Source organism: Oryzias latipes, chromosome 4 (genome assembly GCF_053564925.1).
Source record: "Oryzias latipes strain Hd-rR chromosome 4, Olatipes_Hd-rR_3.1".
Taxonomy (NCBI): domain Eukaryota; kingdom Metazoa; phylum Chordata; class Actinopteri; order Beloniformes; family Adrianichthyidae; genus Oryzias; species Oryzias latipes.
The window spans coordinates 25,653,638-25,787,431 of record NC_136240.1 but is presented as its reverse complement, the minus strand read 5'-3'; the positions used below and the strand labels follow the sequence as shown (position 1 = coordinate 25,787,431).

General features: G+C 40.2%; 4 protein-coding genes across 5 annotated transcripts; 2 read left to right on the top strand and 2 right to left on the bottom strand.

Annotated features, from left to right (window-relative positions):
- Nucleotides 1-12,161: 12,161 nt before the first annotated feature.
- LOC105353976 (uncharacterized) lies at nt 12,162-25,793 on the top strand. The gene is made up of 3 exons (XM_011474277.4): nt 12,162-13,009; nt 17,420-17,473; nt 25,415-25,793. The coding sequence occupies exons 1-3, from the start codon at nt 12,604-12,606 to the stop codon at nt 25,645-25,647; spliced, it is 693 nt and encodes a 230-aa protein (XP_011472579.1). The 5' UTR covers nt 12,162-12,603; the 3' UTR covers nt 25,648-25,793.
- Nucleotides 25,794-31,736: 5,943 nt separating this feature from the next.
- Nucleotides 31,737-55,548, top strand: rhpn1 (rhophilin, Rho GTPase binding protein 1). The gene is made up of 16 exons (XM_011474276.4): nt 31,737-31,932; nt 32,094-32,184; nt 36,843-36,958; nt 40,185-40,313; nt 42,443-42,518; nt 43,167-43,244; nt 43,356-43,480; nt 47,181-47,347; nt 47,459-47,646; nt 47,726-47,882; nt 48,173-48,298; nt 49,224-49,418; nt 49,512-49,588; nt 50,458-50,604; nt 51,475-51,627; nt 52,484-55,548. Exons 1-16 carry the CDS (start codon nt 31,913-31,915, stop codon nt 52,691-52,693), a joined length of 2,055 nt encoding a protein of 684 aa, XP_011472578.1. The 5' UTR covers nt 31,737-31,912; the 3' UTR covers nt 52,694-55,548.
- A 3,174-nt stretch (nt 55,549-58,722) lies between these two features.
- On the bottom strand, nt 58,723-61,861 carry LOC144991926 (uncharacterized). 2 transcript variants are annotated; one of them, XM_078946157.1, is made up of 5 exons: nt 61,728-61,861; nt 59,893-60,139; nt 59,722-59,742; nt 59,241-59,373; nt 58,723-58,887 (listed from the first exon to the last, which is right to left on the bottom strand). In XM_078946157.1, the coding sequence occupies exons 2-5, from the start codon at nt 60,137-60,139 to the stop codon at nt 58,803-58,805; spliced, it is 486 nt and encodes a 161-aa protein (XP_078802283.1). In that variant the 5' UTR covers nt 61,728-61,861; the 3' UTR covers nt 58,723-58,802. The 2 variants fall into 2 exon arrangements, with proteins under 2 accessions (XP_078802283.1, XP_078802284.1); XM_078946158.1 differs by having other exon boundaries at nt 59,241-59,355.
- Nucleotides 61,862-64,369: 2,508 nt separating this feature from the next.
- atpaf1 (ATP synthase mitochondrial F1 complex assembly factor 1) lies at nt 64,370-69,191 on the bottom strand. The gene is made up of 9 exons (XM_004068132.5): nt 68,956-69,191; nt 67,877-67,985; nt 67,747-67,809; nt 67,608-67,670; nt 67,470-67,520; nt 65,616-65,663; nt 65,418-65,513; nt 65,209-65,316; nt 64,370-65,129 (listed from the first exon to the last, which is right to left on the bottom strand). Exons 1-9 carry the CDS (start codon nt 69,168-69,170, stop codon nt 64,950-64,952), a joined length of 933 nt encoding a protein of 310 aa, XP_004068180.1. The 5' UTR covers nt 69,171-69,191; the 3' UTR covers nt 64,370-64,949.
- Nucleotides 69,192-133,794: the final 64,603 nt, after the last annotated feature.

The following is a 133,794-nucleotide window of genomic DNA, read 5'->3' as shown; positions in this document are numbered from 1 at the left end:
ATTTAGAAAACAAAATACTGCTGTCTTTAGGAGGTTTGTTGTCATTTGTCACAGAACTTCCACAGGGCCTTCTCCTGATGGGACTTTACTTTTAAAACATGTTTGCAACATTTGCTTAAATTAATTGAAACATTTATTCATGAAAACAGTTGCGTTGCATCACTGCACTTCAGCATGTAAAACATCTCAATTATTGCACCACAAAAACCTAAAAATTATTAGATAGTAATTTGCTGTAAATATTTGAATCCCTTTTTATTATCACTAAATTTTGAAAAATGAAGTCTACAGGAGAGCTCACTTTTCTTCAAGTGTTACGAGCTTGAAGTGCTCACTAGGGGTCAGTGTTGCACCTCAGGACCAACTTAAGACACCATAAATGTCATTTTTGTGTGTGCGTCCATTTCTTTGCATTTCTCTATTGAATAGAAACTTTAGAATTTTTATTCATGGTTAAAACGAGTTCCACAGAAAGGTATACATTTTAAATAAGTTATAGAATTAATGATTTAGTGCAAATATTTAAAAGTGGCACCAATTCACTGTAAGCAACACGAGAATGAATAAAGCCACATTTGCAACCATTTCATGTGAGAACAGAGAGCCTCGTCTAAACTTTGACATCTTTCAAATGTCCGACTAACAAAACAATGTTGTGCTCTCTTATCTTTTTGTGACTAGTGTGCAAAAACCTCCATCTTTCTTCCACTCCAGGCATAAAAAAAAACTTTGTTTCAATAACATAACAATTGTATACAAGTAAAAAAAAAACCTGTGTCTGAAGTTGATTGTTTTTGGCTAACAAAGAGAGTGAAACAAATATTAGTCTACAAAGTTTCAAATGGGAGGGGCACGGTGGTGTAGTGGTCAGCGCTCTCGCCTCACAGCAAGAAGGTCCTGGTTGGCTGAGACCTTTCTTTTTTTTTAGAACTTATATTTTATTCAAACTTTTTGGAACAGAGCATTACACACGGTTGTCGCCATGGTTTCCACAATAATCAACTTTAAAACTGGGTACATTGGAACAAGGATACACACAGGAAGTTGAATTGCTATAAGACTCTTCACCTTAAACAGAAATATAAAATCTAAACATGACAGCATTTGACTAGCTAGAGGTATTATCAAGCTGATGACAGTATCAATGATTTTGCTGGGCTCCATCTTACATTAAAGTTTTGCATTTGGTGTCTTAATAGGAAAGTTATTCTTTCCATTTGAAAGAGTTCTCTTACTTTCTGCATCCAGGTATCTAGGGTGGGTCTGTTTTCATCCATCTAATTGTAATGCATTTTAATGCTGCTGTAAAAAGTACATTAAGAAGGTGGCTGGGACCTTTCTGTGTGGAGTTTCCATGTTCCCCCTGCTCTCTGGGCACCCCACCTTCCTTTCACAGTCCAACCCCAAAATGGCTTCCGGGGGTTTGGAAGATGACGGACAGATGGAAGTTGTGAGTGTTCCTCATCTGGACAGCGATGCTGAAGGACCGGCTGATGTCTTCTCTGGTCTGGTTCAGATCGGTGTCTACAGCTGATTTTACACTCTGTTGGTGCTGAGCTGGTGGTCTACAGAGGGGAGTTAGTGGTGTGTGTTTGGTTTAAAAAAAATTAAAAATCAGATTGAGAACTGGTAGACACACTGCCAGTAGGACTGCTGTTGATAACTGTGAATTCTATGAAAATGATCTCAATAAGGAGAAATATTAGGAATGTGAGCAAAGGTATATTTGTTACAGAAAAATGTGAATGAAATAAAACCATACTCCTTGGCGTCTTAGCCAACGATGTATTGTGGGCTTGGGATAAACTTGGTGCATGAATGTTGAGATTCTCAGAGCCCAAAGCATTGCACCAGGAGGTGGAGAACAGGGTGGAGGAGGCTGGCAAACTGTCTAGCAAGCAGAGCGAGACGAGCATCTATCATTTTAAAGATAAAAATTTGATTATGATTGGCTGAGTAGACCATTAGCTTTTGTAGTTCAAAGTGAAGGCCTAACAAGCCATGTTTCTTTTAAATATGAATTGCGCAAATTAAATTTGCGATTATACATTTGCCTAAAGGAAACAGCGATTTTTGAGGCGTATCGAAATTGACATTTCGCAAAACTGCAATGGAAACACTTTCGTCAAATTGAGTCACATTCGTTAAAAAACAACATCCAGACATTTAAACACCTTTATGTCCTTCATGTGACCTCAATTACCTCAATTTTTCGATTTTTCCTCCGATCCCTTTTCCCATCCCTCTGGGCTAAAATGAAGAAGAGAGCCATCTTCTTTAAAACTAACAGTAATTTCATAAATTCATTAATCCCAGCGATGTTTCTAATTAAATTTTCAGACCTGATAAGAAAACAGCTTTGATAAGAAACCCGGGTGAAAATGGAGGACCTAATTAGACTAATTAGTCTGTACCTGAAGGAGACACCTGAGACTGGAAGTCCTGCAGCCGCTAATCTGTTCCAAGATGGGGGTTCTGTGAAGCTTCACCCCTTCTGACATGCAAAAAAAAAAAAAAATTAGGTTATTAAACGCTTCTAATAACCGTGAAAATGACTGTTCACTCTCCGTGGCGTTGTTAGTCTCAGCACGTCAGACTTTTTTTCAACAAGCGGCTGAGGCCGAGGTATGAGAGTGAAACAGAAGTGTGGAACACAACGATTAAACGAGCAGCTGCAGGATGTTTCGCTGCTTCCAGAGCTTCAAACGCTGATCTGCTGCATGCACGACAACCCGTCTGCAGGCAAACAGGCGGCTTTCATGGTCACGACAACCTGCGTTTATTTGTGTCCATGCAAACGGCGGCATGAGAGGTTAGCCCTCGTTTAGGTTCAAACACGCATCTGTCCCGAGCTCCTTTGGGTGACGGACAACAAGTTGTCCCTGCTCGAATTATTTATTTATCGCACGGATCCAACTGTTGGCCTTTCTCCTGACCTTGGCTGTGATGATCTTTCTGCACTGAATTGATTAGCAGCTATGCTAAAGACTGGTGACAGGGGCTGACTTTGGAATAGAAGCAGTCCTGTCCCCTAGAATGATTCCTTTCAGTGACAATCATAATCCAATTAGACGTCTAATATGCCGGTATATGAGTTCTGCAGCTCAAATATGCCTCAGTCTGGGGCAGAACATTTCAGGAGTGGGGTACAAAGAATCAACCAAGTGGACCCTGTAATGGTTTGAGATGTTTAAGAAGTGAAGGCACTTATTCGGGTGACAGATCGATCATTGAAGGGGTTATGTCGGTCGAGTTAACCTTCGTCTTTTTGTGCAAATAGTGGATTAAGCATCGATGCATGAACACAGCAGCCGCTACGTCTCCTGACCGGCTGTGTGGAGAAAGCCGTTGATCAAAACCTCACGTCCAGGATAGTCTGAGCCATCCATCAGCGGTTCAGCATCTGCTTTGGAGCAGCAGCGTCATTTAGCATTTTTAGACACACCGCAGGACAAAACCAACTATGGGGCCACTTATAAACTCAATAGAGTGATGAAAACAGACAGTTCAATATTGGAGTACTTGGAGACACGCAAATGAGGAGAAAACTTCTCACAAGGGCCCAATTAAAACCCTTTACGGGACAGAGATACCTTATTTTCTGCACTATAAGTGAGCCTTACAAACCGGAGTGATCAACCAAAGTTTAAAAATTTACAATAAACATAAAAATCATTTTAATAATAATTACAATTTTGTGCAAATTCTTGATGACCTGGTCATAGTGATGAGTTGTGCCGTCTGATGGTGGTGGAAATGAAAGACCTGCGATAACGCTTGTTTCTACGCAGTGGGTATCTGAGTAAGTCACTGAAGGAACTCCTCAGTCCCTTTACAGTCGGGTTTTAGGGGACGAAAGCTGATGGATCTGAGCTTGGTCAACATCCTCATCTCATCCCACCTCCTCCACAGAGTCCAACGAGCAGCCCGGGACAGAGCTGGCCCTCCTGACCAGCTTATTCAGTTTCTTCTTGTCCCAGTGGGTGCTGCTTGCTCCCCAGCAGACGACAGTGTAAAGAAAGTCAGAGGCTACCACAGAGTCATAAAAGGTTCTGAGCAGAGGTCTGCACACTCCAAAGGACCTCAGTCTTCTTAGAAGATGTAGGTGACTTTGACCCTTCCTGAACGGGTCATCAGTGTTGTGGGACCAGTCCACTTTGTTGTTGAGGTGGATACCCAGGTACTTGAAACTGTTAACCATGTCAATTTCCCTTTCCTGAATGTTCACTGCTATGTGGGTCACCATTCTTCGTCTTCGGGGTCAACCACCAACTCGTTTGTATTTGGTCTTGTACTTAAGCACAAGTGATTGTTCTCACGCCAGCTTGCAAAGCTCCTAGTGGTTGAGTGGTACTCCATATCATCGTCTTTAGATACACAGCCCTCAATGGCTGAATCATCTGAGTATTTCTGGTATTTCTGTGAAGTACAAAGTGTAGAGGGTGAAGAAAAATGGTGAGAGCACGGTTCCCTAGGGGGCTCCATTACTGCAGACTACCACCTCAGACACAAAGTTGTGCAGATGGCACCTCCTGCGGATGATGGGTTAGGTCAGAGGTGGGCAAACTACGGCCCAGGGGCCACATCTGGCCCGCCAAACTGTTTAATCTGGCTCAACAAACTAGAGTAAATTATATTGATAATCCTTATTAATGTCTTCTTTTATGGTATACTGCAAACGTATTGACCTTTGTTTAAATGCAGACAATTATTCTGCATTCATGTAGTGTTGGGCAATTTGTTTTTTAAGTTCTATTCTTTCCGACTCAATTGTCATTTTTCCAATGATTCCAACACCTAATGAATGCACCATTTCTCTACATTTTTGTTTTTCCAAATGTTTTCAAATTAAGCCTGTTTTCTTCCAGATTCAATGGTATTTCTTCTCATGAGGTAGATCACCAAAACACCCCACCGATCATCTCCTGGTCCAGCCCTTCTGTTAAATTTTAGAACCCTTTGTGGCACAGAAGTCAAAAAGTTTGCCCACCCCTGGGTTAGGGAATCTATGGACCACCAAACAACCATCTACTGCTGCTCCCTCCAGCTTCCCCCACAGCAGACCTGGCCGGATGTTGTTGGACGCGCTGGAGAAGAAAAAAAAACACTACTCTCACAATGGTCCTGGTGATTTCTAGGTGGGTCAAGGCCCAGAGCAGCAGGTAAGATGACAGCATCAAGCCCCACGATGTTTGGCTTGTAGGCGAACTGCAGCGTTAGGTGGGTTTATGTGTTGCATTTATATTTATGTGTTGCAAAACAAGGTTGGGAGTTCCACGTATTGTGAAAACTCTAACGTAGCCAGCATGTAGCGATGTTGGACTGTGTTTTTTCTTATACATGTTATAAACACGGTTAGGAATTACAGATATTGTGAATACGCTAATGTGTACCATGTTACAAGTTCTACAGTTATTTCGAACACAATTTGTCTTGCTTTATATGCCTTAAAGTTGGTGCGCCTTATAGATGACATAATTTTGAAAATACGCCATTCATTGACGATGCGCCTTATAAATTTGTGCTCCCTATATTGCACAAATCAAACACCTCCTCGGAAAAACGTACATTTGAACAAATGTTTAAAGTTTTTACATTTTAAAACAGGAATATTCATGCTTTATTCAGCCTTTCTGTAGGAAAAATTCTTCCAGCCTTCCATTGACGTGTTCTCCCTACCATGACAAAGGTGGATAAAGGTGGAAAGATTTCATGTAATCCATGGACACCAGTGAAGATCACAAATCATTGAAGAAAAAAAGGTTCAGAGCACTGTCTAGTGCAGGGGTGTCAAACTCATTTTCACTGAGGGCCACATAAGCATAGCGGCTGTCCTCAAAGGGCCGGATATGACTTATACATTCAACTACATGTAATGAAAAATAAACGTAACTACTTCTTAATCTTAAACAACTAATTTATTTATTTATTATAACTTTTTAAAGTGACAATTACAGTTGCATAGAAAACATATGTTTGCTTGTTCCTTTAGCATAAATCCTTTTAAATTTGATTCTGTCAGGTTAGGTTATATGGATAGTGTTGAAGTCCTAATGTATAGTTGCCCAATCCCATATTCCAAGTCAAATTCCACCTAGATATGAATAAATACACACCAATTTTTATTTTTTATTTTAAGAAATGAAAAACTGCTATGCTCTCGGGGGCCACATAAAATGCCATGGAGGGCCACATTTGGCCCCCGGGCCTTGAGTTTGACACATGTGGTCTAGTGGGTCTAGATGACCCAACTCCCAATGTTAAAATGCCTAGGATAGCACAAGGGTTACATAGAGGCGCCCGTCGTCTTAGTTTCGTGTCAAGCTCGGGTCCGGGTCTGGGTCAGCATGACCCAGCGTCTGGATCCAGACCGCGGTCCACTAGTTAGTGACCCCTGGTGCAGTTACCAAAAGCAGCGGTCACAACTCCAGAAAAAACATGGCAAACCTGTCCTGCAAGTTCAGAGTATAACAAGAGTCTTGAAGGGATTATTTATCTGCTGTCAGGACAGTTGTCAGGCAACAGGACAACAAATGGTAGCCGTGTGTACTCAGCCCAGCACTGGGGAAAAGGTTAATACGGACATCTCATTTTTACCAACTAGACAGAGCCGTCACTTTCCCTGCTCGGGGTCCTCCAACAGGTCTGAGCCACATGCACTGCAGGAATATTTTAGAATATTAATTGCACACTTAGTATGCCGTTGTCATATGGCTTTTATTAGTATTCCATCAAGTAAATGAGGCGTGAAAGGGCCAGATGCTGCATTCTCATCTATCTTACATAGTCTTGTTCGTTTTGTCAGCTATGAGAGCACAGAGTGTCACTCTGCTCATCACTTCGTAGATTAGGTGTCATGTATTTATTATTTGGAACGATGAGTTTGAAAATAGATTAATAATACTGAGCTATGCCTGCGGACGAAGGTCAGTGACTGATATGAAAACTTACCAACATTTATTGCCCAAGTTAAATTATTTTAAATCATTTTTCCTATCAAAGCAGGAGTTCGCCGGGACTGGGACTGTTGGGCGAAGGTCGGTACATTCTGGACAGTCTGTCACATGGTCGATGGAGCTGGAGCAATCGTGGTCACCTATGCCGGCTCCCAGGAGGCAAGCTGACGGCCAGACAGAGACCCGCTCCGGGATGGGGAGCCAGCCTGCTCTCATCTCCTGAACTTTATGATATTTTTCTTATTTTCATCGGGGCAGTAATAATAAATAAGGTCTCCTGATTTTATTCTTGTTTTTATTTTTACCCTTTCTGGTTAATCCGGGACAGCAAGCCTTCAAACTCTGTCAGAGAGAGAATACAAATGTGAAGAACACATGTCACGCACCCGGGTACATAACAGCTAATGGGACTTTAAGTTTACGTTTAATTTTAAATGAGTGCAGCCAACAACAAAATCCAGCCTTGGATGTACCTAAAATTTGTGTTAATTCAAACCGAACATCTTTGCGACAGTTTGACAGCATTTTTAAAAGGAGAAATGCTCAATAATGTAAAAGTGCAAGGATTTTGTTTTACATTTGTTCTCTTTCATAAGAAAAATGCCACACATGCATGTCAACAACTCATAAAACATCATTTTCATCTGAGACAGACTTCAAAAACTCAAACATCAAAAACTCAACCCATCTTTTCCTGTTTCTTATTTTGTAAATCTGTGCTTTCATTCTTCTCAATGTTGAGGAGTCACAGAAAATGTTTTGTTCACTTGATTTGTTTTGGTGAAATGACTTTTCAGAGATGACAGCCCATAAGTTGAGCCTTTCAGTGCCGTCATAAGTCTCTTTTACTGCGATCAGCGGCTGTGAGCTGTGAGTACAGCCAGGCTGCAGAGGCATTCCTCTTTTTCTCCTTCAACACTGTCAGGATTACTCAACTGATCGTCCTTTTACAGGAACTGATTACCATCAGTGGCTCTTTATTATCTGATGAACTCTTCTAGAAATACACAAAAACAGTCATTGTGTTGTTGCAACGTTCTTTTAATTAAATTGAACTTTGTTTAAATTAGATCTTTTTGAATCTGCTCGATGACCATGACAGCTCTTTGATTTTGTTAAGGCTTTAAAAATAAAATTCAGGAAAAAATATACTTAAAAGCAACAGCATGTATTTATTTTGTATATTCCCGTATATATAATGTTTCCATCCATCCATCTTCCGCTCATCTGGGACCGGCTTGTGGAGGCAGTGGTCTAAGCAAAGATCCACAAACTGGATGGGCAAAATTTTTCAATAATGTCACAAAATAGTGTACTTTACAAAAAAGATCCCACGGATGACCCTGGGTTTGAATGATTACAGTGAAATTTCATGCTGCAACAACAGTCTACGCTGAAGACTCAAGCTGTCACGAAGTCCTGAATCATCTGCAAAATCAAACAAGTTTTGATACAGTTTTTTTAATGATTCTTTTAAACATTTCTTCCTTTAGTAAGAAGATTTTTTTGCTTTCAAATTAAAATGATGTTTGTATTGCTTAACACGATGTTTAGAATATTTACCACTTTTCTTTGCAGCTCTGTAGCTTTTACCGTGAAAAAACGCGTCGCACCACATATCTAATTTTTGCTTCTTTAGAAAAACTGTTCAAAGTTGAAAATATGACCAGATTGAAGAACTGATGACTGATTTAACATTTATTTATTTTGTTAGTGACCGTTGTAAGCAAAATAATGCACTTCAGCCACATGGAGGGGGAAGGGGGAAGGGGTAGCTCAGCACCATCAGTCCAGCCCACAACTCAGAGGTAAATTTCTGATAAACTGCTGACGCTCTGCAGAAACTAAGTCCTAGAAAATTATAGTTTTTTTATTTTTAATTTTGGCTACTAACGGTATAATCACAATTAAAAAAAACGCTGGGAAAGCTTTTAAAATGCGTCAAAAGATAATTGAAGTGGGACTTTCAAACGTTTTATTATTTTAATCACATTTCAAATTCTTTCATTTTTGCTGTGGGCTGAAGTATTGTCATCAGACTTGGAGACTGACATCACAGTATTGTGTTCAGCTCATGAAAACAGAATTTATTTCCTAAATTCAGGTTTTCCTCTCTTTCAATTTGGAATATTAAAGGTCAAAATACAAACAGGCAGGTCCATTTTTGAAATTAATCTCCTGCAGAAGATGGATCTGTGTGATTAAATATAGTTCTAATGGCTCCTCCTCGTTGCATCAGGGGTTGATGGCAGAAGTTAAATCCAGATTTTGAGTCACCTGTAGATTTTCAATGCAAAAGTTGCTCTTTTGCCAAATGTTTACCTTTGCTGTAGAGACTATTGGAAAACAAAAATTGGCAATGGTAGTAGAGGCATGTCATAAATTAAAGAGGCATGTTTGCCCACACAGAAAGGAAAAGTATAAAAGTAGCAACTTTATTCTTTTAATATATGAGTTTCTCTGTACATTTGCTAATCAAAATGTTAACATAGTTTAGTAATACTCTTGTGGACTCAATAGCTTCTCTAGAATATTTAAACTGACTGATTTGTACTCCTAAATTTTCCGCATCATGAGATGGCCTCAGCCTTCCCGAGCGACGTTGGCCGGGCCCTTCGGCGAGCGGGTAGGTCAGATGTTAACAGCTGTGAATCTGGACGAGTCTAGCCTTTAGATCAGGGGTGGGCAATTCCAGGCCTCGAGGGCCGGTGTGTCTGCATGATTTCCAGATACTCTTCCCCTACTCATGGCTGATTACCTGGTTCAGGTGTGTCCAGCCAATCAGAACATGCCAGAGCAGGGTATGCTGGAAAACATGCAGGACTGCGGCCCTCAGTGCCCACCTCTGCTTTAGATTATTCCAGCCGTTGTCGGCAACATAGCAACCGTGAGGCCCGAACAGAGAGGAGTAGTGAACCAGGCGATGAGCTCAAAATTTTCCTGGCTTATTTGATCCAACTTTTAATCTTGGAGGTGTAATTGTAAAAAGGTGCAATTATCTCCAACTCCGGGTCCCGCTTCACACTCCGCCATTGTTGTCAGAAAATCTCCGGGTTCATCCGCAATGCATCTTGGGATATGGACAGCATAGTAGGATACACCAGACCAAACTTTGAAATCGGGAAAAAGAAGGGCGTATTTGTTGGCCACATTTGAAGGAGAGGTTGAATTTGGACAACACTTGTGAGATAAGCAGCCTAGAAATGCAGCCCGGGAACAACGCAGCCCTCCAATTTGGACACAGCTGAAGTCTGACCGACTAACAAACCTATCTGTGACTCTTTTACTTAATGTGCCTAATAGTTTGTTATGCCTCATATATGGTATAATTTAAAAAATAGAGTATTTATTGACAGTGCGCTCTTTTTGTTCCTTTAAGTACAGAAAATATGATAATTGGTTATACAGGTACACAAGTTTGCCTTTTTTTGGCTGTTTATGAAAACAGTTGACTCTTCCATGCTGAGCTCATCCGTGCTGGATTTGTTGAATTTAAACGATGAGGCATGAAGAGGATTTAGATGCTAGCTTCATGGGAAATGTCACAGGAAACGGCGAGGGATTGCAGATAAGCATGGAGGACACGGTGTGCTGAGAGTGAATCATGCAGCTGAGACTACGCTGACCTGCTGATCTGTCATGGATCTGGCCTGACAGAGAAAAAGAGGCTAAACCTGCTGCTTTTAGGGTAGGAAATGGCTTTTCATGTGGAATTGAGCATCCACGTGGCTCGGTTCATATCTGATTAAAGTGCATGAGCTCTGTATGAGGTGTAATTTTCATCAGGCTGCCAGATAAGCTGGAGGCGTTTAGACACGAAGTCCTTGTTACTCAGCAGATCCGATCCCAGGCGAGTGTCCTTCGCTGCCACCACAATCCCAGATGATTAACAGCTGCAGAGAGGACACTGCTCTTATCTTTTTAAGCTTCTTTTTCTTTCTCTCTTGTGTCTCTTTGTCGGAAAACTTTTCTCTTTTGGTCAAATGTGTTCTTTTGCTCAAAAGTTGGATGTAAAACTCAATTTTTGGAAAAATTCAATCTTATCAGTGTCCATTTTTATCACATTCAACCAAAGGTGGATGTAAATCCAGTTTACTAGTTTTTTTTTAATTCATTTATTTATTTATTTTACTTAAGTTGCTTCTTTATTTGTCTGGGAGCATTTTTTAACCACATCTCACCTTTATTTGAGTAGATTGGTAATACTTTACTCTATTTATTTCAACTATATTTGTTTTATTTTGCCCAAAAGACTGGAAACAAAAGAAGGTTTAATTTTATTTAAATAGGATCCATTTTATTTATATCTTTCGTTCACCTGATCACCTGATTCTTAAAGCTGCAAACAAGTCAGACTTAATGTTCAAACTGTTACTCAGATACTTATTTCCCAAAATTCTAGAAAAAAGGATAACACCTCTGTTAACAAAAATGTTAGGAAATGGAAAAAGGAAAACAGAAGATGGGGAAATGCCAGCCAGGGCCCTCTGGACACCTGTGCAGTGAAGCTGATTGAAGGGGGGGGGGGGGGGGGGGGGGGGTCAGTACACCGAGCAACTCAACACAGAGAGTCAATGAGTCAATGGGACTACCACAGGAGCCCCCAGTGCCAAGGAACAGGGGGCACAGGAGAGTGTACACTGACCCATCCGGGCCCCCTGGCCTTAGACAAAGTCTGCACTGTTTCCATGATGGCAAGTGGAAAACTAATGTTTTAAGAAAACTGTCACAGATCTTCCAAAATAACACAAATCATAAGATTTGCCAGTTGAATCCATTTGCTGGTTTTGAAGAATTAAGTTCTGCCCAGTGGTTTTTAATTTTCATAACACTAATACAACTGTTTGCAATACTTATTTTTGATCCTTTATTTGTTCTAATGTTGTCAAAGCCCCCCCGCGCCATATAAAATATTTCCTACTGGAATCTTTGATTTGAAAACGTGTCACAGTCAGACACTGTGGCTTCTTAAATCCATGTTCTGAAAGCTATCTCAAAACGTTAAAAAATAAAAGTAAAGAAATTGTAAGAAAAAATTTTGTAATACTTTGGACACGTTTTCTTTACAGCTATTTCCCTCTAAATGGGAATGAAATATGAAGGTAATAATGAAATCCTTTGAGTTTTTGGCGCATGTAATGAACTGGTAGCATGTTTCCTAGTTTACTTTGAAATGATCTCTAGCAGCAGCTGAGATCCCATCCCACTCGTCTCAGTGCTAGCTTGTACAATCACAGCTGGCTCAGCTCACCTCAGAGCAGGAGCATCATGTGGCTTCCACACTAAAATGCCGTGATCCACGGCCACGTTGTCCGCCTGATTGGAAATATTCTCTTAACTTTCTTTGGATTACATCTGAGGATGTTCTGAGCTCACTTTTGGAGGAAAACTAAACGTTGGATGCGTGAGATTCTGTCTCTATCCGTGCGTAAAAAGGAGTCTGTGACGCGCAGCGCCCATTTCACCAGAAGCAGCGGGGGGGTTAAGTTTTTATCAGGCACAGATGTGCTCCTGTCGAAGAGGGGCTCCCGCAGTGGAGGGATCCAGGTGGGTTGCCCGAAGACCCCCCACAAATCTTCCGAGAGTTTGCTGCGCCTCCGTGCGGCACGTCCGCAGTTAGACCTCTCTAGCGCATCGCCGCGAATTCATGGACCACCAAGCGATGTTTTTATGCAACAACACCAGTGCCGTAAAGGACTGGAGCTACTTTCTGTCACAGATTCTGCCCCTGATGAATAAAAGCACGGTTTTGGTGAGCATGGAGAAAGCGGAGAGCGTGACCACCACAGTGGTGACGTCTCTGCAGCTGGACGGTGCCATGAGCGCCAGCAACGCGCCCCTCAACTCCAACCACACGTCGGGAATGGAGCACATCTTCCAGTACTCCTACTCTGAGAGCGACCTGCTCTTCACGGATTACCGGACGCCTGCGCGGGACTCCATCCCGCTGCCCAAAGCTCTACTCTACCTGCTCATGGCGGCGCTGATAGTGGTGGCGGTGGCATATGCGATCGTGGGGCATCTGCTCAAAGATTTGGTCAATGACTTTTTGGGTATGTGAGCCCTGATAACTTTTGATTGTGTGTCTGCAGTGCTAACCCCTAAGAAAAAGCATCAGTGGAATAGAAGAACATCAGAAATTTGTTCTGTGGACCTCTTGGTGCTTGGTATATGTCTCACATCATTTTCATAAATGAGTCTGGGTTCTTATGGAAATGATTGGAAAAGCTGCAAATAGCCTCAGAATATAAATTAAATACCAACAATAAGTGATTTTCCTGACTAACAATGGTTGCCTGTAGTAGTCAGTGGGGTAAATCCATATCTTTATTTACATCTCAGTAACTGAGAATGCACAGCAGCACTGGACACTGCCAATGACCTTGTGAGTAAGCCCTGCTGACAAACTCTTCTATCAGCCAACATAAGCTGAGAAATGGAGGACTACTCTGCCATTTTCCTATTTCTGAAGAACTTCCTGTAAGAGATACATAATAAATGAGCCAAAGAGGAGAGTCTATTTTTATTTTAAGATCTGGTCTTTCACAGGCCTGTCCTCACTGCTCCAGGAAGTTCTTCTTTATTTGATGATCTCAGCATGAGGACATCAAGCTGCCCATTTCAAAACGTAATTACTATATTTGGTTAAGTCGAAGTCGCATTTTTTGCATTGTTTGACCGGAAACGACTTATACTCAGATGCGACCAATAGGTGATTTAAAAAAACAGCCACTAGATGGCGCTGTAGATGGGAATATCAGTATTTGCTACTGACAGCAACGGTGAAAAAAAGTGCAGCTCAGTCTTATGCAAAGCGACACAGAAGAGGAACAGTTTCACAGATTTAGGGATTTGAAGTAAAATAAAGAGTTTAGTTGACTTGTTAGCATGTTCTATATGGTTATTTGAATAACTGTTCATATATTGCGCTAATATACTAAATTCCGGCTATGTGTCATGAAGCTATAATTGAGCATCAATGTGTTACGGTAGTGAAGCGTGCAAATATTCAATCTATTATTGTTATTATTGCTTACATAGTAAAAAGTGTTTTTTTTTCTTGTTCCTGTATTTTGCTAAACAAATATCTCTCAAAAGTGCCACTTATATACAATTTTTTCCCCTTTATTATGCTTTTGTTTTGTTTTTTTTGGCTGGTACAACTTACAGTACAAATATTACTGTACTTTTTCTCCCATTCTGGCATAGTAAAAGGTTTAAAAAACTTGACAAATAAAAAATTCATGAGGTTTCTTCTTTTTTTTTCCAGAATCCATTTTTTTTAGGAGTTTTTCATTACGGAGGGTCTAAGGGCAGGGATGTCCAGTTTAGTTTGGTCTAGTCTTTTAAGTTTAGCCATTACTTATTGAATGACTTTTTGTTCTTTATGACTCATGTTTATTATACAATTACTGGGATGAAGCCCATCGAGATAACTATTGTTGTAAATATTGGGCTATATAATGTAATTAAAATTGCATAGAATTGAATTTTTTTATTGTATTATAGTCCATCTTTGCAGGACTTCTTTTAAACGTCTTTTTTCCAGTCAAGTTACACATCATATATATTTTTTAAATTGTCCAATTGAATTTGTTCTGCTATTGCAGTCGACCGACAATCAGTATTGGGGTGGATTTTACAAACAAAGGCTAATCCAGCATTTAGCGTATCTTATAATTAGCTTTATTGCACCACTTTTAGCTAACATAACTCATTTAGCATGTAGCAAGGATCAAAAACAAATTCAACAAATAAAACAAATTGGTGTTGGAAAAAACAGAACAAATTTAACATATGAGATTAATCTAGCATTTTTCTAGTATTGTAGTTTAAGTTGAGTTCAAGAAGCACTTAACATTTTCTGAAATTTGAAAGACTCACTGTAATCATTTTTTTAATCTTTTTTAAAAGCGTCCCCGGAGCTTTTAGTTATCATTGTGCTGTTTTTAGCCCAAATCCAAAAACCTGTTTCATTAGAACATAGTTTCTGCAGAACAGCAGGAGTTCATTAGAAATGTATTAAGCCCACCCCCACTTCCTGTTATCCATGTGTTCACACACTTTTCTGCTAGCTTACATCCCCTCACACCCCCCAACCCAACATCACAGGTGCTATAATATTCCAACTAAATCCACAGTTAAATACCTCGGAATGCATATAAGTAAAAACAAAACAGACTTGGAAAAACTGAATGTTTGGGACAAACTGGAGAAATGTTCCACTCTTCTTTTTTGGTAGGATTCTCCTCACCAAAATTGAAAGCATATCAAGATTCATATATCCGACCTATTCTATAGGTTTCCCTAAACAAGCCATTCAATCTATTAATCAAATCAATTTCAACTTCATATGGAAAAGAAAAACACACTATTTTAAACAAGGTACTCTTACTAAAACGTACAAAGATGGAGGTCTACAAGCCATAGAATTTAACAGCCTTAATGGCACCTTAAAAATAAATTGGTTAAAATAATTTATCAAAAATCAAAATAGTATTTGGTTTATTGTTCCTAATAAAATATTTTCCAGCCTAGGAGGGATCCAATTTTTACTCAGTTGTGATTTTGACAGTAAGAAACTTCCCATCCAATTCTCTGTATTCTTCTGTATTAGAAACTCATTTATAAAGATAATTACAGTCTACACAACACTCCTCTATGGAACTGCAGATAAATCACTATTAGAAACAAATCCCTCTTTGTTCCAAAATGGTTTGAAAATGGAATTTGCTCATTAATGCAAATACTTAATGACAATGCTACTCTCATGTCTTTTGATGATTTCACAGCTAAATATGGTTCACTAGCAAATAGAAAAGATTTTGAACAAAAATTTAAGGCCATTCCTTAAAATGTTGTAAAATCAGTTTCTGATCTGTTTCATAATGTCATTTACAGACATCCTACTGTCTCCAAGCTTCTGATTAATAGACACAATATAGCAACTGCCAAACTCCCCAATCAGAGAATATTTTAACGAACCGTCCTTTCCATACATCTCAAATCCAAATAATATAACCCAATATTTTAATAATTCAGAAAAGAAAAAATACAAACTAAATATTTAAAATTCCCCATTCCTCCTAAAGCCAAGAAGTCCACTTTAGAACCTTTTTAGGTATTTACCCTTCCAAGGAATTACTAAGAAAACGGTTTGGAATTCCTGAAAATTGTTGTTCTTTTTGTCACGTGGATGTTAAAACAACTGAGTATCCTTTCTTTGAATGTTTTTATTCTAATGTCTTTTGGAAGAATTTACATTATTGGCTTTCCCCCAAGATTCCACGTTTAGCAGACCTTTCTATTAAGGACATCATTTTTAGGTTTATTTTAGAAAACTAAAAACAAAGAACTTACTTTAAATATTGTAATTATTTTTGGGTAAATTCTATATACATAAATGTCGATTCCTTAAAATCAAACCATATTTTTTTACATTTCATAAAGAACTCTGCTTTTTTTTTCATCCGTAAACGTCATGGAAAACAAACGTGTTATGTAACTTCAAAGTATCATATGTAACTTGCAGCTTTTTGATAACCCTTTAAGTTAAGAATCATTAAAATGTCTATGTAACCCCCTTTTTATTTTATTTTTAATCTATTTCATTTAAGTTTTTGTTTCAGTATTATTGTTATAATTTTTATTTTATTTTGAATTTGTTGTTTGTACGTGTCATTTACATTTTTTTATTTTTCTATACTTGTCATAATTGTACACAACTGTCACAAATTGTAAACCTTAAGTGCACCACAGGTGCATCAAAAATGGCGAGCACAAGGCATTCTGATTAGTTAATTAAAATAAACCTAGTTCAACAGTTCGTTTCATTTTTTTTTTTAAATTACATCAAAAAGTTTGTTTTTCACTAAAAGTCTTATAAAATTAGTTTTTACATATACAGTTTAACATTGAAAATCTAAATAAATAACACTTCAAACTTACTCTTGGTAATAATTTATAACTACATTCAGGACTTTGACCAATCAACAGAGATATACTGAAATATGGAAGCATGAGTTCTGAAAAAAATTGAAGATTAAAAAACGGCTAAGAAAAGAAAAACAATACAACTCAAAATAAAAACAGGAGTTCATGCAAATGTCAGCTCAAGGTGAATAGATAGTCCAGAATAGAATGGCATACCTGTAAAACTGCTGTCAAACCAAAAGATTGATAGACTATTTACTTTCAGTTTGGCATTCGAACATGTTCAAGGCTTCTACTAATATATCTTTGAAAGCATGCCATTGGCACTTTAATGTTGAGTGCCTCGGGACACTGCACAGGTTACCATTATGGTAGATCTGGACCGGCCCCCAAAACCAGACGGAGCTGCCTAGTTTTTTGTCATAAATCTTACAAGTTCTCAGTGTTTTGAACAATAAAACAGTCATGTGACCACACCTGTGCACTTCAGTGCGCAGAGACTCAAATGTGTCTATTTTATCTGCCCGCAGGTGGAGGCAGGTCGGCGGTTGCTGAAGGTGACGAGGATGAAACCAGTGGGCCAGGTAAAAAGCAGATCTGACGTGGGTCACAGCCTTCAGCACTTAGCTGTGCCACAGAGACACGAGGCCTCTCTTTGCAGACCGCCCTTCTCACCTCACACCGTCCTCTCTGTGGGATGCGGGAGCACACATATGTACCTTTACACAAACACTGGTGCAACATGGACCTTCGGCTCCCGAGAATTTTTTTAGAGGTGTAAATGTGGAGGTTCTGCAACTGTTTCATCTCCTACCAGAAGAAGGTTTAGAGGAAGTAAAAAGGGACAGAAATGCAGACTACTTGCAGACAGAGTATTAAAATAAATCAATTTGACTCACTGTTTAAAAAATGTAACTTCACAACTAAAGCTACTAAAACTTATTATAGTCAAACAGAAATAATTGATTTTTACCATCCAGTGATTCTGTTTTAGGTCCCCCAGCTTGAACTGGGGTCACCTTGCAGTCCCTGGTGTAATGGTGTGAGGGATATTTTCTTGGTAAACATTAGGCCCCTAATAGAGCATTGTCACAACACCACAGACTACCTGCGTATTGTTGCTGACAATCTCCATCCCTTTATGACCACAATGTACCATCTTCTGATGGCTACTTCCAGCAGGATAAGGCACCACTTGATAAAGCTGAATCATCTCAGAACGGTTTCTTGAATGTGATAATGAGTTCACTGGACTCAAATGGCCTCCACAGTCTCCAGATCTCAATCCAATAGATCACCTTTGGGATGTGGTGGAACGGGAGATTGTAATCATGGATGTCCAGCCAACAAATCTGCAGCAACTGTGTGATGCTATCATGGCAATATGGGCCAAACTCTCTGAGGAATGATTCCAGTACCTTGCTGAATCTATGCCACCAAGGATTAAGGCTGCTCTGAAGGCAAAGGGTGTCCAATCAGGTACTAGAAAGGTGTACCTAATAAAGTAGCCGGTCAGTGTCCTTTTCTAGCAATGGTTTTTCAGTACAGCTTTAAGTTTAGTTGTGTGGTGGTTGGCAAACATGTTGCTTGCAGTAATTGCTATACAGTACTTTAATTTATCGCTGCAAAGTGCTTTAGGTCTTTAAGGAAGTTACTCTTAAAGCTTCATTTAAAGCAATCTAAAATTACTTTAGAGTAATTGATCCAAAGGTGATGTATGTGTTTTGTGTTTTCATCGCAAAAAAGCTTGACGTGCAAGAAAAATAATCTTATCAAGAAAGATTTTCAATTGCAATATTCTTAAAATAAGAATTCTTGGTAAGAACATTATTCCTACCCCATTTGTAGATTTTCTTTTTAATTATTGATTTGTTTTTGCAGTATTTGATATGCACACTGATTTGTTTCAACAACATCCAATTTTTCTTGCGTTTTTTTTTAACAGGGATTAAATAAGGTTGTCAGCAAAATCGCAAAGATAAAAATTATCTGTTAAAAATGTTTCTTTAACTCTTGTAAAGATCTAAACGAAACATTTCAGCCAAATGTGTCTGGGCTGAACTGAAACCTTGATGGCATGATTTATGAAGCGACTCTGCAAATCCTGTTGTGCTTCAGTCCGTTCTTCATATTTTTTCAGGTGGGTTTGAGCTTTTCATCTGAGACAACAGTGATTGATGTGGTCTACTTTGAAAAAGCCAAAACAGACTCAAAAAGGGGGTCTTTAACCTTCGACACCCCCTTCAGGAACAATTTTATGCTGTTTGGACTCTGGTGGAAGTACAGGGGCTGAATCCATCCTAACTTTCTGTCAGATGAGGCTTTGCCTCATGAATGCATTTTTCTGCATGTGTGGTTGGAGTTCAGTGCTGGCCTGCACAGGGTCAAGGGTCGTCATCTCCTACTTTGATGGTGTTCGGAGACAAAGTCCTTGTCCCACAATTCTGACTGTGTCTTTTAAAAATGGTTAATCCATTGAGTTCTTCTTTCTGTTCTGATTGTAGGTACTACAATCCATCCTCAGAAAATGTTCCATCCAAGTTCAGTCAATTTTATGGCAACATGTATGAATATTTTGCTTCTCCAATTTATAATTTACACCAGCTTGAGCCTGGAAAGGGTCTTGGGGACTGTTGGAGTTTATTTCAGCTTCCATTCGGGGGAATTGCTTGTCATCACAGGGTTTTTGTTTATTTTTCAACCCTTTCTTTGCCTTTTGGGACGCATCTACCTCCATTTTACCCTATCCTCTGCCTCCACCTGCTACCCCCATGTTGGTTTTTTTGGCTACCTATAAAAGAAAAGTAGGAACTGTTTACTTTTGATCTACTTAATAAAACATAAAAACTGTTTGTTCTCAAATTTTGTTCATTGAAATTCCTAGGAGGAGTTTACATTTGTAGCTTGTACGAAAGGTGATTTTTTTTTTTGATTGAAATTCAAGATTTCTGTCTCTTCCCGACATCAAAGATCAACAAAAACTTTGGTTGTGGTTGTAGACTTAACCCTGTGGCATGTGTGTGAAATTACGTGTATATTCTGCAAAGACAGAGAAAATTGCAAAACTTCACATTTTGCCACTAAGCCATAGGTTTTGTGACCATCCCATAATAATTCCAAAACGTTTCACCAGACTAGGTGTATTAAAAGTTTGGTGAGTTCTAAATATGTGGCCGGGCGAAATTTTTGTTCATAGCCTCAGTAAGAAAAAAGAATTGCAAAAACAATCTGCTGCTTCTGCGGCCATAATGATTAAACTCAAACTCAAACTTTATTTATTTATATAGCACCTTTCATTTCAGTTAAAAACACAAAGCGCTTAACATAAAAGCAGATAAAACAGTCAAAGAACCTGAAAATTGTTAAAAACAGCAAACAAAGGACAATCACACAAAGATGGGACCCCTCCCTCACCACCCCCCACGCCACCCACACCCACACCCCACCCACCCACCCAGTTCCCCCAGTAGAACCCTGAACAGAAACAAAGAACTGCAGCTAAAAGAAGGTCTGGCTTGGTACTGCTGCGAGGAAACGATATGATGGGGATCCATTTATTCCAAGGCCCAGCCTGACCACAGGGGTCAGTACCACAGCGCCCGCCCAGCACAGAGCAGCCCAGGGCCCACTCCATGGCTATCAGACCACAGAGCGGGACCCCAGCCCGCCCAACCAGAATGGGCATCGCAGCAATAGCACCCCCTACAGGTCAAGCCGGTGGTGCCCCAGAAAAATGGATCCCCAAGAGGAAACACTGGAGTTAAAAACATCAGAATAAAAATTGTCATAAAATAACAACACTAATAATTGAAAAAAGATAAAAAATAAAATAAGATTTAAATCTTCTTTCTCTTTCGGCTTTTCCCATCAGGGGTCGCCACAGCGAATCATCCTTTTCCACCTCACTCTATCATGAACATCTTCTACCCTAACATTAGCCAACTTCATGTCCTCTGTTAAGACATCCATATATCTCCTCTTTGGCCGTCCTCTTGCCCTCCGGCCAGGCAGCTCCATCTCCAACATCCTTCTACCAATATATCCACTATCCCTCCTCTGAACATGTCCAAACCATCTCAGTCTGGCTTCTCTGACTTTGTCGCTAACACAAGCAACATGAGCCGTCCCTCTGATGTACTCGTTCCTTATCCTGTCTAACCTGGTCACTCCTAAGGAGAACCTCAACATCTTCATCTCTGCTACCTCCATCTCAGCCTCTTGTCTCTGTCTCACTGCTACCGTCTCTAACCCATAGAGCAGAGCTGGTCTCACCACAGTCTTGTACACCTTTCCTTTGAGTCTTGCTGACACTCTTCTGTCACACAACACTCCTGACACTTTCCTCCACCCGCTCCAACCTGCCTGCACTCGCCTCTTCACCTCTTTTCCACACTCCCCATCACACTGAACTGTTGACCCCAAGTACTTAAACTCCTGCACCTTCTTCACCACAGCCCCCTGTAACCTAACGCTTCTACCTTGATCCCTCTCGTTCAGACACATGTATTCTGTCTTACTACAACTGACCTTCATGCCTCTTCTTTCCAGAGCAAACCTCCACCTCTCTAGCTGTTCCTCCACCTGCTCTCTACTCTCACTGCAAATTACAATGTCATCCGCAAACATCATTGTCCAGGGAGATTCCTGTCTTACCTCGTCTGTCAGCCTGTCCATCAGCATAGCAAACAAAAAAGGACTCAAAGCTGATCCTTGGTGTATCCCACCTCCACTTTGAACTCCTCTGTCTGACCTACAGCACATCTCACCACCGTCATACTTCTCTCATACATGTCCTGAACTACTCTGACATACTTCTCTGCCACTCCAGACGACCTCATACAGTACCACAGCTCCTCCCTAGGCACCCTGTCATACGCCTTCTCTAAATCTACGAACACACAATGCAGCTCCTTCCGACCTTCTCTGTACTTTTCCAACAACATTCTCAAAGCAAAAATGGCATCAGTGGTGCTCTTACGGGGCATGAAACCATACTGCTGCTCACAAATCTCCACCTTCTTCCTAAGCCTGGCTTCCACTACTCTTTCCCACAGCTTCATTGTGTGGCTCATCAACTTTATTCCTCTATAGTTGCTGCAGTTCTGCGTGTCACCCTTGTTCTTAAAGATCGGAACCAGAACGCTTCTCCTCCATTCCTCAGGCATCTTCTCACTCTCTAGAATCCTATTGAACAACCTCGTTAGAAATTCCACTGCTGTCTCTCCTAAGCACTTCCATACCTCCACAGGTAGGTCATCAGGACCAACGGCCTTTCCGCTCTTCATCCTTTTCAGAGCCTTCCTAACCTCATCCTTTCCAATCTCTGCTACTTCCTGCTCCACAACAACCACATCTTCCTCCCTTCTTTCCCTGTCATTTTCCTCGTTCATCAGCTCCTCAAAATACTCCTTCCATCTTTTCTGTACACTCTCTTGGGTTGTTAGCACCTTTCCATCTCTGTCCTTAATCACCCTTATCTGTTGCACGTCCTTCCCATCTCTGTCTCTCTGTCTGGCTAGTCTGTACAAGTCCTTCTCTCCTTCCTTTGTGTCTAACCTGTCATATAGCTCATCGTAAGCCTTCTGTTTGGCCTTTGCCACCTCTCTCTTCACTCTACGCTGCGCTTCCTTGTACTCCTGTCTGCCTTCCTCAGTCCTTTCTACATCCCACTTCCTTTTAGCCAACCTCTTCCTCTGGACGCATTCCTGTACTTCCTCATTCCACCACCAAGTCTCTTTACCGTCTTTCCTCTTTCCAGATGACACACCTAGCACCTTCCTACCTGTTTCCCTGATAATCTCGGCTGTAGTTTCCCAGTCCTCTGGAAGCTCATCCTGACCACCCAGGCCCTGCCTCAACTTCTGCCTAAATTCCTCACAAGTTTCTTCATTCTGTAGCTTCCACCACTTGGTCTTCTTTTCTGTTTTCCCTCTCTTCTTCTTCCTGACCTCCAGAGTCATCTTACACACCACCATGCGGTGCTGTCTGGCTACACTCTCTCCTACCACCACTTTGCAGTCATTAACCTCTCTCAAATGACCTCGTCTACATAGGATGTAGTCCACCTGAGTACTCCTACCTCCACTTCTGTATGTCACTCTATGTTCCTCTCTCTTCTGGAAGTAAGTGTTGACTACAGCCATTTCCATCCTCTTTGCAAAGTCCACCACCATCTGTCCCTCCAGATTCCTTTCCTTCACACCAAACCTGCCCATCACCTCCTCATCACCTCTGTTGCCCTCACCAACATGCCCATTAAAGTCTGCTCCAATAACAACTCTCTCTCCTCTGGGAAAACTCTCTATGACCTCATCCAACTCACTCCAGAATCTCTCCTTCACTTCTAACTCACAGCCAACCTGTGGCGCATACCCACTGACTACATTCACCATCACCCCTTCAATTTCTAACTTTAGGCTCATCATCCTGTCTGAGACTCTTTTCACCTCTAGAACACTGTTTACAAACTCCCCCTTCAGAATCACTCCTACCCCGTTTCTCTTCCTATCAACACCATGATAGAACAGTTTGTATCCTCTTCCAATACTACGTGCCTTGCTGCCCTTCCACCTTGTCTCCTGCACACACAGTACATCTACCTTCCTTCTCTCCATCATGTCTGCCAGCTCTCTGCCTTTCCCTGTCATTGTGCCAACGTTAAGAGTCCCTATTCTCAAACCTATGTTCCTGCCTTTTCCCTTCTCTCTCTGGCCACGGACCCTTCTGCCTCCCCTCTTTCTTCCACCAACAGTAGTCAAATTTCCACCGACACCCTGTAGGTTAACAGCATCGGTGGCGGTCGTTGTTAACCCGGGCCTCGACCGATCCGGTATGTCTAAAGTGTTGTGGATGATTCGCATGGTTATTTTGGCAATTTTTACGCCGGATGCCCTTCCTGACGCAACCCTCTCTATTTATCCGGGCTTGGGACCGGCACAGAAGTAACTGGCTTGCAACCCCTGTGGCTAGATTAAGATTTAAATAGTTTAGTATTTAAAAAATAAAATACGTAAAACTGATTAAAACATAACCTACGTATCATTGGTAAAATAACAATAAAAAGAATAGTATATTAAAAACAGAGATAATAATAGTCCTTACAAATAAATAAATGAATAAATACGTAAATAATAAATAAATAAATCAATAAATAGATAGATAAAAAATAAAAGAGACATAGGAAATGATCAAAGTCATGTAAAAGCCAGACTAAAAAGGTGGGTCTTGAGCCTCTTCTTAAAAACCTCTACAGTCTCTGCGGCCCTGAGGTTCTCTGGCAGGCCATTCCACAGGCGAGGGCCGTAATGGCAGAACGAAGCCTCACCATGTGTCCTGGTCCTCACCTTAGGGACAACTAAGAGGCCAGTGCCAGAGGACCTCAGGGTCCGCGAGGGTTCGTATTTTAAAATAATATCATTTAAATAAGAAGGCCCAAGACCATAAAAACATTTATAAACCATTAAAAGAACTTTAAAATCAATCCTGAAACGCACAGGGAGCCAATGCAGCGACTTTAAAATAGGTGTAATGTGTTCCCGCCCTCTGGTCCTCGTCAGAACTCGTGCAGCAGAGTTCTGTAAAAGTTGCAGATTTAAGATTGACTTTTTCGGTAAACCAGAGAGCAGGGCATTACAATAATCTAAAAATAAAAGCATGCATTAGGACCTCTGTGCTGGCAAGAGAGAGGAACGGGCGGACTCTGGCAATGTTCTTAAGATGGTAAAATCCTGTTTTCACAACATTTCTGATGTGAGGAATAAAATTCAGCTCAGAGTCAAAAAGTACGCCCAGGTTTCTCACACATTGAGAAGATTTAAAATTCCTAAGTTTGGGTAAAATCATCTCTCTCTTGTCTTCAGGACCAATGATTAAAACTTCAGTTTTGTCCTGGTTGAGCTGTAAGAAGTTTTCTGCCATCCACAGCTTTATATCTAAAATGCAGTTTAAAAGAGTGCTGACAGGTTCAAGGTCATCAGGAGACACGGCGATGTAAAGCTGTGTATCATCAGCATAGCTGTGAAAGTCAACGCCATGTCTCCTGATGACATCCCCAAGAGGCAACATATACAAGTTAAAAAGTATTGGACCCAAGATTGAACCCTGGGGAACGCCGCAACTAATTTCATGGACTCCTGAGGACCGAGTATCCATACTTACAAAAAAATGGCGATCTGTAAGATAGGAGTGAAACCAGTTAAGAGCAGTTCCTGAGAGGCCGACCCGACTGCTAAGTCTGTCAAGTAAAATCTGGTGATCCACCGTATCAAAGACGGCACTAAGATCTAGCAGCAACAGAACAGAAAGTTTCTGCGAGTCATAAGTATTTCTGAGATCATTTAAAATTTTTAAAAGGGCCGTCTCAGTACTGTGATTTGTCCTAAAACCAGACTGACACTTTTCAAGAACATTATGTTCATTTAAAAAATCATGTAATTGAATAAAAACAAGTTTTTCAATAATTTTTCCTAAAAATGGTAAGATTAAATCTTCTTTCTCACCAAGAGTTTCCCCTTGTCTCCCTTCAGACTGGATGCTTGGTTCCCGTCAAGCTGCTCACCCCAAAGAGTTTGCCATCAGCTGCATTACCAGCAACATCAACGAGGGGAAGGACCAGGGCGAGAGGCCGCGGCTGGTGGAAATGAGCTACATCTCCCTGAATCAAACCAATTGCCTCACATCTGGAAGACCAGAGGAGATCGTGGTCACAATAGACGAAACACTCGAGCAGCGCCCCCCAGACACTCACTCTGTAACGTGATGAACCATCCAGATATTCCAGAGAGAAAATCAAAGCACTTTCTGGCTGAGGTGGAGTTTGTCCAAAGCCTCTTCCATCACCTGTGTGCTGGAAAGATGGTATGTTGTGTAGAAGGACTTCAAATGCATCCAGTGTTTTTAGCTGACGGATGCAAATGGAGGCTCTGCAGACAGGAAAAAGACGTTTTTATTGAATGTTCACATTTGGTCCTTACTGTGCAAATCATTTCTTCTTTATTACAGTTCAGTGTCAAATGGTATTTAGTTCCTGATTGTGCACCACTCACTCTAACACAATTTTAACACTGTATTCATTCAAGACAAAGATTTAAATGACAGAGTGTGTTTTTGGATGAAACGTTTACGTGAATATGATTTAAAAACCAAAATGTCAAAAACAGGGACGCCGCCATTTATTTAACTATGGCTTTAAAATCCAAAATTACGTTTGAATAAAAAAAAAGAAGAAAAAAAAGCCTTTAAGTTCCAATCCGATCATTTTTTGAGCTATCTTAAAATCATTCCCAGACATTGAATATTGATCATACTTTTACCTACAGTCCCTCTCAAATGGTGACCAATATTAGAGCTATGCAGCTGTGAAGTTTTGAGCCAGATACCGGCTCAGACGAGGAAAACAAAGATGTTCATGGATCCAGTCGTCTATATGTGGCCGCATCCGAATGGAGCAGAGCAGAGAGCTTGTGGCTTGCCCAGCATATTTTCTACATCACAAATAAGATCTTTGTCTAACAGTTTTTAAGTCTGCTCCTGATTCACAACATCCATCCATCCATCTTCCTCCGCTTCTCCGGGACCGGGTCGCGGGGGCACGAGTCTAAGCAGAGATGCCCAGACTTCCCTAGGCCCAGCCACTTCCTCCAGCTCCTATGGGGGGACCCCGAGGCGTTCCCAGGCCAGCAAAGAGACATAGTCTCTCCAGCGTGTCCTGGGTCTTCACCCGGCCTCCGCAGTGGGACATGCCCGGAACACCTCTCCAGGGAGGCGTCCAGGAGGCATCCGGACTAGATGCCCGAACCACCTCAACTGGCTCCTTTCGATGATTCACAACAATTTGAATAAATTTAGAAATGCAGTTTTAAGCTCAATTTTCTTTATATGTGTCCTCCATCATTAGAAAAAATGCCTAAAAAACAAAAGTTTCATCGGAGTTGGTGTTTAAGCAAAATGTTCTCTAACCTTAATGTGAAGGGCTACTGACTGCTGCTGACATCCTCAAAGCTGCCCCTGATGGGGTTCATTTTCTCCTCTGCAGCCTGAATTTCTGACTTATTCTGCACTCCTTTTTGCAGCTCTGGACTTTGTGGTTTACTAAGACAGGAAAAGGACAAATGCACTGCAAAAACCTAAAATATTGTAGATGAACTTGCATAACAGAGTAATACCTTATAACAGGTGGTGTTTCACACAGGTTAAATAAGAGATTTAATACATTTACTTTGTGTTTGCAGAGAGTCCATTCCACTTGTATTGAAGATAATGGAGCACAAAGCAAATGAACAATGTTTTCAGAAGGGAGATGTTTTGTGGTTCCTTGTAAATGTGAAGTTCTGAAACAAAAACATCAAATTTTTTTTCACTTGAAACTCAGTCACTGTGTGTTTTTGCAAATTGTTAAATCAAGAAATCACAGTCCAGTGTTTAATTTAATTATTGACTTATCAGTGTATACACAGAGAAAAACACCAACTTTCATTTTTAAACAGAGGAAGTTAATAGTGAACTGAAATAATTCAATAATTTGTTTTAAAATGCTAGCAATTACAGGCCCCTTCCAAAAATTAGAATACCATGGAAAAAGGCATTCACTTCTGTAATTTCATTCAAAAAGATTCAAAAGGTTCAGGGCCCACTGTTCAGTTTATTTCAAATATGTTTGTTTTAACATAAACTTGGGTTCCAGCTCATAAAACAGGAATGTTGACCTCAAATTGGTTTTTGTGTGATACACAAAGCTCAAAAATTTTTCAAAGTGTTTCAGTTTGAATTGGAATGATGGAGCATTAGGGCCACCCACAAAAAAAAAAAAAAATTTTTAAATATACAAAGAGCAATATTACGAGATTTAGGTTGTACATTTGCAACTTTAAGTTTTCTAAATTTAAGAGAAAAAATTTCTACATTTAGCTTATGACTGCCAAAGTTATAATATTTATTCTCAAAATTGAACAGTTATGATTTAATTTAAAAAAAAAAATTGTAAACTGGCCTCATACTCCATCGTACTTTGGTAAACTACGAAGGATTATGGATTGTTGGAGCATTGTGGGTATTGTAGCCAGGAGCCTTGCAGAGTGATATGCACTGTCCTTTAACCGTTTGTGATTGAGTTGAATAAAGTTTGAGCTAGTTTACTTTACTGCTAACATATTTTTTTACTTTACAGTTATTTTTTGAAAAACAAAAACTTTCTTTTTCTTTAAAGTGATAGAGCCACGATGGAGGGGTAAAAGAATCATGTGTGGCCCTAGGCTCCCGCTTGCAGACCCCTGATTTAGAGGCTGATATCCTCTGAAGACAAAACAAACCATCTATTTAAATCAGCATTAATGCAAGACAAAGATGGGCTTTATTTACTAATTGGGGAGTAAACTGAAGCAATTTTTCCGGACTAATTGTTGGAAATAATCGGGGTTCTTTTTCCAGAAGGTGCAGGAAATGCATAACAGAGGCGTGCATGAAGGGTCAGTGAGGATCATCTGCTACCCCACCCTCAGAGGTAACCATCTGTTCCAAGAATTGCCCCTTAGCTTGCTTAGAGAGACCTCCTGTCACCTCAGCCGGCTTGTCCCAGGAGCTGTCAGCTTACCTCAACATTGTTGCTTCTCTGTGAGGTCTTGCAGCCTGATGAAATGGCCAGGTACACGTTTTTAATTACCTCTGCTTCTGCACATCAGAAGAGCAGTCATGCCTCCTGCAAAAAATGAATAAAATGTTCCTGCTTGACTCTGGAGGGAGCAAACACTGGCCCATGTCACCCAAAAATAGAAGTGCAAAAACAAAATGGTTTTCAAAAATGCCACATTGTCGTAAGTATTGGTTGTTGAAGTGCAAGCATTGAGGAGTTTTACCAAACTGTAGTTTAATCAAAATAGTTTAGATCAATTAAAAATGCCACATATTTGTGAAGGTTCTCCTTTGTGTCAAAGTACAAATGTCACGGTTTTGATTTTTCTTTTACAGAGGAAGAAACAGCTACAAGAGTGAACTTTACGTCTTCATTTTGGATGAATGGGACAATACTGCCCCCAAGTGGCAAAATAAAAAGGTCAAGTCCATCTAAATGTCTGTTCATGTATGATCAGACTGTAGGCTTCTGGTTTATCAGTGTTTTCTTTGGAGATTCTCAGTCATGCTATCATATGAGTCTATTCTTCAAAGCAAGTGCACTTTAAAAGTTCATCAATAAAAGATTTTTCTGCTCATTTGAGTAGCTTATTAGGGTTTAATTACTGACATGGAGTTATGGTTATTTTAGTGGTCGACCCTAAATGTGTATACATAACTACTATAAACTGTTCTGTTAGCTTAGCTGCTGTAAAGGAGAAAAGAAATTACTTACTATTAAAAGGTAGCATTAAACAAATAAGAAATTTAAATAGTCAGCATGTTAATGAAAAAAATAAATACTAAATAAATACCTAAATAAATATTATTAATACATATATTTTTTTAAAATTTTATATTCATTCATTTTTTAATCCGTTTGTTCCCTTTCTAGGTCACGGGGCTGCCAGAGCCTTTCCTTGCCACTAGCGGGAGAAGGCTGGGGACACCCTGGACAGGTCACCAATCTGTCACAGGGCCACAATCACACACCCATGCACACTCACATTCCCATTCCCACCTTTACCAATGAAGCATGGTTTTGGATGGTAGGAGGAAGCAATTGGCGTTCTGTTTCAGGTCCCCCAGTCAGAACTTGAACCAGGGGCCTTCTTGATGTGAGGCAAGAGCGCTAACCACTGCACCGTGCACTCATATTATTATCTATTTCCAAAATACACATCTTAAACATAAATAAGATTGATTATATAAATATTTAAATATATAATTGTTATTATTAGTTAATTGTATATATATATATATGTTAATTTTCCCCTCTTTTAATTAGCCTTTTAAAGAAAATTGTAATTTAAGGGCTGTAAAAGTTATTTTCGGTGCAACAGTGAGCCACATGCTCTATGTACATTTAAACTGAACCAGAAGGAGCTGCATTTCCAGAGGAGTTGACCAAAGATAAAGTGAAACAGCACAATAACAAAAAAAATTTTTTTGGGAAATACGCCAGCGCCGGGTCTCGAACGAGCGAGCTTCTGCACCAAGGATTTCCCCTATATTTCAATGGAGGTAAAAATCCTCGAATATCTTAAAAAGTTCAAGGATTTGAAGGACCAAAGTCATAGCTGGGCCTTCCGGTGCCCAGTGGGGGGGCGGTGGGGACTCCGCTTGCCGGGGGGTCGGGTCCAGGGCCTGGGTGGGGCGGGCTTGGTTGCTAGGTGGTTTTCGGGGCTTGGGTGTGGGGTGTGTGGTTGGGGAGGTTTAGTGGTGGTCTGGCTTGACTTGGGGGGTGGTCTTTTTGCCTGTGCTGGGGGGGGGGGTGGGGGGGGCCCTGCTCAGGGGGGATCCAGCGGCACTGGATGGTCTGCCTGGGGCTGGGATCACTCCTATCCTGGGGGGGTGGGGGGTGCAGGGGGTTACTTGTTGGCCCTATCCTGGGGGGGGGGGGGGGGGGGGGGGGGGTGCCTGGGAGTGGGGGAGGGTCCACTATCTGTACAGGACCTTGGAGGTTTGACGGGATGGGGTCTCTGCTGAGGCAATCGGCAGTTGCCCAAACTGGTTGGCTGCCTCGGTCCCGAACTGCACCTTAGACATTCAGGGTCCCTTGGCGGGGAGGGGAATTGGACATCACTGTGAGTAATCAGGAGATGTCTTCTCAGTGCCCTACCCGCCAATTCTAACTGCACCCCCTTAGTACACACACCCTTTACCCCTCAAAATATACACTCCAACACAAACACACATTCATGCACACACACACCCTCACAAACACACACACATGCATTTCACAAGGAAGGTGGGACCTCGGATCATCTGTCCCTTACCCCTTCCCGGTACACCCCCCCCCCCCCCCCCCCACCCCCAGGGAGGCTTCCTGGGCCCAGCAGCTCTCTCTCCACGCAGGGAGAAGGATCCCTGATTTCTCTGGCAAGACCAAGAACCAGGGATCACATCACATCTGAGCCTGGGGGTGTCCATGTTCCTCTGGTTTGGGTTCTGGTCCTTGCCCCTGAGCGCTGGGCCTCACCAAATTTCCAACTGTGGGTGAGCCTGGTCGGGCCATGTTTACAACACTTCTTGTGGACCCCCTCTTCCCCTGGGTGTTCTCCTCCGGGGCGGGGATGGCTGCCCCCTGCCTTGCGCTCTCCTGGACCAACCATGGGCCAGGTGGGTGGCTGCCTGGAGTATGGGGCGGGTCTCCGTTGGGGGGTCCTGGGTCGTACGTGGGATTGGGGTGGGGGGATGCCCAGAACTCCTGGGTGGTGGTTTATTAAGACATACCTCTGGTTTGTCAGAAGATTCATAACCCCTGTTGTTAAAGTAAAATATGTCCAACACAAGAGGCCTTCAGCTCTCATCTGTTTGCCCAGCTGTTGGACAGGACAAGTTAAAGAAAAAGGTCATAGCTGAAGAAAGCTAAAAAAATGTAGGATTTAAGCAGCAAAAAATGGTGGAAGATACTTTTATAAAGAAATTAAAAACCGGGAAAACAAAGGATTGAGCATTCAACCAATTAAAAAAAATGTTTTATCGAGTAACTACTATCATTTCGACATATCCCACACTCAAGCCATACCCTTTTTGTTACTATGACAACAGCTCGCGGAGTACAGGTTCCCCCTTAAACAACTTCTAATAGGTCAGAGTCTTCTGGCGTTTGGTTCTTGCCTTTCTTTGATTTGCTAAGTTTTCTGTCTTTCAAAATTACTGTCTTGTGATTGGCTCAATGTTTTTCTAGAGGCCCGCCTCCATAAACAGGCTCTCGCGGCTGCCCCTCAACTCCCCGACAGTAACACAGAGAAGGTTATCAGCGAACGGAGAGCAACAACAGCCGGGCTGCTTTCAGAGCCAGATAAAACATTTTTTTTCTGCCGCTAATTTGCTTCACGAATGCAGTTTTTGAGCTTTACATAGTTTTCGAGGAGGTTTAGAGAAATGTAGGAACTTTTCCGGCGCCGGTAACGATGGAAGACCCTGGTACCAGGCAAGTCGTGTTTACCTCTAAGCTAAGTATCAATCTTCACGTTTGAAATTGACCGGGCTGGAGTCGTCTGTCTTAAACATAGTTTTGAGCATCATAGTTTAAAAGTTGTGTTTGAAATGATGCATTAAACGTGAGTGAAGGATTGCCCCCATAATTTTCAGGGAGTCGTCTCTGTCAGACGGCGCCCCGGACGACGATATGCCCCAAAGTTTGCCCGATGAGAGCAGCAGCAACGGCGGGAGCATCCGAAAGGTGAGACAGCTCTATCATCCACGCGGATTGATACATTTGAAGAAAAATAACCATGAAAAAAGAACTACAGTACAGCTCACGATGCATTCAAATGACCCAACATGCATCCAAAAAAACAAAAGTAGCACCACAAAAATGTATTCCTAAATCAAAAATTCCCAGTAACAACAACAAGCAAAACTAGAGTATTCTTTGTAATCTTTTCGAAGAGTGTCTGTCTAGATGTCTCATTTACCAAAATGATTTTTTAAGAATGACAGGAGTCCTAAAAAACGACACTTTTTTTCTTTTTACTTTGGCTAGGAGCTGCATAATCATAATTAAAGCATCACAGGGAACATTTCTAAAAAGGTTCAAAAGAGAATCGGAGTGGGACTTCAGTAGTGTTGTTGCATCCACTTGACGTTTTTTTAAGGGTGTATTCAGATATTTAGACTGGACACATTGGGTTCTGTTAAACTAAAGTGAACCAGAGTTCGTTTCCCTCAATAATCTGGGACAAATTTTCAGTCTAAAGAGAAATCCAAATGACATCAGTATTTGATGTGACCAAACCAACAAAAATGCTTTAAGGTACACCTGCACACCGCTTCTGAAAGAACTAAGCTGGAAGGTTATCCCAAACATCTTGGAGAACGAATCACAGATCTTCTGTGGCTGTAGAGGCTTCTTACATCTTTCTGTCTCCTCATGTAGTCTTAGACACACTCCATGATGGTGAGATTAGTGCTTTGTGGGACTGTGTCATCACTTTCAGTACTTCTTGTTCTCCCTTACACTGAAAGTAGATCTTTCTGGCTTTGCATGTCCATGCTTGTGGTCGTTGTCCTGCTGCAGGGTAAGTTTTGGGTCAATCATACTGATGATTTTGCATGATGGACAAGTATCTGCCTGCATATATCAGCATTAAGAACTCCATTAATTCTATCAAATCCCCAACTTTATTTACAGAAATGCAGTTCCCCGTGCTTCACTCCTTCCTGCAGATACAAATTATTATATTGCTCTAAAGTCCTTTGACTGATACATCAAATTTTGACTCATCAGTCCTGAGCCCCTGCTGCCATTTTTCTGCACCCTAGGTCTTGTGTTTTTGTCACTTGGGCTTGTTTCCACATCTTGGCTGCTACTCCTCCACAAGAACCACTTTGGCCGGACTACTCTATGTATGTGTATCTGGGTCCCACTGGTTTCTGCCAGTTCTGAACTGATGATACTGCAAGACATCTTCTGATTTCAAAGGGTACTGAGCTTGATGTTTCCTTCATCTGCTGCACAAAGTTTCCTTTACCAACCTCTGTGTATGGAACCCTTAAAGTGGCCCTTGAAGCTTATTTGTGTTTCTTCAGAAGAGCTTGAAGAGCACATCTTGTTATCCCAGTCTACTTTGAGATCTTGGTCTGGGAAAGACCTTGCGGATTCAGTAGAACTGTCTTGTGTCTTGTTGCTCAATCTTGACTTGAATTTATCTTTCTCAATCTCACTTTGGTAGCAGAGTTTTTTTTGTTCATTTAGTTTTAAGCCTCTTTTAAACAATTGTCTCTGTTTAAGTTCATGACTGGGTTTCAGCCTACATGTGCCATTAATGATCATTAGTACCTTTTATAGTGGTTTTGTTAGATTACCTGACTATGATCATCTTGGTGCAAGTGTACCTATGAGAACTGATACAGATTTTCTTTTGTTTGGCCACTTTGTCTTTGTAAATTGACACAAATAAGCAATCTTTAGTTCTATTTATGCAACCGTTCTCTGCCTTCAATATTTTTTCACTAGTGGTCTCTCGCTATATCGCTGTTCATCTTTTGCCTTTTGGAAGTTTACACAAGAGAGAAAAGGTTTTTTTTTTTTTAGAACAAAACCCCCACGATAAATGAGAGAACACTGTAAACAGTTTAAAGTGAAATAACTAACAAATTCTCACTTGCACTTAGTTCTCAAGTGTATCTGTGACAGCCTGAGAATACTGAGTATTGTGAATCTTAACTTTAGAATTAATTCTGGATGTTTCTTTATTTTTTTTGGCATTTTTTCCAGAAGGGTTCAAGCAGCTGGATGGCACAGTTGGCTGTGTCTAGGACTGGCACATGTGTAATCAGGGTTCATTTCCCAAGGATGAGCTTCATCCGTTTCGGGGCCTTAGGCAAGACCCTTCACACTGCTGCCTATCTATGTAGCCTCAAGGGGGTCAGAGTCTAGGTCCCCCTGTGCTGGTCCCCATCCCGGATAAAATACCAGGTTGTGTCAGGAAGACCATCTGGCATAAAATATCTGCCAAACCACCGGTCGAATCAGTGAAAGTGAAAGCTGATTCGTTGTGGTGACTCCTGAATGGATATGCCGCTAAGTTAACAACATTCCGGAAGGGTTAAGTAGAATCCAATGTGAGAAGAGTAAATTTAATCTGATTGTGTGACATGTTTGGATAGAACACTCATTGTGGATGTCGGTGAATTAAAACCATTCTCTATCTTAAATGGGAAACTGGTTAAATGAATGCAAAGAAAAAAAAAGTTCAGATGAAACCGATCATTTTTTGTGGCTTTTCTCTAGGCAAAATCAGAGTTTGCCAGAATTTGAGCAAAGACAGAGTGGCAGCAGAAAAGTCTTAGCCTTAGTCTTAGACTTATTAAATGCATTAGGCCTTTTAAAGCATTACATTTCCCTAAATTCTGGTGATTATTTTTTTCTTTCAGATCAAGGCATTGTGACTTCCTGTCACACAAAAAAAACACATTTTCAGGATGCACTGTAAAGGTCATGAACTGATTGTAAATCGTTTACCCCTAGCTAGCTATTTAGCTCATGCTCGTCAGTGTAGGAAAATGGGAAAGTACAAATTCCTAGAGAAATGGCTTATAAAATAGGGATGACTTGTGATGGTTAAAACAGCTTAATGGAAATCCTTGTGGGGCAAACTATTTTCTGAAAGACATTTAAAGTTTGCACAATGGGGATCATGGGGATCAAACTGCATGTGTAGAGCAAGAAACCGCAGATTCCGACTGTTTGTTTTATTGTCTTTGTACATGCAGCCTTAAATTAGACCTTAAGTGATCCCTAAAAAGGTCTGAAAAAATCCTAAATGTAACTTTTGTAAATCTGTAGAGACAGTGTCAGAGTCACGTGGACGCCTTTAGACTTTTATTGGAGAGTTGTTGAGGGGCATCCATGATTCAGACCTCCTGGTGGTTGAGCCGAGGTGGGAGCTCGGCCAGAAGCCTAATCCACAAGCACTCAGGATTACCTGAGGCGCACATGCTCAGTGTAAACCAACAGAGTGAGAGGACGGAGAACTGAAAAGACTGATGAAAAGAAAGAGGATGAAACATTTCTGACATTTTTGGAGGCAGGACGAAGAAGGTTACTCTGCTTTACTTCCAAAAGGAACACGTTGGACTTGTTGAATTTTTTAAAGTGACCGCTGAGGAAGATGTTGTTGGGCGTTTGGCCTGTTGAAGCTAAATTTTAGATCTGCCATAATCAGAACTAAAAAAAAAGGTTTCTCTTAATGTTGAAAAGCAGCGAGTTCTTGCTTGTTCAAAAATACAGAAAAAAATCACTTCAAACATCTCAAACAGAGACATTTAGAAACAGAAGAAATACAAGAGTAACTCAATAAGTTTACTTCTTTACACAAGGCTATCTACTCCATTAAAGCAACCGACTTCTTCATCCTGAGACATCCAGAGGTTATCATCTGTTGTTCTTCTGAATTGCTCCTTTTTTCCCCCAACCATTGAATTGTTTGCTTCATTTTTCAGAGAAATATATGTCGACAATTCAGTTTATTTTCTGATTGAAGAGTTTCTGTGAATGCGGCAGGTGAAGTCTACTTAGCGTGCTGACCTCACAGCAAGGCGGTCTTTTCCGTGGGAAGTTAGCGTGTTTTCCTGGGTGGATTTCCTGCAGGGATTTTGGCTTTTTCCAAGTCCAAAGCCAGTCTCTGGAGGTTGATGGTGACGGAATTGCCCCTTATGGGGCAATGTGAGCCTGAGTCTCTGTCGTGAATTTGCACTTTGCATGCTGTCCATAGAAGGAATGCACTGGTTTAGATTAGAACCGCATTTTTAAACACATTAACCAACATTCAATATGCAATAAACCTTCTTTTTTGATTATATAGCAACTAAAAAACAACTAAGTTTCACTTGCGGAAATATTTCAAACTAAATTAGTACAATAGACACAAACTATTCCAACTAAAGAAAACCTGAAGGGAAAGAAAAAGTAGTAAAAGGCTGTTTTGTTTTTGTAACTTTTGGATTCATCAAGCAGGTCAAATCCAGTCCAGATTTGAATCTAAAGCAGCTTCTTTTTGAAAATGTATTTATTTTTGTTAGAGTTAGTTTGCCATTGGTATTTTAAGAGTTTACGTGTTACTACATTGGAAGTCTTAAAAATATTATTGTAACACCTAAAAAAACCTCCCAAAATTGCACTGGCATGTTTTTCTAGAAGTAAAAAGGGTTTAATTGATTTGCAGTGAAACTGTTTTGTTAATGAAAGCGTGCAACAAAGATTATATTCCCCCCTGGAACCGAGCTTAATTTGTATTAAATGAAATGAGGTTTCATTAGAGAACAGGTCACTTGTTCAATTTAGAAACAAACATCATGTTTCCATTTTTTGTTTGTTTTTTGGATTTGCCCCTGCAGGGCTGTGACCCCTTTGCTCAGACTCAGCGCAGTAAACTGCAGCATCGACGAGCGCGCATCAACCAGCAGATCAACAAGGAGATGCGCATGAGAGCCGGAGCCGAGAACCTCTTCAGGTAAACTCAGAGGCAGGCATGTGTGGAGATTAGTGGATCTACTGGGTTCCAGCTATTGGGAAGGGTTTGTGGTCAGGGCTTTTTTTTACACCTCAGACTGTGTCAGCCTGCCAGAACAAGACAGCTTATTCCAACAAATATGATGACTGAGTAATAGCTGTTTATTTCCAAATAAAAGTCTAAGAAATTACGGCTTCTTGGAGGTTCCTATTTGGAACGCCGGAAAAAGGAGTTACTCTAGTTCTCATATACAGTCAGTAGTTATAACTCATTGATTGGTTTAAAAAAATCTTTGTTTTAGGAGAAAATGTGTCTCTTTGCTAATGTGAAAAAAATGAACTATTCTGTATATTTTTTGCTGCTTCCTTGTTTCTTGGATGAACTGTTGATGGTGAAAATGGAATAAAAAGACGGTTAAAAAGCTTTTAGATTTCTAAAGAAAGTCCATCCAGGTTTTCCTTTAGACAGCAAATTTGCTTCTATGCATGTTCTGATTTGCTTCCCACTGTTGTTGCTGCTGCTGCCGTGTTCCAGCATGAATAAACCCGAGTGCAGAACTTCAGTGCAAAACTCCCTGAAAACAAAGCTGAGGACAACCAGAGGAGGAGGAGGAGGAGGAGCAACTTAATTAAAGCAAGCAGTTGCTGCCTCCTTTCTTATTGACGCTGTGCTTGAATACCAGATGAACCAAAGGAAACAAACAGTATCTATGTCTATTATAAAACAGCAGTTTGTTGTGTTTGCAGCTTTTCCAGAGCAGCATGTGGCTCTGTTTGGATGTGAAGCTTTAAAATGGATCGCCCCGCCAACAGAGGATGAGTTATATGTTTTAAATAACATTAAAAGAAAAAAAACGATTAGAAAGAATCCTATTCATGAAGATGAGTTTATTACAAATAACCTCAAATGGCACACCGTAGTTTCTGCTCTTAAACTGGCTGTTTTCATGAATGCTGATGACTCCATTTAATGGAGATAAAAAGCTCCCCTGCCCTTTTAGTTTGGGCTCTCGGTCAGAGACAAAGCGCACCCCCACGCCGCCTGCAGACCTGTAATCAGCCGGCTTTGTGCCCACCCCCCGTCCCGTTCCCAGGCAGAGATTCCCAGTGAGCTGAGTTGCGCCGAGCTCATCCCCCACTTATTTGTCTGGCAGTCAGAACTTTTTTTTTTTTTCCTCTCTCGCCCACCCCCTCCATGCACAAACACACGCGTCTTGCTTTTCACCGTTTAGTTTACTTAAAAATGTTTTCTATATTGTATTTGATAAAGAATTGTTCATAAAGACCCTGAGTAGTGCTTTCGATTTGGTGCTTTTATTTTTTTTTTTGTGCAACGGCTTGTGTTAGGTAAAAAACAGACGTTTCTGCGAGTTTCCCTCCAGTCTTTACTGAGTCATTTTAGGTTGCTGCAACAAGCTGTAGTTCCTGATGCATCAGGGGTTGGAACCAGAGCGAGTTCCCTCTGAAGCTGCAGCTTGCCGTGCATGCAAGTGGGTGTGCATGAAGAGGATATTTGGCAGCTCATTTGAAGCTGACTAATCAGATTGTCTTTAGTTTGATCCCTCTGTGTGTGTGTGTATGTGTGTGTGTCTGCATGGGAGCGCATGCACACACACAGATGACTGAAAGATACTGGGAAAGGGAGTGACCAGTACATTGGACTGATTTAAAGTACAAACAATAAGCTGTTGGCTCAGGTTTTGTAGAATCACTGCAAAAAAGTTCTTTCATATACATTATTGCTTGAATACCATGAAGTTCATAAAGTAAACCAAAATCAGAATGTTTTGTTTGTGTGCACATAATTACACACACAAATCTCACCTGAGAGGAAGAAAAGCTGTTCTGAAGTTTAGAAGAATTTAAAAAGTTGAAAGTTTGAGGAAAATGTGAGCCAGCTATTTGATTGTGTACTTCAAAGTATTTAAGTTGTGTATATTTGTCTTTTGTCTAGCTTTGCTCTTCCTGTCAGTCGCTTCAACTTGTCAGTGACACATTCTTTTAGTCATCCTGATTTTCAAAACCTTTTCTGAAAGAGCCTTAAGACGCAGTGTTTTCCTCCTTTCTCAGCCATTGTGCATCATCATCTATCACCGTAGCAACCAGAGATGCCTCAGATTTCCAGGAAAAAGCAGCTTAAGTCCCTCCCTCTGTGTTCGGAGGAGGGGCGGGGACTTTCACGGCCTGAATGGGGACAGGGAATAATGGAGAAGGAGGGAGAGCTGCATAAATTAATGAGCGGGCACTTTTGTCCAGCCAGCACAGTAAAAAGTTTTTTTGTATTATTATTATTTTGCTTTTTTAATTTGAAGTTAAAATGTAACATTATGTTTTTATACAAAGTATTGACATCCATGTTTGACATTTTGAAAGATTCCGATGATCTTTTCATCTATTTTAAAAGCCTTCCCAGTGGTCTTTTAATCAAAAAATCTGTCCTTTTCTAGGACATAGTTTCTGCAGAGCGGCAGGAGTTCTTTAGAAATTCCCCTCCGAGTTGTGGGCAGGACTGTTTGTGCCGAACGAGCCTGCCCCTACCTCCTGACTGTTATACACGCTGTCCCACTAGCTTACAGCCTCTCACAGCCCCAACTTAACATCACCGGCACAACAAAAACGGCGAGCAATAATGAAGCTATCCAGCCGTGCAGTTTAGATCCAGATTCCAGCTCAGACGAGGAAAACAAAGACGTTCATGGATCTATTTGTCTGCAAGTGGATGCATCAGAATGGAGCCAAACGGGGAGCTCTGGCCCACCCATTGTATTTTGTACATCACAAATACAATCTTTTTCAAATGGCAGGTTTTCATCGGCTCCTGCTTCACAACAATTTGAATAGAAAAATACAATTTAGGGTTAGTTTTTTTTTTAAATATCTGTCCTCTATCATCAGACAAACATGTTAAAAACACCAAAAACATAACTTCTATCTGAGTGGATCTTTAAAGTAATCAAATTCTGGTATGTGAGGCTGAACTGGTTGAATGACTTAAAACACTTCCACTGCTTTTGCAGAATTTGTGTGTTTCCATCATGTTTCCCTCAAAACACTAAAGGACATCATTACAGGATTGTGAAAACAGCTTTGACGGGATTCATCATTTCTCCTGTAGGTTTTCATTCAAATGTACTTTTAAAGTGGTAAAATAAAGTTTTCTGCTTTGATGAAAAGATTTTCTATCAGTGAAAAGTTTGCATTTCCACAAGTACCTTTTTGTGCTGCAGAGCAACAACCAACAACAAGGTGAAGGAGACAGTGGCTTTGGAGCTCAGCTTTGTCAACTCCAACCTACAGCTGCTCAAAGAAGAGCTGGAGGAGCTCAACAGCAACATGGAGGTCTACCAGACTGACAGGTGAACACACACACACACACACACGCACACGCACACACACACACACACTGAACCTTAAACTACCACAGTTCCACAGATGTTTTATACATTCTGGTGAGGGAAATACTCTTTTTCTCATATTTATCTTCTGGTTAAAAGAAGATCTCACGAATCCTGCCTGGAATATCTGCACTTGTTTTGAGGTCTCGCTGTTTAGCAGATTTTTTACGGTGCAATATTGCATGCTTTTCTTTTTTTATGTGCACTGTGTTCTGTATCCTGATTGGCTCTTTACCATTGTACAGGCTGTAAATAAACAAACCTGTATGGCGGAAGCAGGTGGCGTGCACATAATATCATGTTGGTATACCACAGGGTAATCCCCTGGAGCTCAAATGTTCATGCATGTTTTTCTACGGGCATGCTGCGGTTGACAATCGTAGGGAGCAGTTAAACCACCCACAAGGATAAGTAAGAGTGAAGAGGTGTTACACAGACACTTTGTAGTGATGTTTCATCTACTATGGCACCAATGGAGTGCACACCAGCCTTTAAGTGGCCTCAAAATGTGCCTTTAACCCGGTCGGTAACTGGCCACAGAATTTTGACGGCAATCAATTTTACCAATAGACTTGAAACATTTTTAAGGGAAGCATCTGTAGAAATTCACAGCTCCTCGTTTCTCATTTCCAAACTTGACCTGCTTGCAGATCCTCAGTGGGACATGGCAAGGAGAATCTGCAGAAAGACCTTACCCACACATCTTCTTTGAAGGGATGTTAGTGACACACTGGTTAGAAAGCTAGTTTTTTTTTGTTTTACGTGTAAATTCTGATACCTCTAGGATGTATTGGTCAATGTTTGGATCAAAAATGACCTCACAGAGGGACTTCTGGGATCTCATGGAGTATCAGCAGCATAGCGGAACCGTTCTCTCACTGCAACAACGTTTATTCCATGTAAAACTCCTTTCCTCGCTCATACTCCACACAACATAAGTTGTGATCTAATGGGATAAGATAGTCACCAGGCTGTAATAGAAGTGCAGATATGCCCAAAGCTGAAGATAAATGCGCTTCGGCTGCTAAGGCTAACACCAAACAGGACCAAGCTAGCATCAACACGGCAGATGGAATGGACCAGGCCGAGACAATTACCGCAGTAAAGGAACTGAAAGCACAAATCAGGGGGAGGAAGAGAGACTAGATCAGGGCTGGCCAACCTTGGCCTTCAAGAGCAACCACAACCCTGCCTGGTTTCTAGTTTCCCTGACCAGCTTGCTGCTGATTAGCTGAGCCCAGTGATTCTGACTGAACACACCTGGTTTAGGTTGTCAGCATCAAGCAGTCCAGGGAAAGCTGGAAAACAGGCAGGATTATGGTTCTGGAGGACCAGGGTTGGCCAGCCCTGGACTAGAACATAACATTGTCCAACTCGGGCGAGAAGTAAACAATATTGCCACCAAAATGCCACAAATGGCGCTTGTAGCACCCACATAATATTTGTATTTACAAATGTACAGAGCCCCCCTCCTTACCTTTTGTTCTGTCTCATGATGCTTTTAGTAATTAGATTTATTTTTTGGGTGTTTGTTTTGGAACTTTTCACATTTTACTGCCTACACGTTTAATGTACATAATGTATGTGTTACAGAGGTGAAAATAAGAAGTTTAAAAGAATGACTCTGCAGACACACAGTGACATGCATCCATTCAGAGCTGTTCCTACCCTTCTAGGTCACACTAATTAAACTAATGAGAATTCTGAAAACAGGCCTCCATTATGCTTCCACATTTTTACTGCGCATCATCAGGGTGGTTCTGTCCGTGTCTCCACAAGAACAGAACGTTTCAGTGGGTCATCCTCGTCTCTCTGGGGTCATGTGGAGGATAAATCCCCCGATTATAGTGTCGTTGCTGACCCTCGCTGCACGCATGCATGCTTGTGTGTGGAAACTGTGAATGGGAGGGGAACCATGAGGCGAGAGGGCCACGAAGGTTAATGCTCAGCTTTAACTTTGCTCGTAAACAGGGAGAAGCACAGAGCATGAAACCTGCTGGCTTTAAAGACCAGCAGATGGCTTCTCTCGTTTCCCCTCAGAAGCAGCTCAGTGTCCAGCTAACTCGTAAAACCATTATGTCCTTCCACAGTGAGGCTGTTAAAGTTCCCATGATCCCTCTGGGCTTAAAAGAAACCAAAGATGTGGACTTTACCATTCCAATACAGGTGAGGGGGAAAACTAAACTCCTGTTTACGCCGTATTTTATTCATTCTTTGATCAAATCTGTGCAGACAAAAACGCCTGGTTTCTCACTGGATTGCAATTGCTTGTGTTTAATAAGAGATATGCAATTGTGAGAAATACCAGTTATATTTTTAACCGAACTGTTGGTGACAGTTCTACCTTCTGAATTCAACTTTAGCTTTTGGACACAACTTGCACTATTTTCAGGAGAAAATTGGGCTTAAATTCACAGTAACGTCATAAAACTGTTGATGAAATGTAAGATAAAAGGTTCGCCTAATTCATGGAAATTGAAATTTACTGTCATTTCCACAGAAAATGATTGTAAATTTCAGTTATTTCTAGCATTTTTTTTCTGGTCCCAAACTTCTTATCTAATTGTTCATCTAAACATGTACTTGTTCTATTCTTTTCAAATTTCCCTACACTGTCTTTATACACAAATACAATTTAGTTTTTTGGCTCCTTTGTTGGATCATTTCAAAGATTGCCATGTTACAAATCACTCACTAGAAAGGACAGGAGAATACCAGCTCTTTACCTTCTTACCCTCAAATTTATGATTCAATAAACTCACAAGTTTACGATAGATCTGGATCTTATTGTTTCTGTCTGTGCTCTTCTCTTAGGACTTCATCTGTGAGCACTATGGAGAGGACAGCTCACAGTATGACAGAGAGGTCAGGGAGCTCATGGAGCTCCGGCAGGTAAAAACGTTCCTCTTCCAGCTTCAGGTTCTGCTGCCGTTAGCAAACCAAACTGGTCTGAAAACATCTTGAGGTTATCTGCTGGTTCCACTTGTGTGTGTTGTGTTTCAGGCCATGCGCACTCCCAGCCGTAATCAGGCCGGCCTGGAGCTGCTGATGGAGTATTACAACCAGCTTTACTATGTGGACCAGCGCTTCTTCTCCGCTCACAGGAACCTGGGTGTGCACTTCCACTGGTACGGCTCTTAAAAAGCTTAGTTGCATCCCATCTCTGTACAGCTGCAAAAATTTATGGAAGAGAGCTTGATGTTCAGATAATGACAAAGAGGTTCCATCAGAAATCCTAATATTCAATTTAAATCTTGAACTAACTTATACGCATCAAGTTTTTTTTTTTTTTTTTACTGACCATTAAACATTTGAAATAGTTTGTCTGTTGCTATTATTGATCGTCATATCGTCTGCAGGATCTTAAATTAAAACTCGCCAGTTGCCAATTGTGAGCAAATTTTCCATTTGAGTAAAATTTACAGGACTACCTGCCACTTTCCGATTAAATCTTTGCACCAAACGACAGAATTCCCCCCATAATTGCGGGGATTTGGGACCAGAGACACCCACCAATATGCAGAATCCGCAAATACGGAAAACCACCCAGCCCCACCCACCCCTGCGGCCGAAGAATGTCCGTCTTCTATCCTTACTCATCAAAAACCCTTCTGAAACATTTCACCCTTCTATCTCCCCTCTCTAACATCCCTCTCTCTCTTCCTCCCTGCTTTTCTTTTCCGTCCGGTCCAACACAGAAGGTTTTCAAATATAATTAAACTGAATAAAGTTTGGACTTGATTACAAAAGGGGTTTATTCAGACATATCTCTGGTTTGTCAGAAGATACATAACCCCTATTGTTAAAGTAAAATATGTCCAACACAAGAGGCCCTCAGCTCTCATCTGTCTGCCCAGCTGTTGGACAGGACAAGTTTAAAAAAAAAAAAGGAATATTGCTCAGTCCAGCAGCAGCGTGTTTTAAGCGACATTTCTTCCAGAAGAGGCCAGTTTCATCTATCATTTCATTCATCCAGATGATAATTATTCTCCACTATCATCTACTTCAGCGTTTCAGGATATGTTCCGGACGCTTCTGAGTCAGCTGATGCCATTTCTCCATGCAGGAACACAAATTACAGTTATCAGTTAAAGCATTCAGGAACAGGTAGAACCAGCTGTTGCCCGCTGTTAAATATTATTTAGATGCCGGCATGGAAGCAGATGATTCGGCGCGCTCTTCATCTCTGCTCCCCTCCTATGAAATTTGGGCAGCACCTTCCTCAAAGGCAAAAGTCTCTAACAAGTGTCTTGAGTTGTCTGAACATTTGTGATGAACTGGAGGAGTCATGTGACTGAAAATAAAATCAGCAAACATGTGAAACCTGAATAAGCGGAGGAACACTCTACTGTATTTCTCGCACTAAAAGTCGCTCTGGAGTCTTAGTCACAACAGCCAAAAAATTGATTCAAAACAAACAAAAAAATATATATATAAGTCACACTGTGGACTATAAAACTTTTAGGATTCATTAATTTTACAAAACATGGGAACAAAATCAAACATTTTATTTTAACATGCTACCGCTAGGTGATGTCATCAGGAGACATGGCAAAAACTTTCATAGTTATGCTGATGACACCCAGTTATATGTGGCTGTGTCTCGTGATGACATGGGACCCATTGATGACCTTTTAAGTTGTGTTATAGATATTGAAACATGGATGGGAGAGAACTTCTTAAAGCTCAATCAAGACAAAACTGACATTTTAATTATTGGTCCTGAAGCTGAGAGAGAAAGGGTCCAATCCTATTTATCAACTTTTAATCTGAATGTGTGCAATAAAGTAAAAACCTCGGTGTGATTTTAGATGCAGATCTTAACTTTGAAGCACACGCAAACCAAGTTACAAAGACTGCATTTTATCATCTTGGAAATTTTGCCAGAGTGAGACCCTTTCTCTCACAAGCCAGTGCTGAAATATTAATCCATGCTTTTATAACTTCTAGGATAGACTATTGTAATGCTCTTCTTTCTGGTGCTAAGAGAAATACTGTAAACCGGCTGCAGCTTGTTCAAAACTCAGCTGCACGCCTTTTAACCAGAACCAGAAAGAAGGAGCACATTACTCCAATTTTGAAGTCTTTGCACTGGCTCCCTGTCAGCTTTAGGATCGATTTTAAAGTTCTTATATTAGTTTATAAAAGTTTACATGGTACTGGACCCTCATTTTTATCAGATTTACTTTTAGTCTATGACCCTCCCAGAGCCCTCAGGTCCACAGGTGCAGGTCTGCTAGTGGTCCCAAAGGTCAGAACTAAAACCCACGGCGAGGCCTCTTTTCAACACTGTGGACCTCGCCTGTGGAACAGCCTGCCTGAGGACGTGAGGGCTTCAGCCACTGTGGAGGTTTTTAAGAAAAAACTTAAGACACATCTTTTTAGTAAAGCTTTTACATAGTTTTTACTTGTCCACATGTTTTTATTCGATTTTATAAAATTTTAACAGCTAATTTTATTTGTTTTTATTTTAAAGGAGGGATGTGTATGTGTTGGGTTCTTGTGTGTTTTTATTAATTCATTTCTTTTATTATTATTTGCATATATTTTTATTTTTATTATTATTACATTCTTTTTACTTTGTTTATTATTTTAACTAATATATATATATTTTTTTTATCTTATTTGTTTTATTTTTTCCTTTGGTAAGCACTTTGAGATGCTATGAAGCATGAAAAGCGCTATATAAATAAAGTTGAATTTGAATTTGAAGTTGAATTTAAAGGTAAATCATATTAGCGGACTAGATAACAAAAATAGACTGAACAATTGCACGCTTCACGCTTCACACACTGATGTTTATTTGGCTTTATGAAACAGGAGGAATCTAGCATATTAGCACAACATATGAACAATTATTCAAATAACCATAGCATAAACAACATGCTACCAAGTCAATTAACCTCTTTACTTCAATTCAAATCATCAATTTCATTGAATTTGAATATTTCCTCCTCTGTGTCATTTTCTGAACAGTTCAGCCCAACATAAGACTGAGGAGTTCTTCTTCTGCGTTGCTGTCACTAGCAAATACTGATAAACTCACCTACAACCTACTGGTTGTTGCTATTTATTTAATGAAAAACTTAAAAATAAGACACACCCGAATATAAGTCGCACCCCCAGCCAAACTATGCAAAAAAAAAGGCGACTTCTACTCATAAAAATGGTAATCATGTTTCTTAGCGATGCTATTGATGAATTTCTTTTATACTCCTCCTCTGCTGTGTGTGCGTGAGGTACACAAGCCCACAAAATGCCATCCTCAACGTCACTTCTGATGATTATTGTTTATGTTGCGTTTAGATCAAGCAGCCTTCATAAAGAAGAAATAATGAACTGGTGGATAGACTACAAGTACAATAAAAAAGTTTTAATTTGGAAATGGGGATGTCCTAAGACTCTGGCTACACTATCATACTGATGCTATGCTAATGAGCGCCTCCATGTGTCACCACGAAGCTAAAGCAGCAGCCTCCAAACTTATAGGGACCACATACGGTTGAAATCGGATCCTTGGTCAAACTATATTTAACCATGCAGCTAAGATGTAATCCTTAGTTAACAGTAATTTGTGGCAATCTAAGGTTTTGATTTATTACAAAGCCAAACATAAAGCTTCTGGTTGCATGTTAAAATAATTTGAAAAGACCTACATCAATCTGTTACTTCTGACTTTTGCCTGTCAGGATTTTTTCTCAGCGTAATTTCAGTTTCAGGAGTTGATTCATTTCTTTTAGTTTTTAGTCACAGCATTTTTATTTGTTTTCAGGTGCATTTGCTAAAAAAGTCATTATATGTCATTAAATGTGTGCATTGGTCTCTCAGGTACGACTCTCTAACAGGCGTGCCGTCATCGCAACGCGCTCTGGCCTTTGAGAAGGGAAGTGTGTTGTTCAACATTGGCGCTCTGTACACGCAGATCGGAGCGCGGCAGGACCGCTGCGCCACAGCTGACATTGACGCAGCCATCGATGCCTTTCAGAGAGCAGCAGGTCCCAAGAACCCCCCTGTCTTTTCCATAAACTACTCTAAATTTTGAGAAAAGCCTTGTTTTCAAATTTCTTTCTTAATCAACTATTTAATTAGTCTTATTTTGTGTTTAGGAGCATTTAATTACCTGAAGGAGAACTTCTCCAATGCTCCGAGTCTTGACATGAGTGCGCCGTCTCTCAGCATGCTGGTCCGGCTCATGCTGGCTCAGGTGCAGGAGTGTGTCTTTGAACGCATCGCGCTGGCCTCGCGGAGCGCTCACTTCAGCTCCCAGCTGCGCCTCTCGCAGGAAGCAGCACGGGTGAGTTCACCTGCTTCGCCTGCGCCACCACTGTTTGGGGACAGTAGCGCACTCAGGCATGTACACGTGCGCTCTGCAGGTGTCGGACGTTTACCTGCTGGTGCAGCAGACCATGACCCAGCCTCTCATGAAGGATTACGTGCCTTTTCCGTGGGCGTCCATGGTCCAAGTCAAATCGGAGCACTTCCGGGCGCTTTCACACTACTATGCTGCAGCTGCTCTCTGTGAGCACACATGTGAGTCAGACGTTCCAACGAATGCGGCTTTTTATTCTTCCTAATCTGCTTTCCTTTGTTAATTCACAGAGATGAGTAAAAACACAACAAATAGATTTAATGTTGACTTGATCTGTGAGGATTTCTTTTTAAAGATTTAAGGATGACTTGACCTAATGCAGAGCTAAAAAGCAAAATCATTTAAATATGTTTTTCTAGATTATTGTCATTTAAAGAAGAGGGTTTGTTTTCTAATTCATGGTCCAAGTAGCTAAAAACAACTTTTTGTATTTGTCTCATATTTTCTCCAGTGTCTGCTAAGGAGGAAGAGGGTGATCAGGAAGCAGAAGAGGCGTTCCTCGGCTTCTACGCTAACGTTCCTGCGGGACAGTCGCTCCGGCAGGTTCTACAGGATGCAGAAAAAAGGCGAAAGCTTGGTGATTTTGATTGATCAGAAAAGCTATTGTCACGTCTGCTCTTATGGGTGGATCCAGGCTGTCTGATGGGAAACAAATGGCCAAACTCATACGGGACACACAGGGACACGAAATGTTAAAGTCATAGACCGTAGATGAGCCCTTAGAGTGGAAAATAATGCACCATTTTTTGACAAGTTGCTTCGAGTAGCAGGACGTACAGTAACTAACACTTATACAACACGCATGGTAAAGCAAGGACGAAGTAGGTTGACATGTTGTAAAAAAAAAAATCATTTTTCACCCCCCCCCCCCAAAGGGGCCGGTATTTGCTGGTAAGGCGACAGACTGACTGTTAAAAATGAGGAAATTAGACGATCAAAGTGTCTTTCTGTGGTCAACCAGATGCTCAACAGGCACTTATGTATCACCTGCACAACCCATGAGTGGGCCTTCAGTATGAGGTCAATAACGGGTCAGTATTTGCACCTTATGAAAGACTTGAGTGCGCAAGAACACCGTACAACAGCATCACTTGTACGTCATAAGTGCGTGCAACTGGCATCGTCGATATGCTTGCCACACGTGTGACAATCCTACATTTCATTTTTAACAACACCCTTGGGGTGGCCAAAGGAGCCTCGAGGGAACTGCAAGACACACCTGTGTTCCCCTTAACCCTTTAACATCAGAGCTATGTCAGAATCACGTTGGTCTCATAAACCATCAAAGACTTACGCTACGCTAAAGAACATTTGTTATTTAGGTGGTGCCGCTGACGTCCCCGGTGTTAAAGGGTAAAGATGCAGCCGCACCTCTCCACAACCCTCCAAAGGACTGGAGGAGAACCCAAAAATAACTGCAGGGCCTGAATAAGGCTAAAAGCTTCTCATTTCATTGCTTTCTCATCTAGTTTCATAGGTCTGACTGATCTGCTCTCTTTCAGGTAAAGCTCACCTGCGGTGCGCGCTGATCCGACACGAGGAGGCCATGCGTTTGCACGGCCTGTGCAAGATCCTGAGGAAAATGGATATCCTGCAGGACGTACTGTCCCTCGCGCACAAGCGCTCTCTGGACAAATACTCTGCTCTGGATCGAGAGGACGACTTTGACGAAACGGCTGAAGCCCCCGAGATCCAAGGTCAGAAATTCTGCAGAACCAGTCGCTTCATCTGGTCTGTGCTGTAGTTCAGATCCAGACAGTTACGGTGTCTCCTCCTCCTCTTTACGGCAGCTCAAAGTCAGCAGAAACCCGACGTCACGCCACCAAACTTCTCTACAGTTCAAGTAACGGACATCTTCCAGAGGCTGGTGAGCTGTGCAGACTTCAGCTGTTGAAACCTGTGTCAAACCACAAGGACAGTTTCACACAATTGTGAGAGGAAGCTGCAGAGCAGATCAATGGAAACACAAAAAGAGGCTTAGGGGAAAAAAAGTTCTGCTTAAACATCTGACCATCTCACAAGTTGAACCTGTTTATCTGATTTTGTGGGTTATAATAATATTAATTTAATTCAATTTTATTTGTCTAGCCTAAAATCACAACAACAGTCGTCTCGATGGGCTTCGTGCGGATATTAATAATGGATTAGATTTATCCGCGCTTTTCCAGATGCTCAAAGCACTTATAATGCTTACAATGTGTCCTTTATTCATTCACTCCTCATTCATACTTGGGGATGACAGAGGCGTGGCTGACAGTTCGCACCTACGGCCCCTCTGACCATCACCGGGACATTCATTCACACACCACATTGGAGGCAAGGAGGGTGAAGCACACAACGACTGGGGATTGGGGAGAGCAGGGATTGAACCGCCGACCCTTTGATCATTGGACTGCCTGCCCAACCGCCTGAGCCACTGCTGTCCGACCATGTAATTCAAGCATCAATCATCAGAGAACATCGAGATTTGACCCAGATTTGGTCCCACGTCAACTCTGTAGGAATCACAGGAGTTGTTTGGCAAAAAAGCTTGAACAAAAAGTTCAAGGATTCCACCAACATTCTCGGTTTTGTTGTTCATCCCTCATTCTTTACAGATGAAACCTCTTTTTAAAAAGCTTTTCCTGCAGAATAGGATTTATTGTCATAAAGCATAAAAAGCAACAGAAACACAGCCAGAGAACACCGTTCTATTTAGAAGGATGTGAAGCTAACTGTGAATGCCACCTGCTGCAGGGGCCTCTGTCGGTGTTCTGTGCGAGGGCCCGCTGGGGCCCGGTGCGAGTGATCTGCCTCCAAAGGAGGGAAGGAGGTCTGGGCCTCACCCTCAGAGGAGACTCCCCCGTCCTGGTGGCAGGAGTGGTTCCTGGAGGCTGTGCAGAGGTAGGCGACGGCTGAAGCACCTCAGGAAAAAAGACATTTTACAAACCAACCCTTTACATCATGACTCATCATCTTACTGTGAAATAATGACTTTGTTTTAGAAAATACCGTTTACATGTTTGACTTGACAAAAACAATTTGCCAGAACAGCAACTGCATTGTTCTCTGTTTTTAGGGTGTCTTGTCTATTATGAAGTCCTCTATCCCAGTAAATGTTACCACTGACATCTTTGTATCTTGTGTCAAGTTTAATAAGTTGATTTAACAAAAACGTACCAAAGTCCGTCAGACTTTATTAACTGCACTGACAGTAATTCCAGATCTTGTTTGTGAAACGCTGCATGTTGGCTGCAGAAGCGTGTTCACCAAAGCTGGAACTCCGAGCCGTGTTTGCACCACATAAACAAACAGACGATAGCGCTAAAACAAACGTTACTGTGACCACGGCAACTCCCAACTTTGTTAAGAACACGTGAATAAAATAGTCCAACACTGCTACACGTTAGCCACGTTAGTGTATTCACAAAACACCCAAACTATTCATAACTCGTAAAAAAAACAGACTGACATTTTGACAGAGCGCCGCGTACCTCTCCAAGTCACATCCTTGTTAATAAGGACTAAACGAGAATGAATCCATAAGTGAGACGCTCCGGATTATAAGACGCACTGTCGCTTCGTGGAAAAAAATTAGTCTTTGAAGTGCGCCCCACAGTGCGAAAAGTGTAATTAACAAATGCACTCGTTCAAATATAGAGTTTTTGCATGCTGCCAATAAATAAGTTTACTGACAAAGAGTAAAGATCAGAGAGCAAAGATTTTCTCCACCTGAGGTCTTTTAAGTCTCAATGGGCTGAAAAAATCTTTCAGGAGGCGGGGCTTCGGGAAGGAGACTACATTGTTGCTGTGGACGGCCTGGACTGTAAGTGGGCCAAACATGCAGAGGTGGTCCACCTGCTGAAGAGCTGCAGCGACAGCGGCACGGACATCAGTGTGGTCACGTTACACTCGCACGACACGCAGGTAAGAGTCTGCCTCAAGGCCTCGTCTGGAAAACCGTTTTCTACAGAAAAACATGTTGGAGAAACGGACAAAGTGCTCATAAAGTAACATTTAATGTAAAAGAAAAAAACAATCATACAGAGCATACAGAATGAATGCAGTCAAAGATTGTCACATTCCTGCATTTTACTTTTTCCCAGGTATTCCAATTATTTAAACTGGCATTAGAAAAGGAAAAACAAAACAAAAAAAGCATGTCAAACATGGATCAAATTCAAATTAGGAAATAAAAAAGTATTCCACTCAAACAAAATCCAGTACATGTTTTTGTGGGTTTTAACTGCACAATGGGGAGTGTGATCCTCTTACCTCATTTTATCTGTTGTATCAGTTGGATAACTAGAGCAGAATCCAGATTCTACTCTCATGTTTACAACCTGCAAAAATCATGAGTCACTTTCAAATAACCTGCGTTTCATTTTTGTAATTTTTTTCAAATCAACTCTGAAGAATGATAAATATAGTTCAAAGCCTGCATACATACACACACACACAAGAACATAATGTATAATTTATGTATTTTATTAACTTTATAAGAACATACACAAGTTAGGAAGAAGATATAAAACAATGACGTTAAGAAAAGAAATGTTAATCGCACTAATCCTTCACTAATGAACATCATAACATAAATAAAAGAAAGTTTTTGTTATTTATCACTGGTATACTTGTTTTATTAATATAATATAATATAATATAATGTATTAATAATAAATTATGAGAAAACATATTTTATAATGTTACTTTGTATTAATAATGTGACTTAATACATAATGAAATTGTTCATTTGAGTTATTGTAATCATGTTTGGAAACAGATGGAGAGGAAGGCCATCATGCTTTCACACTGCAGCAACAAAGAGCACAGTAGGCAGCGGCTGATGGGCGGGACCAAGGGCCAGAGCTCCGCCTCCTTGTTAAACTGGAGCAGAAAGAAGAAAAGGGAAAGCTGCACCGTGACCAAGAAGCTGGGAAGCACTTTCAGTTTGTCGTTCGGAAGCATCCGAGACGCTGAGGCGCTGTACTGAACCCGGACTGCAGGGGGCGCACTCAGGGAGCAAAAGCAGTGCACTGCTGGGAGATCAGGACCGAAATATTTGAGAGGAATCTTCAGAGTCCAACTCTGAGCCAGCAGGTCTCTGTCAGACTCACCTGCAGCATTTCATCACAACAGCCTGCAAAGCCAGAGAAAGAATCATCACTTCTCGTGCTAAAAGAACACATTCTTACCTTCTGTCTCTTTGATTCTGAAAACGAACAGCCTATGCTGCCAAATGTTGTCTGTTGTGTTTTTAGACGTGAGCCTAATGTGGCCCTTTTGTTCTATTTTCAAAGTGTTTTCAGTGGTCTTTTGATTTTAATAATGCCGTTTTGAGCATAAATTAAAAAAAAACCCTGCAGAATGGCAACAGTTCATTAGACATTCGCCTGAGTTGTGGGCGGGTTGTGGCACAGAGCAACCCCGCCCCCCTCCCAATTGCAGAGACTAAAGTGCTTGTGCCCCCCCCCACCCCACTAAATTTTCTCCATCTCAAATAAGTTCTAGCGGCTTTTTCTCATCTGCTCCTGATTCACAACAACTTGGATATTGAATTGCTGTATTTTCGGCACTATGGGGCGCACTGGAGTATAAGGTGCACTGTCAACAAACAGCCTATATCTGGACTTCTGTCATGTAGAAGGTGCACCGAACTAAAAGTCCATCAGTAAGTCCGACTTTATGAACCGCGTTATTCTGTTCGCCACGTCAGCATATTTACAATACCTGTAATTCCCAACCTTCTTTGCAGAATGGGAAAAACAGACTGATATCACTAAAACAAACACAACTGGAACTATGCTCAACCCTGATCTTTTTAGTACCACGTTAAAGAAATTAATAACCGCTACACATTAGCTGCATCAGCATATATTGCAATTTTGAAAAAAAAAAAACATTGTGGCAGCACCGTGTCCCTCTCAAAATTGCTTTAACAATAATAATCTCAACAAGAACGAATCAATATAAAAGCGATCATTATTTAACCCTTGTGCTATCTTAGATGACCACACCCTTCCATTGACGTGTTCTTCCTACCATGACAAAGGTGGATAAAGGTGAAAAGATTTCATGTAATCCATGGACACCAGTGAAGATCACAAATCATTGAAGAAAAAAGGTTCAGAGCACTGTCTAGTGGGTCTAGATGACCCAACTCCCAATGTTAAAGTGCCTAGGATAGAACAAGGGTTAAAAAGATTATGTCTTTTGAAGTGTGCCTTATAGTGCAGGAAAATAGCACTCAGAAATACAATTTAAGCCAAATTTTCTTGTTCTTCATAATGAAGAAAAGTCCACAAGAACATTTTAAATTGACGAAAAACTGGATTTTCATCAGACTGGGTCTTTAAAGTTTTACTTGAGTTCTGTTTAAAACACCATAAAGGTGAAAAGCATGAACATTTGGTTTGTGGAATCTGAGCTGATCATTTTTAGCACGTGAACAGAGATGCTCACCTCAGCTGATCCATCTTAGAAACTCCCTTTTTCATCTTTTAATTTACACGTTTCACTTTTTTAAAAGATGAAGATGATTAGAATCACACACGTTGACTTTTGCATTCAGGTTTGTAAAGTCAATAAAAATACTGGATTTGCAGTTTTTTAACAAAAATGCAAAGTTTTGTCGTTGCTGTTTCTTCTTCAGTGTTGGTGCATTTTTATCTGTCCAAATGGATTCAAGGTTGGACTTTTGTTTTTTTTCTTTTTTTTTTCTTTATGAAGTTCCACAGACGCCGTCATTTAAAGCAGAGAAAAGTCCAAATATTTGCTAAAGACGTTTGGCATCGTTCAATTTTGACCAACATTTACAGTAGTGGTTAAATGTAGCAGTAAAACAAAGACTGTCTTAGAGAAAACTGAACTCGAGAGGTTTGATAATGAAATCATCACTTCCAGAATTGTTGGTCAATGTTGTAATGACCTGCAGTGCATTATGGGTATGTCTGCCCAACTATGGTAGCTAGTAAATTGGTGTCAGAAGTGGGATGACTGCTGTCAGACAGACGTGTAGGCTTGGACGGGGCAGAACTCAACTATACTGGACAGCAGAATGCTGGCATGCAGAGATGCTAGCAGCTACTGTGTGAACCGCTCTAGCTGACTCATCCCCACACGGTTCACAACCCCAAGCAGCCAGAAAAACAAAATGAAATGGTACAGTCCACTGGATGTAGTGGAACCATCTCTTATTCCTTTAGACATCTAACCAGCAGAAAATATATAAATGACACTAATATAAATGATCAAAAACATGAATGTCATCCATGGAAGTGACCCACCACCTTGTGGGGCAACTGACAACACAGGCTTGTATTCCCATAATGCACTGCAGGTCCTGCAGTGAGGAAGTGTCAGTACATTATCTTTAGTTTGAACAAAGCACTTGAAGTAGTTTAGATATTGTTGATGCTCTGGAAATCTTTGTATGTGAAAATGTGATTTCTTTTGTGTTTTTTCTTGTTTCGGATCATGAACCACTAAGAGTCTGACCTCTGTTCTGTTCTTCACTTGTTGATGCTGAAGAAAATGTTGAACGTTGCAATTGTATTTAGATCAAATATGGCGTCATTGCAGAATTTATGATGCACAGTTTGACTTGATGTGGGTTTTTGTGTTGCTACAGAGAGCCAGAGAGGACAAAATTCACAAGAAAATGTGCAAAAAAAGGCAGATTTTTTATCCTGAAATTTTTCATAACTTTTTTATTATATAGAAGAAACATTCTGTGGCATTTCTGTGCTTCCCTGAATATAAATTTACCACAACTGTTCAGAGGAATACTGTCTGAATTTCATTTTGAGGATTTGCACTGTTTTATGAAGAAATAAAAGAAAAAAAGAGGATTGCTCCTACTTTATATTTACATTCTGAATGCTGATTCAGCACTGATGCTGATTAGATCTTTATTCTTTAGTTAGTTCAGTTTTGTTCTTTTGTTAAAAGAACAAAACAGAAGTTTTAGTTCCCAAAATGTAACCATAAAAATTTAGCCATTTTTATGCACTTAATCAAAAAATAATTTGTATTTCATTAAACCATTTCAACAAGTGTGTGTTTATTTTTTAGCAATCATTTTTACCTTTTACAGATGATTTCAGTGAACTTCCAACATCTGGAACAGACGCAGCTTCTATGCTCACTTTCAGAATAAATATGTTGCAATTGTCCGTCCTTCAGATGCGTCTCCTTTAACTTCTGAGTTGGATTCCAACATTCAGTTAAAACGTGGTCAATGTCTGAGCCAGTAAAGCATAAATAAGTAGTACATGGAAAACTAGATTTTCAGAATCAGTTATTTTTGTACCTGATCTTTTTGCCTTTTTTTTTGGTTAAATCTGTCTTGTTGTTTATACCCAAGTGTGGAAATCCTGAAAAGACACAAAACGACTCAAGAAATCGCTCTGAATGTGGGTCAGTGGGCATAAATGTGGTGGCACAAACAATTTGAGCTCCTCAGGAGCAAAATAAATCATGTAGGATTCTAGAGTCATGCACTTTGGACCCTAAAGGAACCAAAACATCCGAATCTCCTGGTGATACTGTGGTATCAATTCCTTCAAGAGCTCCTGGTTCCTTCAGCTGCTACACTTTCCACTGTCTGTCCTCTCAGTTTGTGTACATACCGTGGCAGACAGCGGTATTATTAATTTGGCTTTTTTTTTTTTCATTGTTAAATACAAAGATTAGGCTCCTTGAGACGAAACATCGTGTTTTTAAAGGATCCCTTTGTTTCAGTTACAACCACACAGGGTGACATAAAAGACAAACTAAATAACAAAAAAGCAGTAACATGTAAGTATCACCTATCAGACATACACACATCAAGATTCACCTTGACAATATTCAACCTGCTTTAAAGTGTTAAAAGAAATCTTTTAACATCTTGAACTCCAGATTGAGTAAAAGTAAAGACTTGTGTGATGACAGCATACACTGCTACATCCAACTGGAAATTGTCATATAGCCCCAGAAACAACCCCTGTTTTTTTCATGTCCAGTGATCCAAAGATTCTGGCAAGATTTCATAACTGGCTTTGTCAAAAAATTAACAACATACAATTAATAGAAAAAGATATTTTGTTTTATAACAGTAAGTTGCCAAAAGAGACAATAAACTTAGTGAACATCCTCCTGCTTTTGGGAAAATATCATATCCATAAGAAAAAGTGGAAAAAAGATCGGCCGAGCCTCCTGTGTTTTAACAATGAAAGTCAAATTGTATTTATCCTCATTGAAATGTATTCACAACTCAAATCGTTTCATTGATGATATTTGTAAATCTGCTACAGAATGGTCACAAATCTAGGGTCCAGATTGTTGATTGCCTTGCATTTTAATCTATGCTGAACTTATTTTTAAATCTTTTATTCATGGATACATTGCTGTTTTGTGTTTTTTTTTATCTTTGTTTTTTAAAAGAGCTGTGCCTTGCATCTTTGTGTGGTTTTGTAATTATTATATTTCAATTAAAAAAAGCTGTTTGCGGAAAAGTCCCACCCCTTTAACTGTCTCCGCCAATCATTCTTGAAGGCGTAATAACATGTCATCAGTCTGACCCATCAGAATCAGAAGTCTTAACTTCCCTGTTCCAATTTAGCTCAAAAAGTCTCTCAGTTCCAACAAAATACCAGCTAAAGCTCGTCTTTAGCGGTGTAGCTTTCCACAGAATCCGGTGTCAGACCGTGGAAAAAGTGAACAAAACGATGAAGCTCTGAGACGCTTGTCTTTCTTCAGAGACGCCAGTCTTTCTTGCCCTTTTGCGGCAGTTTTCACACCACATCTCCCATGATGCATTGGGTTAAAGTGACAGCGCCTTGGCGCACAATGAGCCGTCCTTGTTAAACGTCTTGAAACCACAACGAACACACAGTTTTTAAATCTTCTAACTTAACTTTTATTTCATCTTTTAGAAAAAAAAAACAGCTGCAACTTCCTTTTTCTGGCTTTTTCTGCCACAATTATCACAAAAATGCATGTGAGATGGGGGGGGGGGGCTGTAGATCAAGACTGAGTTTCTGCTTTTATTTATTTATTTATTTTTATGCTGGTGTGCGGCGGGATTTCACTCAAGGTTAAAGTGTGCCATGGCTCAAAAAAGGTTGAAAAACACTGGTCTAGCCATGGTTTAGTTTACCATAATCTAGATGATGGTAAACTAAATCATGGCTCAAAAAACTGCCTAGGATAGCACACAGGTTAAATAATGTCAGTACAGGTTTGGCTGGCCTCTCATCTTTTCACAGAAAAACCAAAGTCTTGTGTTATCAGGTGGTTTGATCAGCCACTTACCGTTATGTTCACCACATTCACCCGAACCCACTTACTATTTTCTCAGATGTTTGTCTTCCGGAAAAAACTACAAGGTTTGTCTTTACCTGAGATGGGCATGACTGTGCGCACGTTGGTTAAATCTGTACACACTAGGAAGGAAGTGGCTGACAGACAGACGGCTCTCTTGACAGAGCAGGAGATAAGCTGCAGGAGAATCTTTGAACGGTCTAATGCAGTGTTTTTCAACCTGAATGGAGACGTGATGACCAATGTTTTAGCCCGGTGGAACAGTCAGAATAAAAGCACTTCCTTTGCAGATATACTCGGTACTTCCATTTTGAGTTATTTTGTTGTTACTTACTCTTATTTATACCACAATGGGGAAATTGTTCTCTGCTTTGGCCCATTCCCTGGGGGGAGCAGTGGGCTGCGGGCTGGCTGCGGGAGAGCGGGAATCCATCTGCTTTGGTTGTTAAACGACGTGCTCTACTGGTTGAGCTAAACTGCCGCCCAAATCTTTTAATATTTTTGCACTTACTTTTATGTATTGTTGTTGTGTTGTAAGTTATTGTGTTGTGGCAAATAGTTGTATGTTATTTTGTGTTGTGAAATCTATAATGTTATGTTTTGACCCTTCTGCACCACTGTATTTTTCTGATGGAGGATTCAGTCGGAGAAAATGCTGATTCATCAGAATATAAATCCATACATGAAAATACAGATGATTTAAAAAACCACAATAAATGAAAGTCATATAAAGTTTATTGTAAAATGTGGGGTTTATGTGTTACATTTTTTTTTCCATCAAGCACACTTAGACAGCCCTACTCTGTTAAACACATAAAAGGACCATGAGGGGAGTCAGAATTCCCAGCAGCATCTTCCTCAGGTTTGGCCCAGATCTTCTCTCTGTAAGCAAAACAGATTCATAAGAAATTCAAGCTGAAATTTATAAACTTCAGAAAATAAAAGAAAGGAAAATAAAATATGAATAATGAGGTAAAGACAGCAGAATATCAGCATTTCAAAGTAAAAGCACTCTAAAGTGTCGGACTTTGTAAAACAACAACATTTGAAAATAAATCAAAGTTGAGAAAAATAATTGTGATCAAATTTGACAACAAATTAGTAGATTACTCTAAACACTAACAAATTATGAAGCAAAGAAGTTATTTTGTTGAAAACACTATTTTTTTATGCTAACAGTTCATACAGAGGCTTCCTGCTGTGTTCAAATACCACCGAGTTTTATACCAACACACCTGAGTCTCTGGAACAGGATGCAGATCTTTTCTCGCTTCCAAATCACCACACACAGGGAGAAGATGAAGAGGAGGACGAACACGATCAGTAAAATGATCCACCATCTTTGATCATCTGTTGGAGGAAGATCAGCTGATAATAAAAATACATAAAAATCAAAAATGATTCATCATTTTTAGGTGGATGTAAACATGTCTGTTTTCCACTGACATATACTGTTTGGTTTCCATGTTTTCTTGCTTTTTGCTTTGAGACGACCTCAGCTGTGAGTTACTGCTACGTAACTAAAATGATTAAATTAGAGTTGAATCTGTTTATCTGTGATTCCTGTGTGGAAATGACTATCAATGAATTCTTCTATCTTCCTTTTATTGTGAAGCATTTTAGTTCTCTGAAGGTGTTGTAAAGTGCTATCTAAATAAAGCTTCATTCATTCAAACACAATGACATAAACACACAACAGGAGGATCAAACACTCACCCTGAAATGTGGGACAGCCTTCTAAAGAAGAGAGAAGAAAGTTCAGTTTTTTTCTGTTTTCCCTCTTTGTGGTCAAATCAAATGATTCATTTCATTAGTTATTCATTCACTGAAGTTATAAAACACTGACAGCAGATCAGATCAGATCTGACAGTCTCAGTCGTCTCTTACCACTTTCTGCTATCTGGATGTTGTTTCCATCTCCTTCCATGACTGGAGTCTCCTCTAGGAAATAGGAACAAACGGCATAAAGGGAATCCTGAAAGCACACCAAGCATTTGGAAGGAGCAGGCGGAGACACTGAGGAGCAAAGAGGAGCCGTTCCATTCCACAGGTTGTGATTGTTGTTGCTATGAAGGAACAGACCATCTGCTCTCGTGATGTTTGGATCAAAGGCTTTGAAGCAGGAAAAATTCATCTAGAAAGACAAAGAACAGAGAAGATCGAACATTACTGACTCTTTCCTGAGAGAAGTGTGAGCAACACAGAGCTGAACAGCAGCACTGTGGGTTGATAGAGGCTGCTGGACATTATGTCCACACATCCAGACCTGGAGAATCTTTTAGACTGGGAAACTGAAGTCATGTTGATCTTCCTGGTTCAGGTCAGAAACAGAGCTGGAGTCTGTTACCACTTTACATCTTTAGGCATCTTTTTTTTCTAGTTTATCTGCATTACTGTGCTATGGCGATTTGAGGCTACCATGAAAGAAGAGAATAAGAGGAAAGTCGTAGAATTGTGAGGATAGAAATCAAAATATAAACATATTTTAAATCAATTTAACTCACAATCAAGATGTATCATCAGAACACTTAGGAGTGAATTACAAACTGTTAGGATGCAGCAAGAAAAATGTGAAGATGGGAATAGTTAAGGAAATTTCACCACACGTGTCCACACACACACACATACACACACACACACACACACACACACACACGCACTGCGGTGAAGTTAGTTTCAGGTAACGCTCTGTGCAAACGCTAGCACAGAGTAAGTCCTAAACATAGATTTCTTGTTATAATAATAATAATAATAATAATGGATTGGATTTATCTGCGCTTTTCCGTGCAGACGCTCAAGGTGCTGGTGATGCCACTGATGTATATCTGAGCTGCTCCAGGGCAGACAGTGACTGACAGGGGCGTCATGCGATGGAGGAAGGGAGGGTGGGGTGAGTGGAGTGCGGAATCGAACCACCGATCATCGGCCGACCTGCTCAACCGCCTGTGACTCAGAGGGAAAGTATGGTCGGGTCGTCCTGTTACTTTTACCAAGTTGTCAAACTTGTTATCTGATATGCAGAAACATCAAATATCCAGAGTTGTTTGGTTGGAAAAGTTGTAGTTGATTTTGGAAGAATATAAACTTAGTTCCCAGAAAGGCGGGAAAAAAACGTTTTTAACAGCTGATCACCTCAAAAGAAGAGAATTCAAAAAGTGCAGGTTTGAACCTTGAAATGTGACAAATGCAGGACGGTTGGGGTGATGGGAGGGTGGGGGGTAACTCTGCTCTGTAGCTGTTTGTTGTCTTTTTTTATTTGTTGCCTTTTGTTGTCTTAAGAGGTGTGTTTTTTCTAGTGAGTTGTCCAGCTGTCTAGAACTGCAGCAGGTGTTTTGTATGGGATTGCTCCACGACACGGTGATGACAGCATCACTGCGCGTCCACGAAGGAGCGCGGCGCACGTGTACGCGCCCACTGAGTGGTTACTTTTTTACTACACCTTTCCAGACAAGGATGAAACTAACCGATCTAAGACTATGAGAGGCACAAAGTCCATTTCTTTCTTTTCCAGAAACAATCTTCATCTTTGATGTTCTGCAGTTTACAACATCGAGAAGTCGACTCATAATCTAACGTTTTCCAAATTTGAAGAGAACCAGAAAGAAACTTTCTAAAACTCCTTCGTGGAAAACAGAAGCGATCTGGTCTGGAAGTGGAACACAAAGAACCAGCTGATGTTCTGAAGTCAGTAGTTTCAAGAAAATCAAGAAAAAGGCTCTTACCTTGAGGAAACGTCTTTCCTGATGACAGTCCTGTCTTATCTAAAGGCTCTAAGAGAGTGAGGCGGCTTCCCCAGATGCGTCACGGCCAAACCTCACGCGTCCTCCGGAGAACCAATCAGATAACTGGTTTCCTGTTATCTTTTTCCCGCTTGAAAGTCCCGCTAAATTTAAATGGAGAGGCTACAAAATTAAGTTTTTAAATCTATAAAATAAAAATAACTTTCTTATCAAATTAAGAATTTTTGGGATGTAGTTTTCGTTCATAAATATTTTGGCAAATGTAATAAAACATGAACATGATTTGAAACCACAATTGACAATTCAAGTGACAACGTGGAAAGACTGAACACTTCGCAGCTGTTTTGTTGAATACAGTATTGAAATTTCGTATATTTCACATAATTTTGTTTTTAAATGGTTATTAGTACCAGAGGCTCACGAATATTGGCAATGGTTTCTGTTCTTATACAACAGAATTTGAATAGCATCTCCAATTTACATTATAAAAAAAAAGGAAATTAAGCTCTGATAAACAAAAGATAACATAAATTAAAATAAAATAAAATGACCAATAACTCAAAAGTAAATATACAGCCTGCAGTTCCAACAACCAAATACTTTTTGAATGGACCAGGACGCACGAGGACTGAAACACAACAGAAGACAGAGAGTAAGTAAAAAAAAAGAGATGAAAAGCGACATAAATGTTTTGAAAACAGCTCATTTCAAAAGATTGATTTCCCACAAAACGCACACTTTTAACAATTCAGTCAAAAATAAGAAAATGTGACAACAAATTCTTCCTCTTAAGATACCAAACCACAGACTCCACATCCCGACAGTAGAAGAAGGTCCTTCTAACATTCAGCACTGTAGCATACAGCAGTTAATCTGTACTTATTCTGTGTGGACATGAAGTTGAGAATGTGATGAGTCACGTTTTCTCTTCCCCAAAAATAAATCTCCAGCTCCCTGCACCTCCCCTGGACAAACTAAGGGGATCATCTTTAATACTTTTCTAGAAGTTTTTTAAAGCTCAACAAACACAAAAGAGCTTCTTTATACGACCAAACAGGCTGTTCATTTACAAACTGCAGCTCCTTTTGTGCAGCATAAGCGGTTTAATTTAGTTATTTTATGATAGCAGAAACTCCAGATGCTGACCTGCTTGACAGAAGCTTTAAAGAAGGGGTGTCAAACATATGGCCAGATGGTTTAATCCGGCCCACTCATAAAGGATGTTTTTTTTTAAAGCACGTTTCTAGTCCATTCCTGTGGCGAGTTATGTTTTAAAAAAATATCCGAAATGCGCAATTCCGCCACTAGGGGGAGCAATGGAAAAGCAAAACAGGTGAAAAAGCGTGTCTCTGCACATGCCAAAAGAAACCTAAAGGCCCGTACACACCGGGACGAATATTCGCCAGGCGTTATTCGCCAGCGTTTTTCGCCACGTTTTTTGTGTTCACACCCAGGCGATTTTCGCTGACGATGAGCCGAGCGAACATGCAATTTCATTCCCTGACGTTAGATGGCGCTTAATGTAAACAGAAATACTCCTGTACACAAGGTGGCGCTGCGCAACTTTACGCTTCTTAAAGTCGCTTTTCACTCAAAAGAAGAGAGCAAGTATTTACGCGATTGTCAGAATCAAACAAAGAAAACATGAATATTTCAAGCACCAGTTGCTCCAACTGGTGCTTGGTTCGGGGATATTTTACAATGTCCATCATTATTTCTTCGCGGGAGTGTAGACGCTACTCGGCGTCTATCTTCTTTGCTGGTATGTGTGCTCAGCAAGACAGTTTTGTGTTTGAGCGCCCCCAAGTTGTGTTTTACTGTAACTTCAGAAGCTCCAGACACGTGTGCAAAAGCGCCGTTCTCATTGGTCGAATAGATTTTGATGCGACGCGTCGAAAAAAAAAACGAACCCGAGGCGTTTTTTTTTTTTTGACGCTTTGACGCGTGCCGTTTTTTCGCATCGGTGTGCACACTCTCATTGGTCCCCTTTGTTTAGTCACGAGGCGTTAAACGTCGGCGAAAATCGCCGGCGAAATTCGTCCCGGTGTGTACGGGCCTTAACAGTCTGCGTCTGGGTAAGATGCAGTTTGGTTCCCCACGAGCCTCACCGCTGTCACATTGTTATAATAAAGATCAGTAGTGACACACTAATTTCCAAAATGTTGTCATAAAGGAAAAAAAGGTTGAAGTGGAGTGCTGAGCTCTCCAGGAATAATGGACAGAGGTTTATTTGTTTATGGAGCTGAAAGTAAAACCTGCGTGCTTGGTATGTCATCAACAGGTTGGCGTGCTCAAAGAATACAACATTAAGCATCACTGAGACTCACCATAAAGAGAAGTTTCACCATTTGCAGTTAAGAAAAGATTGACCAACTATTAGCTGAACTAAAAAACAACTGTCTGCATTTACTGCAAACATGGCGTCAGTTATGAAGCTCCCTTATTGCAAACAACTTGGTAAAAACATACAAACCTTTTCGGATGTTGAAGGTATGTAAAAAGGCTGCAGAAGTCTTGTACCCCAAAAAGCAGTCGACCCTAACCAACCTGAGTCTGTCAAGGATTACGATTACAGATCCAACATCTCTGAGGAGTCTTGGGCACCAAATGAAGGAATCCAGACATTTATTGCATTTTCGGTTGCTATTTATTGCACCAACATCACAGATGTTGCACAGCTGTGCATATTAGTTAGAGGTTTTGAAGACAGCGTCACAGCCGAGTTTCTTGAGCTTGTTCCTGTGATGGACACAACAGCTGATGACATAGGCAGCTCTCTAGTTACTGCACTGGACAATGTTGGAGGGAACTGGTCACATGATGACAGTCTGGTCACTGATGGCGCCCCATCAAAGGTCAGGAAGAAGGCAAGTTTTGCCACAAAACTCAGACAGCCACCCAGGAAAAGATTCTTGGACATTTCATTGTGTTTTGCACACTTGAATGACAGCACAAACAATTTGAGCTCCTCAGGAGTAAAAGAAATCTGTGAGGATTCTAGAGTCATGCATTTTGGACCCTAAAGGAACCAAAACATCTGAATATCCTGGTGATACTGTGGTATCAAGTCCTTCCAGAGCTCCTAGTTCCTTCAGCCGCTACACTTTCCACCATTTGTCCTCTCAGTTTGTGTACAGACCGCGGCAGACAGCGGTATCAAGACGGCAGCAGCTGAAACCAAACTTTGGGTCGTCCTGAGTACTCTCAGGAAAGCTGTGGAGAAGCAGAACCGAGCCCGCTCTGCTCCAGCTCTGCTATCACCGACATGTGTTTGAAGTCGGCGGGGTGATGGTTGAAGGTCTCCACCAATCGGTACGTTTCCTGCCTCTGCGTGCCGTAAAACAGCTGCACCTGATTGGCCAAGCACTGAGCCTCTTGGACAGTCTGCAGAGATGAGGAACATGCAGGTTGGTATCTCTGAACAACAATTTTTTTAAATTTATTTTATTTTAAACAAACTTACTACAAACTTGGAGTCCATCTCTGCCGTCATGAGCACCACGCCCTTCCTTTCCTTCAGCTCCGGGTAATGGTAGAGGATGAGCTGACTGGGCGCGTTCTCCCCGAGAGTCTGCCAACGAGCCGTCAATTAATCACACGCAGAACTAAAGAGGAGGAAGCTGAGGTTTCCCGAGCAGCTCCTGAAAGCACCGTGAGAAGGGAGACGTTCACCTGGACGTTGATGAGGGACGTAAAGTGGAGCTCATGTCCGGACCACTGAGCCACAAAGAACTCGTAACCCTCCTTCCGAGGAAGCGCGTAAAGAAACTGTGGAGACAGGTAACCGTGGCAACACAAACAGATGAAGGATGCCGGCTAGTTGCAGAAAAGGAACTTGAGTAAACTGATGACACTTTGTGGAGGTCTCACCATGGGGCAGGACTTGGATCTGCTGAACATCACCTCATAGATGTTTGACTGGAAAAGGAAGAAGACAGATCCTCACTGCTGAAGCTGAGGCTCGTCACATGAAAAACTCGACAGTAGATTCTTGATTTTATCAGGAAACATAAACACAAAAGTTAAATACACCCAATGAATGACTTTAAGAACTAACCAAGAAGCTTTTTTTATTTCTGTGGAGGAAATTTATTTCCTTCTTTGCAAAATCTTTTTCCTTATGGGGAATTGTCTTTCATATAATGTCAGTTTATGATCCAGAAACGGCTTCTGATCTTTTTAGATGTGAACTTGCTGGTGTGTTTGGGTCATTGCTTTGCTGCTCTTGACCTTCAGATCAAGAACGGATGAGGAACGTTGCAATGCAACAGGTCTGAATTCACAATCAAAGTGATTAGTAGACCCATACCATCACACTGCCACCACCATGCATGACTGTTGAAATTTTCCCCCTATTTATTTAATACTGTAAAAGCTTTCCAGAAGTTGATTCACTTTGTTTTAAGATGTTTCAAAGTCACTGCTCAAGGCGTGTGATTATAAATCTGACGCGCGTGGGAGGAGCTACCATCAAAGTTTTTTTTTTTTTACCTCATTCAGAGATCCATTTGATATATTTTGAAGAGATCTACAAAAGCGTGGATGAGCAGCGCACGTCTGGGTTCATGGATTACATGAAATCTTTCCACCTTTATCCACCTTTGTCATGGCAGGGAGAACACGTCAATGTAAGGGCGGGGTCATCTAAGATAGCACAAGGGTTAAGTAAACGTATTTCTTTTTCCAAGTTGCAATACACAATAATGCACCTTGTTTAAATGGGCATCTCAGGTATTTTTTTTTTTACATGTAGGAACAGCTTGAGTTAAATAAGTCAATAATGTTTTGTTCTTAAAAATAGGACTGTTTTAAAGTGTTATATACTTATTTATTTATTTATTTATTTGTATATTTACATATATATATTTGAAGCTTTTCAGAAAATAAATTGTAGGCTTTTATCTTGTTTTTTCTCCTTTCTAAGTCAGATATTTTCAATGGGTTTAACTCCCATTAACTCGGTCCAGTTCTCTAAAACCTGCTTTTAACTGAGTTAGTGAGGTCTGCAGTCTTTGCTTCTTTTCTGACCTCCTGAGTCCAGGTTGTGTTCTGGGAATCATTTTGGTCGGTCAGGAAGTGCTTGGAAAGTTCTTCAAAGTTCTGAGTTTCCTCCATGAGTGGATTGCAGCTCTCACTGTGGATATTTGGGCCTGGGAGCTCCAGAAAAGTCACTGACACATCAGTAGCTTTAGATCTCCTCTTTTTTTTTTGAATAGCAGCACGATAATGGGTTTCTTTATGAATTGATTGCATTCAGACAGCTTCTTTTGCCGTAATGTATGATCAGAACTGATTTTAGCTAAAATGATTTATTTCCCTAAAAAACCCCAACGATTAAACTTTGTTTCAGTTCGACAGCATCTCCAGCAATGTGTCAGGAATCCAGCCAAGTATTTCTGAATAAAGATGTGAAAAATAGCGTAAAAATGAAGAAACCAAACAACAGGTTTTATTTTAGCTTTAGGACTTTTTTGATTTTTTTAGACTAATTCCAAACCATGTTTTATCCTAAAGAGAGCACTAAATGTAGTTCAACTTGTTAGTATTCTTTTATAAAATATATATATAATTTTTAGGTTTGAGATGATTTTATTTTCTAGAAATCTGGAAAAAAATCTAATTTCAAATTCAGAAAATAAATCTTTTATTTAAAATAATAAAAAGTAAACTCCACAAAACAGAAAGTTTGTCCCACAAAAACATAAAATCTGAGGAGCAACTCACTGGGATGGCGGCGCTGATTGTGTCTTTACTTGAATAATATTTCATCCACAGCTGAACAATAAAACAGAGCAGACGTTATGCGACCTGGGGTCAAAATCGATGTGATTTTAAATCTGAAGCTGCAGTGAATGGCTTCACCTCTGCCACCTCCTCCCCCGTTTTGTCCTCGATCATCTGAAGATTCAGGATGGACGACAAAGTCTGCAGGAAACCCAGTTTATTCCTTAGAAAGAACAAGCAAAGTATTAATGTGATCTGCTTGAAATACTGAACTCACCTTGTTCTTGGTAAAACCTCCTGATACTCCATCACTGCCGGACGTCTTCCCTTTTTTTCCCGCCTGCAGGAAAACCAAAGAAGCTTAAAAATGTCGCGCTTTGGTCCAAGTTTCCGTGTAGGTGCTTCACCTCCTGCTCCATGAACCGCACAAACTCTGCCTGCTTGGAGTGGCCCAGCACTTCTTTCTTTGCCTCTTGCCTTTTCTCCAGCCGAGCCTTGAACTCCTGGGGCTTGGCACTGAAAGGAACATAAATGATATACAAAAATTAATAGTTTCACTGTAGTTTTATAGCTTGCATAAACTTCCAGCTAATACACAGGAAGTGAGATAAAAGGTCAATTTAAATGATGTCTGGGACAAGATCATAGACCAACAAAAACCCACAAAGACCAGCTTGGTGAGAAGACGACAACAGTTGGCATGATTATCTACAAACAAAAATGTTTTTTTGTTTTTGTTTTAAAGGATCCTCACTGAAAACCTCTTTTTCTCAGGCATATAAAATAACCCAGCTTGACTGGAATCAACTTTGGTCGGTCTGCAAATCTTAATCCCACAAAATAGGAAAAGAATTATCGTGGGGAGAAAATTTGAATTCTATTTAGGGACAAACCAAATTAACAGAAAATAAAATTACTAACCTTTGAAATTTGAGACAAACAAAACAATAATTCCTATTTACTGGATGCTTTTATTCTGAAATGATTTATATATTATGTATAAAAAAAGTCCATACATCTCTATTATTATTCTTTTTTCCACAGTTTACAACCATTTAATTTGCTTTAAGGTTGTCATGTATGCTTAACTTATTTTGTTTAAATATAAACAAATTTACATTCAAATACATCTAAGAAATATTATTTGTTCCAATCTTTTTTTTTTTTTTTTTTGGATCTTGACATTAAATTACAATAAAAGGTTAAAAAAAGGAACATTAGTTTGTCTTAAAAGCACAGCCTAAATTTAAGATTAACATAACTCTAAATATATATATATCCAGATTGCTGAATATCTTTTAAAATAGTACGTAATCTTTTGGATTAAATGTAAACCGGAATTTGTATTTTGATAGATTTAATTAAATCTGCACATTTAGACATTTGCTAATCTGCAGATTACTAGTTTTATACAAGCGAGGCTTTAATTACAGCCGCATATTACATGATGATATGATATGGGTTTGTAACTTTGTTAGCCGCTAACCTGCGCAGCATTTGGATCTTTTCCTGGTACTTGTTGTAGAACGGGTTCTCCTCCAGTTCGGGTTCCTTCCGCACCGAGAAGGCTCGGAACTGCGCCGGGACCAGCCCGGGCATGAGCGTCCTGATGCCGGCGGCTCTGACCGCTAACATGCCCCGGTATCGGCAGGACATCTGAACCACCGCCGCTGACATCTTTTCTCCGTTCCGTTCCCACATCTATGATACTCCGGCGGAAAACGAATGCTAAACTTTGGTTCCGGCAGAGTTGAAATGGGGTGCAAAGAGAGATTTAAATTGTATTTTGACTCAAAAATGTAAACTTGTAAAACGTGTACAAGAATATTATAGTTAAATGAAGACAATGTCAAGAAAATACTTAAATAAAGTGTTTCATAGACAACATAGTTGTTTAATAAATCATAATAATAATAAAAGGTACTTCATTGATTCCCCAATAGGGAAATTGTTCTCCGCATTTGACTTATCCCCTGGGGGAGTGGTGAGTGCTTGGGAGGCAGCAGTGTTAAGGGTCTTGCCTAAGGACCCTCACTGGGTGATGTTAATTGCTCGCCATTGATACGGTAATTGACCCAGTACCATTGTTTACCCCCCTCTGGGAATTGAGCCCTGGATTCCTGCATGGTAGCCTCTCACCTTGCCAACCAAGCTACCCAGCCGCTACCCAGCTGCATGGAAACTGGAAAAAAAAAAAGATAAACTTTCTGAAATAGCAAAAATGAGTGTTTTGATTATGAGTAAAGCTACAGTCAAAATACCTTCTGTGACATGCGTTCAAGTCCCCAATGTGCATTAAAGAACATTGAAGAGCGTGCGTTTAGCGCGTTCTTCATTGGGGGTTCAATGCCCAGTGTGAACGTAGCTTGAGGAGCTGTAAACTTGCCTACATACTCACACATTGCTGAGGGCGATGTGAGCACAGCTTCAGGTGCTGAAGTGAGTTACTTAACTTGGTTTTCACAGTTCAACCTCCAAAGTGTACTAAAGTAGTAGTAGGATTTTCAAACACAATCCTGCTTAGACTCATCCAATATCACACATAAAAGTTATGTTAGCACAAAAGGTGATAGATTTGGAAATAATTGTTTTGTTCTTATTGTTCTCTGTAAGCCACATTTGTCAGATACATCGATCATCAGCAGTGGAGCTGATAGGACGGAACATATACAAACTGGCCACATGGGGGCAACATTGATTTAGTCCAGGACCTTCTCACCTCAAACGTTCTGGAGTCCAGGTAAGAGTTGGAACTGATGTCAGACATTGGATTCTTGGTAATTTGAAGAACATTTCTTGAGCCACCAGCTGAAGAAAGGTGTTGCTGAAGAAAGTAGGCATTTACTTAACTGGGACTGTCCCAAATTAATAAAAAGAAATTAATTAAATTAATGAAACTTAATACTTTCACCTTTTACCTTTCAGCATATCCCTTCAGGGGTTATCTGATTCACACAGAGGGTTTAGCAGGGATTTTTACACCCGATGGCCACGGCTTGGGTTTGGTTTTATTTTTTATGGACTTAACAGATGTAAGCTGGGAATTGCAAACCATCTTACTAGTACTTTACACCAAATCACCTTATCTAAATGTCAAATTTTTAATGGTACCAAGTCACTTTAGACTATTTCTGTTTCTGCAGAGATTACTCAAAGTCACACAGAGTCATCAAAATTTGGAGACATTATTAAGTAATCAGTATTGCATTACAGTTTGGGGGGAAAACACTTGCACAAACTGTTAATTACAATGCTAAATATGTTAAAAATAAACAAATCGTTTAACAGTTCTTCATTTAGCTTTTTAAAATAAAATTACGTAATTTTGTGTAAAATATTATTGCTGTATGTGAGGTTATAAGTCTCCTGCCATGTCACGGTATGGCCTGAAGAGGTCACTGCAGACTATATTCAGTTGTTTGACATCTCAATCAGTAAAAGCTCTCATTTCTGTCTGAGCATCAATGATCTGTGCAGCTCACAGATAATCAGCTGCTGCTGATTATCTCCTGTCTTTCTCTCTGGGCGTGCAAGCATGTGCAGACCCACACCAATGTCCGTGTGCACTTACGGACGCGGGGGTGGGTGTAAATCTAATGACATGTGTGTCTCCCCTGATGACTCTCTGAGTGCTTCTGTGTTTACCCTCCACAGCCAATCATTTTTCAATCTTCAATCGATAAACAAAGCAGCTGGGAGCAGTTCGCAGTGCATTCCCTTCTCTTGACGCTTATCTGTGTTTACAGAACCTGACAGCCGTCCTTTAGTGCATCATTTCACCATAAAACACCATGGATTACAGGGGGGGATTAATGTTGACAAAAGCACTTTTTTTTAAGTTGATATACATTTTTCACCAACTTCCTCTGAGGTTAGGATTAAAAGGAACATTTTAGTTTGGAACTAAATGAGGAAATCCCTTTCAAATTAAAATGTATCTATAATTTGACACATTTTTTACCTTTTAATACCCACATTGTTAAACAGAACTGAACTGAGGCACAGCTAAGAGAAATTGCCATGTTTGTCTCAACTTTTTAAATACTTTCTAGGTTCATACTTAATCCTAATGGGTCACAAGAAGTTTTTTTGTTTTTTTTTATTCACATGAAGAGCCGAAACTGATATTTGGTTAAACCAGGTAACAGTTTGGTCTGCTTGGCCCTTTAGAAGTATTTGCTGACTCAAATGTAAATTAGAAATATAATTTTGACCAATAATCTTTCGCAATCAAAACTGTTCAGACAGAAGAATTTTTGTGTAAGATCCTGTAACAAATGCCAGGACGTTAACAACGTTATAGCATTTGTATATTTTTAAAAATCCAGCGTAAAGTCTTAGCATTTACTGCATCATGAAATAAACCAGTAAAGGATAATAGTTTTCTCCCAAAGTTCCAACAAGCCACAAGTGTCTCATGGGTTGGGGAAGTGTTGTCCTGTCCCTTTACCGCTGGAATCAAACTAACACCAAAACTCATCAAATTTACTATCAAACATGGACGTTGTGTCATGTCATGGCGTAGGGCATCTTTTTTTCTCTCCAAAACGATTGATAAATCAGATCCTTGTTTTCACCAGAAATGTCTGAAGGAGAATGTCTTTCAGCAGTTCATGGTACCAAGTTCATTAGAATTTGGTGTCTTCAGCAGTGATTCAAACTCAGTTCACCTTTTAAAAATAAAATTAACTGATGATGAGAGCATGGAAATAGACTAAATAAGGAGTTTGGAGTGGTATATTTTAAAACTGACCCTAAAAAACAGATTTTCAGTTGGTTCATGACCCTGAACAGTCTTTTATGCTGAAAAACCCTTTGCTATTGTCTACATGTAAAGAATTATTACAGAAAAGTGGAAAAAAATCATTTTTTACTGCAAACATTTAAACACAAGAAGTGTTCTGACTCTGGCTAAAATCTATTCTCAATCTTAAATCCTGCCAAAGATTTATTTTAAGTATCCATGTGAAATTAAATAATGATGTTATGAAATCCACCCTTCCAACAGTCATGGATCAACTTTTTTCAATTTTTTTCTTTTTAATTTTTGTGATTTTGCACAATTACTGTTTGCACAAATGTAAGTTTGGACTGAATTGAAAAAAGAGGTTTGGACTCAATAAGGTGTCAAACTTCATCCACCGTTGTTTTTGAACTTTGCATGGAGTAATTTATTGCTGTACTTCTATTTATAGCGTTTTATATGTGATTTTGTCAGTTCAACAAATGAGGAAGCTCATTCGCTGTGGAAATCCCTGAAAGGAAAAGGAAATAAATTAAGACAGTCACTCTAAACATAGAAATAAAAAACACTATGAGATTTGACTTGTTTATTTATTTTTATCGTAAAGTTTTATTTCTTTTAACTGAACACACATTCAAAATGAGTTCAACCTTTATTTTTTGTGAGTATTACAGAAACAAACTGAGTTTTTTTATTAGGCTTGACAATAAATCTGCCTCCCTCCTTCCTGTTTCTTTCATCTGCTTCTCATTTTCTTCCTCTCCTCTCAATGACCCCCCCCCCTCCTCCTCCTCCTCCTCCTCTTCTCCCTTTTCTCACTGCGTTCTTTCGCTCTCTTTGTTACGGTGGGCTTGTGTGGAGGATGTATATTTCATGTGCGGCTCTGGAGGCTTTTACCATTAATTATAGAGAAACACTAAGCTCTCCATTTGCTGGACAGATGTTATTTTTTACTTAAGGAGAGAAAGGGGACTGTTCCATAATTCAGAGGTAATCCTGCTCACCAGAGAACAAATAAATAAATGAATAAATAAATAAAGCAAAAGAAGAATAAAAAAAACCACAAACATTTGGAGCACTCCTCAGTGCTCAGAAAGTCAGCAGCTGACACACATTTCCTCTGTTGTGTTTCGGTCTTCTATCGCCACCTGAGTATGTCCCATGGAATGGAAAAGAAAAAAAATGGAAATATTTTGGTTTTCAGCCTCTAAAGGAGTTTGTGAAAATCATACATCTCGTAAATAAGCTGAAAAACTGAACCCAAACATCAATTATTAAAATACTGCAGCTCTTTTTAAGATTGAGAGCAAAAAATTGCATTAAGTTAAGAATTGATGATTCTACATTTTCATTTTTTGAGTATAATTACTATAAGTAACATTTTGTGTTGGAAAAGATCAAACGTTTTTGAATTGTTTTGATAAACATTTGTTCACTTCACCGAAACCCTTGCCGCCTAATGATGCAAAATGTATTAAATCACTTTGGCTCAAAAATGTCCTTAATTTAGCCTCTACAATAATGCAAACACATAAGTGACTTTTTATGATAGTTGGAAAAAAATTCAGGCATCAAGGGGTTAAAATGCAAATATTATTTAACAAAAGAAACATAAAATAATTAACAATGATCTCATAGCAGATGGAGAACAAATGTTCTTTGGTACAGTATGTTCTGCTTCGTCAGATTTTAACAGCTTTAATTTAATATGTGCATAAGCTACACTTTTTGTTTTTCTAAATTCAGCTATTTCTGGGGAAACAAGCTCAGACTGAGCAGCAAAAAAAGTGTGAATTCTCAACAAAAGATTTTTAGATGCTCAAACTTCCCGAGGCTCTTAACATGCACGTTTTCAAAAATCGTTTTATGTCTTTTTGGAAATGGATTTGTGAAATTAAACAATGATAAAGAGAGTATGTGTGCAAAAAAGTTTAATTGACATTTGGTTTTGGCTTTCTTCAAATATCTACGTGAACCTGGAAGCGTGCAAACATGTCCATTTAAGGTGAAAAGCACAAATAAGGATGCAGAAGAATGAAGAAGAGTTTCTTTTCAATTTGCAAGCAAAAGCAGCAACAGAGAGTGCTGGAGGGACAAGCCAATAAAGCTTTGATGTAAGGCAAAAAATACATTTAGCATGTTTGTAATTGTATAACATAATCTGTGCACAAACCACGAATTAGGAATGAGATTTCCCGCCTTCGTCCAACAGTAGCCGGGAGAGGCTCCAGCAATCCTGTGACCCTGCAACAGATAGAGCAGGTTGAGAGATGAATGGATAGACAATACATCTTGAATATGGCTTTTGTGATCAATGTAAGAAACAGATTTGAAAGAAGGCTTGAACATGTTTGCACAACTGTGTCACATCAACAACTGATCATATAGATTTGTATTTCATGTGGACAAATTAAAAATGTCTTCACAGTCAAATCGGTTCAGGTTTTTTTTAAAGTCACATTGTTAGAGGAGTGCAGCAGAAGTCACACAAGGCGTTCAGGAGAACAGACTTCCCATATTCTTGTATGAGGATTAGCCAAAGCAATACCACAACAAGACTCTGTTCCATCTGTACTGATGCAGTTTGTCACAACACTAATGAACAGTATTTTTTAGCAATATTTGTTAGAATATGTCAGGTGGGTCTGAGACTTCCTAGTACTCAATTAATGTACTTCGACACAGAAAATATAATTATTCTTGTGAAAACATGATAAAAACGTAACTTAAGTCAATTTAAATCATTTTAATAATAAAGTTCTCATAAGCTGAGGTCAAAGTTTGATTGAAAACAGTGACCTTTAGAAAAGTGATAATCTATGGCAACCATAGAACTTTGTTCATGTTTTGACTTGCTAAAAATGTGTTGCAAATTTCAAGTCACTGTGTTAAATTATATTTTGAGGTTTCCTTAGCAACCAATGGTGGTAAATAGTATATACTTTAAAAGTGCTATACCTTTAACCATTGCTGACTAGTAATATTTCACATTGAATCTTTAACGAAAGTATATATTTTTAATTCTCTGTCCTTTTAGGAGCAGTGAGGAAAAATAAAACATAAATAATGAAGAAAAAAATTCCCATTAAGACTGTGTGTGTATTAGAGTGAGACCGCACTTTTAGTGGATGACTTTTATATAAACCAGGGGTGTCAAACATACGGCCCGCGGGCCGTATCCGGCCCGCCGGGTGGTTTAGTCCGGCCCACACATAAGAGCAAAAAACATAAGCATGTTTAAAAAAGAAAGCACGTTTCTAGTCCATTCCTGTGGCGAGTTATGATTTTTTAAAGAAATAACCGAAATGTGCAATTCTGCCACTAGGGGGAGCAAAGGAAAAGCAAAACAGGTGAAAGAGCATATGTTTGCGCATGCCAAAAGTGAAACCTAACAGCTCTGCTTCTGGGTAAGATGCAGTTTGTTTCCCTGCGAGCCTCAAGGCTGTTGTGTTGCCATAAGAATGATCGGTAGTTACATAATAATGACCAAAATGTTGTCAAAAAGAAGTGGATTGCTGAGCTTTCCAGGAAAAACGGACAGTTTTTTTTTTTTAGGCGAAGTGTTTCATTTTTTTTTGCGTAGCCCCTCTTGAGTTTATTATCGGGATTGCTTCATTGTCAGATGTAAAATATTAAGTCAGTATAAAACTGAATAGACCTTATTCTTTTAAGAGAAATTCATTTTATTTGAGATCCATTGGCCTCTGTGAATGAACATGTAACAATAAGTGATTACGCTACCATGTTGGTTGAGGCATTTTTTCCAACTGAGTAAAAAAACAAAACCAAAAGCTGTTATTTTGTTTTTATGTTACCGGTCCGGCCCACTTGAGATCAGACAGGTTGAATGTGGCCCCTGAACCAAAATGAGTTTGACACCCCTGATATAAACCAAACATGAGGTCACATAACAGAATACAATTCCTATCCATAAAAATTGCAAAAAAAATTTCCAAGGAGCTGCGCCTCAAGTTGAATTAATCCCAATGCAGGGGAAATTCTCTAATTCCTTCCAAAATGATAATCTGGTGTCTTGTCCAAAAGTCTTCTTTATTGTGACCTTTGAGTTATCAATGTTGTTACCTGGATTTTTTTTTAAAATTGAGGTGTGACTTGGTGGCTCTCGCTGGGTTTAGCTCTGTAAAGAAATGGTCCACATGGGTCTTTTTAGTGTTAAAGGTTGCACCCCTCTGCTAGACGATGCACAATAAAAGCTGCAAAGAAGCGTATGCACCATAGGGATCATGTTAAAATGTGTTTGTGGGAAGCACAGCGAAGGTTTCTAAGAAAAAGCAGAAAATGTACATAAAGACACAAACATCAAAATCATTGATTATGCTTCATAAGTGATAGTATTTTAAATTAAAATCTTGCTCCTGTTTGCGTTGGGTCAGCATGGCCATGGGTCACAAAGGGCACGGTTAGGGGCGGGTTCAGGCTGCCCGCTCCACTTATGTCAGCTTTATTTGAAATTATGACGGTGTCCAGAAACAACTTTCTTTTAAGCAAAAAAAGCAAAAACCAAACACTGAATGCATCACAGGGTTAAATAAATGGAAAAGTAAGTGATGCTGCAGGATGGTGGAGAGATTTTTTTCCCCGTAGAGTCCCGGCAGCTTTGAGCGTGTAATGAGCGTGTTGAGGTTTCATTTCAAGCCTTGGGGTTTCTGGGGGTCTTGGGACCACTCACATCTTCTCCCTTTGGCAAACTGAAATCGCACCCCTGGGCCAGGGGGATGACCTTGCACCACACCCTCTACACATACACACACACACACACACACACAAACACACACACACTCACACTTGGGTGAGAAATCACTCACACTCTCCATGAAAAAGGTTGGCAATGGAATCCAAGCGGTTTAGAGAAGGATCTTATTAAAAGTGCATGAGTGTGTCTGTCTACGAACGAAGACACCCGCTCTGCTGCTCAGCCGATCACTCGCTGCGTATGTGTGTGTTATTTATTCATGTGTGCACTTATTAGTGCTTCTGCGACAGGCATCACTCTCTCAAGATGGAATAAATCAAAATGTGTGTTTTTTATGTATCTATCTGCCTCCGCAATCATTAGCATGACCTCTGACCCCAGATGAGGCATCTTTGATGCTCGTGCACATCTGGAGGTAAATGGAAATTAATAACCCAACATTAAAAAAAGGATGAGATTTGAGTAAATAATTTATACTGGATATTTTAACGTTTTGTTTTTTAAAGTTTCTTTTGACACAACTTAGATCCTAAATGGCAAAAAATTGAGTTCATTTTCAACCTATATTAATATCTGTCGGTTCCTACAAAAATATATACTGAGTTATTACACTGATCAATTAATAAAGTTTTTTGTCTGTTTTTTTAATCATTTTTTTCATACTATGAAATACGTTTTTTTTTATTTCTGTTACATTTGTAAATAGATTGAATGATTAAAACATAAAGAAAGTTTCAGTCATGCTTACATCAAACTTTTCCAAACTTCTGTCTTCTTCAGTAAATAAACCAAATGATTGCAGCAGCAGAGAAAAAAAGCTGGTCTGTGTCTCACCGCAGCTGTTCCGCGTCCGCGTCCGCTGGAGAGGCGGCGGGGAGACGTTCACCTCGGATCCGGCAGCGGAGCGCACAGCGCAGAGCTCAGAGCGCTGAGCGCGGCGCACTGCAGCTCCGCCTCTGGTCAGCAGGCGGCGCTGCTCGCACACCAACCCCAAACCACGTGGAGGCCAAAGACGGTAAAATATCTTCAAACAAACCAAAAACCCTAATAAAGTTGTATAAAACAGTTGTTTAAAAAAGAATAGGCATTCCACTTACCAAGAAGGAGGGTCCAAGAGCAGGGATGCCCAGTTTAGCTTAGTCTGTTTAGTTTAGCAATCAAATATTATATTTTATAACTGATTTTATGTTTATATAATTACCAGTGTGTCCATTGAGACAATTGTGTTGTAATATTGGGCTATATAAATAAAATTGAACTAAACTGAAATTGAATTATTTCCTCTTTTCAAATTCTTCATTCCTTCTTGACTTTTAATGTTTTTTCTCTTCATTAGGCTTCTCTCCCCCTCTTAATCTTTTTTCTGTCTCTTGTCCTGCCCTGACGTCTCCTCTTCTCTCCTCCATCCTGGCCACGCTCCAAGGATGGATGGAGGGGAGCATCCGGGGCGAGCTCAGCGGCGCTGACAGCTGTCACTTTGGCCAGTGCTAATGCAGACGAGCTAACCTGAAATGAGCAGGGACAGGCCTGAAGGCAGTCACTGACCGCCTCCCCCTTCCACCACTGAGGTGCGGGGCACCATGGCGGGCAGAGAGAGATGAGGCAGAGAATATAAGAGGGGTCAGGAGGGTCACGGTGTGGTTAGCACTGCCAACAGGACTCTGAAAGAGATCCAGAGCTCACAAAGAGGACGAAACCAAGAGTGTGAGGGGAGGAGGAAAAGGAAGGTTTGCATGAAGAAGGAGACGACTGCTTTATTAATGAAGAAGAAAAGGGGTGGGGATAGCCAGGCATTCATATATCTTTCAAAATACAAGAAACAGATGCATTCAAATTAAACTCCTGAAGTCAATCGAAACAAAACCATTTTTTACAGAACCAAAAACAAGAAAACCTCAAATTTGAGGGGAAAAAACATGTTTCAACTGTCTGTACAAAATTCTGACATTTACTTTAAGCAAAAGAAATTGATAAAACAGATGACTTAATCCTTAGTGTAATTTATAAACATTTCAATATGTAAAATGCACGGAGCCGGAATAATTTGGATTTTTCAGAAGAATCTGTCCAAATGTTGGAAATACCAAGCTTGTGTCCAAATTCCTTCACTTCTCACTACTTAGTGCATATATATGCATTACTGGATATAGACTTAGGCAACGGGGGCAATGCGCCTCTAAATGCAGTAACAGCCCCCACCCAACCGCCCGCAAAAATCTGCAATGAACTAACAAAGTACAAAAATAAAATATAATAAGAAAAACTCATTAAAAACAAAACAAAAAACTGCAACAAAAAATAAAATAAAAGACAAAAACAATTTATGGATGGACTGGCAGAGAGATGGACAAAGAGACAGAAAAATTAATGCAGCCTCAACAGGGCATAAACAAGCTCGCATCCCAAGCCCGGTAAATGCAAAGGGTAATGTCAGGAAGAGCATTCAGCACAAAATTATAAGACGTACATATGTGGATAGATGAAGTGATATGATCACCTGGTTTTCTACGCATTGTAGGGGCTTGGAGGGATATGACACCCTAAATTCTCAGCCCCTCTTTAGCGGGGCTGGCTAAATCCGAGCCAGTATGGGCCGTTTACCTTTTGTTGAGCTTCTCCGAATCTACAATTCCATAATCTAGTGGCCTAGAAATTTTTGCAGAAGTTTCTACAAAAATCTAGTAAAGATACTTACTAGATTGGTGAATATATACCACAATGCATTGTGTTTGAACAATTTTTTTATGTTAATAAATGTATTTAAATGTATTTTTTTGAAATCATCCAGGCTTTGTCATCAAAACACCAATCTGTGATGTCGTTTTTGGCATTTAAAAAAAAGAAATAGTAGTGGGCATGCTGTCCGAATAGCTTTTAAAGTCCAGGGCACTAGGTAATCTCGCACTATACGAGTTTTTTAGTAGAGGAGGGAGGGAATTTGGACACAACCTAAGAGTTGAAAACTGATCTTTGACATCCATGGAGATCAGGATGTGACATCACAAAGAATATGTGTTTTCAGGCAAAAAAAAAGATTTGAGGAAATTGTACAGAATATGAACAGAAAAAGCAAATAGCAACACTAAAATATTAGAATATCAAGTCCAGCTTTGAAAAAATTCACAAAACAGATACTGGATAGCAGGTATATGTGTGAAAAAGTGTAACTTTGCCGATAGTTACTTAATACATGAGAGTTGTTTTTGTCAAGTAAAGTGTTTTTGGGAGAAGTAAGGTGCTTTGGTACCTGTGAAGAATGCAAAAGGTGGCATTCTTCAAACTTTCTAATAGGTTTGAAGGAAAAACACGTAGATAAAACTTCCTGTGGTAGAAAGTTCGTTACCTTTGTTTGCTGAAGAGACGCTAAAGAGTGGAAGAAGCAAAGTCTGTTAAAGACTCATTAGAGCGGCTGCTGTTTCACTGCTGATTTCAGATGCTGGTTTTGTGCGTCGCTGTGTGTGAGTGTGTGTGTTTGACTGTGCACGCTGATGCAGCTTGTTATGTGATGGAGCCGTAGACAGAATGAGTTTAAATCTCAGCATCGCCGCAAGCTCCCAGCGTGCTTCATCTACTGTATGCTCTTCATTCTCAAGTGGTACCTGCCGCCCACGAAAAGACAAAACACAACAACAACGTCACCTCTAGAGAATTCCTGAAGCTCTCAGATCAAACAGAGTTTAAAAACATAAATGGAAAAAAATCATTTGTTTTCAAACACAAATAATTCTGTGTTTTAAAATGAAACATTTTAGATAAAAGAAATTTTAAATAATTATGCCTGTTCTTAATTTTTTATGTTTTTGAAAATTTTTTACTCAAATGTTTTAGACAAACAAGCAATTGAAACTAATCAGGAAAAATAACATGAATCACAAATTGCGTTTATCTGGAAATGATTTGATTTGTCACAAGGATTTAGTGGAAAAGATTGATTTCACTTTCAAAACTGAATCACATAGGAATTGTAATGATTGTAATGGTTTAATGAGGATCACTATCATATATCCCTAATATACATATTCCTGCCTGAGAATATTAGTTAGCTTTTCCTCAAAGTATGGATGTGGTGTTCTTGTCCGAACAAAAAAAAAGCAAATTTCAAAAACAAACTAGATGAGATCTTTCAGTTTATTGATACATTTCTGCAACTCAGGGATTTTAGAGCTCCACAGTGAGCTGTGGTCTACATATGGACAAATCGTGGAATGATAAAGTGATTAATTTAAGTTCCACTCCGATCATCAATTAGTCTATTTTCAAAGTGTTTTTAGTGGTCTTTTAGTTAGGATTATGCCGTGGCAAAATAAAAAAAACTTTCATTTTTTAGGACATTTTTTTCTGCAGAGCGCCAGTAGTTATTTGCCTCTGAGTTGTGGGTGTGTTGGTGTGGAGTAAGCCCTCCCTTGCTTCCCGACATCCATCAGTTTACATGCTCTGCCACTAGCTTACAGCCCCTCACACCCCCAACTTAACAGAAACAGTGCAACAAAAATGGCGAGCAATGTTGGGGCTATCCAGCTGTACAGTTCTGAGCCAGATGTCAGCTCATGCGAAGAAAACAAAGATGTGCATGGTTCTATTTGTCTAAAAAGGGAGGAATCAGCATGGAGCGGAGCAGGGAGCTTGTGGCCCGCTGACTGTAGCTTCTACATCACTTTTTTGTCTGCTTTAAACTTAATTTTCTTAATATATGTCCTCCATCATCAGAAATATGTCGCAAGAACTTGTTAAAAACACCAAAAACACAATTTTCATTGGAGTGGGGCTTTTAACATTGGCTTCAATCAAAACAAAACAGTTCATCCAGGAAGTCCTAAAAGAAGCAGAACAACATGATGGACAATAAACTGCAGACCTCATGTCACTCTGTTAAGGTCAGAGTTCAAAGAAAAAGCAACTGGATATGAATGGATCCATCAAGAGTTTAAGGGTGAAGAATACTCTGTGCCAAAAAGAACTCTTTGGGACCAAACCAAGTGTACAAATATTCTGGACTTTGATGACTAAAACATATCATATTATAACAACATGAAAGACATGAAACTATGACTAGACATGAAACCGTCCCATATAAGAGGTTTAACTGGGTAATCACTCTCATTTAAGGATTATCCTCCAGTTAACACTGAAAAGAATTTCTTCTGCCGCTCTTGGTAACTTGAGTTCAGGCTCCAGTTTTATTACCAGGATGATCTGTTCATAATTCAGGGATTACAACAGGTTAGACTGTGCATTTAGCACAGCTTTAATTTGGATTTGGTTGTTCGTTAACAGGTAAATCTGTGAGACAGAGGCACGTTTATTTTCATTAGTGATGATAGTGGCCTTCCTGTGTAACAGATGAATTAACCAGTATTTCTTAATTCTCAGATTTTTTTTCCTGTTTGGGCTCATTTTGCAACATAAATCACAGACAAATTTAATAAAAATAAAAATAAATATTACATTAAAAAAAATATTTAAATTTGCTTCTGCTCTTGTTAAAATTAATAATCATATCAACTCCAGTAGAATCACGATTCTAACCTACAAAATGGGGCGGCCGTGGTGCAGCGGTAGGGCGGTCAATCTATGATTGTAAGGTTGCAGGTTTGATTCCCGCCTTGCACGCCCATGAGTCGAAGTGTCCTTGGGCAAGACACTGAACCCCACCTTGCCTCTGGTGGGAGGTTGGCGCCAGTTTTCGGCAGCTGAGCCGCCACCTGTGTGTGAATGTGTGTGTGAATGGGTGAATTGGTCTGTAGGTATAAAAGGGCTATCTAAGTACACGCCATTTACCATTTACGAAAATGCACCTCAACACACAAAATGCAAATTTTCTCTCCACTTGCAGCACAAATGCACACGTTGTTGCTTGAAGTGCCTTATGTGCTGCACATGTTTAAGAATGTGGCAGGGGCCGAGTTACCAAATACAAGATCTGTTGTTGAGAAATGGACAACAAGTGCTTTACATTGGGTCAGTTTTATTTTTTTAGTGGACCCAAATTTGTTGGTTGTATCAGTAGTTTCCTTTTTGACAGAGATTTGCAAAGTAGGTTCTAGATCTGAACAATGTAAGGTAAAAACAGTCATTAAGTCTAGAAAACTACAGATGAGCAGAAGGAACAACAGTATTGGCGTGGCTCGAATAAAAATAAAAAAGATAACATTTTGGTTTTAAAAACACTTTTATTTTATAAATTTGAAACGCATTGCATGCTTTCAAAGGAAATAAAGATGTTGGACTTTTTTTATATTGTGTTTCTGTGGCCCTTAAGGTCCAATTTTAACTTGAAGTAACACAGAACAACAAGATCAACAACCCTCCATGAATCACCCCACCAGGGTAGGATGTGGGGCGCTTGAGAGCTTAAATCTTAGGGGTCTGCTCTGTGGGGGACATAACCCTGGTAGGTTCTCAAGTGGTGGACATGTCCTAGATGATGAGACTGCCTTTAACCCTTTAGTGCTGCGATGTCGCCGACGACATCTAAAAAACAGACCTTTTGACAGAATTCGATCGAAGGGACCATAATGAATCGGCTCAATCAGACACGGAGAGGAGCAGCTTTTCATAGCAGCTTTGCACCGATACGCAACACATTACTGACGTAAAGCGTTCTGTAACGGCACAAAGCTGCTTTTCTCCACAAGAATTATGCTGGAAATACATGGATTGCGTAAAGGGTTGAAGTGGTAGTCATAATACTCACAAATGCAATTTTAAGCCCAATGTCCTAATGTCCCTGAATATATGTGTCCTCTATTATCAGAAAAAAGCCACAAATAAAAAAACCTGTGTAATGTTTCTAAAGTTCTTTAGAAATTTGCCTCTGAGTTGTGGACGAGACAGTTTTATGCCTAATTTTCTTTAAATTAAATGAAAGAACAACTTGTTAAAAACACCAAAAACACAATTTTCTTTGGAGCGGGTCTTCAATACAAGCTGAGAACTTGAAATTTACCCAATTATTTTAAAAATATAACTGATTTTTTTATACCAAAGAAAACAAATTTTTTTTAAACTGATGTCCTGCAGCTAAACAAATCAATTTTAATAAATGCACCATATTAACCCTTGTGCTTTCTTAGATGCATTGACGTGTTTTCCCTACCATGACAAAGGGGGAGAAAGGTGGAAAGAGTTCATGTAATCCATGGACACCAGTGAGGTTCACACTTCATGAAGAAAAAAAGGTTCAGAGCACTGTCTGGTGGGTCTAGATGACCCAACTCCCAACGTTAAAGTGCCTAGGATAGCACAAGGGTTAATACAGAGATTTAAAGACTGACAATGTAAATATTGCACCAATCTTTCAAAAGTTAACAATTAAACCACATACTATTCAAGAACAATTGTAAAAAGTGTTTTTTTGTCAGTTATGCAACCAACGCAATACAAACTTTTTGTCATCTTTTTTTTCTTTTCTTCTTTTTTAACTTGTCCTGTCCAACAGCTGGGCAGACAGATGAGAGTGTTGGACAATTTTACTTTAACAAGTGGGGTTATTAATCTTCAGACAAACCAAAGGCATGACTGAATAAACCCCTTTTGTAATTGAGGCCAAACTTTATTTATTTCAATCATGTTTGAGAATCTTTGCCGTTGGACCTGACGGAAAAGGAAAGGAGTGAAGAAGAGAGAGGGATTCTAGGGGGGGGGGGGTGATAGTGGGAGGGGGGGGGGGGTAAGACCATGAAGCAGCATAAAGCAGACAAGTTTACTGGTTGTTTATCATTACAGTAAGGTTCAAATGTAGTACAAAAAGGGCGGGGCCTGTCCACACACACACTGAAATGTTATCAACTCACCTGCTAGCTGTAAAAATGTCCAAATGTCAACATGTACACCAAACAGATAGTGTTCACACACGCATACCTATGCCTTTAAACCAACTAGTGTGAAATCTTTCATTCATTCAATCATGCAAACTATTGGTGCAAAGGTGAGCTAACACCTGTGCTCAAGTGAGTGTTTATGTTCTTCTAAAATGGATGGTGGAATGTGAAAAGAAGGAGGAGGAGCGCCCAGCCACCCCCACACCCAGACGCCCGCCACAGCGGCAGCCGGAACCCCCCAACGCCACACGGCAGCAGGCAGGGGACAACCGCCCCCCGGGCGACCAAATCCGCCACCCAGGCCAGGACCAGCAGGACCGCCGCGAGGCCCCCAGAGCCAGAGAGCAGGGAAGCACGGGGGAAAGAGAGCGGCGCCCCAGCCCAACCAGGAGAGCAGCCCCCCCGCCGTGCCGGAAGAGCCCACCCGAGAAGGGCACCCACAGCCCCAGACGAGCACCCCATCACCACCCAGGAGTTCCGGGCATCCCCCCGCCCCAATCCCAGGTACGAGCCAGGACCCCCCAAGGGAGACCCGCTCCGTGCTCCAGGCAGCCACCAGGGGGACACGGCAGCCGCCGCCAAGGGACCCGTACCCCCCACCAGGGAAGGGGTAGGGGACAGATGGTCTTAGGTCCCTCCTTCCTTGCAAAATGTGTGTGTGCATGTATGTGTGTTTGTGAGGGTGTGTGTGTGCATGTGTGTGTGTTATATGTTGGAGTGTATATTTTGAGGGGGAAGAGGTGTGTGGACTAAGGGGGGTGCAGTTAAAATTGGCGGGTAGGGCACTGAGGGGACATCTCCGGATTACTCACAGTGATGTCCCCTCACCCTCCCCACCAAGGGGCCCTAAATGTCTAAGGTGCGGTTAAAATTGGCAGGTAGGGTGCTAGGAGGACATCCGCTGCTTGCTGGCAGTGATGTCCAAGCACCCCCCCCTACCAAGGGCCCTACATGTCTAAGGTGCAAATAAAACCGAAAGAGGGGGGGCCCACTCCATACGGCAACCATGGGAGGGGTACCAATGCCAAGTAGCTCCCCCCCCAAGGCGCACCACAGGCTAAACCCCCCACCCCTTCACCCTAATATGAGGTTATATGAGGAAGGGGGTAGGTTGGGGACAGCTGGTAGACTGTCCCCCCGGTGGTCAAACAGCCCCCCCCAGCCCCCCACCCCCCCACCCCCAGCACAGGGGCCAGGCCACCCCAGCCCAGGGACCCCATCCCCCGAGGCGCCGACAAAACTTTTTGCCATCTTAAAAAATGTTAAATCTTTATTATAGATTTGGAGTCGTTAAGTTAAAAAAAGATATATATTTTCAAGGAAAAATATTTAAAACAGTGAAATGTGATTTTGATTATAGAATCAAGCTCAAAAATCAATAAAATGAGCATTTGACACTTTTTATTTGGATGTAATATTTACCTTTTTAATAGTAAAGTGGAAGGGAGGTCGCTTATCTTATGGGGGGGTTACCCAAACATTTATATATGCAAAATTTGCTACAATAAGGAAGTACAAAAGCCTCTTGGGGACAACCAACAGGCCAAGCATTCTAATAAAAATAGAAAAAAAAACATAAAAATGCAGTTTGTGAGTAAATTCAAACAAAATCTAAATGGTAAAAACACCATCAGTGACAAATTAGCATCTGAGGTTATTTATAGCTAAATTAGTGACTGTAGTGAACACCTGCATGTTGCCAAACACACAGACCCCTGCCTCCCTGTAGCCCCCTCCTCTCTTTAGGGGCTACAGGTCTGGTGTAAAAAGCACGCAAACATTTAAATATTTCAGACAGTACTCTCTCTCGCCAACCAACCAAAGTGACCAGTCGACACTCAAGCTGAAAGCAGGAGAGGGAGACGGCGCCGACAGCTTCATAAATAGTCCATGAGCAACGACCTGCCCTCCTCGCCGCAGCCGTCAAACGCCTGCAATGATTTATTGATTTCTTTATTTGTCACATAAAAAGGGAAACGTGTCCCCCCTGTCTCTGTGTTCTTTCTCTTTTTTTCTCACTTCACTCCTTCATCCTCTTATCTCTGCCGGAAAAAAAAGGACAAGACAGCCCATGACACATCTGCCAGGAGGGAATTCCCTGTCCACTTTTAGGAAGTGTTCAACGTTTTACAACATTTTCTATTTTGTTGGCCCACGCCACCGGGGTAACTGGGATTGCTCATAATAATGCAATATTTTTTTGTACAAACTCTGAATAGTTTTGCCCCCTTTCTACATTTTGGATCTCATCCAACTGGCACACATAAACAAATATGAAACATTTGAAAATCTATAAGGAGATTTTTCTCATGTAAATGCAAGAAAGAACTTTTTAAAACGTAATTCCACCTTTAAATGCCTATTGTTGGCATTTAAGCAGGATCACTGGCCCAAAACAGTGGATATCAATGCTAAAGCTGTTTGTTCTCTTTCTTTTTTTTCAGTATAATCAAGAATTTACTGTTTTACTTTAAAAAACCTACAACCATTTGCAAATCAGATCAAATCAAACATTCTTTGTAGGGCACTTTCTGAATAAACTTGGTACTTAGTAGAGTCCTTCATTCATTCATTCATTTTCTTATCATTTTTCTATTTCTTTTCCTATTGTTTACTAGCGCATGTCCACCACCTACAGTTGGAAGACGCTTGGTGGGAAATGTTGACATGGTGCAAATCTCGTAAATCTTGCTGTAGGCTCTTTCTTTCTCAGTTCTATTCCGATAGATGAAAGACTATATAACCCCAGTGGCAGAAATCACAATTATACATTTTTTCTCAATGATCAGTTTTTAAACGGTTGGAACCGTGAGTAACCCTTGTGCTATCCTAGGCACTTTAACATTGGGAGTGGGGTCATCTAGACCCACTAGAAAGTGCGCTGAACCTTTGTTCTTCAATGATTTGTGATCTTCATTGGTCTCCATGGATTACATGAAATCTTTCCACCTTTCTCCACCTTTGTTATGGTAGGAATAACACGTCAATGTAAGGGTGGGGTCATCTGAGATAGCACAAGGGATGAAGGTGACATCATCCATAGGTCACTACCAATTCCAAATCCCTGATTGATCAAAGTTCAACCTGGTTTAACTTTCAGTGCATATTCAATGGATGCGCATTTGTCATATCGAGCCCAAAAATGGTTGTAGAAAAATGGACAGCTACATGTGAACCCATGAGCTTTGAATGCATTAGCCCAAAATGTGGGCTTACATCCATTGACATAGCCTTGTCATTGAAAGTGGCTGCTTGAACACATGTTGCCAAGGGCGATGTGAGTGTAACTTTGGTTGCAACTGCCCTCACAGGTGGATACAGAGTTTCTGTGGATGAAAAATGAGCAAACCTGTATGGGGCACATATGTACCCTGCAGGAAAAATCGAAGTCGTAGATCGCTTGGTGAGCCTATGGGGTGAAAGTGCTCTTTCCCACTTTTTCTACGGGGATTCCGCGTGCAACAGGTCAGAGTGAAACCTTAGGCAACACGTAAGAGAATTAGGTGAGACACAGGCACATCATACAGATTTGTAACTTTTTCAACCGCTCGAACCTTTTTTTTTTTCACCTTTGCACAAACTATTTGTGCAAAGGTGAGCTTACACCTGTGCTCAAGTGATTGTTTATGTTCTTCTAAAATGGATGATGGAATGTACAAAGAAGGAGGGAGAGTGCCCAGTCATCTCCACACCATGACCCCCGCCGCAGCAGATAGAGAACAACCGCCCCCGGGTGATCACATCCGCCACCCAGGCCAGGGCCAGCAGGACCGCCACGGGGGCCCCCAGAGCCAGAGAGCAGGGAGGCGTTGGGGGACAGGGAGGCATGCAGCTCCAGCCCAACCAGGATAGCAGCCCCCCCTCCGCGCCGGGAGGGCCCAACGCACAGCCCTGCCCCAGAAGAACGCCCACAACCCCAGACGAGCACCTCATCACCACCCAAGAACCTTTGCATTGCACAAGAAACCCATTAGTGTTGTCCAAGTGAAATGTGAACGCTCCTTGGGTGCAGCCAGATTGTTGGAAATGAGGAAATTGGACAGAGTTTAGTGGGCATCCTACAGGTGTCCTACGGGCATTTATGTATCACCTGCACAACCCATGCATGCAACCTTTCTGTGTGGCTAATAAGGAGCCAGTGCACGTAACTTAATATTGACTAAAATGTGGCGTAAAGGCCACTATACTAGAGCATTACCCGTAAGTCACAAGTGTGTCTAATTTACATTATCCTCACAAATACTTAATGATACACTTACCACATGCCACTTACCACTATTTTCATTACATTGCTTAAAGTGGTGGCATGAGTTGTATTGGTGCATGTGACTAAGACTTTAGAAAAAAGTTGTTCTTTTTTTTCCTTACGTTGGTTGACCCATAATGTATCTAGCAAACCCCCAAACTGCCCTTTTTTATCATCAGTTGGTTTAGAAGCAGCAGACAGTGACAGGTGGACATCCTTCCATCAACAAAAGCTTGACAGAACATTGAAACACGTCCAAACTTCCTTTTTCTCACCAAGTCCCCTCTGGTTAACCTCGCCCCTCGTCTTTTTTTCTCACCCCCTCACCAGTCTATGTCCATCCATCCTCATCTTTCCTCCCCCCACCTGCCTGTCTGTCCCTGGCTTTCAGAGCCTCGTGGAGCTCTGGCAGCCTGTCGATGAGAAGCATCGGCTGGCGGCCGGCGCAGTCGAAGAGCCTGACAGTGTGCAGTTATCGTTCTAATTAAGATGCCACACTTGAGTTAAACCGCAGCATTAGAATTTGATGGGGAATTGATCAGGGTGTCAGAAGCAGAGTGAGATGAAGAGAAGGAAAGCGATAGGGAGGGGGAGAGACAAGGAGAGAAGAAGATCATGGCTGAAATCAGAGGAGGGTTATCACAACAAACATCCTTGATGGCAAGGAATGTTTAGCCCAAATGTGTCTCAGAACTGTTTTTATTGGACCAATCAAAAGTCAAAAGTGGTGTTTAGATGGGTTAAGAATAGCTGTTTAAATAAATCCAACCACAAATTGACTATCTTGTTTGCTTGTCAGTGATAATCCAAACAATTTTGTAAAAATTGCCAAAAAGATTGAAAAAAAGGCAATTACAATGACTTTGCTAGCAATGTTTGTCACTCATTACAGAAAAATAACTGGGATTTTTTATCGTTGTTTTGTGAAAAACATGGTTGATTTTGTTCTTGTCTCTCTGTGCTGTATTTTCCTTTCAAATCTTTTAATTTTTTTTAGGAGCCAATGCACTTTATAATCCGATGCAGTTTCAATACCAACTCAGATGAAAATGTTTTTTTTGGTGACATATTTGAAGAAAATTCAGCTCAAATTGCATTTCTGAGTATTTTTTTATTCAAAGTTTGAAAAATTGGCCTATTTGTGACAAAAAATACAATACAAGCGTCCACGATCCACTCCATTCTGATGGTTTTAGGTGACAATGGACTCAGAACTTTATGGCTGAATAGCTTTTATATTGCTGTGATGTTCGGTTGGGGGTGTGATGGGCTGTAACAGAAAGGGAGGCAGGAGGGCGGAATTGCTGGTGGGCGACAGTTCCACCCAGAACTTATTGAGCCTTGAGGCCCTTCTAGCCTATTTAAGTGGTGTATTAACCCTTGTGCTATCCTAGGCACTTTAACATTGGCAGTTGGGTCATCTAGACCCACTAGACAGTGCTCCGAACCTTTTTTCTTCAATAATTTGTGAACCTCACTGGTGTCCATGGATTACATGAAATCTTTCCACCTTTATCCACCTTTGTCATGGTAGGGAGAACACGTCAATGTAAGGGTGGGGTCATCTAAGATAGCACAAGGGTTATGTGTTTTGTTTTTTCTTAATGCGCCTTATAATCCGGTGTGCATTATGTTCCAAAAAACATAGAGGCTAAATTGGATAAAAATAGATTATTAATTGACCGTTGTTCAATGAATGTGATATTTATTAAAGTAATGACATTTCTTCCACTCCTGTAGAAAAAGCAAAACTTTAAGTTTTCAGCCCCCTATTCAAAATAAGTTTTTTTCAGTGTGTGTGTAAAGTGCACTGTAGAAAAAATGAGGATCTTCGTTAATATACGAGAGTATGTTATAAAAATGGATTGTTACATTTTGCCAGGTTTTTAAATGTAGTAAAAATGTCTCAACTTAAATTCTTTTTCTCAATCAGTCAGTCAGTTCCTGTTTTGTTTCACTCCCACTCTTTCGATTTCCATGCAGGTCGGCTGTGGTTATCAATGGAGTGATGCACAGCTATACTTGTCATTTGTTGAAAACTGCTTTAAGTGTCTTTTTGCTTTGCAGTTCTTTGAGGTTTTTTTCCATTGTGGAGTGGCGCCTTTTGTTAATCAAAAATGATATCCTTCCCTCCACTTTGCCTGTTCATTCTTGCATCTGGGTCGTCCTGCTGCACCGTAACAATCAGGGCGTAATCTAGACATTTTCATGAATTTCAATGATCCCTTACAAGCAGGCGTGACCCTTAATAACTCTCAGTGTGATGGAGCTTCCTGAACGTTTGATGGCTCCAGAGCAAAGGTTAAAACAATCCTGGATTCTCCTTGATTGACGAGTCAATATCTTCAATGGCATGGGCTGATTGTGTGTGTGTGTGGCAGAGTGTGTGTCTGACTCTGAAACCCCCGACAGGTGCTTATTGCCCTCGTCTCTTTAGGTTTCCTTCAAACTAAGAGTGTGTGAAGCTGCTTCTCCATTCACAACATCAACAGTGAGAAGGTACAGCTGAAAGTGTTTGCAAACAGTCAGAAGAAGCCAAGAGAGAGCAGAAAGTGTTTACCTGCTGCAGAAACAGCTGTGCGGCAGGAAGCAGGCTCGTGTGGCAGAGGAAAATAAATGAGCAGCACGTTGGCTGCATGCGTTAAACTCAGTGCAGCCATGCATACGTTCACATGGGCTTTAGACACAGGACTTTCTAAACAACTCTGCACGCAAAATGCAACACACATACTCGTCCGGGATTTCATTAAAGGCCGGCTGACAACTTTTTGATGACCTACATCCTTCATGTTTAATTTGTGCCATGGTGCAGGGGTTGTGGTTGACCTCTCATTGGAAGATTGCAGGTTCGGTTACCCACCCATGTGTCGAAGTGTCCTTGGGCAAGACACTGAACCCCACATTGCTCCTGGTGATTATAGGGTGGTGCCGCTGTGAGGCCATGAATCTGCCATTAAAGGGTGAATGTGTGTGTGCATGGGCGAATGGGACGGTGATTCTAAAGCCCTTTGGGCCGTCTAAGAAGGTAGAAAAGTCCTTTATGAGTATACGCCATTTACAAAAGTAAGAGGACATCTTTTGTTTCCGCAGCGCTGCAACAAAACCAAGTATCTTGTCAGTTAGGTTAGCACCAAACTTTGGTTTAAACACAAATGAGGTTAGGAATGTCCGATTTGGGAATGCTCTAAAACTAATTTCTTAGGAAAATGTATTTTGACAATTACTATCCAAGACTTAATCAAAAATGGAGAATATCTTGGCTAACTTAACCCTTGTGCTATCCTAGGCACTCTAACCCTTGTGATATCCTAGGCACTTTAACATGGGGAGATGGGTCATCTAGACCCACTAGAAAGTGCGCTGAACCTTTGTTCTTCAATGATTTGTGATCCTCTCTGGTGTCCATGGATACATGAAATCTTTCCACCTTTATCCACCTTTGTCATGGCAGGAATAACACGTCAATGTAAGGGTGGGGTCATCTAAGATGGCACAAGGGTTAAAAGCTAGGGAATTGAGAGTTTATATGATCTGCTCTGGTAAGGCCTTCAGTCTATAGTCATTGTGCTGTGCTGGTTGTGTTGTCTTGGCCACAGAAACAAGATAGTAGGCCTATGTCTTCAGCATGGTAGGAATAACACGTCAATGCAAGGGTGGGGTCATCTAAGATAGTACACGGGTTAACAGTAAAGGATGATCTGACTGTTGACCTCTCAAAGACCTGGTTTAATCTGGCCATTGGTTCCATTCCTAAATTACTAGTTCACCAGGAGCTGCTTGCTGATACGGAAATTGGCGGTTCAGTTCCAGTCTGTTTGTCAATGTGCCCTTTGGCAAGGCACTTAACCCCAAGTTAACCTCACTCCCTTATGTTGGAGTATTTATTAGTGCAACAAAGAAGCATTTTGCAAGCTAATGGATAAATGCTGTGTGTGTAGAAGGGAACGTGAATGGTCAAATAAGGCTTATAGTGTAAAGGATTTGTGTGAGTGCCTGGAACAGAAGACTGTAATAAAACCATTTGTATCTAAAAGAATCTGCAAAGATGCATGCCGTGACATGTCAAAGGTTGGTATTTACCACCCAAATTATTAAATTTGGCTAAATTTAACAGTTCAACGTATCAAATTGAAAACTAAAATAATAAAAAATACATGAAACAATATTTAGTGTATGACTAAACAAAGATAAAACATGTTTAAATACAGAAATATTACCCTTTAAAAACAAAAAAAAAACAAATTTTAAATTTTGATACAGATCTTAAAAAAAGCTGAAACAAATGGCTGTCAAAGAAAAGCTTTTTAAACAGCTAGTGGTTAAATAAAGTTGAAAACATTTTGGGAAATTGTTGAACTTTCTGATTTGATCGTTCCATATGCAGCTAGAAGGATTATGAACGCTTTTTCAGTTAGAATCTGTTAGCTTTTTTACAATACATTTACATTCAACCATTCTATTAAGCCTTTACGTAAAGCAAAAAACATGGTGGTTAATGCAAATGTGTATGTTTTCTAACTCTTTAATATGTTAGGCCTACAATAGAAAAGGAAAGAGTTTTTGCCGATCACCGCTAGCTCAGCTGAGAAAGTGTGTGTTTGTGTTGGCTTGGGGGCAGTTCTGGCAGCACAGACTTTTCCTGGAAGGGGCTGTTCTGACCCACTTGTTTTCGTGAGTTAGGAGGGGCTGGTGCGCAGAGTGAAGGTTTTTAGAGTAATACTCAGAAATGCGTGAACTGATCAAAACCAATTTGGGGTTTCTTTTTGTGAGAAAGGAACACTATAACACACTCAAAAGCTCAAAAAACTGTTTTAGCCCTTTAAAGGTTACGAGTTAGCATAGTAACGTTTGTTTCAGCTGTATCAGTCTGTTTTTTTTAAGAGTGGCAAACAAGGTTGGGAGTTGGAGGTATTGTGAACACACAAACGTGGCTAATGCTTTAATGCACCTAACATGGATCCGTGTCAAACTGTAATTTTTTTATCGTGTTTTAGAGGTATCTGTGTTTTTCACGTGTTGCAAGAATGATTACAGGTACAGGTATTGTGAATACTCTAACACGGCTAATGCATTTAACATGGCTGTCCTTTTGACATGGCAGTCGACCTCTGATCGGAACATTGAAGGTTTGATTCCCGCCTTGTCCCCCCATCTGTCGAAGTGTCCTTGGGCAAGACACTAAACCCCACCGTGCCTCTGGTGGAAGGTTGGCGCCAGTGTTTGGGTGCCATCAGTGTGTGAATGGGACTGTGACTGTAAAGCACCTTGGGCATTTGAGGAAGGTAGAAAAGCATTATGTAAGTATATGTAAGTATATGCCATTTACCATTTACCACTCTGATAGACTGATGGACATAATACGCCTTATAGTTTAGTGCAGCTTATGAAATTCGTTTTAAAAAAGACCATTTATTGATGGTGCGCCTTGTAATTTGGTCTTGTAGTCAGGAAAATACAGTACATATGGAACGAGGAGCAAAGGGAGAAATTGTTAAATTATGTCTAAAATAGTTATAATAAATTAGATATTAATGTATTAAACATTGGTCAAGAATATAGATGATTAGAAATGTTAAACTTGTCAGTTTAACTTTTCATGTCCTGTAACTAAAGAACGTCTACACTTCCCCCTGCCTGTGCTGTCACTGATGCTGCAGCTCTGGCTGTGGTGGTGTTTGTGTTGTGTCAGGTCTGGTCAGTCAGAGGTTCTTGTTCAGAGCAGCTGTTAGCAGCAGGCCATGTGTCAGCTGTCACTCAGGCTGACAGCAAAGTTATCAACGAATGTTCAGATGTGGTTTGACTGCTCAGTTTCATCTTGTTTCCTCCTGCTTTTACTAAGAATTTCAGCTACAGTTAGAGTTCACATTTCATGGTTTCACACCAGTCCCACAAGAATATTTGTTGGCTGATGCTAGGCTGTCCTTTTTATTAATTCCTTTTATTTTGACTGCAGAAGTGAGCGGCTGGATGGCTCAGTTGGCTGCTTGGAGGACTGGCATGTGGGAAACCAGGGTTTGTTTCCAATATTGTATAAATCGTGGGGCGGTACTTCAGCCTGAAGCGCTTCCTTTTTTCCCTTTGAGCTCTTCACAGCAAGACTGTCCTCCGTGTGACGAGGGGAGAGGAGTCCCATTCGAGGTCATGATTGGCTCTGAAGCTGAGTGGGAGAGTGCATGCTGATACTCTCCAAGATGTAAAAAGACATAACCAACGTACGTCTGAAGCCATTAAAATCTAATGAAGCACCAAACCACCGAGCCCCGGTTTGTGTGCTTCAGCGACAAAGCAGCCGCATTTAAACAAGACAAACTGGATTTTACAGCCCAGTAACTCGCACAGAGGTGAACAGAATTATTGCAAAGTTATGTGGTGGAAAACATGCTCTTGCTGATTGGTGTTGAATCACAGTCATTTAAAGATCCAGCAGAGCCAGACTTTCCCTTCCCTGCTGTAATACGTTCATAAAGTACATTGATGATGAGAACACCAAATAAATATGCAACTAAAAACCTAATTTCACAGGATACTTAAAATATTTGTAGATATATAAAAAAACGTTACTTTTATTTTTATGTAATGTTTGTTTTTCTACTAATTTAAAGGTAATATTATTTATATTTTTCTTGTTGCAGTTTTTTATTGTGATAATTCTTGATTTGATTCATTTATTTCATAAATTAGTGTAGACAATACAATAAAAAAATCACTCAGATTTGTCAAACTTATTACAGAAATGATGAAATGCATATATGAAAAAACACAAACAAAAAAGACGAAAAATAAATAAATAAATAAATAAATAAAGACACGCTTAAGTCACATTTGCCTAATTAAATATTTTGAACATTAACTAAAGTCATGTAGAGCTTGATTTATTGCTTGAAAAGGGAGTGGGAAGAAGTGACCTTACATGACCTCACCCCTACTGAGTTAATATCATTTTATAGTTTTATATAGATTTTGTAATCCGGTTCTGATCAAATAGATTCTTTTCACATAACAAAATCAAGTGCTTATTGATGATTGATTATTTGCAGAAAACATTCATTCAGGAAAAATACAAAATTTATTGCCATATGTTATAATAATAATAATAATCCATTTTATTTTAAGCGCCTTTCATGAAACCCAAGGACACTTTACGAAACAAAGGTTAAAAAAGGTTATGTTAACTGGCAAATGGCAGTCACTTTTAAGATGCAGTAACTGAGTTACTAACTCAATTAATTTTTGGGCAATGTAAGTAGTAACTATGACTATTTATTTTTTTCTAAATTAAGATTCCCAACACTGGCCACGTTAGCGTCTTTACAATAACACGCAACCATGTTTGCAAAAAGCAGATGTTATGTGTCTCATATTGTTGAAAATATGGTACAAAAAAGTACTTTAATGTATAGGTGTGTGTTGATGGTTTATGGGTCAAAATCCTTTTACCCCTTACAGGCCTGTTTTTAAAGAACAAATACAGTAAGAAGAAATATCATTGAATTACCATTTGAGGAGGGAAAAGATGAAGTGGTGATGTGACCCTCATTGTGTCTTACAAGGCTATTAAAACCAACCTGACAACCCAAAACGCTCTAGGTAACATTTAGGACCCTCAAGGCTATTCTATTCATTGATTACTGCTGATGGTAATCATTTACATAAGTATGGGAATGTTCAAGGTTAGTTCATGCTAAAATGATTCTCTGAGACCGTTTCATCTTCAAAAATAATGCATTTCCTCGGAATCAAGGTCCGTGCAGGGCCCTGCGCGCGCTCCTCTCCTTTCTCCCTGATGACCGAGAAGAGCTATCGACTAACCATCAAATCTTCTATCTGCACGGCAGCCTATTTCTCCTTGTCTCAGCACTCCACACATCCTCCATTATGGCTCATAATCTCATCTGAACAGGCAAATGACCCTCTGAGATGAACAGGGTAAGAAGGAGAGAGAAAGGAAGAATGGGAAGAAGGCACGAACAAAATATGAGCGAAAGGTGGCTTTTAATAACGTACAACTGGTTGGGACAAAAGCGACCTGAGGGGAAAAGTCAGGACTGAACACAAAAGCAGCTCAGAGCAACAGGAGTGTTACAAGAAAACATCCAATTTAACAAAACTGACATGTGAATTAAAACTTAAAAATAAAAATCAAAGTAGTTTTTAAGTTTCTGTAATTTTGACCTTTTTCTTCCTAGTATTTTAAATTGATGTAAAGAAAAACATCAAACTTACACAACATAACCAAGATAAGAACAACAACCTAACTTCACAGTGATCCCAAACAAAGAGTGCAACATTGAGTTCTCACACAAATAGACTACATTTCTTTTTTGTGGTGATTTGTGGAGAATCAACTAAGAGAGCACACAACGAATAACAGGAATACAGTCTAATCACAGCGTAGAGGAGGAAAATCTCATTATTCTCCTTCTGAACTTTTTTTTCTTATTTCTATAGGGACGATAATAAAAAGATCCTCTAATTTTATTCTTTTGTTTAATTATTTTCATTTTTTATTATTTCAATGCTCAGACTTATTCTAGGTCAACAAGTTGTCAAACTGGATCACAGAGACAGCAATACTGCTAAAAGTGTCCGTCATTCAGAAGTAGCTTCTGCAGTGTAGAAGGTAAACAAGACTCAATGATCTCATGAACCCAGACATGGAGTTGTGTATACCGATGCTTTTGTAGAGTTTTTAAAAAATAAATAAACCTGATTTGTCAGCATTACCCGTGTTTTCCATGCAACGCAAATGAGATAGCTGCGAAGCATCGAGCTGCGAACTTGACACGTGAATTGCATTTAGTGTGAAGGCAGCATTACGCTGGGCTTGGCAGAGTTGTTCACAAGCATCACACTTTTTCCCAAGGGTGCGACTTATACTCCAGTGCGACCTATATGTGAATTTTCTTTCATCTGTGTTGCGCGTTTTTTCATTGCTGTGACTTATACTCCACAAAATACGGTAATTGTGTTACCAAGAACACAATGTAGGTGTGGAAAGCCTGTGCTGAACAAATGTTAAAATGTTCATCATGCGTGAATCCCATCTGCTGATGTCTAAAATCATGTTGGATTTGAACTAACAACCTATGATTGAGACAGAGGCATAAGCACTAATTTCACTTTTAACACCTGTTTGTAAAAAAACTAATATATAAAAGTAGAAAATGTAATATTTAGATTTGTGCTCCGTTTTCTTTTCATTTAAAAATGTTTACAACTTTAAAGGATGTTTTGATCTTACAGACATGATACTTTGCTCACACACCCTTCTATAACCACATGCCTCTGTAACCCCAGTCCATTTGTTTCTCTGTGGGGAGCTAGCTGCCTCCTCCTGCTGATTATTGATCACAGTGACAGTGATGTCTCAACCTTGCTCTCAGTCTTCTTGTCCGGCCACCCAGAATCCTCTCTGACATTCCGGCGTTGATTGCTACTGGTTACCGTGACAACTACCTCTATTTTTTGTCCATCCTGCCTCCTGCTGGCAGCCATAACTCCTGCTAAACGAGGCTTATGATGTCTCGGTTCCTACGCCCTTTATGGGTGCTTGGGGAGACAATGGGGCGATGCAGACATCCCCCTTTCTGTGTCTCTCTCACTTAACTGTATTGCTCCTTAACCACCCATTTTTCCTCTCATCACACACACATATACATATATTGTGGTGTGTAACCCCGCGCCCCCACCCTCTCACTCAGCTGCTCAGTGATGGGTGGAGAGGTAAAAGGGAATTAACCTTGGCTTTATGGGGACTCTTGCGCCACTCTTAGTGGTATCTGAGATCCCCGCTTGCCTTTCTGATGACACCTCCCTCTTATGTTGGCGTGAAGGGTTCCTCAGCAAATGTCCTATGAACTGGGGCAAATTATGCTGAGAACTGCCTCAAAATGGCAGACGATCCGTCACTCCTTTGCTGTTTGCTTTTTAGGCAAACAGAGGGCAGAAGCCATGGTCGGAGACACACAACATCCCATCACCTTTTCGAGAGACATGTTCCAATTATGATTCTTTGGACTAGCTTCTTTTTTTATACTTCTACACAAAATCAAAAACGAACTGTGTTGAGCCAACTGTTGTTTTCTTAGTTACATTCAAGGAGTGTTAAAAAGTGTGCAGCCTAAAGATGGTTCTCAAAATGACATTGCATATTGCTGCCAACTGGAGGCAGTCTTCTTGTCCTTTTATTGCCAGAATTTTTAATATCTAAAAACTATGTTCAAACATTATCGCAGTCCTAATTTCTTTTTAATTTTTATTTGATTGACTGTTGAAAATTAAGGTACCATAAGAAGAAGGCAAGAAGGTTCTATGTTGTATTGTACCAGCGAAAAGAAACTAGCCAGAGAGACAAAAAACTTTTTTTTTCAGGGCCACTCAGCAGTTTGTTTGTTTTTTTTACAAGAGACGTACTTCGTTTATTTAGATGAATTTTTTGCTACAGAGCCATGATTGATTCATTCATCTTCTAATCTGTTTTTTCCCTTTTGGGGTCACGGGGCTGTCAGAGCCTATCTTGGCCACTTGTGGCCGGGATAAATAAATGTCTTGGCAGAGAGAAAACAAACGTTTTTTCAAAAATGTGACAGTCAGTTAAAATGTGATTTAGCTTCTGAAATGAGCTGCAATGGATAAACAGGCCAAAATGTTTCACTGCACTTAAAAAAGATGTTTTTTCTTCTTTTGGTCCACAACAGTAGATCATTCTTTTTTCGATGTGTGCTACGGAAAAAAATCTCTCATGGAGTGCCAAGTGGGATTGTGAAGGACAGGGAATCTCCCACTTCCCCACTTGGGAAGGCATGCCTTCGCCTGCAGGTTTCCAGTCTGTCACCCAGAGCCAACATGCTCTTGAAATTTTGTTCATTAATTAATGGAGGGCATTCCACTTTATTAGTTTTGAGCGGAACACAGAAGTCATGGTTCCATTCAACCTTGCTATCAATGTCCAGCAAGCAGTCCCACACCATGTCACCTCCGTGTTTTCCTCTAACTTTGACTTTCTTCTTTTAAAATGCTTTGTTAGTTTAACCCTTTGGCACCAGAGTTTTAGCTCCATTGTCAACATTCTTTGGACTACTGTAACTCCTCAACCATTTACACAATTGATGTAGTTCCCGTGGATTCTTTAGCAGAGAAAAGCAGCTTTGCACCATTCTGCAACACTGTACGTTACTAACATGTTACTAACATGAATATTTTACTAACGTAAATGCTTTTGTCAGTGCCAGAATCTGTTGAAAGCACATTTTCACAAACCTGAGTAACAGTAGCTCATTGAACATGTTTTTCAGGTGACGCCTATAACAGCTCCAGTGTTAAAGGCTTAACACCAGATTTCTCAGGACACAAAAGTTCATTTCCTGTTTGATCAGTCCATGGAATACTGGTCCAAGTCTTTTGGAGATTGTTCTTGTCAAATGTGAGACAAGTCTCTGTGTTGTTTTTCCTCAGCTATTTTAATTCTTTATGTCATTTTGGTTATACAATCACTTTCAAGATCTTTTTTTTCCGTTTCAATTTTAAAGTTCCACAGACTTGTACAAAGCCTGGCTATCATGTTATTTCAACAGCAGAAATACAGTTGTATAGGCCAGAGTATTATAGGGCAAAATGCTTCCACATCCTCCTTAAAAGCAAGCATGCTGACATGCCATACAAAGCTAATGACCCTCCTCTTAACTTCCCTGTGGCCCCATCTGACCTGCTCACCCTCAGCCAATCCTGAGCAGTGATGGTGAAGTGAAAGCAGAGACCAAAGGAGGATGACAGAGGAACGAAAGTGACGGCGCCCAGCGATGGAGGTTAATAATCTGTCTCTCTTTAGCGGCTGTAAAGAGCCCAGACAGTCTGTTAGTGCTCTGGGACAGGTCAGTCGTACCTGTCCCTTTGTATTAAAGCTCAGAGGTGACGGCCAGCAGTAGAAGCAAAGTGTGGGGGCAGCTCTGTGAGGTTTCAGTCACAGGACATTAGAAGTAATGGTCCAACTGCTTCACAGTTGGCTAGGACTATTAAACAAGTGTAGGTAAGTATCTCTATGACCACTAACGCATGTAGCACACATTTTAATTCATATGTTAAAGAAAAATACACTTTTATAAACATCTTAAGGAAAAATTTCCTTTTGTTAATGTAAATTTGTGGGAATCTTTACATATTTTTTCATTGTTTTCTGAACTCGACAAAGAAACATTTAACCTTATATAACAATTTGTATCAAGTTTGATACACACATTTCTGAGACCCCTGTCTCATTAGCATGATCAAAACTTTCTTTAAAAACCCATTGTATATAGTTTGTTCCATGTTTTCTGTCCTGTAGTTCATCATCATTCCATTAGAGGCAGTATAAGGGCTTTTTTCATTTTCTCATTTGCTCATTTCAAAATGGCTGCCTCCACTAATTATTTAAAACTCTATGGTGAGAATTTGTTGATTTTTAAATGGCTACTTGCTTTAATGAAATAATGTAAAATTAGTTGATAATTAATTATTTGTATTACATTTACACCATGTTACACCATGTTAAAAATGTGTGGATCAAATTTGAGACAGTGGATAAATAAGGTGATTAAAAGAGTTTAAATAACATTATATTTCTTTAAAATAATACAACAATTCTGTTGATTCTTTGATGTATTGAGCTTAACATGGTTAAATTCCAAAAATTAAAAAAAAAGGAAAATATATAAGGCTGGTTAGAAACTAGAAATTCAATCTTTTATTTAGAAAAAAACATCAATGAACCAAACAACCTAGTCTTCAGGTGCATTACGCAATAGTACCAGAAATAGTCATGTCTGCAAAGACTATACCCTTCACTTCCAGTTAAAGTTGCCATCTCAGTGCACTTTTATTACACAAAAACACATTAAATGACACTCTGTATAGGGATGCAAAAATATTGGATTTTGCTCAAGTTGCTCTAGGATACTCAAAATCAGGTTTGTCAGCATTCAGGCCTGCCTTGTGATGGGAACTGTGTCTAAATTGGACAAAGTCCAGGTACACCGGACCATCGGAAAAACTGCACAGCTGTAGGAAAATGTGAAACAACTTTCAGACTATTAGCGTCATGTATACATGAAATTATAAATGTGGTGCACCCAAATATGTGCATCCATATTTTTGTTTTGTTTTTTGAAGCCATTATTTTATAGTAATTACTATATTTATTTTTGTAATGCATTTATTAAGAGTAGTCTGTGACTCATTTTTATTTTTAGAGACGCTATTCTTTTTGTTATTGTGGTCGCCACACCCGGGATCCATAACATAAACGTTTAATAAATTTGGAGCAAAATCCTGTTAACGTAACAGAAAATGTATTGGCTTCCTCTCACAAGAGTGTGTTTTTTTATATTTTGACCAAATCATCTAATATGTACACCCAGCTATTTGGATGAAAATGTTTTACAATGACATAAATAAACAATCTAATATGTAATTAAGAGAAGAAAGGAAACCTTTTATGGGAATCATAAAAAAAATAAAAACCCTGTTAAAAATCATTTAAGAGCAAAACCAAATGGCAGACCATGTGCTGCTTAAAGATCTAAAAACATGAAAATCTGATCTTCACCTTAAGTCGTGAACTCTGGGTCATGACCGTAGGACAAGCTGGAGAGACTATGTCTCTGGGCTGGCGTGGGAACGTCGTGGGGTCCCCCCAAAGGAGTTGGAGGAAGTGGCCAGAGAGAGGGAAATCTAGGCATCTTTGCTTAGATTGCAGCCCCACAACCTGGTCTCGGAAGAGCGGAAGAAAATCCAGGACTATAAACAACCCCGACTTACTTCCAGCGGCTTACCTGACTTACAGTACATCTGTGAGCTGTGAATCAAGTCTCGTGGGCCGCGACTCAAGTCTTGTGGGAGGCGACTCAAGTCTCGTGGGCTGTGACTCAGGTCACCCATGGGTCAGGTAAGCCAGCGGAAGTGGTTTGGAGCTGTTTGCAGCATTTGCTGTCTCTCAGAAAATGCATGGAAAGATGAAAACCTTAAAAGTTAAAGAAAGATATGAATTGATGCTCTTTGCACAAACATTCTATGTTAGCGTCTAGGCACGGTGGTTGACAGAGGAAAATTTGAGCTTGTTTGCAGCCTCGGAAATTTAAAATGAAAGACAGAAGAAGAGAAGTGTATTTTACACCTATTTAAAGAAATAGTAGAAATTGTTTTCAGTTCAGAATAAAATTCAAATCTATTTTGATGTACTTCAAAAATTATTTTCTGCAAATTGTGTTTGGGTGTTTTTTTTTAAATATGTTCTTGTAGCCTTTTCCTGATGATGGCAGACATATGGAAAATTAGGATTTAAAACTTTTTTTTTATAAACACTTGTAAGTCAGGGGCAGACAATAAAATGGTGTTGGAAAAAGCCTGTAGCAGTGACGTGTAGGTGCAACAATTGGCTGGCCACAAGCTCCTGCCCTGCTTCACTCTGATGCATCCACTTTTAGAAGACTACATCCGTGTACGGCTTTGTTTTACTCGTTCGAGCTGTTATCTGGCTCCAATATTGTTTGCCATTTTTGTTGGACCTGTAATGATAGGTTGGGGGTTGTAAGCCAGCAGCCGTGTAAACAGAGAGCTCTCAGCAACAGGGAGGGGAAGAGCAATCGCGTTGCTCCATGCCAACACCCCTGTCCATAACTCCGTTGGTGAATTTGTGATGAACCACTGCTGCCCTGCAGAAACAAATAGGTTTTTGAGCTTACCAAAAAACGGCATACTCGTAATTAAAAGGCAACTAGGATCACTTTTAAAAGAGATTAAAAGATGACCAAAGTAAGACTTTAATGATTTAAAAATACAAATGGTAGTCACAAGGTGGACTGTTTGCAGTTAATGAAGGATTTGTTTTTTTCACATTTCTTTCATTGTGAAACTTAATGGCCCGTCTTGACTAAGTCTGTTGGTCTTGGTGAGTGCAGTCAAACGACACCATCTGCCAAGGCTGAATGTGGTCATCGGATGTACCTGTATAGACACACAAACACGTGTTGGTGCATCCATCACACTGGTTGTTTTCATCCATGACAGGAAGTAAAAGTGGCTCCGACTGTCTTAGAAAAACTCTCATCTGCCTTCATGATCAGGTGAGGCAGCTCGGGTCCGCCTGTCTCCCCATCAGCCTGTTACAGTGACGACAGGAGCACAGGCTCGCTCCCTTTTAGTGTCAGATCCAGCCACGTTATTTCAAGACAACAGGACTGACAGTCCGAGGGAACAGCACAAAGGAGTGTGTTTGTGTTTTTCTGGAAAGCAGCTGAGTGGCCGTGGCAGTCTGTCCATTAGGATCAGCTTTTCCTGCCCGACCCGATGAGCCTTTGAGCACAAAAACGCAACCCATGTTTCTGCTGTAAACATAAAAAGTGAAAAGATGAAAAATACTTGCAGGAGCATCTTGATCTGAATCAACTTCAATATCAGGGAGGACACAATATTTCAAGAGCTAAAAAGCAGGGTTTCAGTGTCTAAAGTTAGGAAATTTACTCTGATTGGCTTAAATCGTGTTGCTCCTTACCTCAATCGGGATGTGACAGTGGAAAATACATGCCTTCTCCAGTTCTTCTCTGAGTCCCCGGTATTTCTCCAGTTTCTCATGTTCCTTCTTCCTGATGTTTTCGTTACTTGGCACTGCCACATCCACCACAACGGGCTTTCCTCTGTTCTTTATCCACCACTACAATGTCTGGTTGGTTCGCCATTACCATCCTGTCAGTCTGGATCTGGAAGTCCCAAAGGATCTTTCTTCTCTCATTCTGTCCCACCTTCGGAGGTGTTTCCCATTTTGACCCTAAGCCTACCCCCACTTTCTGCCATCCAACTATTTACCCTACTGCTAGCTTACAGCCCCTTGCATCCCAAACCTAACATTTGTGGTGCAACAAAAAATGGCAAGCAATTATGGAGCTATCCAGCCATACAGTTTTGAGTCAGATGCCAGCTCAGACAAGGAAAACGATGACGTACATGAATCTATTTGTCTGCAAGTGGATGCATCAGAATGGAGCAGAGCAGCTGGCCCCATATGGTTTAAAAGCGGGCAGAAAATGTGGCATAAGTGGGCACTAGCCAGCCGCCCGGTGGACAGCGTAGCTTGCTTTCCAGACCCTGGACAGCGGAGCTCGGTATGCTGTCCACCCGGCTGCTGGCTAGAGTAGCGAGCCACCTCACTGAGTGCCCACTTAAGCCAGCGGGGCCACCACAAAAACTGCGGGTTAACCCATTTGGGGCCCACATTTTCTTCCCACTTTCAAACCAAATGGGGCACAATTGGCCTTTCTGGCTGGGAGGGAGCCTGTGGCTTGCCGTTGTAGCTTCGATGTCACAACTGGACATGAAGCCGGACACATGCGCTTCCAAACACACACTCTGAGATAATGTGGTAGACAGGAAGAAGACACTCTGAGTTAGAGGTAAGGGGGTGGGGGGAGGAGCTGCACTGGGGTTTCCTGCGTCTGAGGAGGAGCATTGGACCCAAGACAATGTCACAGCCAATCACCTTCAACAGTGTCCCGTGATTTCTTGCAGTTGGCCGTCTCTCCCTTAAACTTCCCTGACAAGCGCCCCCAGTTTGAAAGACTCCACATGTCAAAAACCCATCATTCCACTCACTACTTTTTTTTATTTTTGCTCTCCTCTGAACTCTCCCCCTCTTCTCCCTTCAACTCCTCTCCCCGTGTCCACGCCAGCTCATTGATCTCTGTCAGTATTGAATGTCAGAGACACGTTCAAAGATGCTTTTCGCTCCACATTAATAATTCACACTGCCTGAATCATCAATAATAATTCTCACAAAGCAATCATTCAGCTTTACCACCACTCTGCCTCCTTCTTCGTCCCCCCTATCCCTCTCCTCTTCCTCTTCCTGCCCTAGGCCATTCTTTATTTCCACACCTTATTCCCCACTTAAACTCCTCTCGCTCTGTGATATCTCTTTTTGCTTATTCGGCCTGCTTTTCCAGCCCCCTTTTTTTTATGTGTGTATCATATCTTCATCCATTTTCCCCTGGCACTGCACTTTTCCGAGAGGTCAGTCTTTGCTCTTACAGTGATGGATTATCTAAACATGACTTATTCTAATGGAAGAAACCGTTTTTTTGCGTGTTTTTCCCCACATGTAATGAAACCTCCAGAATGTTTGCAGACTTGCAAGAGAGATCGTCCCGCGGTCTTCTTCCTTAAGCGAGCTCATAACTCAAGCCCTGTCAATCACCTGCTCAAAAATGAATGAGGATGGACTATGTGTCACCACCCGGCCAGTGTATATTTACTTTAATAGATATAGTGGAGTGGAGGAAGAAGCGGAGGAGGACAAATAGAGGCAGAGAGCCTCTCTTAATGTACATGTAAAACTCTCCGGTGGGCCCATGCCAAGTGTAAGTGGTTGAGTGATATTGGCAAAGGGAAAGAGGAGGTATGGAGGGAGAGAAAGTGTCAGATTTAGGCATTTTCCTTAATGCTATAAGAGCTTATTGATATTTTGATTTTCGCCAGGGGCCGGCAGGTGCTGAGGCAGCTGCTTTTTCTTCTGTTTTTTCAGAGATGGAGAGTTCATCCCATCCAGCTCGCAAAAAAAAGAAGAAAAAACCTGCTCAGAAAACTGTCTTTAAGAAATGTCACCAAGACAGAGTGAGACGAAAGGGAGTTGGTGGAGAAGTGTTTCTGGACTTGTTTCACTTTTTTAGGCTGCTGGACACCTAGTGATAATGTCACATGATCTATTTTAATCCCTTCATGCCTGACTTTATTTCCAGTTCTTTACAAAAGTTATTTTTTATATGCTTTTTTCCTTTTAAGGTGATGCTAACTTAAGTGGAGTAGTGGATCTAAAGATCCACTCCGAGGAAAATTGTCTTTTTGATGTTTTTAAAATGTTTTTGTTGCATTTTTCTGATGACAGAGGACCTATATACAGAAAATTAAGCTTCAAATAGCATTTTTTAATTTTTTGTTTATTCAAATTGTTATGAATCAGGAGCAGATGAAAAAATGTTGCTTGAAAAAGAACTTATTCATGATGTAGAAAAATATGCTGGGCGGGCTAAAGGCTCCCTACTCCAATCTCTCAGTAATGCGGAGGGGAAGGGGACCAGGTTTGCTCCACACTGACAGCCCCACACACAACTCAGAAGTGAATTTCTAATTAACTCCTGCCGCTCTGCAGAAAATATGTCCCAGAAAACGAGAGCCTTTTTTATTTTTTTTATTTTGACTATAACAGGCATAATCATAAATGAAAGACCACTGGGAACACTTAAAAATGGACCAAAAGATGATCAGACTGGGTCTTTATTGGCATGTTGGGAATTTGAAACAAATGGCATGAAGTGTTTAAACCCTGCAGGAGCAAAGCTTGAGTAAATCTAACTCTACATGTGAAAGAATCTGATTACACTGCTATGAATTTTTATTCATCGCCAAAGTGGCTAATATCCTTCTCACCTTTTACTTTTCTGCTGGCCACATCGAAGGATTTAATTTCTCCTCAGGGATTCTCTTCTTTCTCACTTTCTAATCAGAGGACCGTTATTTTAAGTCATTCAAGCATCCATCAAGTACCTGAAGCATTTTGGGAGACAAGACTACAGAGATTTCCGAACTTTAATATTGGGAAGGGCATATTGGGAATATTGGGAATGACAATTGTCTTAAATTTGGAACCTAATTTAACTGTGTAAAATGGGATGTGCACAGAAATAAATTGCATATTTTTATATTAACTCTTTAACACCAGAGATGTCATCAGAAACACCTAAATAGCACACAGTTCTTGACCAGAGAGCTGTACAGGAAAGTTTTTCACATGATTATCAGCAAAGAAAAGAGCATTGATTTTATTTTGAAAAAAGAAAGTGCTATGAAGGAGATCCTTGTTGATGAGTGCAAATTGTTGACTTTTTGTGTGTGTTTGTGTTCATTTACACTGAAAAAAAATTAAACACCAAACTTTTGTTTGTTTTCCCATTTGTCATGAGATGAAATCAGAGATCTAAAACATTATCAACAAACTTAAAATAACCATTTCTCTAATATATGTTTCACTGATTTATCAAATCTGTGATAGTGAGCACTACTCCAGAGATAATACACCCCATCTCGAGATGTGCCATATCAAGATTCTGATTAGACAGCATGATTATTGCACAGGTGTGCCTTAGCCCGGCCACAATGATAAACAACTCTGAAACATGGGGTATGTCCAAATTACCACCCTAACCCCTACATAGTGCACTATATAGTGCGTTTGCCATTTTGTAGTGCTGTCCAAATCTATAATTCCTTAATCCAGTGCTCTGGAAATTTCCCAAAAGTCTCTGCGAAAAACCAGTGTGCATCGATGCTCACCAGATCGGCGAATATAGACCACAATGCATTGCGTCAGAACATTTTTTACCCAAAAAAATGCATTTAAATACATTTTTTGATAAACCATCAACAATTTTATTTTCAGAAGACAGTAGACTCATAAATAATTGATTGAGAACAGATTTTAACTTTGTGAAATCGCTGACATCATTTTTGCTGTTTAAAAAAAAAAAGGAGTGAGCATGGTGTCCGAATTACTTTTAAAATTCATGGAACCACATTGTACCGCACTATATAGTTTATTATTAGTTAGTGGTTAGGGTGGGAATTTGAACACAACCATGCTTTTTTGTTTTATTGGGGGGCGGGGGGGGGGGGGGGGGACGGGGGGGGGGTCTGGTGTGTAGTCCATCAATGAAATGCACCTGTGTTCTTCGTTCATAACATACACCAGCCCATAACATAACCCCACCGCCACCATGGGCCACTCAATCCACAACATTGACATTGGCAAACTGCTCATCTACACGTTCCTACACTCGCTGTCTGCCAAGCAGTACAATAAAAGAACACACACGCACACAAATATATACATATATATATACATATATATATATATATATATATATATATATATATATATATATATATATATATATATATATATATATATATATATATATATATTTATATATATCTATATGAATTAAAAAAAATAAGACCCGGCCAATAAAACAGCAACGCACTGCCAGTTATCAGATACCCTGCAGGAATAATAAGATGGCCAAAGGAAGAGATACAGACCATGGATGTTAAAGCACGAAAGCTCCTCACCATGCATGGAGGGTTCCATCCCAAATCCAGCACCCTGAGACTGTATGCTAGCCGCAAGGAAGGAGGCTGAGGACTAGTGAACACAGAAGGTACTGTCCGGGATGAAACATCCAAGATGCATGAGTACGCCAAGCTCAGTCCAGAAGAGCGCAGTGCTAGGAACAGCTACGATACTATGCAGGACCCTCAAGCTCCCAGGCCTCTGGTAGAGGACCAGAGTTTGTGTGAGAAACCACCCGCCGAGGGTGAGAGGGGCGTGTATATATATAAATAAATCATAACAAAAATAGGGGGCTTTTTAAAATATATTGTAACATACTCCCCACTGCCTCTAAGGCAAGCAGTGGGTGGCATGCATGGATGCATGCATCATGGGAGTTTATGATTTCTGTTTTTTTGTTCCATTTTTGAGTGTTTTTCAAGGTTTTATATATTTATTTTTTGGGAGATTCTTGAAAAACTATGTTTATATCTTGAAATGACAAAATAATTGCACTCTGAAAAAACGATAAAGTTGTTTTAAAAAAAAAAAGTCAAGACAAACAGAATAAATACACAATAGCAGATAATTAGTTTTATCTATAAGCCTGTATTGAAACTTAATCTGAGTTTATTTTAGAATCAATGGCTTCCTAAATCAGGATGCTCCATGCAATAAAACTAAAATGCCTCTGGGCAGAATCTGAGACACAACCTGCATTGAGGTGTGATGTAATCCTGGGGGCGATTGGAAAGCCCTCTGACCTATTAACGGAAAGCATTGATTGATGTGTAATGTAACCTCCGTGAAGTCCACAGGTAAGGGATATGTGACACCATGTGAAGACACTTTCACCTGTTTGTGACTACAGGGCATCCTCAAGCTGAAGAAGGAAAATCTTTTGTCCATCTCCAGACAAATGCTGTCAGAATGGTGATACTGCCATAAAAAACTAGAAAACTTTTGTTAAAAAAGAGCAAACATTAAGAGGTGAACAAAGATAAGGACGAAAAAAAATACAAAAAACACATCATTATTTTTTAAAGATTTTCTTTTGTCTTAATGTAAATTCAAGTAAATAATCATTTCAAAAGAAACTTTAAATTTCACAGTTCTCCTTTTAAAGTTACGAAGGAGTATAAGGCCCACCATAAAAACAAACAAATGAGAACAAATTCAAACATTTACAAGAATAAAGTTGCAAAACTATCAGAAAAAAGTCCATATTTTATTATGAGGAGAATAATCAATACTTCACAAAATGTAGTTAGAATTGTATGTTATAAATTGAAAATTTATGGGATTACAGTCATGAATTTATGAGACAAAAGGCAACGGAGAAAAATAACAGCACCAACAAAAAAGAACCAATATTGTGTATCAGGATGTGAAATGTAGAGCGCATTGTCAGCGGTTAATTCAGCATTGGTTTCACAAATAAGGAAAAACTGAGTCTTTCAGCGACTCCACATTGTATTAGAGTAGACAAAATGACATTGAAAAGAACTTGCAGGACACTGAGCCTCTTCAGAAGAAAACATCACACAGATTTGGGAGAAATCGTGTTTTTCATGGAGGCAGAAATGGTTGGAGCTTGTTAATCCTGAGGCATTTTGTCATTTCCCACGAGACACTTAAACTGGTGACAAAGATTTTTGACCCGTAAAGTGTAAAGTTTTGGCAGGCGCATAATTTACCTCTTTGGCAGTATAGCTGCAGAGGGCCAAATGCATAATGACTCACAGACTCCTATGATAAAACAAAACCTTATGGCATCACCATAAATGGCTGCAATGATGGATTTAGTCATCATCATACGTTAAGTGCATTGAGGCTTACACAACAAACTTATTTTTGAAAAAGCATGATTTTTTCCCCCGCAAAATTACACATTTCTTTCTTATAATTTTGAGTTCATCCTTGTAAAGTTATGACTTTTTCCCATAATTTTATAACTTAATTCTCATAAATTTGCCTACAACAGACTGGCAACCTGTCCAGGATGTCCCCTGCCTTCGCCCACGAGTGGCCGGGGTAGGCTCCGGTAGTCCCTTGACCCCGAAAGGGACAAAACGGTTTTAGCAGATGAATCAATGAATTCTTCTCGTAAACCTATTTTTTCTCTTTTTGCTATTCACAATGGCCTTAAAAGGGTTTGTAAGTCTGACCTAAAAATGAACCATCCCTATCGTCTTTTTTCATTGAACTGTTGTGTGGCACTTTGGGTTCTGAACCGTAGAGATCATGATATAGAGTTCAGTTCAACTTCCTGGTTCTATAGTTTGCACATAGTTGTGTTTTGATCCAAGTGTAGTTTCAGTGTGACAAGCGTGTCGCATTAAAGCATCATTGTGGGTTTGACCTAAAATCTTTATGTCAAGTCTCGTCTTGACTCACTACTCGACACACAGACTCGTGATTAGTCAATAAAACATGTTGGCTATTTAAAGCTACTTTTTCAAAACTTCTGTCTGTGACATCCTTTATTTTTATATAAAACTTGAAGGATTCAAGTATATTTTATTGTCATTTCACCACAGGGTGAAATGAAATGTGTGACTCTCATCCTGGGCCAGTCAATTACACAGCAAATGTAATAAGTAAAATATCAATGAGAGGGGAAAAAAAATAAAGTACACAAAAACAACAGTGTAAATATAACGCAGTTGCACAAGGTGGGTATATCCATAAGTGGAAAAGTTGGCAGGAAAAAAGGGGGGGCAGTGGACTACAAGGATACAAGGAAACAATACCAATATCTTTCTGAAGCATGCGCGGCAATAAGGGTTATCTTAAGAAGCTTTTAAAATCTGTATTCTTTGGAAAAAGCTCTAAGATAAGCTTTTCTCCCCTTTTTATTCCTACAGTAAACATTTGTTAACAAGCCAACTATGGGTTAAAAATCAATTTCAAGATTTTAGAACTTGAATTGCTTTTTTTTTCCCGGAGCAGTTCCTGCCCAGCAGTGTGAATAGACATCCTGCATGTGTGTGTGAGAGGAGGATTAATGGTAAGGGATATCTAACACCTAAGAGGACAGATTCACCTGAGGCTGGTGCCAGTTTTCACTTCCTGTACTTATCGACACCTGCTTCCTGTTGCAGGAGGAAGTGGCCACGCAGCACACAGCCCGAGTGAAACTGGAGAGAACATTTGCTACGCTGGGATTGTGTCGGCCAAAAAGAAAAACGAAAAAAAAAAATCAGCCTCCGGATAAATTATGAATGAGAGTGATGAAGGGGATAAGAGGAGGAGGAAGAGGGGGAGACAGTTAGGGGGAGGTGTGACGATTTAGTGTCATCTTCTGTTTTACCATAACATCTGAGAAAGATGAGTGACACAGAGAAGAACGATGACGGAGAACTGAAAACTTTCAAAATAAAAGCAAATATTCAGGAGACAAGTATTTCTAATTAAAAAAAATGACAAAAAATGTTGGTATAATTAATTATCCTTACCAAAAAGAACTCTATTTAGGGGTACTACAAGTATGCTTAGTCTAAGCTAAAAGTGATAAAATATACTTGAAGTTTTCTATGTTTTATCTACTTATTGTTAACTTAAAATGTTCCAATTCAGTCTGAAGAAGTAGTCAGTTAGTATATTTCCTATGCTACACATACATGGTCTATACTAGGATACTAGGTATATTTATATTCATTCTCAAATAAACTAAATAACATAAACTCCAAGTAGTTTTTGCTAAGGGTAACTAGTTATGTTTTAGTACAAAACATACCGGTAAATCCTGCAAAATTTGGGCGGGCAACAATAGATTGAAGATTGTACAGTTTACTTTAGTTAGAGGATTAACTTTTAAATGTTTTAAAACGTTTATTTAGTCCAGTTTTAAAAAAGAATCTAGAGCTGTGTCCACATCTCCTATGCACGTTCAAGCGACCACTTCTATTGAACATTCTATGTTAGTCTGAGTTCAAATTTGTGAAGCTATGCATGAACGCATTGCTACACAATTTTTATTCCGTTTTTTGGCTCTGTGTACAAAACATGTGGCCATTGAACACATGTTGAAAGTCAAACCAGTTCGACTTTGGCCAATGCGCTCGGATTTGGTCATGATGTATGGATGGCGTTCCTTTTAATTCACAGAAGTGCCAACTGTTTGACAATTGATCATGGGGTTGAGTTTAATTATTGTGGTTTGCGCGGGGCTGGTATTCTATGACAGCAAGTGTTTCATATATCGGAATAGAGCTGTGAAAGAAAAAACTTGAAGCAAGATACGCGAGATTTGCTCCGCTTCGACATCTTGCACTAAAACATCTTTCAACTGTAGGTGGCGGAATTGTGCTAGTAAACAATTGAAAAAGAAAAAGAAGTAGAAGAAGCGCCTCCCAGCTTGTCCGTTGTGAACAGCATGGGTGAAACCTATTCTAGAATGAGTGTTAAGCGTGTTCTCAAACGCGTGTCACATGTCGAATGTGAACTAGGCTTAAGACATTAGATTTGACTTGAGAATACTGTTTAACAGTTTAAGTAAATGTTGGTAATGGACTTGAAGTTCTTTATGTCCACTGGCATCAATATTTTAACATCAACATAAACAGCTCTATTGTGATGCAAAAAAGTGACTTTTTTTACTTATAAAGGCTGAGCAAGGTGGAAAATCCGAGAACTGGAAGAAAATAAGATTATGTAAACGCAGGCTTCTGTTAAAAAGCAATTGAAGGAAAGGCAGAAGAAGGAGAATCCAATTTGGAAGAAAGTAAACAGTTAATCATTAGAATGCAGTTGTTTTCTAGTACAACTGGACATTTAAAGGTTGAACGCTGCTCATCCAGGGAACTTCTTCAAATCCGACATTAATATGAATCAGAATGTAGAAAGTCTGACATTCTTTTGTCATGTATATTTGGTCGGTTTGGCTTTTTAATTTGGAAATGTAAATGCGAAATTTCAGATCACAGTAAATTTCGTTGGTGCATCGCTGACCACAAACCTGTTTACCTGAGAAGAAGGATACTTCCCACAACCAGAGACACTTCCACACTCAGGAGGAGTGCGTGGGACCGACTGCAGGAAGAGGAACCTGGGATAAATTAAAGAGAAGCCTTTGCTTGATCCATAATTGATTGTCTTCATGTGAGATAGCTGGTGAGTGGGAAACAGAGGGAGTCTGATCTAGATAACAAGCGCACCTCCCTGCGCCGTGACGGCTGTATGTGACCGCAGGATGGAGAGAGGCGAGCTTCGCTTCTGACTCTTGATGTTTTTTATTTTTTCTCCCCCCCTTTCCTCTTTTAATGAGTGTCAGACTGCAGTTTTTTTTATAAGGAAAAAGGAGGTGGGATGGAGGGAGGGGGTGAATGGAGGAAAAAACAAAACAACAAGAAAGCAGAAAAAGACCAAAAGAACAAGCATTTCTGATAAAAGTGCTTACAGGGCGTTTGCAGCAAGTTCTGCAGACGTGTGGGGGGAGCGCTCATATAGGGCACAAGCCCACAAGACGGGAAGGGGTTTGTGTCAGTGATTAGACGCGCAAAACAGGAAACACATGTAAATGTGCACATGAAACATAGCCAGTTTGATTTCCATGATGGTATCTTTATTGGCAAAGTGATGGCTACTCCTTAAAGTGTATTTTTTGCTATTTGGGCCCTTATAAAGGTGTTCAAACTAAGCTGTTTCACAGAATAACATGGCCAATCCGCCTAACTACCAGTAATGCAAAAAACAAAACTAGAAATATTTTAATATAAAGTCCCACTCCAATCATCTTTTGATCTATTGTCAAAGCGTTATCAGTGCTCATTATATCATGATTATGCTGTTCAAATAAATAAAAAACCTCCATCTTTTTCTATAAGACATAATTTCTGCAGAGCAGCAGTAGTTCATTAGAAATTCCCCCTTTAAGTTCTGGGCAGGCCCCCACTTCCCATTACCAAAAATGTGCATGGCTCTAGAAAGAATTATTCAGAAATGCAATTTTAAGCTTGGTTCTCTTATTTGTGTCCTCTATCATTAGAAAAATGTCACAAGAACATGCTAAAAACACTGCAAACAGGATTTTCATCAAGCGGGTATTCAAAGGCGGGGTGAACTGAATCCCAAGCCCTTTTTTTGGTCCTTCCCTCAACAAAAATGGTAGACAGCAAAGTTAAATTAGTGATTAAGTCGAGTTTCTTTTATCTGAGCCCAAAATGAGGCAGATTCTTACTTAAAAAACGTACAAGAATGGAAAATTGGATTACTTGTACTTTGGGGGTCAAAATGCTGCTGCATGTCTTATAACTGGCACCAGAAGCAGAAACAAGCCGGAATGCGGCCCTCGGTTCCCACCCTTGCGCTGCGCAGTGCAAACCCAGGGAGGGGAAAATGTCGAGTCAAGCAGATCCTTAACCCGGGAGCAGAAGGCCTCTTCTTGTTAGCCAGGAAAAAATTGTGATTCATCTTTAGTTTTATATAATTATATTTTTATAGATGTTGGTTATGTATTGTCTGAAGGGAAATCTCTCTTAAATATATATAAAAAACATGATTAAAATAATAGAGTTTTTTTAAAATAGAACTGTTATCTATCTGTTTTTGTTTTTAAAAATTCAAACAGGATTCTGCTGGTAACCTCAAAACTGTAGGAATTTATCACCAAGTTGGATTTGTTTCAACCAAAATTTTATGTTGACAGGCATTTCTAGTTTCTGTATTATTCCTCTGTGAACTACTGAGAAGAGGATTTGTTTACCATCACCTCCATGAAGACAGATATGAAACAAAAGAGTAATAGCCTCTTAGAGAAGAGGTAGTGCGCTTCCAAGCCATGAGTTTTATTAATAAAACAGCAGCAGCTGTCACAGAGCCCCTCTGCTCAGACGGGACAGCAGTGAGGAGGCTAATGTGATCAACAAAGGGGGAGAATGATGACAAAACTGCGATAAAAGAAAGTATTTGACTGACTTCTCTCAGTAAACAAAAGGAGCTGGAACTCCTTATTCTTTCTGTATAGACTAAGCCCCCCCCCCCCCCCCCCCCAACCCACACACACACACACAGATAAGAGCTGTCCTCTTCTCTTTCTCTCATCGCTCTCCTTTTTTCCCCTCCACCTGTCGGTTCTCGCCAAAGTCGCCTCATGTTGAGCTCTGACTGTGAGCTCGGCTGCTCTGGGACGCTGCGCCTTTGCGACAAGCACTGTCCCGGCAATGCCTGGCCCTGTCTCCTGTGACACGGTCTCTGCGGCGACCAGCTGTCTCCATAGTGACAGGCCTGCTAGAGGATGTTGGGTAACTGAAAACACCTGTCTGTTTGCTGGTGCTGGGCATGTGTGTTGATACTTTCTCTGTTACACAAAAGAGAAAAATCTCAGTAATGTCACTTAAAAAAAAAAAGAAATCATCTATGAAATTACAGACCAAAAGAAATGTTGTCATTCATCACCAAATTTGAATTTAAGGACATTTAAAGTGAGTCATGTGGGGTACAGGCCGTCATTCAATCGCAGGGACACACAATCACAGGGAACCTATGAAGCATGTTTTTGGACAGTGGGATGAAGCTGGAGAAAACTTACGCATGCACGAGTTGTAACGTAAAATTGGCCGATAAATGATTGACAAAATACATTAAAGATTTTATGTTTTCCTCTGCACCTGAGCCAGACTTAAGGCCTGTTCGCACCGAGACGAATTTTGCACACCGACGCGAAAAACGCCACGCGAAAAGCGTCTTTTTTTTTTAAAACGCCTTGGATTCGTTTTTTTGGTTTGACGCACCGCGTCAAAAACTATACGACCAATGAGATTGGCGCTTTTGCACACGTGTCTGGAGCTTCTGAAGTTACAGTAAAACACAACTTGGAGGCGCTCAAACAAAAAACTGTCTTGCTGAGCACACATACGTAACGGCGAAGAAGATATACGCCAAGTAGCGTCTAGCATCTAGTAGCGTCATTATTAAACAGAACAATAATTTCTTCATCGCTGGAACTGGAGCTGGAGCTACTGGTGCTTGAAATATTAATGTTTTCTTTGTATGATTCTGACAAGCGCGTAAATACTTGCTCTCTTCTTCTGATAAAAAGCGAGTTTAAGAAGCGTAAAGTTGCGCAGCGCCACCTTGTGGACAGGGGTATTTCTGTTTTACATTAAGCGCCATCTAATGTCAGGGAATGAATTTACATGTTCACTTGGCTCATCGTTAGCAAAAATCGCTTGGGTGTGAACACAAAAAACGTGGTGAAAAACGCTGGCGAATAACGTGCGCCGATATTCGTCCCGGTGTGTACGGGCCTTTAGGGTGATCTTCTACTGTGACCAGTTGGGGTCAAGCACAAATACGCTTGAAGATCTTCCAGCTTACCGGCCTGAAATGTTAATTTTTTCAAACAAGGAAGATTTTTCCTGACAACCTTTTCTTATTTATATGGATTAGGTGTGTTTTGAGTCAGCTAATCAACAGCAAGCAGGACAGAAATGACTGGAAAACAGGCTCTCAGGACCAGGGTCGTCTCTGGAGTTAGAGAGGACAGGATGGAGGCCTTGTATATTGTCAACAAAAAACATTGCTGCTCACTGTCTATGGTATTTGAAATACTGTTCCTACATTCACACTGGGCTCGGAAGTGTGCGTTTGAGCGACTGCTTCCAATGAAAAGTCTAAGTATACCTGTGCATATGCGCGTAATAGGCTTCCGCGCTCAAAACTCTCTGCTTCACGTGTCGCTACGCAAGTCTGTTTTTGCTCTATGTACAAAACACATGACACTTGAACGCACACCAAAATTGAAAACAGTTTGAACTTTGATCAATCAGAGAATCTGCCGTCAGAAAATTGATAATGAAGAAGAAATTATTAGTTGCAGTTTGTGTCTAGTCTTTCATGTATCAGAATAGAGCTGTGAAAGAATAAGCCTGGAGCAGGATTGGCACCTCTTTAACATTTCAGACCAAGCCTCTTCCAACTGTACATGTGCTAGAATTGGTGGCACCAGACCTGTGTGAACAAACCAGCCCAGTGTGTACATTAGCTTGTCACCTTTCTTTAGCAACAGATTTATTTGTTTTTAAAGCATTTTCTTCTTTCAATCCTCAATGGGAACAACTACAACACCGACCGGCAACAAGAACAAAAATCTTCCTCACTGGAGGAAAAACTGTCAAAGTGACAATAAATTCAGCCTGACTGAGCACCGGATGAAAAAAGAAGTGCAGAGACCAGAGAACCGTTAGATAAATACAAAATAAAACCTTAAGTGCCATAATTGCCAGTTTGTAATTAAATATGAAATGAAAATGTCAGTGGAACAGACATGAAATGGTCTTAACTGCCTGCCCATATCAGCATCTCCAGGCCGGAGCTGTAAAGCTCATGTCTGTTTGCTTTCCTCCCATTTCACTGGTGTGCTTTTACGGTCAGGCCTCAATCATATACTGTATCTTAATGATGATGGTAATTGGACAGCGAGCCGCAGGGATGATTTACCCACAACCAAAATGTGGGGAAGGTGAGTGATGGACCGCAAGGAGAACGTTAGGGGCGACTGAGCGAAGAGGCACATTGATCTGCAGGTCATAAACAGCTCGGGGTCAGAATCATGAGCTCCTCTTTGGGTTGGTTAATGCAATTAGTCTGACTTTTTTTTGTGTGGCTTCATAAGCATAAACACCCCCCGAGGTCCTGTATTAATGCACCAGGGAATTTCAGTAATAAATAAACCACAGGGTTATGTACATTTGTGTGTGTGTGAACAAGCAGGTGAAGTAATGATTAGATTTCCATTAGTAAAAGGGGTAATGAACGCCTGTGTGTGTTTGCGTGTGTGCATACAGGACTGTTAATGTCTGTGTCTGTAGTAAGAGGTGAATTAAAAGTGCATTGACTATGTGGCAGCATGCTATATATTAAGAGCAGGCAAAGCTGGATCAAACCAGAGTACCTATTCATCTTCTGACACAGGCCTTGCCCCCCCCTCAAAACACGCCCCCACCTAACCACAGACCCCTCCCAGCTCATAATCAAATTAATTAACATTCCAGAGATCCCACGCTCATTAATCTATCCACACAGTCAGCAGAAAGGCCTGTGGGCACAGAGCTTGACCGCAGCAGCGGTCTGAGCAGTCAAAGCAGATTTAGTTTGTGTGTTTGTTCTTCACGGTGTGTTTTATGCTGCCATTCCAATCAGATTTGCATCACATCCTTCAATGCAGAGACAACTTCATGATCACCTTGAATGAAACTGTGACTGTTTTCTGTTCCACCACACAAATAATGGGCACAATTGGAACTGATGCTGCCGACACATTTAGAGTTTGGGTCGATTGGTTGACTTGAGGGAATCTCAATTCCGAAAGCGAACAGCATGCAAAGCTGTTAACAGTACAGACTATCAAAGACTTAAGTGATAAATGGTTTGAATTTTTTTCCCTAAATGCGGGTTGGGGGGATTAAAGCAATCAATTAGTTCTTTACCTTAGAAATTTACTATACAAAATAGTGCGACCAGCAATAAAAGTGATGGATATTCATGTTGGCCACACGTAATACATGCTGCCCAGATGCGCATTGCCTGCACATATTTTAAGTGGGTCCAAAGGTTGCAATTGAAAAAAGTTCAGGGCTGGCCGCATGTATTTCGAAAATTACATGTGAATATATACTTTCTTTAAAGTTTGTAGATTTTGAACAGCGTTGGCACATTGAAAAAAGTGGTGTTCTTTTTTGATCATTTAAAACATGAAACATTTGCTCAAGCGGAATGAAACATATCATATGATATGAACATATTAGGAAATCCAAAAATGTACTTTTGCCGATTTTGTAAAAGTGACATAGACCTGGTTATCACCCTCAGGCGACCCAAAAATAAAATGGTTGCTATGAAGAAGAAACCAACAGCGCAGGTAAAAATGAGGTTGGGTTGCGCCTATGGGCCATACAACGCAATTGCGGCTTTAAATTTTTTTTCTTAGTTCTTTCAGTTTGATTTTAGAGAATTTTGGCTGGGATCTCTGTTAATTAAAATCATCTCATGTATTGAGAACCTCACCCTTGACTGTGATCCCTTTATTTAGTTAATTTAATAAACAGTATCTGGCTGATACTTAATTGATTTGTTCCTATGACAAAAGCCAGTGTCTGCTGCATTTCTTTTCTTACTGCTTCTGCATTTTGTCTCAGTTTCATCAGTAAAAAAGATCACGACTTATTCAGCTCAGGGTTGTTTTTCTTCAAAGAAAGACTGTTACACTTTAAGTTCCACAGTGCCAATCTCCTCCAGATGTGGAGTTTATTTTAGAGCTTAAATCCGTCTCACCTTTTAAAATTAATTAATAGATGATGGTGCGAGGACACAGGAGCCGGAGCTGCTAATGAATTCACCAGAGTGAACTGCAGGAGATTGATTAATTCATGACAGGTAGCTGATCCCCTCGGCCCCAAAGTTCCCTTGCGGCGCAATCCCTCCTTCTCCTGCCTCTTTCTAGAACTGTACCATTGTCTTGTAGCCGTGTTACCACGCACCTCCCCTTCCTCTTCTAACCGTGTTTACCTCCTCCAGTTCCTCTGGGAATATGCTTTTGACACTTAAGGAAAATGTCTTATTAATTAAAACTTCTGAGAATTAACTGCTGCATTTTGGGAGCTCTTCTTTGTTAAGCCTGCACTCTGGAAAGTCAGATTTAGCTGTGCCTGAGAGTTCGTCATATTCAGGGTTTTTAACAATCAGGAACAAATGAAGGGAAGACAAAGGTGAAAAAGAAACGGAGGAAAAAAGGGTGAGGGGTTGAATTTGTCCTGGATGAAAGCTCAACCCGAGAGGAAACTGCTCCTCTGATCCTTCTCCCCTCTCCTCTAACAAGGAGAGATTTGAGCAGATTTCCCCCTCCATGTCTGGTGGAATCCGTCCCTTTCATCCACCTCACTTCTCCCATTTATCTCTCCACTCTTCTGAAGAGCACCTCCAATCCCCTCCACCCCACCCCCAAAGCCTACAAAACAGGGAAACCCTGTTTGTGAAGGCTCCGGTAAGCCCCCCCCCCCCCCCCCCCCCCCCCCCCCCCCCCCCCCCAGCGCACACAAAACTCCTGCATGCCAACACAAACCCACACTCATCCTCTGTACCAGTGTGTGTGCGGTGGATAATATGTTACCTAAACCACCTGAATCTCAAAGCAGCTTCCTTGTTGGCTGAAACTATCTACTCCTTTTAGAGAGAAAGTTGTCTCATGCTGTTTTTAGGCCTTTTCAGTTCTAAACTTCATGTATCTAAGAGTGGATTCAGACTGGACACATTTGGTTCGCTTAAAGTAAACCAGAGTTTGTTTCCCCCCGATAATCCGTAACTAATTTTCAGTCTGAATGCATCCAAATGGACCCTGGTTCGGGACCAGGAACCACTCTCTGACCCATCTTTCGAGGTGGTCTCAGTTTCCAATCAGACTGAGCTTCGGGTCACTCTGAGTTTATGCAGGTCGATTAGGCTCTGTGCTTAGAGCAGAAAAACTGGATCAAGATGGCCACCATAGCCAGGCATGATTAGGGGATGTAAACAGAGTAGGAAAGAAGCAACCATGACGATGAGTAATTCAATGAAATGTGGTCGGATGAATGCAGGCCCATTAAAACTACTGTTTACGTGATACACATTGCTTCTCTCACTGTTTTCCTAACAATATGTCATAAAGACTTTTCAGCGTGCCTTCTTGGCCGTCCCCCGCTCAGTAACCGCCTTGCAGTTTGCCTCCACCATAGCAGAACAGCATTAAAAAGTGTTGTACCTGACGTTGATACCGACATTCAAAATTGGTCAGTAACATAAAGATTGAAGAAGTGAACTATCCTGACCAGGATTGCAAAGAGTAGATTTTAAATTATTCTTTCTTTTGGTTTGCTCCACCCTTGTAATTCCTGGCCAATGACTGAAAAGGTCTTTAGTCATGTGGTTTTGTTTACAAGCTTTGGTTCAAGACAGAATAGACAGAAAAGTCCATTTGAGAGAAGTCTGAATACAGTCCAAATGCAAGGTTCAGGACTTGGTCCGTACCCCTTCCAGTATGTATAGATGGATACAGGTGTGGCCAGAGGATACAGGTGTGGCCAAAGTAGTAATTTTGAAATAACTTGTAGCTTTCATGTTTGGAATAATACAGCAGTTGCCGGAGAAAAGTGTAGATGTTACGTTTTTTAAGCATTAGTGACATTGGGGGGGGCTCCATTGGTAGCCTAAAAAAAATCTTATTTTACTTTTCACGCGCTTTCTACCATGTTGGTGGTTTGGACCACTGACTTTATAAGACAACTGGACCGATTGAGTGTGACGTCACCCATAGAGAATTACTCAATTCCTGATCCAACAAAGTTGACAAATTGCCCTTTTTTGGGGTGATTGGTTCGGAGTCAGTGTTTCTATTTTAACAGATCTTGCAAATCAGGATTGAACTAGTTTGTCCAGGCATCTGACTGGTCAGTTAATAACTTGTATAACTTGCAATAAAAAAATATATCATGAAGAAAAAATTCTTTGTAGAAGTCTATGGGATTTTGGCTTTTTGGATCCTGCAGGTACTTTCTGTTTAGAAGGGGGGAGGAGTCACTCAGTCCAGTTCTCTTGTACAGTCAATGGTTAAGACACAGAGAGACCCAACTTGACATAGCGGAAGTCTGGTTGTCATCTCCATTAGGGTGCTTTGTGAGTGACTGGATGCAATCAATTTGAGTCCATTTCCAGAGTGTCTGACTACCTGGTAACCACAGCCATACGCTGAGGGTGGGAGGGAGGCTTGAGTCAAGGGGAGTTGAGAGGGAGGCTGGAGGGATGAAGATCCGTCTACACGGGGACAGCTTTGTTGTTCACCCCCTCCCCTGCTTCTCTGGTCCCCCCCGGAGAGGCAGTGGAGTCATTTGCTCAGTCTTATGATGTCGTCACGGTGCGTTTCAGGCGAGCTGTGCCTCGCTGACCCCCCCCCCATCCCCCATGATCCACCACACAAGCCTTCTCCTCTCTCTCCCACAACCCCTCATCTGCCAGTGGTCAATGCAGGGGGGGGGGGGGGGGGGGCTGCTGACGCAGGCCAACAGAGGTAACAAGCTTACCTGCGGATAATCTCCTAAGAGAAATTTCAAGGGAAGAAATAAGAGACAGAGAGAAGGCAGGAGGGATGGATGGAGGAAAAACTTCTCCAAGTTTTTTTAGTCCCTGACTTGCTGCGCCAAGCACTTCCCATTCTCTGAACCAACTTGCCCTGTGTGGTCAGGCGCTTATTGCTCCCACAATGCCCTCGCTGAGGAGAGGCATAGCTGGGCAAGCTGGGAGGAGCAGGAGAAAAAATACATTTAAATGCTGGTGTTTCAAAGCTAAACGAAGTTCAGGCAAAAAATTGTGGTTTTACTGCAAAATGGAAATGCTGTGCCCTTTTTTGGTTTGCCTTTTCAATGTATTGCAATCAGTATTTCTGCTGTCTCAAGATTAAGGATTATGCGGCTGCGTGCTCTTATGTTAAAAAGTCTCCCCTTCTATTATACCTCTGATTACTAATCAGAAATGTTCCATAGTACTCACTGTTTTTGTCTTTTCAGAAAAAAACTATTTGAAAACACAAGTACTTCCCAAAAATCAAAATGAAATATTTATAAAAAAAAGAAGAGACTGTAAAAGGTAGATACCATGGGGCCTTACTGATTGGTTGATAAAGTTTGTCCAATACATGCAACCAAAAATTTTTAGCATGAAGTGATACTGGATATGCTCTGTACTAATCATAAAACTTTTATTAGTATGCAGACATCGAAGACACATTTGAAAAAGACTTAAACGTTGAAACTCAAATGTCAGCCACCATATAAAAGTGATGGGCATCAAGGTATGTTTACACACTTAATAGTCTGCAAATGTTGTGCGACGTTCAGGAACAAAGAGAAATACCCTTGTTTATCTCATTTATTCGACGTAATTTATCTAAAAGTTGCGAAGTTTCAGGTTTATTTTATCTGGTTTTAAAAATATACATTTATAACAGTAAACAAAAATAATGTTTTTAACCCTGTTTAACCATTGGTATTATTTTTGGTGCACACATTTCTGAGACCCTTATCTCATTAGCACATTTCTTTATAAACCTATTGGATATTACTTGGTCCATGTTTTCTGCTCTGTAGCTCATCGTCATTCCACTAGGGGCAGTAGAAGGGCATTTCCTGCTTATTTCAATATGGCTGCGTCCGTGAAATGGCAAAAACGCTTTTGGGAGGAAAAAGTAGAGATGATTTTCTAAATTTTTGGGTGAGAATAACTCATCTATTGTTATTAATTTTTAAAAAATAATTACCTTATTTATTAAAAGAATGCTAAATTTGTTGATGATTAATTCTTTATAATACAGTAACAGCATGTTAAAAATGTGTGGATCAAATTTGAGAGAGTAAAGGAAATAAGGCGCTTTTTCCTGAAAACTCATGGCAATATCTTGAACTAACATTGTTGTGAGCAAAAACCTTTCAGATCACCTAACATACCATAAAGACTATGCGCACCAAAACCATCCGCCACAAAGACAGCTTCTTCCCCCGAGCTATCACTCTAATGAACTCCTGACTCCAGACCACTCAAGAACACTGAACAAAACCACAGAAACTGTCACATCAGAACATTTTTGATGCATTTCCCCGTCACCTCTGCCACTATCCTATTTTTCAAACAGAGGTGTGAAGCACTCGTTCAGGTCTTCTTCAGTGTCCCTCAGACATTGTCCTTTCTGAGGCATCAGTAGGTTCATAATGAGTCAAACAGCAGCACAAAGCTGTCCCGCTCTGCTCTCCCCACAGCCATCACACATGCTGTTTGGGAGCACTGAACCAAAAACTGTGGGTGTGTTGTCCAAGAAATGTGCCCATGTTGTCCCTGTGTGAACAAAACGGAAAGTGAGAGTTTACCAGAAACGTAGGCAGCAGATCACAAGATTAAATAAACTATTGTTTCTGAAGATAACTAAGCACTTTGGCCTACTGATTTCAGGGCTTCAGGGAGATTTTGATGCAAACAACCTATTTTTCCTTTTAAAGTGCAGCGGGTTTTAAAGCCAAATTCCTTGTACATGCACTGTACTTGGCCAATAAAGCTGATTCTGATTCTGATAAGTACAGTAATACTATCTATATCTCATTAAAAAAATTATATCACAATATTTCTTTCTGGATTTCATCAAGCGATTTAGAGAACATCCTAATTCAAAATAAATAGACTTTTATGTCAGTTCTTGGAGGTAGTAGGCCTACAGGGTTATGTATACTGGCAAAATAATAAAATAAAATAAAAAATAAAAAAAACGATATGTTTACTGAGCCTGCTGAAGACACAGCAGTTGCACAAGGACTTGTTCTTCGGAACTGCAAGGTGAGAAATGAAGCAAAGAAACCGCAAAAGTTTAGAGATTAAAAGGCAAGTCAGACCAGTGAACTGAGGCAGGGCAACGGAAAGTGTTTGTTTGTGTGTGTTTGTTAGTTTAAGGTACTCCTGGGTTCTCTCTTTTAATCAAGTCCTACTTTAATGAACTGTCTTTGTGCATCACTTTCATTAGCACATTTACTGAATCAATACACACTGTGTATTCAAGCAGTTCAGTGAAATGTATAATGTGACGGTTGTGTGAGGAGGTTTTTTGTATGTGTTCTTGTTGTGCGGCTTGTGTGTGTTTGCCCGTAGATGTGCACATTTATCCTGAGTATAAAGCTTATTTTGCACAATGTTAATGTGTCTCAAACTGAGAATCTTCCACAATTAACTTTGTCATTCCACTTCGTGGCCGTCAATAACAATACACATCAGTCGGTCTCCATTCGTTCCTGCTTCTTTCCCATCATGCAGCAGTTTGGTCATAGAATGCACTGATTAGCCCTCTGACCATTTAATTAATTAGGCTCGGCACTTAATTATGACAAACTGCATTACTGCAGCGGCACGCCGAGGCTCGGGCAGGTTATGTTCGGTAACAATTTGATTTGAGTGAAAATGGGGAGCACGGATGGAGGAAGGGGGGCTTTATTGAGCGGAAAGAGACATATGATGAGATTAACAATAATCAGAGCAGCGGGAATAGCCCATGACCAGCCGAGGAGCAGGGAGGGAGGGCAAGAGGGGGTGAGTGAAGGCCTGAGATGGATCAAATTAGGTTTTTCTCTTCTCATTAGGATCAGGAGAGCAAAGTGATGCTGATGGAATGGGCATGTGTGTGTGTGGTCTGTGGGATGAGGATTTAATATGCTCAATGTGTCCATACTTTTTTTTTTTATTGAGGCCAAGATAATAATCTAATCGACGTTATCCTTCTTCACTCTTTGTTCAAGGAGGAGTGAAAACTAACATTTAAGCAGCTATTTAAAATTTCTATAGATAGATTAGTCAAAGATTAAAGAGAATCTGACGGAAGTCAAAGTAAGAATGGAAAAAAAAGTAGACGTGAGTTCAAGAATACAGTGGCTTGATAGCTCAGTTGGGTGGATGTAGGCCTGGCACATGCATGGGAAACCAGGGTTTGTTTTATTGGGAGAGTGATTATTCCAGAATGGATCTATTGACAATACCCTTCATGCTACTATCTAGCCACAAGGGGGCTCGATCCGAAGACCGGATAAAATATAGGGTTGTGTCAGGAAGGGCATTAGGTGTTAAAAAAATCTCCACCAAACCAAAATCAGTGAAAGCTGATTCACTGTGGTGACCTCTGAAGAGATATGCCGAAAGATGAACAACAACGTGAATTTAAGAATATAAACTGCAGCCATTATGTGCCTCCAACGAAATGGGAATCTGTGAGGCCTGACTTGGGGGAAACAGTTTCTATGGGAGGTGTTTAGGACAGAATCAAAGTTTAGACCTTAGACCACTTGGACTTGTAAAAGTGAATTGTTAGGACATCTGAAGAACTATCAGTTTCCTTCAGTCAATCACAATGGAGTTTTGTCGGTATGAAAATCTTCTATTTGAACTACATGGATGGATAGTCATCAGCAAAAAAGCACAAATTCCAATAGGTAGTAACTTCTTTTTGTTTATATTTTATTTTCAAATTTTCCTTTTGCAGACTGACAAAACCTTTACCAATGCTACATCAATGCAGCACAGGGTTTTGATTTTTGATTTGATTTAATTTGATTTTAAATGGTTTATGTCAAGTTATCAAATAAGAATAATACTCAGAAACATTACAATCATCAGTTATACATTCATACAATGTTGTATCAAACTTAGGATAATTAGACATTAAATTAAATATTGCTTGAAAGGGAGTGGAAGGACGCGAATTTATATGATCCCACCCCTGTTCTACTGTAACCATTTTATTACATGATTTATCATTATCCGGTTCCTAACTTTAAGAATCCTCAGGCATCAATAAAGCACATAACAAAGATGAATTACCTAAATTATTATGCAATGAATAACTATTTTAGAAATTAAAAAATAATACTATATCAGTAAAATAGACACAAGACTGTTTCAAAAATCTTCATAGTAAAAATTGATCAATTATCAAAAGTAAAAAATATGTGCAAATTATGTTTCATTAAGAAAAATCATGAATCCATTTTTGGAGCAAGTGAAGTAATATCATTAGAACTAAATCAATGTAACCATCTTCAATAATTGATTAAGCCTTTATTATTATTATTATTATAAGGTAATGCTATGAAATAAAAAAAAGGGGTCCATAATCTGTTGAATGACCAAGGTTGGTATTCCTTCTTCTGCTGATTAACAGCTGTTCTTCTGGGTTTATAGTTCTGTTTCGATGTGAAGTCTGCAGAAATTAGATTCAGGTCCATATCCTTCTTCGGCTGTTATCAGCGGTGCTGAAGGTAGAGGTGAAGTTGTCTGCAGGTCAGAACTCTGCTGAAAATCAGGGTCACTTCAGACTTAGAGAAAGCCATGAATCCAGGCGTCATATTTCTTGAAATTATATTTGACTCTTTGATTTATTGCTGCATGTTGGTTCAGACGTCCATGATCAAACACTTCTCAAAATCCTTCATGGTGTTCACAACCAGAACCTTGGACCCGTCCAAGTAAAGCCTTAGTCACATGCACCTGTATGGGGGTTGACCCATGTGGATGGTGTAGGTTTTTACGGCTGTCCAGGCCCATAGAGGGTTGTAGACAGAGGGCAGGTGTGTCTTTCCGTTCCCTTAAGGCTTGTGTGGCCAGCTTAAAAGGTTTCATGAAAAGTAAACGTATGATTGTCATGCGTGTCGTAAGTGTATAACAAAGTATGTAAGCTGCATGCACTTATGGAACATGGAGGAAGCTGTTGTATGGTGCCCTTTACGCAACACCCCAGTCGTTATTGAGGAGGGTGCATTGGCTCCTTATTCAATGCGGGATAAGGTGGGTTGAAAAATTGAAAACTCTGCCTGCTTCCCACCTACTTTACCCTCTGTGGCAGAGCCAGTTAGGTTGATGTTTCAGACAAGTCATGTTTTTTGTGGTAAAAGCACTAAATTTAGCATGGAAGTGCCTTAAGACTCCCTCTTTCACAAAATAATGTTAACCACAAGAAAAAACCAAAATGGCAGCCATTTCTAAATGTTTATTTGACCTAGTCTCCACAGTATGGGCTGTTCATGCACAATATGCAGTCTTTATATGTATAACCTGCTCCATTGTTACTTTGTCTTATGTGCTGCTTAACTTCAGATTTACACTGGTCCGTCTGGGGTGCATCTTTGTTGCATTGGGAGTCCATCTCACCACCGTCAGTTAGTTTACATGCATGAATATTTTCGCTTTACGGCTCACCGGGTTGTCGAAGATCTTAAAATTTTGTAGAGGGCCACCTGTGTACTCCGTACAGGTTTGCCCATTTTTCACCCACAGACAACCCGTATCCACCCGTAAGGCCAGTTATGACTACGGCATATATTTGACTCCACTCAACCGAAGTTGGACCTCCAATGTATAAAGTTGTAGTGCGAAAGCAAACTTTTGTCTGCGTCATTCAAAAGATCCAGCCATCCATCTTCTAAACAGTAGCTATCCTTTCTTGTTCTTTTAATGTACAATAATGTAAAAAACTCAAGTTGCAATTATATTTGTTCGTAAATATTACAAACATTTCCACATGAATGAGGCTTACTTTAACACATGTTAAGTCTTAGTTTCTCACATTTTTATAAAAATTTATTATTTTTTAAGCCCTGTTTATCATTTTAATGTGATATTTTATTGTCATCAAAGACAATTTAGTTGCCCTCCGTAAAAATACATTACTGGACCATAAATGTATATTTTTGTCTGCATCGCTATGATTTACTCTCATGCTTTACTACTTAAATTTTCCCTGGAAAAAAATTCTTGTTGTCGAGCTTTTAAAAGCTCTTTGAGGAAGAGGTTTAAAGGGATGAAGTCTCACTTAGATGCACGCTTCATTATTGCATCGGGTCTCTTTGCCGCAAGGCCTCTGGCTAAACCACAATATGATAATGGATGTGTGAATGGTGAGAAGAGTGTTAAAATGCTGAATTATGATAATTATGGCCATGGCATAGGCATGAAGTAGAAGAAAAATCACCATTCTAATGCACCGTGCTCTGTGTGTGTATGTGTGTTGTGGTGAACCAATCCTCCCAACATCACTAACCAGATTGGATAGAATGTGAGGGTTAGGCCTGCAGGGAGTGCAAAAAGAGGGAGAAAAGGACAGGAGGGAGATAAAAAAATAAAAAGGACGCCTGCCAGACACATATATAAACCCCCCAACCCCCCTGAAACATGGGGGGTCTGATCTCTTGAGCTCTCACAAAAAAAAACGGTATTGCTCATCAGTCCAGCATGATGCTACATTCACACGGGGCATGTGACCCGCGTTCTTTAACTTGCTTAACGTACATTCTTGAACGTAGGTTAGGCTCATGGAGTTTACACTAGACTATCTCTACCTGACAACAGCACATGTACCTACAGGAGGAAGAGGCTTGGTCCGAAATGTCAAAACGGTGGAAATCTTGCTCCAGGCTTATTTTTTTCCACAGCCCTTTTCAGATATATGAAAGACTTGGTGTCATATAATCACGGCTGGGCACAAAGCGTAGTTGTTAATTTCTCCCTCATATTCAATTTTCAAACAGTCGGCACTTCTGTGAAATAAAAGGGACATCATCCATATATCGCTACCGTCCAAGTCCCCAATTGGTCAAAGATCAATTGGTCTAACAATCTTAAAAATGTGCGTAGCAAGCCTTTAACGTGCATGTACTCAAATTTCCATAGCTTTGCACCAATCGAGACACAATTTATGGTCAAATCACAGTTAAAATAAAAAAAAGGAATGACTTCAGAACCAAAACAAAAAAAAGGTTGTGTTACAACTTAAATCATCATGGCTACTGAAGAATAGAGATATGGAACACTCTAGGAGTCTCTATGGCAATTAACAAAGAAAAAAAAATCGATTAATCCCTTCAGACACGCTGGTCTTTGAGCATGTGCTTCATGTCCCCATTGACTAACTGGAACCACACGCAGACCCCAGACCTAACAACCCCTCTGAAGGCAGAACAGCTTTAGCAACAGGACAGAAGGAGAGAACTGAGACGTTGAAAAATGGATTTTGTCCGGGCAATGGATGACCCATGTAAATCGCCTAACTTCAATGGTATTTTTTTTATCATGCTTTGTTAAGTTTATTAAATTGCTTTCACTCTTAGGTTATTCAGTGGACCTGCTTTGAGTAGGTGGAAAATGCAAACAAATCTCACAGCTTTATTTTGGTTAGATTTCCTCTTAAAACCCTCTCTGGGTTGAACCATAGCAAACCAACAAGGTGCATACAAAATATCATAAATAATAGGGCAAACATTTTTTCTCTGAGACCACTTCTGCAAATTGTCCCAATAAGAAAGATGAGAGAGCATCAGCTGATTGTGACGTGGAGAAAAGCTGCTTTGCACTGTTATGAGAAACTTGACAAATGTAAATTGTTGTATAACAGCACAAAGCCGCTTTGTTAGAATCAGCTGATTTACGTTGATTGTGTAAACACATCACTACTGTAAAGTGTTGCATATCAGCACAAAGCTGCTTTTCTCCACTTCAAAATCCGCTGGAATTACGTTCATTGCGAAAATTGTTTACGAGTTACGAAGAGGAAAGAATGTCAACACTGGAGCTAAAGGGTTGCAAAAGGTAATTTTCATTAATGAAAATGTTCATGACTGTTTAATTTTTTGTGCGTGCCAAATAGTTTATTCTGCATAAACACTTCTTAGGGGGGCCATCCATGAATGTTTGCCCGTGGTTCCTAGAAAAATCTAGCAGCAGCCCTGAAGATACAGTATGTAGCTTATGCTAGTGTGGCATCTATTTAGAACATGTAACATAATCTTCTCTTGTGGTGACAGTTCTTAATAATCAATAACTATATTGAACCAGTCCTGCTCTAAAGTTTTCATTTGAAGATAAGTCAAAGACATTCCTGAGCTATCTTTTTCTCTGTGATTCTCCATATCTCACTGGCTGACATGCAAATGTGTTAATAAACACACATTTGCAGCTCTGAACATCTGTCAGAAATGCAGCTGTCACTTTCCTGTCCTGCTGCGATTACAGCTCATACATTGTTGGTATGGTTGGGTGGCGCTGTAATTCATGAGGCTTCATGTGGTGAGGCCCCCTCTCAACCCCACCTCTGCCCCTCCCTGAGAAACACAATCCACCCTGCTAATTGGCCCCTGGTGCTTCGATGGTGACTCAGGTACTCGGGAATACATACTTACACAACTACACGTGCACAAATGCAGATGAAGCAACTGAAACAGGAGTAGACACTACTATAACGGAGCTGCTAAGAGAAAGTTATGTTTCGTATTTTGAGCTGATAAAGCAAACCACAAACTGTCAAAAAAAGTGCAAACCACAGAAAGTTTCCGATTTCCCTCAAAGTTAAAATCTTTAGAAAAAAAATGTGCAGGTGTATCTGTGTTCCAATGGTTTTCATGCTTTTCTTCTTTTCAACCAACGGGTTAAATAATTTTTGTATTAAATCAAATTAATAAGCAACTAAATGACGTCACCATTTGAAGAACACACTTTCAGTGATTACATCAGGGGTGTCAAACTCATTTTCACCGAGGGCCACTTTAGCATAGTGGTTGTCCTCAAAGGGCCAGATATAACTTATATATGCAACTAAATGTACTGAAAAATAAATGTAACTACTCCTTAATGTTAAATAACTTAATGAAAAAGTGTCTTATTTTGTTTTGCAAGAAAAAAGTGATCAAGAAAGACCATTTGTCTTTTCCCATTAGTGCTTTTATTGCTCATTTAAAAAGAAGTTTCAAAGTTTAAGAAGTTTTTATTTATTTCTATTGGCCTATTTTTGCAGCGTATCATCTAAGCAGACCAGTGACGTGCGGTGAGGTTAATGGCTGGTGAGGCACTGACGTCATCAGTCAGATTTACAAACATATGAACCATACTGAGTAACTTATTCACCATTTGATTGACAACAGTTAACGTGTTTTGTTTAAAATATAATTTCAACATGTTTTTTTTCATATACAAACTGCAGCATAGAAAAAAGCACAAACGTTATTATCATCTTACCTTTACTTGTAAATAAAGTCCATACGCCGCTCCTTCTGAAGAAAATTACTTGCCGCTTGCTATCACTTCTTCTAGTATTTTTTAGCGTCATATTCTCAGGGCTCACCGGCGCCCCCTAACATGAGGCACGAGAACTGCTGGCCTCACCCAGCGGCTTTTTCGCCTGCATTTAGCGCTCAGCACAAGAAACACGTCCCTCACATACAGTTATTTATAAAAACAAACACTGTACATCATATACATCTGCTAAATTATGTAAACTCAGCACATATAGTACAAGTGATTGAACCGACATGCAGAGAGACAGCAGTAGTATCTAGTAGTAGTATCTAAATGGCAAATGCGGAAATTCAGCGATTTTGAAAAGAAAAAACACCCAAAAATGGTACATTTAAATGTAAAATGACTGCAAAGCACAAATTACTGCTTAAATATAATAATTGAATTTATTTTTTTCTCTTTTCTTCCCATAATGACAGGCACAGGCACAGCCTCACCTGCCTCTCCTGACTGCACGTCACTGAAGCAGACTCATCTTAAATCCTGTATCTGGAGTAATATCATTTTCCATCTGCGCTATATTTTGGTGAAGATGTGGGAATTCCCCGTTAATGTAGAACAGTCCAGTGTGTCAGAACACCCTAATTCCTAACAACAATGATAACAATGATAACAACAAGGCACATCAGTGTTTGCCGCATAGGCTACAAAGCTTTTTCTAGGAGGAAGCCAATTCCAACTTCTTTTTTAGATTCATAGATGAAAAAAGACATTGGATGTATGGGTTTAAGGTGATGAAAACGGAAAAGAACAGCAAAAATTATTTATTTTTGGTAACAACTTTTTTTTTGTTTTGTTTTGTTTTTTTTACACAGTTGGTTTGGCAGAGATTTTTCTGCTGGATGCCCTTCATGACACAACCAGGAGGAAAAGTTTATGGACAGAAAAATTGTATTTGTGCTAAAAATGTACGTAATCGCTTCTTTTTTTTCAAACTCCTCACTTGCAATTATGGAGAATTTTCTAATCGCTACAAAATGTGCTTATTTTTTTGCTTTTTATAATTAATAATTATTTTAAAATTATTTTGCTCTTCACTCACTTTACACAAACACACCTG

Bases quoted from the DNA above. Each gene is read 5' to 3' on its own strand.
- LOC105353976 (XM_011474277.4), top strand. From the start codon at position 12,604: ATGGACCACCAAGCGATGTTTTTATGCAACAACACCAGTGCCGTAAAG. The intron at 13,010-17,419 runs GTATGTGAGCCC...ATCTGCCCGCAG, and splicing joins TTTGGTCAATGACTTTTTGG to GTGGAGGCAGGTCGGCGGTT. The intron at 17,474-25,414 runs GTAAAAAGCAGA...GTCTCCCTTCAG, and splicing joins GGATGAAACCAGTGGGCCAG to ACTGGATGCTTGGTTCCCGT.
- rhpn1 (XM_011474276.4), top strand. From the start codon at position 31,913: ATGGAAGACCCTGGTACCAG. The intron at 47,647-47,725 runs GTGAGTTCACCT...TGCGCTCTGCAG, and splicing joins TCTCGCAGGAAGCAGCACGG to GTGTCGGACGTTTACCTGCT. The intron at 51,628-52,483 runs GTAAGAGTCTGC...GTTTGGAAACAG, and splicing joins TACACTCGCACGACACGCAG to ATGGAGAGGAAGGCCATCAT.
- LOC144991926 (XM_078946157.1), bottom strand. From the start codon at position 60,139: ATGAATTTTTCCTGCTTCAAAGCCTTTGATCCAAACATCACGAGAGCA. The intron at 59,374-59,721 runs GTGAGTGTTTGA...TTTTATTATCAG, and splicing joins AGGCTGTCCCACATTTCAGG to CTGATCTTCCTCCAACAGAT. The intron at 58,888-59,240 runs GTGTGTTGGTAT...TTTTGCTTACAG, and splicing joins ATCCTGTTCCAGAGACTCAG to AGAGAAGATCTGGGCCAAAC.
- atpaf1 (XM_004068132.5), bottom strand. From the start codon at position 69,170: ATGTGGGAACGGAACGGAGAAAAGATGTCAGCGGCGGTGGTTCAGATG. The intron at 67,671-67,746 runs GTGAGTTCAGTA...GGTTTCCTGCAG, and splicing joins GAGGTTTTACCAAGAACAAG to ACTTTGTCGTCCATCCTGAA. The intron at 65,317-65,417 runs GTGAACGTCTCC...GCTCGTTGGCAG, and splicing joins CGTCCCTCATCAACGTCCAG to ACTCTCGGGGAGAACGCGCC.